The 144,179-nt window shown below is 37.4% G+C and overlaps 1 protein-coding gene across 7 annotated transcripts; it reads left to right on the top strand.

Annotated features, from left to right (window-relative positions):
* The first annotated feature begins 23,729 nt into the window (after window positions 1–23,729).
* Window positions 23,730–136,793, top strand: FAT1 (FAT atypical cadherin 1). 7 transcript variants are annotated; one of them, XR_006167002.1, is made up of 30 exons: window positions 23,730–24,110; window positions 32,350–35,638; window positions 61,997–62,311; window positions 83,215–83,276; window positions 88,136–88,465; window positions 89,002–89,212; window positions 91,391–91,459; window positions 93,427–93,566; window positions 102,578–102,853; window positions 103,072–103,282; window positions 105,828–109,895; window positions 110,537–110,733; window positions 112,146–112,299; window positions 113,748–113,981; window positions 115,253–115,642; window positions 116,211–116,425; window positions 116,835–116,972; window positions 117,282–117,425; window positions 119,572–119,769; window positions 124,004–124,805; window positions 125,692–125,823; window positions 125,932–126,095; window positions 126,681–127,143; window positions 127,639–127,792; window positions 128,017–128,127; window positions 128,337–128,968; window positions 129,211–129,348; window positions 129,841–129,894; window positions 131,397–131,456; window positions 134,114–134,133. XR_006167002.1 is itself a non-coding variant. In XM_042807719.1 (30 exons), the coding sequence occupies exons 2-30, from the start codon at window positions 32,371–32,373 to the stop codon at window positions 135,705–135,707; spliced, it is 13,935 nt and encodes a 4,644-aa protein (XP_042663653.1). In that variant the 5' UTR covers window positions 23,732–24,110; window positions 32,350–32,370; the 3' UTR covers window positions 135,708–136,793. The 7 variants fall into 7 exon arrangements, 6 of the variants coding, with proteins under 6 accessions (XP_042663653.1, XP_042663656.1, XP_042663655.1 ...); XM_042807719.1 differs by lacking the exon at window positions 129,841–129,894 and adding an exon at window positions 135,085–136,793 and having other exon boundaries at window positions 23,732–24,110; window positions 134,114–134,149; XM_042807720.1 differs by lacking the exons at window positions 23,730–24,110; window positions 129,841–129,894 and adding exons at window positions 25,975–26,047; window positions 135,085–136,793 and having other exon boundaries at window positions 134,114–134,149.
* Window positions 136,794–144,179: the final 7,386 nt, after the last annotated feature.

Genomic DNA, 144,179 nt, shown 5'->3' with positions numbered 1-144,179 from the left:
GTACTGCTCCCCGCTTAACAGACATTAAATCCAACAAGGATCCATCTTCTAGGCACCTTATATCTTCATCTGCTCAGTCTTTTTGGCATACTCCAACACTTCCTAGCACATGTGTATGAAATCTGGATTCATAGAAAACCTCTCTCCCCTCCCACCCCAGAGAACGCTGGTTTTGCTGGCATATGAATCAAAGTACTTATCTAATAGCTTGGAGATCCTCGGAAAAGCTTTTCTTCCTAAAGATGTAACCCTAGCTGTTCTGTAATAGTGCTCAAACCCCAAGCTATTTAAAGAGAAATGGGGGAAAACCTTTTTATCTTTTTGCAGCTGTTTCACCAAGCAAAAATGTATTTAAATTCTCCATTGTGACAGAGGGGGAGAGAAGGATTGCAGCTACAACATTATAATATGGATCATTTGTGGGATTCAGATTTTCCTCCTCAATCAGTTTGGGGAATAATCTTGCATCTGATCCTCAGAAGGTCTGTGTTTATGTCTTGTCCTTTGGGCAGTAAATTACATCTCAGCTACCATTTCACTCTGTGAATATCAAATTGGGCAATACAGAAGTTCAACTGTTTCAGTAAAAATGAGTAAGATTATTTGGGACATCCAGAAAAACAGTGAATTCAGGAGTTCTGTAGTTGGTACATTTTTTTTTCTTCAGTGGTGAAGTCAAACATTCACAAACCCATATCACCTTCTTTCAATTACAATGCTACAATAGTTTGTGGACACACACTATGAACTGAACAACTAAAATAAATTTGGATTGAAAACCAAAGAACCTTCGTAACAAAGCATCCAGCTGACTTTTAACTAGCTTTTATTGACTTTTAACCACTGAGGAAAGGTCTACCACTGTAGATTGTGTCTACACTTATCCACATTGCTTGGAGATACCTAGTTAGTGCCAACCACAATAGCTCCAAAACTGGAAACAGTGAGTCTCCATTGGTGTGATGTTGTACCCTACACACTTAGGCAAGGATGAGAGAAAATATGATGCTGCATTCTGTCAAGTTGCCCTTCCCATAAACTGGAACAAAGCTACACATCTCCGAGTCCTTAGCATAGCGTCTTAACCTGGTTATGTGCAGCACTGTTTGCATGAAGCTAACTGAGACATCTTTGATACAGCACAGCACAATGTAGTGTAGAAATATCCTGCTGTAAAATCAGCAGAAGGGGAAGTGGCCAGATGCTGCGGATGTCACTGCCGATGTTCTAGATCGTGTTGCACAGTACGTCTTTTCTTTGTCAAGGATCTCAGTAAACTGAACCGAAAAAATATGCAATGTCTTTCAATACAGGTAGTGTTATGAGACAGCTCTACACATACGGGTTGATAGTCACAGGCCCAGATCCTCAGCTGTTTTAAGTGGATATCAGTGAAGCAGCATTAACTCGGACCTGCCTTGTTCTACACTTGCAGTGTGTTTGATTTGTTTTTTATTTTGGGGACAGGAGGCAGTCTTTACTATTTCTTTTTCCCATAATCTATGTTTTTAATATCTTTAGTCTTCCCATCTGCCTAACTTCCTCCTTATCTATTCACCTAAATTTGGGCATTACACGTCGTTGCAGGTTATGAATTAACTTAAAATTGAAATCTTGAAAGGTAATGAGCCCATTTTGCTAGACTTTGTTTAGGCCTCATCTAAAATCAGCATGAGCAGAATATGTTAAATTGGAAAAAAAGACTTAATGAGGAGACACCTAATAATATACAGCTATATGAAAAATTGGTGGGGGAAGTGGAGATATGAACCAAGAATATACTTGCTTTCATTTCTGTATTCAAACATAAACTGTATGCATAAGCTAAAATGATGAGCACAGGCATGAAAGGGGAATTAAAAGGAAAGGGATTAAAGTTTGTTAAGACAGAAAGAGCTGTTTGAAAACTTTGCATACAACACTTATTATTCATACTCCAAACTTGTAAAATCACTGTATTGTATCAATTCCTCCTTACATTGAATAGAAAAATGCTGAGAGATGGGAAGAACAAGCCCAACACAAAACATTCATCAGTTACAAATTCAGAACTGCATTACGTCGTGTTGGTGTTCAAAACAGAAGAAATGTTTCAAACACTTCCTGCAGTTTCTAAAAGTCCTTTAACAGTATTATCACCATCAGACAAATCATGTCTTTTCTTGTTAACTGGAAGATGAAACTTTATAACTGTATTAAAAAGCTACAGTGAAACAATGATCCCGCGTAGTGCCTAAAAGCATTTGTTAGGACATTCTTTCATTCTGTGGAAGTACATGCTCAGGGCACAGTTCTTGACAGGGACAAATGGAAGATTGCATTTTCATGGCCAAAGATACCTACAAAAACAAGAGAGACAAATTTACAGTGTCTTTTTCTTCAGTATATCACAGTGTTTTGTAGTGGGAAAGAGCAGCTTTTAAGCTTACTCTTAAGCTTAAAGAGAAAATTTTAAACTTACTAAGAGTAAGATGCAGATGAGAGTGTGTACTTGTACAACCTACCCCCTCAGAAAGGGAAGTAGAACTATAGCAGTGAATTCTAAAACTTAAAAATTAGCTAAGAAAACAATGAAGAAAATATTTTTTTCTCTGTTCTGCCCCAGAGAAAGCAGCAGATGAAAAAGATCTGTCATTTTACACCTGACTAGCAATTAACCAGCTCTTAGTCCCTACAAGCATACTTACAGGTTGATCAGACTTCCAAGTTCTGAACTTCTCACTTTTTGCTAACTTCTTCTATAATCAATGTCGCTACAAAGCACAGACACAGATTCCTGGATTGCTTGTCTGACTTAACTATACTTGTATTCAATTTTTAGAGAACTCTTTCTATGGAAATAAAAAGAACTTGCCTTACACCTTTCCATCATGATGCACTTTATTCACTGTAAGGAATTTCACTAGTGTTCACTTTCTGAACATGAAAACATATACGAAGTTTTACGTATCTATATATGTCTTCACTTAACTATACATATGCATGGAGATATATAGTAAAAGATATGCATAAAGAACTTCTGGCAGTCAATTATCAACTAGAAGAGGGGGAGATACAACTAAATGTAACAAAGCAGCTTACTGTACTTCTCATATTGTGGAACAGCATGGTTTGATAACAGCAGAGACATGGTAGAACTATAATGGAAAACAAAGACTATACATTGAGCTGGGTGTTGCAAAGAAGAACAAAGATCATGGGCAAGTGAATGAGCATTCATTCAAATTTTGAAGGACCTGACCCATGCAGCTTCTCACAGGTCTCAACACTGGAAAATGTGCCCCTTCAGGATCTCTAGGGATTTTTAAGCAGCCCAGATGCTGAAGAATATGAAATAGGTTTAAGATGTGCTTGTCCAATTTTCTTACAGTTCTATGGTTTTTGTCTTCTGGTCTCCCCAGACACTTTTGGACATGGGGAATTAGGTTCCCACTGGGACACATTGCAGAGAGACATTGTCTCTGAAGTGCTGCTACCACACACTAATCCCTTGATTATTCACTGCCATTTGAGGTAGATCACTGTGGCAAAAGTGGGGGATCTTGAGCACTGGAAAGAGTACAGATAAAAAGAATTGAAGACTTACCCAGATAATACACAGACTTTACAAAACTCCTATTAAATAAAAAAAAAAAAAAATTAAAAATCCCTAATGTAAAGCTAGAGTGTCTCACAGAGTTCAAACATCTGAATCTAATGAAAAAGTAGAGAAAGGTCATCTAAAATCAGCTGAAATTAGAAAACAAAACAAAACAAACAAAAAAAAAACAAATAAGCAAACAAAAAATCTTTCATCTAGACTTCTGTAAACAAGATCAGACCAAAAGACCATAAACTGTTGATTTTATATACTTGAGTTACCAAACAAGGCCCAAATTATCTTTGCCTTTAAGACATCAGTGGAAGGGAATGGGAGTTATTTGGTTTTTTTCCCCCTCAGTGACATCTCTTCAGTAGCAGGCAGGAACTTACCCTCTGTTTTCAGTTTTTATAACATCATACTGTGCTTAAATAACCTACAGGATGAAATTTAACCTGATGTAGCTTCAGTTCCTTCAAGAAAATACAGCTATATTTTCCTTAGCAAGTTACTCCTCAGAGGTGTGATATAACATCTGAAATACAGCATTTTAAGGATCAGAGGAAATGTCACCCATGGAGTACAGTGATGCTGGGAAATAAAGAAGCCACAGCTCCTCAGACAAACAAAGTTTAAATAAAGATACAACAAACCCAACAATGCTGGGTCACAGTAAACTGAGAAAAGTCAAGCAAACATGAATGGGTCATGTTTCACTTACAGTCTTACAAATTACATCCAGTAAACATCCTTCAAACAATAATAACTTTAATTTACTTTTCTAAATACTCAGTGTGTATATTTTCTCTAAACAGAGGCATAAAAACAGAGGGCATGCTTTTGCTCTTGAGCTTTTCTTCTTCTTTTCTGTCTAACTATATAGTTTCTATATAGCTTAGAAGCTCAGTTTAAAAATTAAAATTCAATTAAGGAGGAGTAATTAGACAAATTTTTATAAGGATTCTGCCATTCCACATAGATCCTCAAATACAGGTATAAAGGGCACTCCTAGAAAGTAAAGATGGGAATAAAATTTAAAAATTAAAAATAACAGAAGGTAACTTTAGGGACTTATATTAAAACAGCTGTGCAAACTAAATAATTGCTACAAATGCTTGTTTTTTCACAGCAAAGGATGTATCCCATTAATGTATCATGGTTTTGCACCTACATTATCAATCCTAACTGCTGCAATTGTATCCCTTATTCATAGTTACAGCGTATGGATCTATAGCTTGAAAACCATCAACATAAACAGCATACTGTTTGCAAGTCTGCTTGGTCAGTCTCCTAATATTATTCACAGTAGTCACGTAGGTCACACAGTGCTTTTTTTGTTGTCTTGCTGGATGACTTTAATTTTTTTAAACAAGAGGATAATAAAAAACGACAGGCAATAATTAAGAGTAAATGCTGCTGTATCTACTAGCTATTTTGAATGTGAAAATCAGATATGTTTGAACTAATTTACATTTTGAAGACTTAATAAGTTACATGGATTTCAGTTACACCTTTTTACCTGAGGAAAAAGAATATATTGTCTAGTCTTTGGAAAGTATTTATTCCTACTTAGGAATAACCTACAGATAGAAAGACTACAGATATACCTATTTGTACAAGAGAAGCATGACTAACATTCATTTTTCCCTTCAGAAATCCTATACTTGGTAGAATCATGTTCTTGAGATACTGTGAAGTCTGTGCTGCTCAGTGACACTCTTCACCCTTAAAGATCTTCCTTTTAATTAAACTTTATATTAACAACTGAATGCAGACAGGTTTTCCTGCTTTCAATTATATGAAGTTAGTAATTCAATGGCTATATGCACATTAATTTACCTGGAACTTAATGGAATTTGCCTACCCATTTTCAATTGATACTTACATTCGCAGAGCTATGCTGAAACTTCATTCACATTCCATATATTCTTGCCTGGTGAAAAAATAGTTGCACATGCATGTGATTGCCTCTTTGGATCCCTTTCAAAGCCTTCTTTAGGAATCTGAATACGCCCTTCTGTGGGAAAAACTGCAGAAACAAAAAAAGGAATGAAAAACTCTTTAAGACCGTCCTTCCTCCCAGAAGTTTCTCAGAACTTGATTGAGGGCTTCAGATACAGGGGATTGTAAAAGAGCAGGAAGGATCAAAGCCCCCTGCATCAAAACATTTTTGTTTCACCTTTCACTGTACCTCCTACTTATAGCCATTGGTGTAGAAACACTGAAGCACAGAGAGGTAGGAGATGCAGCTCTGGGAAAGATGTTTAAATGGGAATTCCACCATGGAGGGAGCCTAGCAGGAAGGTTATCTAAGTGTACTACTTTTCTGCTTTGATCCCTGCTGGGAAAATACACACCTTTCACTTTCTCAGTGTCTGACATCCCAGAGAAATTGCAGAGTATCTGGACCTACAAAAGAATTGTGTGATCTATACATACATGCACATAAACACACTCAAACATACTGAGAGCATAAATCAGTAGACACATATAGTGATGCATTCACTGTGAAATCATACTCTGCCAAATCAATGAGTCACTGCTGTGTAACCAAAGGTAAATTTCACTCATCATGGACTATTCATATCTATTGTGTTTGGCAGGATTTTGTGAAAGAGTAATTGAAAATAATTATTGTATATTATGCATGAATAGCATTGTAAACATCACAGACTACAATGTGAAAGATATCTTTAAAAATTTAGCATTGAACCACATCATTTTGGGCACACTGAAAGAAGTAGAAGCATTCGGTGGATACATGAAAATTTTCATTAGAAAAGTAGGTTTATTTTACGTTTCCTTTTATACTTAGATCAAAAAAGCTTGTGATGTGCCACGTGATTCTAAATAATATTCTGTCTGTCCCCAAGGCCTTCACATATCCCAAGGGAATTGGCAATATACATCAATTGCTGTATAGATGTAAAGTATAATAAATGGATCTTGGTGTACTAGACATTTTAAATTATAGTTCCTCATGTTTTACTGGTTGGTATGAAAGCATCTGTATTGACTTACAAATGATGTTCAGGGAAGTGCATACATGTTCTACCTGCTTATGAGCTGTATTATTGAAAAGCCTTTGAAAGATGAGTGCTTCTCAGCCCCTACATAGCATAAATAACTGTGAAGAAGACAAATGTAGCATGCTTCAACTTCTTTCCTGATGCTTGAACTATAGGTGTCTGTGTTTTTGCATTTGGAAGGAATGAAGAAAAAACAAACAACTGTTCATACTTTGTTATTAATCATTTACAGTGAAGTAACTATCCCACATTTATATGAGCTAAATCTATCCAATGTGCAATTAATTAGATGTGAGGATCAAAGCTGCTTGTTCCTTTTGATGCATTATTTTTGTAATATATTTTTAAATGTTCTGTCTTTTCTTTTTATGCCAGCAAAGAATAATAGAATGGCATGTGACATGTGAACATAGATGTTCACACTGAGTTAATACAACACATGCAGAGGTTGAAACTAAACAGGAAATTTTGCACTAATTTATTCCTTATGTAATTTACAGAAAATTATGGTAAAGAAGACTGTTCAGAAGGACATATATTTATTTCTATGGACTTAGGTCATGGGTTAGGATTGTCAAGGCCATTTAAAGGACAAAGGTGCTCAGCATGAAAATTGAATAAACAATTGGATTTTCATGTAATCTCGGCAGGGGGGGGAGGGATGCCAGGGATTTTAAAACATCACAGCTTTATTGCTATCCCATCTTTTTAATATCAAGAAAAGGGCACATTGGTCCAAATGGTTCTCATTATATGCTTGGAATATGATTACAGAAAATCCCTTCATGGCAGTTCTTGCTTTGCAGGCCTGGGGGTGTGTTTGGGCGGGCAGATCATCCCAGGACTATCTGATTTAAGGACAATCTCCTTCAACCTTAGATACTAAAAAAAGAACATAAAAATGGTCATAGTGGGCCCATCTACTCCAGTACCCTGTGCTCTAATCGTGAACAGCAGAGATGCCTAAGGAAGAATATTAATATCAGGTAACAGCTGAATGACTGGGACCAGAGGGTTGTGATCAACGGCACAAAGTTCAGCTGGAAGAGAGTCAGTGCATATCCCAGATGTTGATACTGGAGCCAATGCTGTTTTGCATGTTCATTAATGACCTGGATACTCTCCTCACTCAGGTGAAGAAAGTCTGAGATCTGGGACCGTTCTGTCTGGAGAAGAGAAGGCTCAGCAGGATCCTATCAATGTATGTAAATATTGTATGAGAGGGAAAGAAGATGAGGGAGCCTGATTCCTCTCAGTGATGCCCAGTGACAAAAGGCAATGGGCACAGATTAAAACACCTGAAATTCCCTCTGAATATAAGAAACACTTTTTTACTGTGAGGATTGTCAAACACTGGCGCAGGTTGCCTAGAGGGGCCAGGGAGTCGCCATCCTTATAGATATTCAAAACACAACTGGACACAGTCCTGGGCAACCAGCTACAGATGACCCTGCCTGAGCAGGGGGGTTAGACTAGATGATCTCAAGTCCCCTTGAACCAGTCCAAGGCTCTGTATGAGTCTGTGACAAGGGGAATGACTAAGGAAGAATGTTAGTATAAGAAAAGCACATAGAGATACTTCTCCTGAACACTCATCCAACACTTTGTCTTGGGAATTTCTTTCAGCCGGAAGTGATATTTTGATATTTATCAGAACAGTCATAAATTTCATAGTTTCCCATAAAATTGTTCTCTCTCTTCTACCATTTGACCAATGATTAAATAGTTAACACTCTGGAGAGGCAGTAATTTAAGCCTTTCTGCAGACTCACAAGAACTACTAAATTATTTCAGGCTATTATTCTGAATATTATCCCTGCAATCTGTAAATGTGTTTAGGACCTAATATCATTTACAGATGAGGATAGATGAGTTCAGTGGCAACTCACCATTTGCACTAACTTTTTGAATAAGTGCTTAACTTACTATGGCACTTCTGAAAACACCTGTAAGTATTCAACTGCATTTTCTGTCACAAAAATTACCTTTGGACACTAATTCCTAACATTTTAGACAATAACATGTTAGAAGGTAACACGTAGGAAATTTCACTTGCTTGCCAAGGTAGCCCAGTTTAATTGCTAACTTTGCATATATCCTTTTTATGTTACATCATAAGTGATACTTGTTATTGTCCTAAATTTGTGTCAATAACAATTTACTAAATCTCTTCAGGGTCTTTTATAATACAGCTAAACTTTGTCAACTTGCAGGCTTGCCATTTTTTTTCATGCAAATATTCTTATTTCAAGAAAATCTTCATAGAATCTAAAAAATTCCATAGGGATTAATATGGAATAAGTCTTGAGTAGCCATATCTTGAGATGCAGGTCCTCAGATGGCTGATGAGAGTTGCTTTTTGCTCTCCATTCTTTACTTTTTTTGAATTATGTCACCCTTTACGTCTTCAGCCCCCGAAACATAAACTGTCAGTATGTTACTACACTGCGAGAGCACAGTGCCTTCCTAAATGATGGCTGTATGCTTTTACAAGGCTTGAGAGTAAAAGCCTTGATTTGAAGCCACCCACCAGGTTCACTCTTACATAGCAGCTTTAAGAGTAGATGCAGTCACCACAGTTTCTACTGCTCAGGATCAGGTATAGCACCAGCAGTAACAACTAAAGAAAGTATAGCAACACAGTATTGATGTTGTCTCATATAAAATGTTAATGTTCTGACTTCATTGACCTATTTTTGATGTCTCAGTATTTTGCAACTAATTATTTAAAATATGGCCTTTAGGTGCTTGAATATCAATAGTACTCAGTGAGCCTTTAGCATCAAAGTCATTTAAATATGGGACTTGGGCATGTTAATGAAAGCTCTCCTTTGGGTTTCTCTTCCTCAGGTATGAAATTAATATAAAAACTTCTAACCACAAAGGGTTATTATAAAAAGAAACACACTGAAGTTGTGAAGTAAACAATGGTTATGTGGTAATGTAAGATGGTAGTTACATAGACTCCTAGACCTGGATTTTGAGATATATCAATGATATATGACCATTTCTTTCTAAAATGACTTCTTTTATACTAGAAGGGTGGCTTTGCTACAATTTTTACTTTTATTCTGTGAAGGAAATGAACTTAAAATGCCAATAGCATCCAATGGCATGCTGCTGAACTGCATTTATTCTAATTTGCCAGTGGATTCAAAAGTTCAGTTCTTAAATCTTGCTATTTACAGCTAGATAAAGGAAATACCCAAAATGCAATCTTTCTTTACCCAAGTAACCTTCTTCTATCCTACATGTTCCTTAAAAACATTCAGGAGTCTTGTAACATGCTCAGAGACTGGATTCTGAGAGCAACAAAGTGCATTTCACAGCCATGGATCTAGAAAGAGAAATGCCATGACAGAGGATGAAATAAAGCAGCTGGAAATGAACTTCTCAATAAACTGAGGGCTGTCTCATTCATATTGGTCACATGCAAAAACATATTTTGTCAAAGCAGATAGAATATGTCAACCCAGAACCAAATGAAAACTGCTTACACAGAGTAAAATATCAACTCCTTAAACTAATAGACAAACCCAGGATGACCATTTAATCCTTACAAATAACTACTTTTCTTATGGGGCCACTGAGTGCCACAGTGATGGCAATGAAACCTTCTCCTTATTTCCTGCGCATCCCCTAACATGAATAAAAACATCTGTCTTCTGAAATCAGTTGCAAAGTTTTCCACACCAACACTCTGGTGTTTTTTTTCTCTCAGTTCATCTCTCATAAGTCATTTTTACACCCTGATGACAGAAACATGGAGGAAATCATGGAGGGATCCTTTTTTAGCACTTTAGGATAGAGGATGATTTGCAAATTCTATTTAACATGTTACTTTTACAACCATCCTCATGTTGCCATCTGGAAAAACACAATGCATCACAACACATTGGAACTTATTTCAAAGAACAGCCATCCCTTGACATTCTTCAAATAAGTAGCTTAAGGACATAAATTGTTCAATTATTAAAATACCTAGTAAGCATCTTGATCTATTTGGATTCGCTGGCCCACAATATCAGCCTCTCCTGTAAATATTTTCAAAATAACTGGTTAAATTCCTTCTGAACTGACCCACCTGTTAGCTTACTGGCAGTGATATTTAGCCCTCTCCAGCTGACCAGCACAATCTCACTGCTTCGGCATACTTCTTGTCACCAGTTTGTATCTGTGTGTTTTGATTATATACACACACTTTATGAAACCTTTGGAGCAGGAATTTTTTATTATGTACACAAAATACAAGAAAAATTGTCCCTAAAAGCATTAGCAGAGAATCAAGGCTCTTTTTATAGCAATACTTGATAATAGCAACAATAATATACTTTAAAGATTTATGTATCTTTGTTGAGTAGAAATCATGAAATGCTATTGAACAGAAGAGACAACACTAAAATATATGGTGAATTTGATAAAGAACCCAAGTACATTTAAATAAAATATGAAGAAAGCAAATTCTCAGTTTTCTATAGTTTCCGTGGAAAAAAAAAAAATAATCAAAGAAAAGAAGGCATATTTAAAAAAAAAAAAAAAGTAGCATTCCTGACACTTCCATTGTAAGGAAGAGCATGCTTCTGTGTGTCTTTTTACTATTGTGCCTGTTTCAGAATATATATGAACTAGTGAAAGGGTCATCATGGTAATAAGAAGCCAAACAAAATGTTTGTTTAATAACGGAATGAAATGCACACATAAATAAACTACGGAGGTCTCACTTGGACTAGACCATATTACACAGATCAGCTTGAAGAAATATATCAAGATCTTAACCAAAGGGAAAAAAGTAGTTAAAAAGAGATCAGTCATTGGCTAACTGTTGCTATTTAATAACTGCCTAATTCAGAACTGGAAATCCGAAAGGTGTCTTCTTAGCAAATAAATTATGAGAAAGTTTTCCTTGGGGTTGTGTGTGATATTTTTCCTGAATTTACTTTAATCAAAAATCATTATGGATTTTTCTACAGTTTAAGACTGTGATAAACATTTTTTTGATCTTGAATTTTGCTCAGGGTCCAATTCTGCAACAGTTGCCTGCACTGGATTTTGCTTATGGAACCAGTTTTGTTCAAATGTACATACGGAATTTCTCCTTACTTTTAACCAGGTATCTTTCAAAAATAGTAATTATTGTCTATAGTAATCTGTGAATAGTCTGAGAAACTCAAATCCTTGATGCACAGAGCAAACATGGGTGTATGGCAGCACAGGCTTCACTGTATTCCTGCTACTCACTTGCATTTTCAGTGAAAATATTAGTCTTATGACAAAGTCTCTAAAAGTATCCTTTTTACCTTCTGAAACTTTAAGTGTGTACAACATATTTTTGTGCATCCTAAGCACACATCTACACAAGACTAGATTAATTCACAAACAAATTTCTTACAGCCAGTGATGAGCTATCAGAAGGTCTCCACTGAACTGGGTCAGCTTCAAGCCAGTGACCTGGCAGGGAAAAATCCATTCTCACTCCCCTGAGCATCCATCATCTCAGATAGCCTTTTTACTCTGTAATTATTTATTTCCACTAAACTATAAAGTATCCTATGATGCTTGGTAAGATACAGGCAATTTAACTTTTATATTTGATATTTCATCAAAATGCAGAAAACTCTTTCATGGTCAGAGCTTTTATTCTTCTGTGCAGTGATATTTGCAATTAGAACACAATTGGAGAAAATACAAAAGAAGAAATACAGTCCACTGTGTGTGAAGATACTTTGGAAAAATATTTTAATCAGAAACAAAGGCAGCAGTCAGTGTTGCCAAATATTTAAAAAGGGACAAAATCTTTGTAACACATTTTACAAATACAGTTAACATAATACAATCAAGTAGTGCTCTGTTATAGACACTGCAATTTAATTATGTAGAATCTTTTTTCAATGAGTCTACCTCATTGAAAACACCCATTTTCATCAGAAAGAAGGCCAGAACTAAACAAAATAACTTTGATAGGTACATTTATTTATGCAATTAGATAGTTGCACAGTCCTTGTCATCATACAGACTAAGCACTTAGTTTAACAATATATTTGACTGTTTAAATCAAGTGAGATGAGAAGATTCATATACAGCAATACACAGTTTCACATAGTATAGTTTCTGCCTGCTGCCCCCAGTAATGAAATAAGAAGTCAGAATATTTCATGTAGTTGAGTAAAAGCTTATCTCCTGTCAGCTCAAACATGGTTGTTTACTGAACATACAAACTTATTCCATTGTTGTGAAATTAATGAGTCTTTTCCAGTCCGCACTTTACCTTCATTTTGCAAAGGATTATGAGAGCTGTGGTAGTGACTTCATGAGATACAATCACTCAGTTCCTTTTGATTCCCTGACATATTTCAATCCTGACAAGAAAGTACAGGTGATAAATTCTTGCATTTATTTTATTTGGGGTTTTTGGGGTCATAAATTCAAAAATGTTAGTGTAAAAAGGCTTCTAACTCAACACATTCTTTCCTTAGAATTGTTTCACTTGAATAGTGTCTTATTAATATCAAATGTAAAAAAGGGAATTATGGGCCATACAGCAGACAAATGATTAAAAAATGATCTGGATTCACTGCATTTGTAGGAAGAAAGTTTCAAAACCAAGACCTCCTGAAACAGAAAGGCTTCTTATTTATATTGAGGAAACACTAGATATGATATTCTGCTGATCTGGGGTAGATTTTCAGCAAAAGTTCAGATGAAGGTTCAGTGGATCACCCCATTCCTGAACACTTATGGTAGTAACACTAAGGGGAGAGAAAACTGAGCAGGGAGAAAAGTCAATAACTTGAGAGCAGAGAAGGAGTTATCATCAAAGCCAGCCTCCCATCGTGTACTCAGATCATGATTCCTATTACAGTCATGGGATGGTAAGTACACAGAAAAGTTGTGAGACAGATAGCATTAACAGAAATATACCTAAAGCCTGTTAAAAAGGGAAAGAGGGGAGGGGAAAGGAAGAGAAAAAGTACAAATAAAATGCCAAACAAGGAAAAGCAGATTATGCATAATTTTTCTTAAAAATTTTTTAATTTGATACAATCCCTTGGAAATGCCAAATGTCAAATTTAAAGCACCCTTTTTCTTCATTGTTCTTTTTTACTGGACTGTTCTTGATTAACTGAAATACATTTTCATGTGGGTATTAATTAATCAGTTTGTGTTGGATAAAATACATGTTGAAGTACTCTTTATTCCAGCTTTTTGGCAGCACTGTGATTTATTCAGAATATTGGAATGGGTCTGGTAGGGTCTTTGATTCGACAGCCTTGAACAATGTATCCAAATTTTTACCCACAGATCTGAAAATTCTGTGCAAGTTGGATATAGATGAATGAATCAACACAAGCATTTATTACTGGCTACATCTGTTTTCAAGGTACAAATAGATCTACCTACATTGGCTAGTTGAAAAATCTGCATGAAACATGCAAAAATTGCCTGGTACAATAGTGAGTTTGAACATCTTAACTGAATGCCACCTCTGCAGCTCGCATAGTACCTTTTCTGAAATTGAAAATGTTTCCTTCTTTCTCTCTCATGTATCATCTGTTGAACTCTACCCAGTATACCTCACCAATCTACGTTCTTCTTTCTGCTCCCTGTGTAAGACCTTGGCAGATATGTCTATTTGGTTTGAACTAAAGTCATGGTAAGCTTTTCTGAACTTAAAGAAACTGGTTAGGAATCAAGCCTAGGTGGCACACAAGTTTTATTATACAGCTTCAGCTTCTGAGACACTAGCTTTATAAAGATTGTCAATGTAAAATAATAATACAGTGGAATTTTATTTTAAGGGCAATTCATGCCTGAAGGCATGCTCTATAACTTACTGTAGGTAAGCAATGATGTTGCAATTACAAACAGAAAAGGACACAATATATTTCTTGAGACTGACACATTTATATATGCTTATGATGTGAAAATGGGATATATTGATATTGATTCTTACTTAGATCCTATTTCGATATGTGCTTTTATTTTACAGACATTGACCTTTATGTGATCCCATTTATATGAGGGAATTTTTTCACATATTCAGTGATACAATATTGGTCTGAATGAACACTTCCACAGTATTAAGTATTTGGCTAATTTACATAGTAATAACCCTATCTGATGTGCCATGACAGTACTAAAGATAGAGAAAGAGGTATAGAGTACTAGAGATAGTATAGAGACTAGAGCTTAAATATGACATAGCTTTGTTATGAAGGATGGGAAGTTATATCAGTCTTGGATGTTCTGTGAGGCTTTTAATGATTTAGTTATTTAAAATGCAGAACTTTGCAGAAGAAGGGGTAAAGAAGGCAGCAAACCATGTTCTCTATGATTATAATGAAAGAGAAACAGAAGTTTTGTAACTGAAAGAGCAAGAGAAAAACTAGGTTGTCAAAGCCTATTCAGTAATACAGAACACATGGGAGAATGAGAATAAATAGACAGGTTTTATGCTGAACATATGTATTAATCCTTTTATTTGGAAATTTTGTTTTGGTAACACAATTCCTTTGCGTATACCAGAAAATAAATGTCAGAGTTCTATGGCAATGTCATGGTTTAAGCCCAGTGGGCAACAGAGCAGCATGTGGCTGCTTGCTCACTCCTCCCACCACGCCAATGGGATGGGTGGGAGAAAATACAACAAAAGGCCGAGGGATCGAGACAAGGACAGGGAGGAATGACTCACCATTTATGGTCACAGGCAAAAGACAGACTCAACTTGGGAAGAAAGCACATTAATTTAATTTGACTACCACCACCACCATCACTAATTTACCAATCAAATCAGAGTAGGATAGTGGGAAGTAACAACCACATCTTAAAAACACCTTGTCCCCATCTCTCTCTTCTTCCTGGACTCAGCTTTTTTCTTGATTTCTCTACCTCCTCTCCCCTAGAGATGTAGCAGGGCAGGGGATGGAGGTTGTGGTCAGTTCATAACCCATTGTCTCTGATACTCTTTCCTTCTCAGGGTAAGGACTCCTCACACTCTTCCCCTGCCACAGCATGAGATCCCTCCCATGGGAGACAGTCCTACATGAACTTCTTCAATGTGAGTCCTTCCCTTGGACTGCAGCTCTTCACAAACTGCTCCAACATGGGTTCCTCCCATGGGCTGCAGTCCTCTCAGCAACAGACTGCTCCTGCATCAGCTTCCCTCAAAGTCCCAGTCATCTTTGGGCACAATCACCTGCTTTGGCATGGGGTCCTCCAAGGGCTGCAGGTCAGCATCTGATCCACTGTGAACCTCCATGGACCACAGGAGCACAGCCTGCCCTCTCACCACTGGCTGCAAGGGAGTTTCTGCTCTGGCACACTTTCCTCCCCCATCTCCTCTATTCCACTGACCTTGGTGTTTTCATAGGTATTTCCCTCACAACTCCTTCTCTGCAGGTTCCCCTTCTTAAATATATTATTACACCGTCATTGATCGGCTCGGTCTTGACCAGAGACGGGTCTGACTTAGAGCCTGGGAAGCTTCTAGCAGCTTCTCACAGGAGCCACCCCTGTAGCCCCTGCCCTGCTACCAAAACCCCACCACACACAAACCCAATACAAGCATGGATTGATGGAAACCCACATCAGGTAGAGTGGATAGACCAAGACCTTTCTTTTACATCAAGCTTCCAAAAAAGATAGTAAACTACTTTCAAATACAGGAAAAGTAGATGTTATTAATTTTTAAAGTAGAAGACTTGACTTCTTAAATGACAAAAAAGTCGCAGTCACTAGGTAAGACAGAAAACAAATACAGTTCATCAATGATTCTTTCCCTGCCCCTTGTGCCACTGGGGGGGGGGGTGGGGGTGGGGCTCTTGTTTCACATGCTGGATTCATTTCAGCTAGACGAGCAATGTTTTGAGAAGTAAAGAACTGCCCCTCAATACTCATGAAGCCAGTTTTCTTTCCATCATCCCTGACAGATAGCTGTGTATCAGCCCTCTGATCCTCCCAGCAAACTCTTCTTAAAGCAGACACTCTCCTTGCTGTGACACTGTGCTTGAACTAGACAGCTAAAAGGAAAGGGGACTTCTTGTCATGCTGAGCACCTCTTGTTTGTTACTCAGGTATTCAGGCACTTGCAAGATCCAATCAGCTTTCATCAAACTCAGATTCTTTTAATTGATTTAAGTTGGACTTTGATTAATAATATAGAGAAGAATACCATGGAAGCAAATGAAGAGAGGGCTTTTTCACATGTGTACTCCTTCTGGATCAGCCAACTCGGTTTACAGTAGGTAAGATATTATGTGGGATGAGAATGCCTAGTCAAGAGGGTCTTCTATTCTACTGGATGAAACAATTTTCCCAAATATATTGAACTCCAGAAGCTGGATACATGTATACAAAGCTTAATCAGAAATTAATCCTAATATTAGTAAAAGGAGATAAAACCATCAGTAAAGACCAGGAATCTTCATCTTGATGAAAACTAAGGTCTCCGAGCCCACAGTGAAAGAGGATGTAATACTTTACACACACAGGAGACTAAACCTTTATGAGCTCTACAGCATACAGAAAATCACTGGGTTCTCAATTATTTTTGAAAATCCTAAACTTAATTTTAAGTCTAGATTAATTGCAGCAGAAGAACTAAGTATAGTATTCCACACTATGAAATAAAACATTGAGCCTTAGTGATGATGGAAAACAGCTTCCTTTCTAATGATCAGCTTTTCAAAATTCTGAAGTCATATAAGTTTTTAACTATTTGGATTTTCAAATCCTAAACCAAACCATAATGTAAAATCAATTAAACCTGGAGGAATAAGCAATACTTCTTAAAGAAACATGAAACTTATGACATTGTAGATGACAGCTCAATTAAAATCTCTTTGAGCCCTACAATACACTGAAGTCAATTGGGTTCTAGATTTATATGCTATATATATTTTAATGCTAGAGATTTATAAGCTGTAAGTCTAAACCTAGTCTTTATAAAAGGACCGATGACTACAATAAAAGGGGCATAATAACTTAGTCCATGTAGAGACCCATGCCTTTCCTTTTTCTTTATGACCTGAAGAATTCTGAAGACATTCAGAGTATAAAATTCCAACATTAATCATCCTAGACTAAATTAAAACTGCCCTACCAATCCATGAACACTAGGCAAATCCATGGCCTTTGCGGAGAACAACCTAATTCCTGCTGTTTATGAGTACCACAACCACTGGGGCTCTCTACTTTTCTCTACAGTTCTTCAAACCTTAATTCTAGCTTTAGGACCAGTTTTAGAACCAAAAGGACCAGTACCTTTCTACAAAACAGAACATGGTACTTTAATACCAGCCCTTCTTTTACTTCATTCCGCCCTACATAATACTGATGTCAGCTGAGCTTTTAAAACTTTAACTTTGTGAACTCAGACCAGCTCTGGCATTAATGGAACCTGGACAACTAATTCCAACTATTCAAAACCAAGGAAGTTTAGTTCTCAATTTATCACTACCTTTTAGCACTATGATATATTAACGTCACCTGGACTCCAACTTTTTTAGTTTTGAAAGCCCTAAGCTTCAAATTGCTAAATTTACAGATGAAGAACAAGCTCAAGAAAACAGGATGTTTAAGATCCAGTAGAGAGCAGATTTATTTCACCTCTTTTTGTCTTACAAAGTGCCGAAGACATGCTGGCTCCAGGCTGGTGAGACTGGAAATACTGTTTCTAACTGCAGTGTTAAAACCTATGCTTCGAAAAAACAAAATACCAGCCTATACAGCTTAAAAAAAAAAAAAAAAAAGTTAATTATCATTAGAACCTAGCCCTCTTCCAATCTTTTAGAACACTTTAATTGTTTTTTGATTATTTAAATCTAAATTCAAGAGCTCCTCATGTTATAGGCCTGACACTGTGAAGTGATGCCTTTCTGCCTTGAGCTCTGTGGATTTGAACTCAATAGCGCAGTCCAGGTACCACTCAGTAGGAAGATAACAACACCTTACAGAAGAACAGACTTATCCTACCTTGCTGAGCCAGACAAGACAAAAATCCATGCAGAGCTCCATACCGTCATCATTCTACCCTAGGGAATATTGAAGATAAGTATGATGTTTCACTTTTGTTTGGGATGCACTAGCACAAACCATTACCCTAGTTTCAACTGAAACTTTTAAACAAAATATCAGTATTGTCCATAACAGTGCAGCTGGTTCTGTTGCAGTTTGCCAGTATGGCATAGAGTAGGGTAAATGCCATAAAAGCAACCTTACCTTATGTGATCTTTTTTTCATTATTTATTATGCAGACTTAAAGTAATCTATTTGACTAGCTGTCAGCCTGAGATAGATTGGTGAAGAAAAGTGTGATGTGGAAAAGTGTCTTGTTTCTGAAGTCAAGCTAAAATGCTTCCCAAAATTCAACACACAAAGGTAACCTGTAAGATCAAAATGTTGTAAATATGAGGATGCCTAGCTCACTCCTGTTTCGAGAATGTATTTCTCATTCCTGACATTTGGGGAAAAAAAAAAAAAAAATCACTCTTTTCCAGATCAGCTGTCTCTGTCATTTTAAAGGCTCAGAAAATAACTATTCAAATATTTGTGTGTCCGCCCCCCATTAGTACCTGAAGAACTAGTTTTACCTAGAAACATAAAATAATCTTTTAAGTATGTTTTCATTTTTTTCCTCTATAGGATTGCCCCAAGTTTTCTTTACTGCTGCATATGTGTGTATTTAACACATACCCACAAATAGCTGTAGCTTGTAGGTTTAATGATTGAGTCACCTCAGTAAACTCTTCTTTAGGTTCACAGGGCTCACAATAGATTGCCAAGTAGCTGAGATTGTTTAGCATTTCATTATACTGATGTTGATATATGACTATTATTTTGACATTGCTGCCTTGAAAGTCTTGAAAAGCACTGTGAAAAGGTACCTAATCAGTCAGTGATATTTTGCACAGTAAGAATTCTCTAGGGTAAAAGAAAGTCAATAAAAATAATTAAACTATGAAAAGTTAAATATTCTTGCTCACATTCTGTCAGATAAAGAGATACATGCAAAGGCAGTCCTAAAGATCTTCAGGGGTTTTGCAGAAGTTTGGTTTGGGTAGAAAAATGTCAGGACTCTCTCAAATGTGTATCTCACACAAATCGCCCTCTTTTCCCCTCTAAAAAGAGGATGGTGGGAAAAGTGGACAGCTGTGGTTCAACCTAAGTTTAGCTGTTCTTCAGCATAACCTCGCAGAGAGTAGGCAAGAACAGCCAGAAAGGCTGAATTGTTTTTATTCCCCAGGTCTGCATTTACAAGAGAGGAAAAAAAATAGTGGTAAAGGAGTATACATCCTTGACTGTAGGCCAGGGAGAGGACGATTACCAAGTATTTGCGTGTTGTGTTGTGTTGTGTTGTGTTGTGTTGTGTTGTGTTGTGTTGTGTTGTGTTGTGTTGTGTTGTTTTGCTTTCCAAAGGCTACAACTAATTTAGAAGCTGAGGAGTTCTTCCCGAAGCGCTGTCATAGGACAGTGGGGCCAGATGAGGGAAAAGGAAAATGGCCAGAGCAGAGCTTCTGCTAATCAGCCTCCTCTCTGTGTAAATGTGGTTCAGATAGGGTGCAGGTTTTGTATTAGCTTTTGGTACTGTAGGGAATTTTACTGTAAAACCAATGTCAGATCAGTTCATATTTAACTGATGGAGACCTTGCTTGAAACTACGCCTGACCCCATTACTGAGAAGATGTATTTGCCCTCTGCCACAGAGGCTCAGTGTTTATGGGCCCTTGATTGCCCCTGAGTCACAGGCTGCTATTGTGTTCAGAAGTGCTTTTTTTTGAAGCTGCACTTGGGGTAGCAATTGCAAATGTTTCACCCTCAGAGATACGAAACCATAATTACCCTCGCCTTTGCCATCTCTGAGCCGGTACAATTCAAAGTGCCAATTTCAACCTTTAAAGCTTCATGCAGTTCAAGTCCCTACAATTTGAAATTAACTTCTCTTTTCCAAAATGGGAGCTGAGAGATCAATCCAAAGTACTTGAGATATCATTCCCCATATGCATACCTGGGACTGGCAGCAGGAAAATTTCTCTGGAGGACACTTGACTTCAGCACTTCAAATCTATTGACTTACCCAGTTGATTTATTAGATCCTGTTTGTTAAATATATAGCAAACAAGAGTTGAGATCTATGAGGCTAGGGTTTGAAGTAGATTATTGAGAAGAGTGTCAGTGCCATGATGCCTTACAGGGAGATGATGATGAAGACGATTGTGTGTGAATATAATTTCTGATTGCCTTATTATTTTATGACAAGACTTCTCTAACACAATTGCTTGCTGGTAGTCTGATACCATATTTCTATTTTAGTTTTGGGAAAATAATTCCAAAGTTGAAGGATCCATTTTTCTCTTAAAAGAAAACTATTTAATCCAGAGAACTACTTTTTTTATCAACAGCTGAGCCAAAATTTGCTTCAACTGAGATAGATAGCTTCATAAGAACAAGGATATGTTAATAGATGACAGGGGGCACCAAATGTATTTTGCTACAGTGGTTATAAGACTGGAAGTTTTTCATAGCAGTGCATGGTGCCCTAGGCACTGAGGTATGATTTCAAGTATTCTCTTTTGTACCTTTCCTATAGGTTAGCAAAATGTAACAGAATATATTCATTTTCATTAGGATAACATATGAAATGATATCCTGGGAAGATTAATCTTTAAATGTGACAGTCAACAATGATTATAGCAGCTTTATTGACACTATATCCAAGAACAAAGATCAAAGGGCAGAGAAAACATGAAATAAAAATGGAATATTCAGTAACTATCAGTGTGACTTTGTCAATATTATTCATTACTTTAGAAACCTGTTTCAGGAGGTAAAACTGTATATATGAAGAAGACTTACGAATACCCTTGCCTGGACATCTTGGCTCCAACACTTTATCTGAAGTGCTAAGCACTATTACCCACCATTGGAGAGTGATGGCATATCCTTTTATTCTTCATTTAAAGTACTTACTGTCAGCATAGCATGTATATAACAGGAAATCCAAATCAGAAACCCCTGAGTTTTTTGTTACTTTTACCTGATACTTTTGAGAGATGCCCCTGTCCCACTTATAGGAAGTTAGTGCAGTTAACCACCACTGCACTTCTCTAGTCATTGAGAATTATAGTTTAGACAAAAGTTCAAACAATTTGACCCTCTAGACTTCCATTACTTAATACAGCAATTGTGGCCATGAATCTGAAAGATAGCAAACTTTATACTCCAAAATTATGAAATATTTGCGACTATATGGAATAGAAGTGTGGTTTACATTTGTTTCTAACCCTTACTTATAATGCCTTTAAAATATTCCCCTTTTAGCTCTTCTCTGGAATGCTATTTTCAATGCAGGTTACTTTATGAAGATCACTTTGAAGCAGTTTTTCACAGAAGGAAATATCATTTGGCCCTGTGGCCCTTGGATAAGGACTTAGTATAATTCCATTTTGGATCTTCAAAAAGTAACTCTGAGATGCTAAGTAAATCAATCATCTGTGTCTGTTGTGGAAATCTACCAGACCAGAGAATTTTGACATTAAACTTTCCAGACAGGTTCGTTCAAAATGATCATTCCCAGGCTGAATTGGCTTGTATGCACTATTTGGAAATGTACTTAGTATTTATATACTGCAGTTTGTATCTGCTCTTTCTGACACAGAACGTAGTGCATGCTCACTTGGCTGATAGATTTTAGTGGTGTATCTTATAGGAAATAATGATCTAATGTCTTCAGAAGTCAATTTGACTGTTGGAGGAAGGCCATGACTTTAAGGTCCTTCAGGATAGATGATGTCATAAAAGAATATTTTACCTTCTGAGAATCTTCAAGTACTTTACAAATTTAATGTTACACTATCTCTCCCAGGTAAATAACTTCTAAAGCAGTTTCTGTAGTTTTCCCAAAATGTCATAAACCCTACCATTCAGGAACCACTCAGTTCCCTGCTTTCAGCTGATCCCTGCCACTTAGCAGTGCCACCTCTCCTGGACTTTGTCAAGGAAGAGTAATTGTTTGGGGGTTACTTTGAATGAGGGAGAACCACAGTATAAATATGCGTTGCTTGATGGCACTTTACTATTTTTGAGAAGGAGATGCCATTTCGTGTTTTTGGGGGGAAGGGGAGGCAGAAACCCTTTGCTGTGTCTTGAAAAAATGCAGCTCCCCTTAAGAAAAGAAAAAGAGAAGGGAGAAAAAGAAGAAAAGAAGATGAAGAAAAAAAAAAAAAAAAAAAAGGAAAAAGGAAAAAGGAAAAAAAAGGGGGGAAAAGAAAAAAAAAGAGGAAAAAGGAAAAATAAAAAAAAAAAGAAAAAAAAAAGAAAAAGAAAAAATAAGAAAAAGAAAAATAAGAAAGGGGAAAAAAAAATGAAAAAGAAAAAGGAAAAAAGAAGAAAAAAAAAAAGAAAAGAAAAGGAAAAAGAAAAAAAAAGAAAAGGAAAAAAGGGGGGAAAAGAGAAAAAAATAGAAAAAGACAAAAAAAAGGATAGGAGAACTATTCTAGTCCTAACGTGGCTGGGGGAGAGTGGCAGGTCTGCGTGCTCAGCCCCCCCGGAGTCACCCGGTTATTTCAGCGGCTGTCCCCGCCGAGGAGGAGCCGCGGGGCTCCGCACCGCGCGGGGGGGAAGCGGCGCCCTGCCGGGCCGCGCGGCGCTGCGGCGGCGGAGCCAGCGCGGCCCCGAACCGCCGGCGGCCCCGGAGAGCGGCCGCGGACGGCGGCCGGGGGCGGTGGGGGGCGCGCAGGCAGCCTCGCCTCCCTCTCGCCTGTCGCCTGTCGCCTGTCACCTCACCTGCGGGCGGGCGGGCTGCCGCGACCCAGGTGCGCGGCGGAGGCTCCGCACGGAGCCGCGGCGGCGCGGAGACGCGCGCTCTGCTGCCGCCGCCGCGCTCCGCTGCAGCGGCGAGGAGAGGGAGGGGGTGGTGCTGGCGGGAGCAGGGTCCGAGGGGGACGGGCGGAGTGCGAAAGCAGACGGAGGGAGAGGGAGGGAGGGAGAGAGAGAGGGAGGGAAGGAAGGAGGGACGGAGGGAGGCGGGGGAAGGAGGGAGGGAGGGAGGGAATCGGCGATCCGGCGCAGCTTCCCCACTCTCACTCTCTCTGCTGCCGCAACTCCTCAACTCTGCCCGTTCTTTGCCTGGACATGTCTTAAGAAAGTTGGATCTCTCCCTCCCTTTTGCCTTTTTTTTTTTTTTTTTTTTTTTTCTCCTTCTTTTCTCCCTCTCCCCTTCCCTGTCTATTTTTCACTCCCACCCTCGTTCAAGTTTAAAGCAGCGGATGGGTCAGAGCCGACATGCCGCACTGTGGCGATGGGGCCGGGCGCCGCGCTTGCTGCGCGCCGGGGCCGCGCTGAGCGCCGGGGCCGCGGCGGAGTTCCCGCTCTAGAGGTGTGTGGGCATCGGGGCATTGCTCGCTTCTTCTCAAAAGGACAAAAAATAAAGGGGGGGGAGGAAGCGTGCGGAGATTAACTGAGCTGGAGCGGACTTTGGGAGAAGAGCGCCGAGTCCAGCTGGTCTGGTGAGTTCTTTGTTTAATGAGTTTATTAGCAGGGTGCTTAGGGAGAGGATTCCCATGAGAGTTTTGGTGCTCTTGTTTGTCGCTTTATCGAAAACACTGAGGTCTTCCCTTCGACCCGTAGTTTATAACTGTGTAGTATATGTGTGTTTCTGGATATATCAATGTATATATGCGCGCACACCGACTTTATCCAAAGCGATGCGTACCCGGGGCTGAGGGCACCACCCCCCGCTATCCCGCCGCCTTCACGGAGCGAGCGGCACGCAGGTTTCCCCGGCCCAGCTCCCGGCACCCGGAGCCGAGCTGGGCGCCGCGGGCTGCCGCCTCCTCTCCCCGCCGCGCCGCTCCGCGCCGCTCGGCCGAGCCCGGGCTGGCTGCCGGCGCCGGCCCCGCCGCCCGTGCGCTGTGGCGCGGCGCCCCCTGCCCGGCCTCCGCGGAACTGCGCGTGTCCCCCCCCCCCCGACGCCGCGGGCCAGGGGCTGCCGGTGCCCGGGCCGGGGGCTGCGGGGGAGGTGCGCGGAGGGAGCCTCCCGGTTGCGGGGCTGGTGGACCCGAAAGCCGGCGCTTTCTGGAGGGGTCGGTTTTCTTCTGTTCTTCAGCCCCAGGCGCGGCAGGCTTTGGTTACAGAAGGCGACCCCCCCCCCCCCCCCCCCCCCCGCGCAGCTGGTTTTATTTATGTGGCTAATAAAAGACGTGGCGGGGCTAACGCGCGGTAAACGCGCCCCCGCCGGCTTCTGCCGCCCGCAGCCCGGCTTCGCCGTCAGCCCGCTGGGTCGGGATTCCCCAGGCAGACGCTTGATCGTTACTAAGCGTGATCACTTATGAATGAGCGGGGAATCCTCCGAGGACCATTTCGAAGTATTAATCTTTAACCTGGGGCTGGCCGACAGACATCCCTTCGGCATGACTCCTGCAGGGCGCACTCCCCCTCCGCCCCCGCCCCGAGGTAGCCCGTACCCCCTCCTCGCCGGGCCGGGGCGGGGTCGTAGCCTCCGCGCTCCCCCGGCCATCCCCAGCCCCGCACACGCTCCCCCCACCGCTGTTTTTCCCGGCGCCGGGGCACGGCGCTACTCCTTAAAACCGCGGCGGGGAGCCGCGGCAGCCGTCAGTCGGTTTTGGCCTCCGCCGACAGACCTCCCCCCGCGCGGCCGTTAAGCGGTGGCTCGCCCAGCCCAGCCCAGCCCAGCCGAGGGCCCCGAGGCCGGGAGGTGTGAGGGCAAGCCCGCGCCCCCTCCCACTCGCCACACTGGGGGCAAGGGGGAAGCGGCCGAGGAGGCGCTGCAGTCGCCGCAGGGCGGTCCTGCTGCCGCCGGTGCGAGTGGGGACCGAGGGGGTTTGTCCCGGGTACCCGCTGCTCCTCGGACGGCAGAGCCCACCCCGTCGAGGGCCGCCTGTTCCCGTGGGCTCTGACGGTCTCCCTCGTCATCCCCGTAAGATATTTCCCGGCAGCAGATTTCTGAAGTTTCCGAGTAGCCTCTCCGAGGGAGAACTTCGCCACACGCGAAGCCGCCCACGTCCCCGGACCAGCACCTCCCTCCCCGCCGCCCCAGCCAGGCTGGAGCGGGGCAGGCGCAGGGTGCCCCACACCCCGGCCCGGCTGGCGTCCCCGTGAGCGCCGGGCCACCGGGAGGAACAGCTTGTGCTGGGGTTCGTCTTCCCCACCGCTCCCCGTCTCGGCGTTTCTCCTTTCCCCGCGTGGGGGGGGGGGGGCGCCGCTCCCGCGCCCGCGGAGCGCCGCAGAAACGAGTTCCGGAGGGGCGGCCGTCCACTGCCGCGGAGGAATACGGCGGTGGGGGCCGCCGCGGCCGGGACGGGGCGGAGGGGCACTGGCGAGGCGCGCTGAAGCGCGAAGAAGAAAGGGGGAGCGGCGCGGCGGGCACCATGCGGGGCTGGTCCCAGCTTGTGTCCCCGCCCCGTGGGAACTGAGTTGCGGAGAGGTACGGTACGGTGCGGCGCGGCGTGGGCCGGGCGGGAGAGTTGGGAGAAGTTTTGGTGGTGGCGGGAGGTGGGGGGGGGGGGAAGGACCCCCGGGGGGGGGGGGGAAGTTGTGGCTCCGAGGCGAGGCCGGGGGTGCGGAGCGAGCGGCCGCCGCGTTGTGCGGAGGATGGCGAGAAGGGGCTGGGGGTCGGCGCCAGCCCCTTCCCCCCCTCCCCGTCCCCCGCCCGCCCGCGGCGCCGGGGTGGCTGCCGCGCGGCGTGGGCCCTGTTGCCCCCCCCCCCCCCCCCCCCCCCCAATCCCCTCCTACCCCCCACCCCCCTCCGCGCTGCCCCGGGAGCCGGCGGCAGGGCTGTGGCCGGCAGGTCGCTCCTGAGGCGCGGCGAGGAAGAGGAGGGTGGCGGGGGGTCCTCTCCCCGCCGAGGCAAGGTGTCTGCGGGTGCGTCCGAGGGGCCGTTGCGAACTTAATTCGCTGGAAAGCCGGCAGGGGCGATTGGCGGCGAGCGAGTGTGCCTTGGGGTGACTTTCCTCCTTTGTTTGCACTTGAACTCCGCGTCCCTCCTTGCGTTCCTCGCCGGTTCCTCCGAAAGAGAAAAGGGCAGCGCCCGCACGGACGCGGCGCCGGGCAGCGGCTCTCCGGGGGATCCCGGCGGAACGCAGCAGCCGGCTTTGCTGCTTTTTTTTTTTTTTTTTTCCTTTTTTTTTTTTTTTTTCTCTCCCTTCTTCTTTACGGCAGTTGGAACAAAGCAGAGCTTTGTTTGAAAGGTGCACTTTTTAATCTGTTGGTGTCAGTAAGTGACGGTGTGCCTTACTGATGATAATATCCCCCCGTGGTAAACTTTTTTTTTTTTTTTTGGAAACGCGTTACAAAGTTGAAAAATGCTGCCTTCTAACAGCAGGTTTTCCTGCGGTTTAAACTACTTGCGTGCAAGTTGTTTCTGTGCAGTTGCATGGGAAATGTTACCTGCATTCTTCTACCGCCTGTGCTATCTTTCTGTAAAAGAAAAGAATGCTGTGTAATAGATGTGTATTTCCTATTTACTTGTTTAACCGTGTGGAAATACTCAGCTATTTATTGAGCACAATACCTTACTTCAACGCTGAAAACTACTTCAAGTTTTTGTTTCGTTCCCTGTGAAATCCTAAAATCACTTTTAGGGGACTGGAAGGCGAGCTTTAAGTAGTCGTCCCAGTAGTAGGATAGTCTCTGGGGTTTTATAACTTAACATGGGAAAGATCTTTAGATGGATAAATTATCACTGCTATCAGTGCAAGTAAGCACTTCAAACCCTCAAATATTTACATATTCTGTATAATTTTTTCTAAGTTTAATACTGAGTTCAAGCTCAGTAAAACTGTGTCATCACAAACTTTAAGGTGCCATGTTAAATTTCTATCAAACTCGCACAGTTCACAGAGGTTGGAGATCTACTTTTCTTTGCACAAGTGATGAGTTCAGTATTAGGTACACTAGTAAGTTACTGCTGTACAGATAAATAGTCAAAATTCTCGGTGTGAAACTTTGTTTCATTCCAGATTCAGAATCTGCTGTTTGACTACAGCTGTTGCATTTTCCTTTAACATCAAAGATCTCGGAAGCGTAAATCAAAGTATCTCATGAGGTTATTTCATAATGTGGAGAATACAACTATAAAACTTACTGGACTTTAGTCACAAGTTGAAACTGTTACATTAATCGCTGAGACAATGTACATTTTTTGAATAACTTATCAGCTTTACTAAAGTAACCTTACCATAGGCTTTCATCATGTGTTAATTTTCTGAATACCCAAACAGATGGACACCCTCCCTCCCAGAAAAGCAAAAGACACTGTTAAGTTTTTTAATAGGAAACTTAAGCATGTTGAAACAGGTAAACCTGATTTTTTTTTTTTTTTTTTCAATCAGACTGCATAAATATTTGCTTTTAAACATTTGAAAAAGTAGGTGTAACTACAATTAGTACAGCCCACAGAGCCACATGGTCTCTCTTAGACTTCTGCATTAGGAACTCTGTCATCACAGTTTAGTTACTGCAGTAATAACTTTTCACAGTGCGTTTGTGTCAAACGATGTCAGTTGTGTATGCTGATCAAACTGACCTTTAAGTAAGTGATGTTGTGATTGGTGGAGACATTTTAGTATTAACAGCTTAACATTACAAATCAAAGAAGCTGGTGCCCATATGGGGGAAACCCCCCCCCCCACCTTTGTTAAAAGTTAGGGAAGGATTTCAGTAGGCAAACATTGTAGAAACAGCATTAAATAACATCTTTTAGTCCCCCAAATGCTCTCTGATGTGTCCCTAGAGCGCTGTAACAGGCCATGCTCACACAGTCTTGTTCTGCTAATGTAAACTGGGTAACTCGGTCTTACTGTAGGTCATTCTGGACTGAACAGGCAGATCATGTGTGTAGAAAAAGGATATTAGAAGGGCTGAGACTCATCGTGACTTGGGCTGTGTGGCCCGATTTAGGTTCTTTTTCTACCTGCGACTTCTTTGGTTGCTGGGGGGAGTAAATCTTTCAGTGTATGCTCCCCATTGATACATTATGCAGCAGATAAGCTTGTTTTGTCTGTTGCTTTTTCTTGCCTTGCTTGGCATCGAGACTGCCATTTACTAAATTCTGTGTTTTATGATTAACACTTTAACATCTCAAACTATAAACTTTGAAGTCTAGGTACTGTAAACATATTGCTAAGAGAAACAGTCTTTTATATGACTGCTGTTGACTCTTATCCAAATCATCTTCATTTGTAAATAATCAAACTGAGGTCTGCTAGCCCCCAAATTTTGCTTATTCTTACAATGTGAAGATAGTTCGTATTTCTAAGTTGTGTTAGTATTTTTTCCCCATATAGAAATAAACAGTATTGATGTGTTAATAATTTTGTTAATGTTGTAACTAAGTGTCTTATGTATCCCAGCACCGAATATGCATATAAATAAAAATGACCTGGATATGTGTGGAAATAAAAATTATCCAAATAATGATTCCAAGTAAGAAATCAAAGTTGTTTGAAAGTAGCTTTTCAGAATGAATATATGGTGTGCCCTTCTTATAAACCTAGGGCTATGAAGTTTTGTTAAGCAAACGGTTGCCTTGCGTGTTGAAAATGAATGCAAAAAATGCTAAACTGGTCATATTCCAAAGATAATAAGGAATTTAGGAGTTGAAGGTACAGCCTTTGGCTAAAAATGTTTCTGAAATTCAGTCATTCTGGCTTACTGTAATGAGCCATCAGAGTTTATATCTAACACATTATCACTATATCTTAACACTTTCATACTTGCCCTTAGTAGTTAACTGTCTTTACAACTGGCATGGTTTAGTACTCTAGATATTTATCAAAATTATATTATGTTGATTTTTGGATAAACTTGGATCAACACCTTTTTAGTTTCCGGTAGCTCTGTAAATTATGACAAGATGGGAAAAGTGTCATGTGACAGAAATGACTGACTTGTTTTTATCAAACATGGTTCAGTTCAGTTGAGAGATGTTCTTAATATCTCGAGTGTGACTCAGCAAACCTTAGAAGTTGCTGCTGAGGAATGGATTCCCTTACCAGTGGTTGTGTTGCTGTGTGTAATAGGCTGCCTGTTGGCAGTTCTGAGTGGATTCCACTTGAAGTTATTACAGAAATGCAGCAAAAAGTGCTTCAGTTTCATGGCACAGAAAAATAATGACAGTAACAGTAAAACCTACACATGTATTCAACTTTGAATTTTAATGAGGAGTTTGGTTAATGCAGTCTAATGCATCTTAGCATGGTGCACGTTGTGTCTAATGTGCCTGTGATGTGAGGAACAAATGATAAGAGATAGACAGGTACAGTGTTTTGCATAATAAATGCACCGTTTCAGACAACTTGTTGCCAAACAAGTATAGGCAGTGAGTTACGGGATGTCATAGCATCAGAGGTGAAGCTGGGTTTTGGACTTCAGCAGAGACTAAAAAAAAAAAATAAATCCTAGTGTAGCAGAGGGAGAAAAGAGGGAAAGATCTGATCATCAAATAGTTTTTTGGTAATAGCTTCTAAAATTCCAGAAAGATGGATTAAAAGAACCTGTTTCTGTTGATAAGCTAAAAATGTAATAATTTCTTAACGTGTGTTTTAGGACAATCTAATGGCCCCTTAAATTGCTCAAGCATTGATATCAGTTATTTATTGCAGGGATTTGTTTGCTTTTTTGTTTTTTGATGAAAATGTTCATTTACTTGGCAGTATGTTAGGGAGACTGAGGCCCTGGAGACCCAAGTGTCTGTTTATTCCCAGGACAAATCATAGCCTGGGAAGAAGAGTAGACAGCAGAAGAATAATATTGTTAACCCATTGAAACGATGGCTGTTTCAACCTCACCCTCATTTGCCCTCCCAACCTTTCCTTCATCCAGCATTAAGACCTTATAAGTAGTGGTTCCAGTTAGTGACTTACTTTTAAAAGCTCATACAGTTTTTATTGTTTGCTCTTTCACTTTTTAGTGTTTGCTATGGTTATAGCTTTAATCATGTAACTTAACTGCTAGATTTGAAGACAGATGCATTTTTTTTTTCCTTCAGAAAGGATTCTAGCTAAGTTTTCGTTACTTTTCTCCAGTATTTCCTACAGTCTGTGTGGATCTGAGTCTTAAATACTTCTCTTCTCAAAATCATTGACTTACTAATGGCTGTGACTGAATTAGCCACTTCTGAGATTTTGGAGCGAACTGTTGACACAAGTAGATTAATTTGCTCTAATGCTTTCTAGTGCAGAAGTGCATGGAGTCTCAGCCAATGCGATCTTTCATGTATCTACCTGAACAGGCAGGAATTAGGGGAGAGAGAAATAACTATAAGAGAAAATGTGAGTGGAGGAAGGAGATAACGTAAAATGATACCTTTTGAGCTGAGACAAATAGAACTAGTGTGAGGATAGGCACTGGAGAGAGGCTGACAGCCAAAGATAGTGAGGACAAACTAGGGCTAAAATGTGGGAGGAAAGGTCAGGAAGAATAAAAGAAGGGTACAGGTAGGAATTATTATGATTAGGAATTAGTATCAGTTGTATGACAGACTGGCCAAGGAAGAAGATGCTGAAGGAGAGAGAGGTGAGGGGAAAAATATTTAGGATAAGTAAGGAAAAGAATGTATACTACTTAATGAAAATCATCAAGTCAAAGCTAGATTGCTTTCCACTTGCTGGAAAAATATTTTCTCCCCGAGATTTTGTTGAAAGCTTGGGCTTGTTGAGGAAGCATTCTGAAGCTTAGATTTGTTATTCTGTGAGACTTTGGGGAGTAGAGACTGTTGCTGTAAACCCAGATGGAGAAGGTGGTCCCAAATGCCTTGTTCCTGAGGTTTCTGCCTTTCTTCCTACTGCAGTCTCACCTGGATTTAGGCATTGGAAATGATACACTGACTTCTTCAAAAGGGAAAGCCAGTGAGGGTGTGTTTCCACATCTGTCTTGGTGTTTCAGGCTCCTTATCTGTCATTTCTGGAGTGTGTTTGAGAAACATGTCTTTAATAGTTCCTCCAGTTATTTTGATAGATTCCTGTTCTCACAGCTCTCAATGCTAATTTGTTTCAGACCTTTTCTGAGAGGGGAATAAAACAATATGTCTTGTTCTTTATTGGTTTTACAACTTAGTGATGCTTGATAAAAATGTTTTTTATGAGTATGCACTGCTATCCACTACTATTATGAGGGTGATGGAGGTGGAGAGTATACAATACATACAGAATTATTCTCTGTTTATAATTTTTGTAATTTTTGAAACAGGTGCTCATAGGATACTTTGAAGAATTCATGGTAATTTCAAGCCAATTCTTGCAGTTTACTGCCACATCATTGGACATCATCCATTTTACAATCTAAGTGAAATGAGGGAGAAGAATTTTCTATCAGAAGACAATGTCACATGAAGTAGATGACTGGAGTGAATGTTCACTAGTTTAGTTTAGATCTAATTTGCTTGCTTATAGCAGGCAGCACTGGCATATTTCTTCTAACATGTTGCTTCGTGGTGTTGTTCATTTGAAGTTAACTCTGTGTGTTCCCCTTGTGTCACTGTAGTAATTCCTGGACTTTTGGTCTTGTGGATTCTTGGCATTTTTAATGAGTTTTAATTTATCTACTTTTCAGTTACTGTAAATCATGTTGGAATTTTCTGCAAAAAAGGGTATAACATAGATGTGTAACTTCCAGTTTTCTTTCAAGCATGAATTCTAAACTAAACATCAAGTTTAGTTTATTATTCAAACATTGTTTCAATAATGTTTGGACAGTCATAAGTCTTAACATGTCTCTCTCTTGTTTCAGGGTTTTTTTGTAATTGCTGCCATGGGAAGATACTTGACTATGCTGCTGCTGCTGATGCTGCTGGTGCAGCATTTTGGAAACTGTGAAGGAAATCAAAGGCCACATCATGCTCCACCACTGCAATTTACACAAGTACAGTATAATGCCACTGTGTATGAGAATTCTGCAGCCAAGACTTACGTTGGGCATCCAGTGAAAATGGGCATTTACATTACAAATCCATTATGGGACCTAAGATACAAAATTATTTCTGGTGACAATGAGAACTTGTTCAAAGCTGAAGAATATGTTCTTGGAAACTTTTGCTTTTTGAGAATACGGACCAAGGGAGGAAACACAGCTATCCTTAACAGAGAGGTGAAAGACCATTATATGCTGACTGTTAAAGCAGTTGAAAAAAATTCAAATGCTGAAACACGCACGAAGGTCAGGATACAGGTATTGGATACAAATGACTTGCGGCCTTTGTTTTCTCCAACATCTTACAGTGTTTCTTTGCCTGAAAACACAGCAATAAGGACCAGCATTGCAAGGGTCAGTGCAACAGATGCAGATATAGGAACAAACGGAGAGTTCTACTATAGCTTTAAAGAAAGAACAGATGTGTTTGCTATACATCCAACTAGTGGAGTGGTAGTTCTAACTGGTAGACTTGACTACTTGGACACTAAGCGTTATGAGATGGAAATTCTTGCAGTGGACCGTGGGCTGAAGCTGTATGGTAGCAGTGGCATAAGCAGTATGGCAAAACTAACTGTTCATGTAGAGCAAGCAAATGAATATGCCCCTGTTATTACAGCTGTTACACTGACTCCATCAGAATCAGACAAAGATCCAACTTACGCAATTGTAACTGTAGAGGACAATGATCAGGGTTCAAATGGGGAAATAGCATCACTGCATATTGTTGCAGGTGATCCGCTCCAACAGTTTAAAACAGTGAGGTCTGTTCCAGGAGGTAAAGAATACAGAATAAAAGCCATGGGTCATATCGACTGGGAGAGCCACCCTTTTGGATACAACCTTACCCTTCAAGCTAAAGACAAAGGAAATCCCCCACAGTTTTCTTCTGTAAAAGTTGTTCATGTGACATCACCACAATTTAAGTCTGGCCCTGTCAGATTTGAAAAAGAAATATATAGAGCTGAAATAAGTGAATTTGCCCCTCCAAACACACCTGTGATAATGGTAAAAGCTCTGCCTAGTTACCCACATTTAAAATATGTATTTAAAAATACACCTGGCAAAGTAAAATTCAATTTAAACACTCACACTGGTCTTATTACCACTTTAGAACCCATAAAAGCACAATATGCATCCCATTTTGAACTTGAAGTTGTGACAACTGACAGAAGAGCTTCTGCAAAAGTATTAATTAAGGTACTAGGCATGAACAGCAATCCTCCTGAATTTACTCAGACATCCTATAAAGCCTCCTTTGATGAGAATGTGCCAATAGGTACTAGTGTCATGAGAGTAAGTGCAAAAGACCCCGATGAAGGGGAGAATGGTTATGTGACCTATAGCATTGCAAACCTAAATCCTTTGCCATTTGTGATTAACCATTTTAGTGGGATTATTAGTACCTCAGAAGACTTGGATTATGAACTGATGCCAAGGGTTTACAATTTAAGGATTCGAGCTTCCGATTGGGGTATACCGTATCGTCGAGAAGTTGAAGTTCCTGTTACTATTATTTTAAATAACCTGAATGACAATATACCTCTGTTTGAGAAAATAAATTGTGAGGGAACGATCCCCAGGGATCTTGGTGTTGGAGAACAAATAACAACTGTATCTGCTATTGATGCTGATGAGCTCCAGTTGGTGAGATATCAAATTGAATCTGGAAATGAACTGGATTTGTTTAGCCTAAATCCAAATTCTGGAGTACTTTCACTCAAACAGTCACTAATAGATGGCCTAGGTGCTAAAACTTCTTTTCATAGTTTGAAAATTACAGCCACAGATGGAGAAAACTTTGCAAAACCATTGTATATTAACATAACTGTAGCTACTAGTCGCAAACCAGTCAACTTGCAGTGCGAAGAAACTGGTGTTGCCAAAATGCTTGCAGAGAAACTTTTACAAGCAAATAAATTGCACAGTCGTGGAGAAGTTGAGGATGTTTTCTTTGACACTCACTCCCTGAATCTGCATGCACCTCAATTTAGAAGTACTCTCCCCAGTAGCATTGAGATAAGAGAAGACCAGCCTGTGGGCTCCAGCATAATACTTATGAATGCTACTGATCTTGATACTGGCTTCAATGGGAAGCTAGTGTATGTTATTTCTGGAGGTAATGAAGATAGTAGTTTCATTGTTGATATGGAAAGAGGAGTGCTGAAAATTTTATCTCCTCTTGATCGAGAAGTAAAAGATAAATACACTCTAAATATTACTGTCTATGATCTTGGAATACCACAGAAGTCTGCCTGGCATCTTTTAGATATAACGATTTTGGATGCTAATGACAACCCACCGGAATTCCTGCAAGACAGCTATTTTGTTGAAGTGAGTGAAAACAAAGAGCCAAACAGTGAAATAATTCAAATTGAAGCTACTGATAAAGATTTGGGGGCTAATGGAGAAGTGAAATATTCTCTTCTTACAGATACAGACAAATTTACTATTAATGCTCTGACAGGAGTAGTGAAAGTTGTAGGAGTTCTGGATCGTGAAGAACAGCATGTCTATTTCTTGAAAATAGAGGCTAGGGACCAACCTACTGAAGAACCTCAATTATTTTCAACAGTTATTTTGAAAGTGTCCGTAGAAGATGTTAATGACAATCCTCCTAAGTTTATTCCTTCAAATTATCATGTGAAAATTCGAGAAGATCTTCCTGAGGGAACTATTATTACCTGGCTAGAAGCCTATGATCCTGATTTAGGCCAGTCAAGTCAAGTACGATACAGTCTTTTGGACAGTGGAGATGGCACCTTTGATGTTGACAAACTAAGTGGAGCAATACGTATTGTACAAAGACTGGATTATGAAAAGAAACAACTTTATAACTTGACTGTGCGGGCTAAGGACAAAGGAAGGCCCACTTCGTTGTCCTCTACGTGTTACGTTGAGGTTGAGATAGTCGATGTGAATGAAAACTTGCACCCTCCACGGTTCTCTATATTTGCAGATAAAGGCTTTATAAAAGAAGATGCCCCTGTTGGATCCTCAGTAATGACAGTATCTGCTTATGATGAAGATGCAGGACGAGATGGGGAGATTAGATATTCTATCAGAGATGGATCTGGTATAGGAGTTTTTCGAATTGATGAAGAAAAAGGTAAGGTGGTTTTCTGTTATTTTTATGTTCTAAATAAAACCATATGCCAGCAAAGAGATAAGAAAAGCAGCATTCTCACAGCTGACATAGATGTTCTTGTTCGGACAAAAAGACATCACCAATAATGTGTATAGTTTTGTCTACCACTTTAGTGAAATTACATGTATGCATTTGATAAGTAATTTACATCTCTTGTCCTCATTTCTATCCAGCCTACCTAAAGCCATTCTTAGATCTTAAAATCTATGCCAGGTGGCAAAAATAAGAATACTGTAGATAAAAAAAATGAAGGTCTGCTTTGTGTGAACTGTTGTCCTGTGGACAGTGGGATGGTGAAGATAAGACAGCAAACTGCTTTTTGCAGGGATTTTCATGCCTTTAAGTGGCATCTGTTGCTTCATTTACTGGAGATTTGCATGGGTGTGATACCGTCATACGTGCTGGTTTTGGTATTTATCTTTCAGACTTGTTATTGGTGCCCATCTATAAGTTAGTAAGCAGTACCTTCTTCATGGAAAGGCTTCTGTCAAAGGAAGCATAGACTCAGCCTTTAAAAAGACTCTTATAAAAGAAGCAGACTGAACTGTTGACTTATTTCATTAATAATGCATAAATTGATGAGCAACTGTGAGAATCATTCCAGTGTCAGGTATTCAGAAGAAACATAATTATGGTTTCAATAAAATTCTAGTGCTGACTTCTAACATTTTGGTTGGACATCAGTGTAGCTACCCATTCATTTATGTCTCTGATAAAGATAGAGCATTGATACTGTGCTACCATCTAAGCAACTGAAAATAAATTAAGGCAGAATCCTGTGCAAAATTTGGCTATGGGTTACTGTAGGCAAATTATGACACATGCGATTGAAGTCTTACAGAAAAAAACCTTGTAACTAGAAATAAAAAATGGCAATCATATCTAATTCATCCAGTAGCCATTCTGTGTGTTCTATAGGTTTCCCACAATCGTGAACGTGGGTGATACGGGCTCACAAAATCACTTTACTCTTCAAAGTTTAGGTGAACAAACTGTTATTGGCAATATTTTTTCTTCTGTAGAAAGTGAGTTATTAAATTATGTAGTTTGTGGATAAAGAATCAATACTAGAGCTTGAAATGTATCATTGCTTCTCTTAGCTTTGCTTTTTTAACAAATCACAGTTAAGACTGCAGAACAGATTTTTCTAAAAATGGAGAATTGAGTACTTTCCAAGACTTAGTAGTTTCACTTTTAGGTTTTTGGTATCTGTGTGAACTATTAATTTGTGTGTCATTATGCCTTTCTTTTGACATAAGTGTATTCAAGTTTACTGTGTGTTATAGTATCTTAGAGAAGTGTCTAATTGCCCTACAGAATGAGTCTGAGTTTGCCTATTTATTGTCCAGGTGATAGATAACAGTAATGAAAATGAAAGAGTGAAGAAATATTTTCATTTTGATACCAATATATACATGTGTACCTATTTATGTGTATGTGGAGAAGTACATATATTTTTGTGACACTACTACTGTGGCAGTTAGTTGTCTGAATGTATTGCCTCTTTACTCCTTTGACACAAGGCTAGTTTGCTTTACTAAAGAATTGGTGTGAATTTAAGTAAGTTCCCTTTTACCTGCCAGGTTTACAAAGTTGACAGAACTTGGGGCACAACCAGCTTCTATTTAATAATCTTGTCCAGGACAATGGCTCTGTATTTTCAAGGTGGGGGAGAGGCAATGTCTGTATTCGTATCTAGTATCTAGTGTTTGCAGTTCTTCAGGGATGAAAGTAGACGGATTTGGTGGGGAGGGTGTGGTGGTGAAGAGGGGTTGCTAGTTTTTAATCTTAGTGAACAAATCCCACTTAAGCACTGGTGTGGGGAAGAATGTGTGTATTTGTGTTTGGTAGGTGTGTTTTTTCTGTCAAATGTTGATCTAAAGGAACCAAGGAAAGAATGTGGAATTATCTACAAGCTTGACAGTGTAGCTTAAATTTTGTCTTGACACTTTTCTTTTTTCCCCTAAGAAGCCATCAGAATTTTTACAGAAGGCACTCTTTATACTGCAGTGTCTGAATATTTGTCATGTTTTGCAAAATGGACTGGCCTTGATGCGGGGAGCAGACTGATAATTAGCCAAGAAAGCACATTAAAGAATTTGTGAAAGAGGAGATCTGGCAAGCAACTCAGTAACTTTTTCAGCTTGCTAAAGGGCTCTTCTGACTTTACCCTTGAGCTACATGTCTCTTCCTGCTGTCTTTGAAAGCATCATACTACACGTTCAGTTCAAAGATGGATAAACTGGATTTAGGAGGTTATTTGGAGTCAACACTTAACTATTCGGTGTCTAAGAGGAATCCTTTTGTGCCCTGCTTCTTAGGAATCAAGGACAACAATCACATTTGTAGAAAGGCTAGATGATTGATTGATGATAGAAGTATCAAATAACTCATTCCATACATGGAATTTTTGCTGTCTTTCAGGTTATCTTTTCCATGTTAATGTTTTTTTTAATTTTACATTTCAAAAGGTAGGAAATTATATTAGTGTTTTCTATTTGGACCTGTAATTCTAGAATTTTCACAGGAGAATTTAATATATCTTTGCCACTAACTCTTGAGTACTTTTTTCTAAGACTTACCTTTGGTTTAGGTCAGCTGGTTTTCATAGGTTCTGTTTTCTGCAGTCCTGTCCAAACCATTAGAAGTAAATCTCTTAACAGGGTGCCCTGATATACCCATACTCCCAGACTCCGGAGTTGCTTTGATTACTTTGTGGCCTAATTGCTCTGATGCTTTTCAAGAAGATACAGAAGAAAGTACACAAAGGGTGAATTTGGTAGTCAGTCATATTTTAGCTTTCACATAACTATTCTTTAGCCTGAAAAGGCAATAATGATTAGGAAAGGAGGAGAGCAAGATAAGAGAAGTCTAATAAATTGCAGTAGTTTCTGTACCACCTTCCTCATATCACTGTCTGGCTTTTGTAATGCAAGAAATAGAGTACACACAGTTAACAGGTAACCAACTTAAAAGGAAATATTTTTCACATGAAGTGTAATAAAGTCATGAAACTCATTTCCCCAGGAAGTTACAGAGATTGAAAGTATGACTAAAGAAAATAAATGGTAATAATGAGATTATTTTGAGGTTCAGCCTCATGCTATCTCCAGCTCATAAATTGTTAACTGGAAGCCAAGTGAGTAAGGGAAGGAGATCAGAGATCATCACTCAGTCTATAATGATTCAGAAGTATAACAGTGCATTGTGACTGTTACTGTACAGAGATAAAATTAAAATTACATAATAAATGGAGACTTGGGGTGTATTATAACAGCATGAAGGGAAAAAATATTAAATCTAGATTTCTGTGCAGTGAATTTATACAGCAAAGCAATTTGCTTATCCTTTAGGTATGTGTGTTCAGGAGAAGTTGGAATTTAAGATAGTTTGTGTGAGCTAGACTGAAGTCTGCAAATTGAGGTGATCAACTGGTTATATAAATTGCCTACTAAAGCAGTTGTAAAATATTTTCCCAAAGAATTTGTTAAGGAGTTGAGCAGATTGGGATGTATTAATAGTAGAATGTATTGTGTTCATACAGATCCCAGTGTGCCACAAAAAAACCCCACGTACACCATCTAAATCCCATTAGCACTGAGCAATAAAAGTGAGATAAATCATGTCAATACCATGCTGCTACTGCCATTTAGAAAAGCTCGAAGGGATGATAGAAGCGATTGCTGGAGAAGAACTTAATGCAGAAGCTATGTGGGACCAAGGCAATACCGAAACTTCTTTTCTCCTTGTCCCAGTTCTCATCCCAGCAGGCAAGCAGGGAAAAAGAGAGTGCCTTCCTGTTTACTTTTTTGGTTTTCAAATACAAGAATAGGGTATTTCCATTAAGTATTCACACTCCTCAAAGGTGAAATGAAAGATGGAAGCTCTAGTATGTAAAAGCGATACTAGAAAGAACTCCCAGTACTTCTTCCAGTTGTACAGGTGAACAAGGCCATTCTGAGTTGCCCACTGGGCTGGATGTGACACTGTCGTGGGGACACCAGCACATGGTGAGCAAGTCTTCACACTGATTTTCAGCTGTAAAAATGAGAACTGCTACTAGTTTTGCTCAGTATCTGGCCTCCTTCAAAGAATTTTTGCCAAGCAGACTGCTCCTTTCCTTGAGATATCAGGGCTTCTGGGTTGTTACCGAGAGCTGCTTTTTATCTTGTTTCAAGGTTGTCTTCTTTTGGTTTTCTTCCTAGTGCTAAAATTTTAGATAGCTGAGGGAGCCAGCAGACTTTGGGACTGTAGATGGCCTGAGTCATTTAGCCTAAGAAAGGTCTCACTGTAATGTTTATAGAAGATGGGAGCACATTCTGGAACCTGATGTTCAGAAACAAAGTTTCAAGGGTCTTTAATTCCATGGAATTGGGTTCTGTCTAACCAGTTGTGTACTAGTGGTTGCATCTGCCACCCTTGTACACCCAAATGCAGGGTGTTACATGTAGGCCCTATGCAGTAAGGTTTCCCCTGATGACAGTTTGTCTGAACTATTTTAATAAACCATGGTGAATTTTGCAAGCACATTATTATCAGAACCTTCTCAAGTAGTTCAACTTGAAAGGCTACCAGCAGTCATTTTCTAACCTTCTGCCACTGAGGATATTTCCAGCATATAACCTGTTTCCTTAATCTAGTTAAGGGTGATGTGGCAGTCTAAACTTCATGCATGATAACCTTATTACTTGTGTTTAATCCAGTAATACAGTTATTTGTTACCAGGAATCTTCCTGTTCTTTCAGTAACCTGAGTTTAAGTTATTAGGCCATGAGTGTTACAGAATAACAGTAATTCTGTTCTAACAATAACAACAGAGTTTAAGGTGATTAAACTAATTTGCTGACTTGAAAAGATATGACTGTGCTTCATTAGAACAAAGGTCTGTCTAGCCTGATACACTGTCTCCAGTAGCGTAAGGAAGAATAAGAGCAGGACAGACACGTGATACTTCCTTTTAATACTTTCCCAGTCTCTGGTTATTTTCTGTTTGGGGAGTTTTTGAGTCAGATGTGGTTGTAACCCTTAGCAGATATATCTTTCTTGTATAGTCTTCCCTTGGAACTATGTAATTTTCAAGCGTAACCTTGCTACCATGATAAGGAAAGATGATTTGTTTTGCTAAAGAATGGTAAAGGAGCAAGTAAAAAAGAAATTGTTAGCGGGGGCATGTGGAAGAAAATTAATTTTATTGCACTATCTCTGTGTGCATAAAATACTATCAATAAAGCTTAATAGCTATGAGACACTATTTTTAATATTAGCAGAATGATTTCCAGCTGGGAAGACGATAATTCTTTAAGGAGAATGAATAGGATTTTAACTATGTAAAGCAAAGTACTGAATTATACTCTTAAAAGGTACAGAGCATTGCTGACACATAATAAGCATGTTAACATTTCTTCGTAGTGTTCTTATAATTGCATTAATTAAAATGCAAGACATGATTAACATTTCTACATAAGGGGTAGCTTCAGGTTCTGTTTCTTCAGTGATCTTTGGCTTTTGAGCTTTTCACATCATTCCTCCACTTACTGTTGTTGAGTTTTAATATGAAGACAGGCATTAACAAAGATTAAATGCTGTGATCATCAGTGGAGCAGAACGCTTAAGTACCTATTGGATAGCTACTAAACTAGCAGTGTTGCCTGAAACAGAAGCCAACTGGCCTGCATCTATCCTAACAACTCTCATACCTTTAGGCAGGGTGGCTGCACCCAGATTGTCTGTTGGGAATGGGATCTGCTGCATTTCAACTCCGAACTGTGCCCTGGTGCTCTTTGGAAGAGTGGTAGCTGGCACAGGCTGAAAGCAGTTTGGCGATGTAGAGAATCAGGTTCCAATGCCCGAGAACATTCTCTGTCTGATGCTTATACTGATACAACCATAAACCACTTGAAGGTAGGGGAGGAATCTTTAATCAAAATTGAGACTACCATGATTTGTTTTAAAGTTTAACTGTAGTTAAGTGGCCTTATAAATATGGGACTTTCTTCACACCTTTTTAGTCAGTGGTTCATGTTGAAGTTGCACCTCCCATATACTTTAATTTGTTACCCCTTTTGTATAACTCATGAATGTAAACACCAGGATATACAAGAACTTGGTTTCCCTCAGTTGAAATTTTTTTTTTAAAAAAAAGAAAAGAAAAAAAGCCAAACAAAGCAAGAAACCAAGAAGCTCCTAATAATTTTCATTTTTCTACTATACATATTCCAAACATGCTGCTGTCAAAGCCATATGGTTACTGTGTGCTGTGTTTATTCTGAGTACTTGCAGATCTGCCATATAGGTTAAGTGACTGAAAACTGTTAACAGAAAAAATGTTGAGCAAATCTTTTTGTAAGAAAGCCGTTAAACACTATATTAAAAATTGTGATCGATTAGATGATGTTGATAGTCAGGAAAGAATATTCCTGGTGGGTTTGATATGATAAGCTATAAGGAGGAGAGCTTGAAGATTTAGTCAGTTTGTTTACAGAAGTTGTGACAATGACATTTCCTGTTCAGCTTCTGTCCGCAGGTACAGTCTCATTGGCACATAGGTTTTGGCATTAAAATTCCTTATTGTGAGTATTTTGGTGAGTTAAAAATAAGAAGTGAGAAAACCTTCTCCTATGAGGTTCTTCTCATAGTATTTTGTTACTGGAAAGCAGAGTAGTTTTTCCCAGTACTTTTGAAGAGAGCTGGATTAGCAGATGCTCTATTTCTGTAGAATACTAAGTGGTTGCAGCTTTTTGCACAAGAAGTTTTTACCCTAGCTAGTTTGGGTACAGATGTGAGTGAAGCTCAAAGCACAGACTAATCTCAGGTATCTCATTAGCTTTTCAGACAAGTTTTTTTCACCCTACACTGAATTCTGTACTGCCACATTACATTGTACTGAAGTTAATGATTTGCTCATATAGCTATAGCAGTTTTCTTCAGTGGCTGAGGCATAAATGTGCTAGAGTAAGAATTTCCAAGGTTTTTCTAATGTGGTTTGTGAAAACAAACAAACAAAACTTTGTAGAACAATTACTAGGTTCTGTAAACTCCAAGTTAGAGTTAAGTTCTTAAGCCCATGAATGTTAATTTGGAAGGTTAATCTTTTAAATGAGGGGCTGTCTCAGCACTTCAGTTAGCAGTTGAGCACTAAAACCTGATTCTAGTATGTACGCTGGAGATATGAATGAAATTCTAATCAGCAGAGAGGAGTTTTTTCTTAATCAAAGGATTTACACAGATTATTCTTGGATTCTGGAATTGGCTGGTCAGTTGCCACACTGACATCTGGAACAGAATTCCAGGTCAAAACCTGGAATTCAAGCACAAACTGTTAAACTCATTTTTTTTGCAAAATAATACAAGGGCAAGCATCTTCTAGTTGTTTGAATAGTGTATAATTAGAGCTCTTACAGAAATTCAAGTGATGCTTTCTGAGTTTGAGAAGTATTTTTTGTACATATCAGGATAAAAATATATGTTGGGGTTTTGGGGTTTTTTTGAGAAATGTTGAGAACATACCTGTTCAAGAAATACTACTTTATCTCTGCTAAATAATAATAAGAAAAACTACAGCTGTTCTTATTCTGGAAACAGGAAGTAGTTTAGGTCAGAGATACAAAAATAGTCATTCCCTTAGCTTTCTCTGTGAGGAGAGTTTAATAAATGTAATACAGTATTTTTAAAAAAGGGGAGGGGGGCAAGTGAAGATTAATTTGGTATTTAACTGCTCTGGAAAGATATTTTAATGCTGATATATGTTCAGTGTTTTTTGTAGTGACATATTTATTTTGTGCTGTGCCTGGGCTTTCTCTCCCTTTGGTGTTGGATTAAAAAAGACAAGCAGCATGAGAACAACTTGAGTTGAAGTGATTGAGAGACAAGATCTATCGATTTAAACTCTCCCACCAGCAGTCTTGTGAATCCTTTGCAGAAGAGTTCTTATCAAACTTCTCCAGAGCCCACCAGAAGAAAGGCTTTGTTGTGACAATAAATAATGAAGCCACTTGCAGTACTATGCCCACCCAAACACAATAACCTATTTTTCAAAGCATTTATCCCATGTTCTGATGACTTCTCTTTCCTACCAGAATTTTCAGTGATAGTCAAGCTTGCAGTACATGGAGCAGAGCTGAAATCCTAGATTAGTCTGCAAGTTGGGAGAGACGGTTGTATCTGTGTGAGACACTTAAATTGAGGAGGCATATTTATGGTTGTTGATTATAGGTATTTTAAAAACGTGTTGCGTAGAGTGTTTTTAAAATGGGGTATTATTTCCTGCTTTCTAGTTAATGATATCCGGTGGGTTTGAGTGTTCAATATGATGTTGAAAATAAGAATGAGGTTGACACAGAGGAAGATCTGTGTGGTTTCATTCTGGTTTCATGGCATTTTTCTTTAGTGGCATTAAGCCAAACTCAGGCCATTGTGCAAGAAAAAAATTAGTTATGTTAAAAGAAAAATTAACTGTGCCTAAATTGAGTAATAATTTTAGTTTAAAAAACATTTGCTTAAAATTTCATGCAACTAAAATATATTTTCCACCAATTTGTTATGGTTTTAAAAATGAGGCATTTGGCACGTAGATTCCCTTTTATGAGACAGTACAAATAGCTGTAACAGCAGCTTACTAAAAATAACTGTTGTATCTTTAGATCCCCTCTAGTATTAGGAGAAGCTTTAAAATGTTTTTTTTTGAAGAAGAAGAAGAAGAATAGACCCAGTTCAGCACAATTTGTGTCTGTTTAAAGAAATAAAGGTAAGATCCAGAGACCCACTGTCAGTTACACTGAGGACAAGTCCTAGATTTGCTGCTATCCAAAAAACAAGTCCAGAAAGCTTTTTCTGAGGAGATAACCAACTTCTGGGGGGGTGTTATTTTGCTTTATTGCTGGTACTGATAGCCTGGCTGCCTGAACCTGAATTTAGTCATGTATTCCCGTTCAGAAGAGGTTACCTGGTTAACCTGTCAGGGACCATCTTGTCTTGACTACAGGTTGCAGCTTTGCACTACTGCACTCAGGGTGTGATTATATTCAGACTAAGGTCTGGAATTGATGGCCCCACTGGGTTAACCAGTGGGGTAGAGCTGTTGCATTCACATTTCTTTTCAGGTGATTCAAATGTGCTCTAGCTAAGCCTGGCATTTAGAGCTAACATTGAGTTTCGGTTTGGCAGAGGTTAAGGAGGCCTGGGTTTGGACCAAGGTCCTGAGCAGCCTGGAGCTAGCTGCTTACCTTTCTTTCTTAGGCTAGAAGGAAACTATATAATTTGCATTTGTGATGGTAGTAACTACAAAGTGCTATTAGGTTGTTAATGTACCTTTTAGAATGTGTCTTTGGAAGAAGCTGAATTAGTTTTAGACAAACATATTCATCTTGTGTTTTGCTGTTGGCAGGGGGATCTTCCAAAGTAGTTTGAGAGTTTTCTTAGGTATCCTGCTGAGTAAAACATCACCTTAGTTGCCAAATAGAGATCCCATACAAAAGCTGGCCTCCCCTCCTCTTCTTCAAGGATGCTGAAAGTAAGGGATTGTTTTGTTGTGAAAGGTGTTGATTGGGTTACAGCTTGGTCTGATGAAAACAGAGCTGCCTGGGGGCTGTGTCTCTGTAGGAGATGAGCTGAGGCTGAGCCACATGCGGGTCCCAAAGATTACCTTATAAACAGCAATCAATTCAGACAGCAGAGTACATATTAAGGGCCTATTAACTTGCTTAGGCCTCTCTTTGACTTGAAAAGTACTTTCGAGCAGAGGAATAATAAAAGGGAAGGGTTGCCAAAAGCTATGGAAGGTGCATCTTGCCATATCACTGTTGGTGCATCTGTTGAGTTGGGGATTTATTTCCTACTAAGCATCTGCTTAGCTTTTGAAGTACATATTAAGGTCAAAGGAGGGGAGCTTGAAATAATTGCATAATGTTTATTCTTTTCTTTGAAGATTTTAAACTTTAATCATACAGCATTTGGACATATTTAACAAAGGACAAACCTACATGAGTATTTGGCAAACTTCCATAACTTAAAACATGCACTACTTCTGGCTTTAAAACTTGGATTTAAAAATAATTTGGGCCTTGCTGAAACCTTTGCAGGCCAGTTTCGTAAATCTGTGTGTTGTTCCTACTGCATTTGTAACTTGATTACACTGGTCATCTGAATGTGAGCAAAAATGAGTTTTCAATTCATCAGTCTCCATGTGGCTTAACAAAAGAAAATCTCTAGCATTCCATTGCCATCAAAGAGGGATTTTTTTGGAAAACAGAAGTGTCCAAAGAATCAAGCTACAGGACTGAAACAGATGATGCCTTTGTTCAGAAATCAGGTTTCCCCAAACTCCTTGCACCTTATCCATGCTTCTAATAACTGCTTCTATTTCATTTTAAGTTATTTGTGAGCAAGGACAAATCAATACTGTCATGGTTCTTATAAAGAGTTGTGTAATTTTGATAGGCATTAGGGTTAAAGAGCAAACTGCTGAGCTAGTGGATATAAATTGTCTTGACCTACCACTAGTGGCGATCATTAATAGTTCTTTCAGCTCAGAGTTCTGCATCTGTACAGACTTGTCAGTGTGGCATCACTGATACCAGAACTGAATGTCTGCCTATATGACAGGGACAGTTGCACACAGAAAATTCAGTAGTTTTATTGGTTTATTGCCCAATCTACTTCTTAGAATAATCCTCACTGACATGGATTGCTTCCAGAATCTGCACATTTCTTAAATCAATAGTTTTGGGTGCTTATACAAAAGGTCATTTTTATTTTGCTGATGCAAAAAGCCTTAAATCACCTCTATACACTAAAAAAATGAAAATTTCTGAGTTTTGGTTTTGAAGTTGCTGATGATAGTGTGCTTATTCATATTTTTTACAGGATTTAAGGATTAAAAGATTATTATATAAAATTTTCAAAATGTAAGTAGTATAGTTACAGAATACTCTTCTGATTTTAGTGTTACTGGTAAATGTACACAAGCATTACAGAACTGCTCCAGTCATATGGGTAAAGAAATTAAGATTTTTGGTAACATAATGTGCTAAAAATGAATACAGACTTCTCCTCATGTGTTGCCTGTAGTCCCAGTTGTATTTATGCACAGAGGGAGTTTGGTAGTTCAGCTTGAAAGTCTTGCAGTACAAAGAAGCTTATGATGGAAAGTATGAATGGAATTATGTATGTGATCTTTAATGCTGGTACCTTGTTCCCTGCATTTCTCCAAAGCTGTGAGTGTGACATGCATAGCTTTTTCATGGGGAATACATCTCCATTCTACAGATTTTTTTTTTTTTTTTTTTTTTTTAATCCCCCTACCCCCCCACCGAACCCTTGCCTGCAGATTTAACATGACAGGGTATATCCTGTCTCTATGAAAATTAGAGATTGCTGTCTAACGATAAGGGTTTAATCTGCAACGAATCAGACATGTGGAAACTTCTGTCTGTGGAATTTTCTGTTTGATCTGAGAGGAATGCCCTTGCTGTGCCCTTCCTGTAATGAAAGCAAGGTAGAGTGAATCAAAGTGATTCTAGATAAGACTGGAATGTGTGCATTGGTTATGCCTCTATTATATTTGGTGTTTCAATTCTGGTCATATGGATTATTTTACTATCCAAGAGATTAACAGATTAATCATCTTTTAAAAGGATACCTCTTTCTGTTTTAGTTAAAAGTGCTGGTTTTTTAATTGATTCAATTCCTGAGTTAATTGCTTAGGTTTGAACATGGGAAGTCTTGCTCACAAAAACAGATACTGTCAGCAAAATATTGAACATGCTATGATAATACAACAGGTTTTTTTGCTACTATAAATAATTTTACACTCTTCACTAAATCTTCTGTCTTAAAGGTTTTTTTTTGGTGTACCATTGTGAGGAATGGCTAACAGCTGCTCTACCTGTCTTTATTACACAAACAGTTAATGATTAACAAATGTCCAGTTGCCTGTGCAAGGAATGTTAATTACTTCAGGGAGGGAGTGAAAGATGACTATGCCTCTGCATAAAAAGTTTGGTATCCTGGTTTTCTTTGAAGATAGTTTGAATATTACAGTACCAATTTTAGCAGATTAATCAGAAATGGAAAAATTACCTATGCCTCTGATGTCTTGTTATATGTATGTGCTTCCATATCTGTGGTACTAGGAAGTGCAGGAGAATTTTGGGTTGCCTGGGTTTGTCTAGACCATTTTAAAGTAAAAAGTGTGTAAGAAGAGATAACAACTTGTTAAGAAGTGGATCACTTTGCATATGGATATAGAGAAAACATGGCACAAAAAAAAAAAAAAAGGTGATAAAATGAAAATCTAAGCAGTTCATAGTCCCCACTGTTTCACACCATTCCTAATCAGCTTTCTGAATGGGGACTTGTGTGTTCAGTAAGAACCAAAGCCCAGTGATCAAGAACTGTGCTTACAAATACTAATAAATAAATGAATAAATCTTAGAACTTTTTAATTAGATTTTTGCTTGCTTAAAAATGTTCATGCTGAATGGTGAAATTTTACAGTGAAATTTTGGACTGAGTTGAATCCTTCCAGATACAGATAAGGTAGGGGAGAAGAAGGTCCAAAAACTGTTAGTGAAAGGTAAGTTGCTAAGCTGTCATTGACTTAAGTGACATATCAGTTTTGATGTGCATTGTTTAATAAGAAGTTAAGGAGCGATAATAACAGTGAGAACAAGATTACTGAAGATTATGTGGATTCAATTTGGAGTGAATATTGATCCATCATGTAAAGATAGAAGGAAATTAAGTAAGAAGTATATCCATGCTATGTCTGTAATTCTAGGAATGATAAAAAAATCTTCTGGAAATTGAGTTGTTCATCCTAGTCAAACACAAGAATGGCCAGCATTTGAGAATATAATCTAGAGAACAGTCATGCACAGTTATGGAGATTTGAGGTCACCTGGTGCAACTCCATCTCTACTCACTGCAGATTCGATGAATTTCTTAAACAAGATAAAAATCTTTAGTGGTTCAGGAGCAAAATTCATTTTGTGCCTAATGGTCTACTAGTTAGCCTACGATATTATAGTGTTTTTTCATTTACACCAATTGTACTAGTATAGACAGAGTTGATCTACTTCTATCATGGCTCTATGACAAACTTCTGGTTTGATGGAGTTATTCACATCACTCATTCTCTTTGATATTGTTACTAAAACTGCAGTTATCTTCAGTGAAAAATGTTTCTGTGGGCAATAATTAAGAGGTTTCCAACAGAAATTCTAACAGAGAAAATCTGTGGTCAGTTTATCCAAATGCTTGCAGGCTCTACTATTAAGCAGTAAATATAGAGTGAATTAAATACATGGATTTTTTTTTTTTAACTGTTACCTTGCTTTAATTTCTGCTACCTTTAGTAATTTTTTTCTTCCAGAAAATGTTGATTAAAACTGTGCAGGCAGTTATCCATTATTTATGTGAAGAATACTGAGCCCATCTCCCAACAAGAATCCAGGGCACTTACAAAGAAATATGCTTGACATCTAATAAGTTAGCTCTAGTCTTCTAATTGCAAGTCTTCTTTTTAAATGTTAAGTATTGATTCTTCAAAGTGCATGTAAGAATTTGCTTACAAATGGAGTATTTATAATTTACTTAATACAGTAATCTTAACCAGAGAGAATTAACGTTTTTTTTTAATCCCAAAGTTCTTTGTCTTCATGATTCTCCTGTCCTGAAGTTTTTACTCAAAACCAAACAAGTTCAGAAATGTTTCTTTGCATTGCTTTTTGTTCATTTTGATTCATATGCAAACAATTAAAAAAAAATGGTATAACAAGTACTGATCAGTGTGGAATCCCCTCTGGACACATGAATAGAAATAAAGTCTGAATAAATAAATGGGTACTTTGTAGGTTAATAAATCTGACTTTGTCAGAACAAGGATGAAAATGTCTTTTGATGCCACTGGATCCCAGATTCTTTAATCTCATGACTTTGTTGATTGTTTTGTTCTCCTAGCACTTGCATGCCCACAGGTACACTTGCTCTTCTTTGTACACACAAATCTGCTTGGAGCAGCGTTTCTGTTGACAGTAATTAAGTGCCATGGTGTATATAGCTACCTGGTGCAGTAACATAAACAGCAGTAATAATCAGATTTCCAGTATTCCTCAACACGCTACTTGCCTTTTGATAAGTATCGGTATCTTTTCTTGCTCAGAGCTGATCTGGGAACTGTCATTGTTAACCAGCAGTTTCTGTAACCAAAAGTATTCTAGAGACTGAAAGCTTGAAGCAAAATTGCAGCTGTCCAAAACACAGATCAGAGTAAATAACATGCACGTGCTAAATAGCAATTTTTTGCATGTAGGTTAGTCATGAGCCAGTGTTGCTGTGGAACACAGCTGTAACTGCCTCTTACTAAAGAGTAGGACTGCTCTGTTGAACTTGCTGAGCCTTCAAAGTTACTTTTGTGGAAGTAACATGAGGTAGGCTGTGATTGTTCAAATTTCAACCAAAACCAGATTCTGAGAGAAATGCTGTGTATGCAGGAAAAAGACTCTGAGGATATATAGACAAGTTTCCTTATTTAAGATGGTCATTAAACTCTGAGTTTTACAGACAGAAAGTGAGCACACTTGTTGCAGAACTGTCCAGGTGTTTTAATAGTTTGTAGAGGTCTAAACAGCTAGATCCTTCTGGATCAACTAACCAGTTTCTGTACAATTAAATGTGTTGCTCTTGTGCTTAATTGGCTTCCCATAAGTCTCATTATTTTCCTTGTAGCCTCTTCTTCTGCCTAAGGGGGACCTAGGTTAATCTGTCAACTCCAGTTAGGTTTGAAATTCCTGGGGCCATTTGCAGAGGAATTTCCCTTTCAGAGGCTCCCCATTTCCCAGTTAAATTATTAGAGTGGTAATATAACCACTCACATTGTCAACAGTTCCTTAGAACTAGGAAGACTGACAGTAAGGGATTTTGCAGAGTGAACTCAGTTCTTAAAGAGCATATATGTGTTCATTTGTGTATGTATATAAGAAATTCTTATGAACTTTAACAAGATAAAAATTCCTCCTTTGCGTTTCTTATGCACGTGCAAGTACACGTACATTCTAAAATTTTGATTAAATACATTTCCTTTTTTGTCTTTGATGTTCATAGGTAAACAAACAGTAGACCTATAGAACCCTTCATTTGTTTTCTGAATTACCTACATTTCAGTAGAAATTGTTGATCATGAAACTGTAGTAAGAAGGCAGGATTTCCAGGTAACTGAATAGTGTAACAATATCATCCCAAAGCATTTGTGCTTAAATTAGTTTTATGATGCTGTGTAATTGTATTTCTTGGGACATAGAAACCAGTTGTGTCTTTACCTGAACAAAAAAATCTCTCCTGAATAAGGGGATGGATGACGGGAGCAATGATTTACATCAGATTCTGCAAACGTTGCTCATGTAACTGATTAAGAGGAGTTGCTTTTGTGGGTACTGGGAGCCCACATGCTTGGCCCAGAATCTGCTGGCAATTTGTTCTGCTTCCACTAATATTTTATAAACCTGCTGTAATGCTGATAGAGTACTGTGGTCATTTTTTTTCAGCATGCTTTCTCTCAAATCATGAATGACTGCTCATGTTAACAGCAAAGCTTGCTTTACTTGCTCTCCCTTCAAAGAAAAGTAGATCTTATGTGGTTGTATTACAATAATTTTTCCTATTGGCATAGGAGTTAACATTTCATTTCCCTAATGTGTACTCATCAGGGGGTTTTTATGGCTCTCCGTATCGAGCTTTAGCAACATGGTACTGTTCCTCTGTATAGCAATTATATTGCCTGTCCGAAAGCTTGACATACAAGCAGCCTAGCTGACAGAAATAAGCTGGAGCTATTAAAATAACCGTAAATGAGGCTGACAATAGGAGCTGTCTGCCATTGTCCCAAAAGATTTTCTGAACTGGAAGTAATCAGTTGAGTTCTAAGGCAACCCCATAAGGGATCTTCTAATTGCAAAAATTCCCCCTTGCCACCCCCAACTTCCTGAAAGTAAGTTCACAATCTTTGTGGACCTTAGCAGATTTATTACTTTTAGCCCAGACTACCTAGTACTGAATCATAATTTCTGAGCATAATCTTTTATGTAGACAGTTTGAAAAACATGTTTTCAGTATTTTTTTCTTTTATAAATGGTCTAAACACTGTATTTTCCATTCATCTGACTTATTTTTGTACAAATGTGCAGAAAGCAATGTGTCAGGAATTGGAAGTCAAAATGTTACTGGGTCTAATTATTTACAATTCTTTCTTTACAATTCTTTCTTTTGCCCTGTGTTTTTTTCTACTTCATGCATTTAACTAAGACATGCAAAACCTGTTTTCTGTATTTTAAAATATAGTCTGTGTTTGGTGAAGAGCTTTAACTATGCACATCTTTGCTTCTAGGTCTTCATACTGTCTCTAGATGCTTATTTAGGTGATAGCTGCTCTTAACTGTTGAATATTCCTTATTTCTTCAAATCTCTCTGTATCTACCTTGTTTATAATAGGCATGTAGCAGAGATCAAAAATGACTCTTTCTCTCCCTTTGCTTGAATGCAATTCAAATTACTGCTGTCTGTTCATAGTTCAGAAGTGATGCGTAAACTGTTCTGCGTTTTTTATGTCAGGGTCTGGATTTGACCACATGATGGGGCTTTCTGGATACCAAGTTTTTGCCCCAAAAAGGTGTTTTACTATGAATGCACTGGTGATTTCTATGCATTTACAAAAGCAGGACTGCCTGGTTTGACTGGATGCTGATAGGGTCTGATTGTTTCACCAGTTACTCTCTCTGTTCTATTAGTGTCATAAGCAGAAGTTGTTTAATTTCAAATCCAGTAGGTTATTTAATGGAATTTGGGAGTTTTTGAAAACTTGTACGTGTATCAGTTTTACTTAAGGTATTGGTACAAAACTGGGTTTGGCTATATGTTTCATTACATCTAGATTGTTCAGTGAAGTTGAATTTGAGATGTAAAACAGGTCATAGTTTTATTATGATTGAGGTTTTACCTTGTTCAGTGTGGCTGTGTTCAGTTAAAATCTAAAATCTGTTCTGATTATGACGGTTTCTATACTCTCTTAAGGGTTCTGTGTGCTCTAGACACCATGTATGCTCTGCAGTGGTAACCTTCCTCTTCAACTCTCAGAACTTGCAGTAACTACTCCCTGGAAAGAGAGCAAGCAGTGGTGAACTTGATATGTTTGAACATCTTGTAGCTGCACAGTAAAATGGCATTTACCAGTTAAAGAACTTGTGCAAACTCACTACAGTTCCATTAGCTTGCTGATACTGCTAGTGATAAGTTACTCAAAACTTTCTAAGCCTTGATTTGTTAGAAAATGAGCAATTTGTCCTTGAAATACCAACAACAGTTGCTTTCCATTTAACAATCCTGTCTGAGCATGATTTCTCAGCTGGTAGTACACAAGACAACTTGAAATGTATACAGCTTTCTATTTCAAAGAGCTATAAATAAAATTTCATTCAGTTTTCTGGGAATCTGCCTTTATAAACACAAAGGACTTATAAATCCAATGTTATTTCCAGCTTATTTTCAGTATTTTTTCCTAGCTTCTCCTAAGAGAAATTTTTCTGAGCATTCTCTGAAGCAGAAATTATAGTTTTTAAGTTTTTTTTATTGCATTTTCCAGTACTTATAAAGAAGAAATGTTACATATATATAAAAGTGATTTAAAACCACTGTATAGAAACTTACTGAATATCTAAAGAAATAAATATGTAAAATCTGAATATGTGACAAACTGTAACTATTAGAAGGAATGCTTATATTGATGACAGATACTAGATGATATCATTTAAGGACTTTTGGGATACCTGTGAAAACCTTAACTCTATAGCCTGCCAACGTAATTTGTTGCAGTATTTTTCAAGGGTGGTTGTGTTTTTGTGGGGTGTGGCGTTATGGGTTTGGGGTTTGTGTTTTGTTTTTTTAAAAGCATTAAAGTGCAGTTAACCAGCACGCATGGAAAAGGTAAAGCTACCAAATTACTTAAATTAACATATTCTGATTTATTTTTAAAGATTCAGCTTTACTCAGGCAAAATAGAAGAATCATTGAGTGGTCAAAAAGAAACAATGAAACTATTTCAAACTAGACAGAATTATTAGTTATGCACATTCATATTCCTCAGACATGTTTGCAAACACGTAATCTGAATTCTGCACGAGTTATGCAAAATGCAATCCCAATGGTTTGTTGCTAGGTTGCTGTCTCTTTAGATGTGCCTAATTAATGCTCCTGGAGAAGAAGGGTGAGAAGGCAAGCAATAGTTGCTAAAACTCTGTGCTCCTTCAGGGCTGCAACCAAGGATTATTTATGTTCTGAAACAGTACAATTTAGTCTGTGTGAATCTTCAGATGCAAGAAACTGATACGTGAGTAGCTTGCGTTGTCAGTGATAACTTTCAATTGCTATGGAGTTGAAGAGCAAATCATTTCTCTTGGTGGCGGAAACACGTAATGCTTCCTGTTCAAAGTGCGTATGTGATACAAGTAAAGAAGGCTAGCACTTCTCCAGCTCAGTTTATTTATCAAAAATATTACTTCTCTTAAAAGAGGGATTGTATATACTTTTTAAAAGTTCACGCTGCCTGCCACACGTCTTCAGTATTTCAGGAGTTAGAACGCAGTGCCTCTCTTGGCATTCTGCCCTGTTTATAGAGTGGATGAGCTGACATTTTACTTCTGCAAAAGGAATCTCGTTCCATTCCTTCTTTAGAAGGAGATTGTTTCAGGGAGTTCACAGGATGGAGATTTTGTTTTTTTCAACTGACGTTTTAAGTACTGAATAGTTCCTTGTCTCTGTGGCAGGGCATACTTTAAATACTCAGTGCTTAAAGATAAATGGTTTGAATGGAATAAAGACCAGTATGATATTGTGCTGCCTTTCTTTGTTCTGGTTTTACCAAGCGGTTACTTGACTGATCAGAAATATTAAATTTTGTTAACATTGGCATTGGATGCTATTTTAGAAGACCTGTAGGCTTAAAGCCTACAGTTGTCCCTTACACACTGGAGTTTGGTAGATGCCTGAGTTAGAGTAGCATAACAGCCCTAGGGAAAGAGAATTTTTTCTTGGGAGTTCAACAGGTTACATGTTTCAAAACCTTCACTTTATAGAACTCTTTATATCATGTAGGCTTGTAGCTGTATTTGGCTGCTGCTTCAAGGCATTTCCCAGTGTCAGACTACAGTGGTGGCCAGAAGTTATCAGAAAAGTTAAGAAGTTGTTAACAGAAATGCAGATAAATTGGCTAGAGGAACTTTTTGAAATTGCTCTAAAAGTAGAAAGAATCTGAGCTATGACACTGGTCACAATTAGTAATAGAATCAAAATTTAAATACACAATTTAAATGAGTACTACAGATGGGTGTAGTATTTGTAAATAGTACACTCCAGTCAGCTGTAGTCTGTTTTATCTTGTGCGTATGGGTGCCATAATTATTAATAAATTTTCCTCTTTTTTCCATTTTTTTCCAAGTCACCTTGCTTTCTCTTACTATGTCTGACAGGGAGCATAAAGTGGAGCAAAACAAACAAACAAACAAAAAAACAACCCACAAAAAAACCCATGCATAACATACAGGATTGCATTCGCCAACTGTGCTGATTTGACTGTGCCTCTAGAAGTTCCTCAAGGGGAAAAGGAGAAAGAAAGAGTATGGATGTGTTCCTCTTTGAGGCCTCTGGGGACTGCTGAGAAGCAGACAAGCACTTCATCTTCTCCTATGCCAGATGCTCTTTCCTTTTTTTTTTTTTCTTCTGTTTGATTTTTTTTTTTTTTAATCCTGTCAGCTCTGCTATAGCCTCTGTATTTATACACCTCAGGAAAATGCTTATCTTGTCATGGTAGGTAATAATCTTAGAGGTGTATTTCAGGAAAGGCAAAAGTAGAACATGTAAGAAGAGAAGAATAGGAACAAAAAGTCTGCCAAGAAAGTCATCTGCGTTCATCTGTGTTCAATCTGGATAGAGCTGAAGAACTGCATTGCCACTGACTTGCACCAAAAGGCAAAGTATGGGTTAGAACAGATGCTATTTTAAATAAGAGGACCTGGGCAGAAATCAAAAGTTAATCAAAAGTGGAAAATAACAGCTTTGTAAAACGCTTCTGTTTTTCTGGTCTGTTATGGTTGTGGAGATTTTAGTAACAACCTGAACTCTTCTGAATTACTTAACATTAGAAGTCAAAGTATGATAGTATTATATTTAGTAAGGTATTACTTAAAAAGCAAAACAAGCAAACCACTAATCAGCGAGGCTGATGTGACTCTTTCTTTGTTTTAATGACAACTAAGCAAAGTCCCACAAAAAGTAAAGCAGAAATTTGGCCAGAAGAACTGTAAACTTATAGGAGTTGGCATTCTTTGGTCCCTTGTCTACATAAAAAGCCAATTTCATAAATATTAATAAACTTCTGAAAAATACATGCAGCCTATCTAGAAGTAGCAGAGATTCAAATAGTAAACTGCCATATGTGCTGAGCATTTCCCCCAATTTTAATTTTAATTCAAGAGCTTGTGCAGACCTTAGTGATAGTTTACACTGCAGTGAGTTTTTAGAATTCAAGTTTGTTTGAATTCAATTGAATTTATTTTGTTTAGAATTCAAGACAAAGTTGCAGTCTGTGTTTGGTGTGCTGATAGACTGGCGCCATTGAGGGACAACATGCCTGTGTGATTTTTAACAGGCTTAATCCACTCACTTTCAAAACTTTGATTTGTATTGGTTGTTCACTGAAGGTCATATCTGATCAAAACCTTTGTTCATGCAATTCTTAAAATATTGCCTTTTTTCCCCCAGAGATGGCTTTTAAAGCAGTTGAAGAAGCTTTTTGATTTGCTCAGCTTATTAGAATTTAGATTAATTAATTTTGTAATCAGATTTCAAGCATCATGTTCCAGGCCAGGGATTTCTCTTAGTTTGTTTCTAATGTCACTCCCAGGGCAAATTCTGCTAAACTGCATTTTCATGCTTTGCTGAGAAATGATTGCAGGTTTTGATTTCCATTACAGAATCATTAATATTGTTAATGAGAGTTCTCATGGATAAGCACACTTAAGGAGGATCATCCCTGGGAATTGGGAGTATTATAGTTTGAGCATTTGTTAATTAGATAGAATTGGCATTTGTAAGACTGTCAGATTTGAGGTGGATTTATAGGTTTGTTTTTGTTTTAAGAGTGACTCTGGTTGTAGTGACATGGGTTGTGGAATTGAAATTGGATGTACTGTTGGTTCTTGTCAGGAGTGGGGTTAATGTTCTGATTTTTTCTTAGTTGCTGTATATATAAACCAGCCTATTCCTCCATATTGAATTCTGTCCAAATTCTATTCTGTAGTATTCACTTAAGCCTTTTGCCTTCTTTTAAGGAAACTGAGAGAAAAGTCCTATTGCATCAAGTGGTAACAATATATAGTCTAAAATTTCAGACATATGAATATTGTAAAGTCAGCTCTGATGTCCTCTTGCAGATGACTGAGAAGCAATTCATCAAAGCTCTTTTGTACTCCCCTCTGGTGGTTAGTGACTGAATATGAATTTATTTTTATCCTGACCACCTGAAAAGCTTCAAGATTGCATATCCAGCCAAGTGAAAAATGTTTTTGAAATCCTTATTTCACTGTATTTTTTGAACAATAATATTTACAAGTCTTTGGAATTACCATACATGCTAAAGATTCTTTAGTGGTGCCCTGTGGAAGATTTCTCTACTTGTCTTGCTACATAAAAAGCAAATGGTTTGTAAAAGTTAAAATTACCAAATTGCCTCAGCGTCGAGAATGGATGGGAAATTTGCTGATTAAAGATTTTTCTGTGAATGGGAGAAGTTAGAGCAGAGATGGAGCTTTTACAGCACTGAAGATATAATAGAAACACTTAAGCTGTATTCCCTAAATGCGCTTTGCACCACTTGAAGAAAAAAGTGAAAATACTTTCTAGGAGCCAAAATACTCGATTGAAACTAATGATACTGATCAATATCTTACTGATGCTTAGTGGATCTAGCTGATTGTGAGATTAAAACAAATTAACTCTTACTTAGATTGTTTTATTGCTTCTCTTTGATAAATGAGTTACCATAATTTTTCTCTCTGCTGTCTTGAGAACCACTAGAACTAGAAGCCAGTCAATTTATGAACTTTGCAAGTGCTGGCTTTCAGACAGCATGCAGTATTACGCTGTCCTAATATGTAAATAGGCCACTATAGTCAACGCTTGCAAAAGCAGAAAGTTGGCACAGCAACCAATGATACCTTAAGGACTGGTTCTAGACCTGTGACTTGGTAGGAGAGTTATCGTTATCTTTTTTTTTTTTTTTTTTTTTTTTTTGTAACATCTCCTTAGTTAAATTCTTCTTTGGGTTTGTGTTTTCTGGAGGGTAGACTACTGAAGTTTACATGCATTTGTATTCATTATTGTTGCATAGGAATTAGAGATTAAGCTGTTAGTGTTCTCATAGGCAAAATCAGGAAAGATTTAGTGTTAAACTTGCAGAAGCAGGAGCAATTTCAACTAGAATAATGAGAAAAGGATGGTGTTTTGTAATTACTGATTAAAGGTCAAATTATATAGTAATGTGAATGGGGGGGAAACACAAGTACTCTGTGTAGTTGTGTGCATTTAGTGTCGATTGTGTTTTGTGACATAAGTGCTGATGCAGAACCAGAAGAAATGAAGGTTTTGGTAGTCAGAGCTTCTGCCCACCCCCAGGCATGTGTAACTGGCTCAGTATCTGTTCCATTTTATTGCTGAGTAGAAACAACAGGGAGAAAGCTGAGTCACGTTAATAGACCAGCTGTCCCTTCATCTCTTCCCTTCCCTTGCCATGCCCGCAGCTTTGAGTGATGGAGAGCTAGATGTGGCGGCCACTCCTCCACACCCCCCCTCAGTGTGTGAGGGGTGAAGGGAAATTTTTGCTCCCTATCTTCCTGTCCCCTTTTGCATGGCTTTTGTACTAGAGAAATGTTATTTTGAGTCTTCATTTTTAATATTGTCAAAGTAATCCAGTTATGTGTGGTGCCCATCTCTAATAAGTTTTCTAATTTACATACATACCCGACTATTCCATCTATTTTAAACTACAAGTGGGGTACATGGAGTTTTTTTTAAGTGCCCTTTATGCCTTTAGGAAACATTCATTCAGGATTTAATCTGTTAATTAGTGTTAAACAGTTACATAGACCTTTTTGTATATCTGACTGATCTTAAGAGCATTTTCCTAGATGCTTTCTATTTCAGTTTGAAGTTATAAACAACACATACAGAAAAAATGCTCACCCAATAATTCAGGGTATCTTGAGTGAGAAACGTGAGAAAAATGGAAAAATAATTTTAGTGAATAAGATTTCATGTTACTTTGACCAATGCACACTTAGAGTGTGAATGATCCTGTAGGAAGTTAGAGACATTCTGAAAATCAGAGCAAGCCTGTTGGCTAAATATCTGTGTTACATGACATGTTCAGCAGTCAGATGATCAGACAGATTGCAAGCCTTTCATTGAACATTTCTGTGAAAGTCAGTGTAAAATGTACAGAAATAACGTCACGTATGCAGATCCAATTTGAAATTTAAAGTTAACCAAAAAATAAATGTGCCACTGTGTGCTATATTGTACTGTTAGTCACTATCCCTATAATCTTTTTACATATTTCTTTTTGAGATACTGTTACTGTTTTTTTGGTGTGATACCTTTTTTTACTTTGTGAAGCATGTGATTTAGTAGAAAGGACGCTTGAGAACTGGTAGTCCACAAAAGCAAAATAGGTTCAGTCTTCTTTTTCCTTGAGGTAGGCTTTAATAACTAAGGTGTTAGAACTTGTAAATGCCAGGTGATCAGATTGCGGGAGGAGAGCTCCATTACCACAAGAGTCTCAAAAAGTTTCTTTAAAATCAGCTAAGGCTATCTTAAAATTAATCTGCCACTTCTGGTGTAGCCACTGTTAAGAAAGCAGAAAAAGTGTAAAATGATAATGGTTACTCAGTTCAGCACCTAAATCTGCCCACTGTGTTCTGGGTGAATCCCAAGCAAGAGAGTGGCATTGCTGGAGGCCTTGCTAAAAGGGAATTAATACAGTCTAGTTTTGTGTTTGGTAAGACATGAAGGCTTTGGAAAGTTTTCCAAGGAATATGTGGAGTCTACCCAGACTTACGATGAAGTGCTTGCATGCCACATCCAGCATTTACGTTTATAAGTGAGGCCACAGTAATTAACAGATTTATTTACTCCCAAGCAAGCCTCCTGGCTGAAGTAGAGAGGTGTAAAAGGTATAATGTGAATTACAAAAACAGAATCCAGGTAACTGGGTGCTCAAGGCTGTGTGTCCATTTTTAAGAGCAATTTTATGTACATTAACAATCAGGAACTATGCAGTTAACCACAGCACAAATCCAGTGACTACACAGGATTATTATTTTTTTAATAATAAAACCGCCATCAAACAAAATATAAATACGGAGGTTAAGAGACTGGAAATGTAAAATTACAGTATCTGTAACATTAACACCTTGGCTTAGTTTTTGATGTTGCTCAAAAAAAAAAAAAAAAAGGAAATTATGAAGCCACCAGTCTGCTTTCAAGAAAACTTTTATAGACTGTATGTAATGCGTGTATATTTTCAAATTGCTGTGTCCCTCCTTTTTATCCCAGTTTTGAAGTCTTTGACACTGTATAAAACCATTTTGCACACTGACATCTGGTGGTAGTTCTGAAATGCTGTGTTGCTTGAAATGCTGTATATGGGTATTTTTCAGGTCTAAGCATTAGATACTAACCCCCTCCAGCCCTTCTGAAGTGATCTTATTGACATCTTAAAATTTCAAATGATCGCCATCAGACCTTTATGCAGCTTCCTACAAGGCAAAGAAAGTAATGAATAAATGAGTAATTCCTTGATATTTAACTAGTTTTGCTCAGCTGGTATAATGCATTTAAAGAGGTGTCCGGAGTATGTGAAGGAAACGATACTTAGAGTTAATTCCTTTGCTGAAGAATTCCTGTAAAAACACAGTGACATAATTTTATCAAGGTCTTACTTTAATGATGGTATATATATGTTTTGTGGTATCAATGAGCTCAGGAGAAGGGCTACATCACACATAGTCATGTTATGTGTCTGTATCCAGAGTCCAAAACTAGCTGTCATGGTGATAGTTTGGTTCATCTCGGCTCCAGTCCCGATTAGGACCAGTGTGTGTCAGATTAACAAACAGTAAGAGCCATGACAAAGCCCTTCAAGATTTCCACAGAATTGGTTGCAAGGGCTTGCTCTGTCCCTTGCCCTGACATGTGTTGGGTTATGTTAAGTTCTGTTTCGGAAATGTCTCAAATCAAACAACCTGTAAGAGCGATGGGACCGGGAAAATGAAAATGCAAACTTTTATTGTACCATGGCTCCATGAATCAATTTAATATTCATCCCCCGTTATATAGGTTACACCCTGTCATGTACCCTTTTGACACATGCATATTATGACTGTACCTGTAGAGTAAGATGCTTATAAAAATAGATCTGTATTTCCTTCACAGTGGATAAAAACTTGAGTCCCTCATTCTTTATTTAGTTCTGGCTCAGACAAGCTCCTGTAGACTTAGCAGACAGATTTGTATTACATTTGTAAATTGTGTAGCAGCTCCTTAAATGGTAATCCACTTTATGTGTGTAAAATTGAGCTAAGCACTGCTTTGCATTGCCAGAGTAATGGCAGCCGTTGGTTGGTCTTAATGCTACAAAGGTTAGCCTCTTCTCTTTTCTGTGAAATTTGTGTGTGAACCCAAATAAGTACATTAAGAAAATGCACTTAAATAATTCATTTGGGCACATAGATACGAATATTTCACATTTAAGTAGCTGTTCATTAATATGCATAATGGTAAACAGTTCAAGAGTTTGACATCTAAATCAGATAGTTTAATATGGTATAAAATTCACTGTAATCAGTGTGGAGTAAAGAGGGTCAATCGAGTCCCAATAGACTGAATTACTCATTATATTTAATCTTTTAGGCAAAATAGCTTTTATGAATAGTGCTAATTGATCTGATAAATCTCAAAGGATGTTGGAAAGGAAATTAAGTAATATATTGTTTTAATATCTGTAATGCGTAATTGCTGAAAACTGTTGTAGTAATTTTAATTTTTGTGGCTTTAGGTTAACCTCAGTGTGTCTGGGTATATTAACAGAGATTGTAGAATCAATGTCAGTTATTTTGAATTTTTATTCGTTTCTATTTATTTAAGCTTGTTGCTTACTCTGTTTTTACACACTTCTGCATATTTGTCAGTCATTTTCTGTTTATCTTTTTTCCTGTTAAATAGGTATTATTGAGACTGCAGACCACCTGGATCGTGAGACTACTTCACACTACTGGTTAACTGTTTATGCAACTGACCAAGGTGTTGTGCCTTTATCATCTTTTATTGAAATCTACATAGAAGTTGGAGATGTTAATGATAATGCTCCTCAGACCACAGAACCAGTTTATTACCCAGAGGTCATGGAAAACTCACCTAAAGATGTATCCGTCATTCAGATTGAGGCATTTGATCCAGATTCTAGTTCAAGTGAAAAATTAACCTACAAGATTACAAGTGGAAATCCACAGGGATTCTTTGCAATAAACACCAAAACTGGTAAGTACAATGCACTGTTTTATTTTACATATAATGAATGAATCAACATATCTGTGTAAATACATAAACCAGGCAAAATCAAGATCTTTGGTTTTAACATTATAACCATGCTTTCACGATAGAGTTAACCTGGTATCTTGGGCTATGTCAATATTAGTAAGTTATACAAACGAGTAGAGAGGATTTGAGAGTGAAGCAGTTGGTTTAGAGTACTTGACATCCACATCATGCACATTTTGGGAAGGTTTTCTTCAGAGTAGCTCCACTCTAGACTGGTCAATGCCCATTCGTTTTTGTAGTGCAGTAAATATACAGTAAAACCCCATGTTAGCTTAGTTTCATCCAAGATGTTTTTAACAGTCGCAGTCTTCCAATTTTCATGCAAAGGTTTTTTGTCAGACTTTTTTTTTTCCTTCTGGGTAGTGTTAGTTTAAGCAGTGCAAGCCATTTTATTAATTGGCAAGCTCACTTGTCTTGCAGTCAAAAGGGACTATCTTTGTAGGTAACTGTTGCTGTTGTAAGAAACACAAAATCTGGAAGATGATTTGCTGGTGTGGTTATGTAACAAAAAGAAAGTCCGAGTTCAGTGGTTGTTTGGAAAGCTTCGGAAAAAACATGCTAAAGTTTTAACAGGAAAGTACAAATACAAGAAGTAAGTGACCTTTTAGTAACTGTAAATTTCAAATACTGAAATGTGTGTAAGACAAAGAGACAGGAAACAAATAAAATAATCCATTTTAAGTGAAGCTACACAGCGATTTTGAAGGCAATGTAAAGGTTGCCTAATGTCCCATGCTTCTGAATGAGCATAGAGAAAATAGTACATATACTGGATGTTTGTTCCACAGATCTTCCATAATGGTAAGAAAGGGTTTGATTTTGATTAAATAATATTATATTGGGCTGGGCAGAGCTTAGCTTTTCTTATGTTGCATGTAGTTACTATATCACGGTACAAATTATAGGAGATGCTTCTGATTCACTCAGCCAGAAATTTCTTCTCAGAATCCAGAGTATTTTAGACTAGAGGTACTGTAGAGCTGGAGGGGAGTGACTTTTATCTGTAACAAACCCAGTAAGTGGAAGGGAGCAATAGAAACCTTATTTATTTAGCTCTTGCTCATTTGTGGAGGGAATTTCAAGGGATTTAAAGGAGCAAAAATTGGGCAAAAAATATATTTTGAAGGCTGGGTAGATGGTTTGGCCTTCATTCTGTTTCGTAGTTGTTTCAGCTCAGAGTATGAAAGAATTGTGTGCAGTATCAGCTGTAACTGCAGTGTCAGCAAAGCTGAATGCAAACACAGGTATGTTATTTAAGTTATTTCTGACAATATCTTCTTTGTCAGCATGTGCTGCATCTGCTGATGAAGACTTTGCCAAGAGGGACATATGAAATAGCTATAGCAACAGAAGATCTTTAGCATAAAGCCTGTATCTAAATACTATATTTACAGAAGCTTTGGGTTTAGAACAAAGACAGCCTAAGAAGTAAACCAAGAAAAATTCAACAGCAAAGTCTTCTAAAGTGAATGCAGGAACTATGTGTGTGTGCTTAGTTTCTATTTGTCTTTCTCTGCTTACACATGATGCAAAAGGAAAAATTTTATGCTCTTCCATCTAATTTCTCATCCTTTCTGGTTTTGAAAATGGTTTGCCTGCTACGTTGGTATTTTTTTGTCTTCTCAATCAGTGATACTGATAAAAGTGGGAGTAAAATTGCGTTTGAGTTGGGTGGAAAGAACTGAGTGACTGCAGTGCTTAAATGGCAAGTGAACATGAACTCTACCTACATTCATTTAGTGTTTACTGTATAAGGGACCAACAATTTTTGGTTGCTGTTTCCATATTTTTTCTGTAGCTCACTTTCTCTTTGTCTGTCTTCTGGTCCTTCCTCTGCCTTCTGTGTCACTATGCAGCATTTTCCTAACTTTGTTTTAAAACAGACACTTGCATGCCTCCCTCATCTAAGTTTTAAGATGAAGAAACATCTTTATTCCTGTTTAATGGATAGAAAAATTAGGGCATCAGGAGATTGTAACTTGTCTTCAGAGTTTGTAGTTTTCCACATCAGTAGTTTACTGCCAATCTCATTTCTGTTAGAAAAGGAGCTTGAGGGAGCTCAACACACTAGATGGTGAAGTGATAAAGAACACTTAATAGAAAGCTAATAAAGATTTTCTGTCAAGAGAATTTCTTACCTGCCTTTATTGTAGCATGAATACTGTAGAAGCAAACAATGCAGTCTGGAGTCCTTAGCTCTGTGTTAAAGGAAGAGAAACAAACAAACACAACAACAACCAAATGGAAATAATTATATTTCAGAATACAGGCACTAAGAAGAAAAGGATCTCTCTCTAATTTATGTTCAACAGCAGAAATATTTGTTTTAAATATAGTTAAAACTCACAGGAAAAGGTGAATTTGTTGATGTCTAATACTGTTAAAATTGTAATGCTAGATAGACATAAAAAACATAGAGGAGGGGAAGAGATAGGCAAAGGAGAGGAAAAGGAAAAACTCCTTGGCTGGTTTCTGTTGCGTTCCCAGAGTGTGCTCAAATGAGTTCAATGGATATTAAATAGCTAGATCGTGTGTAATGTCTTCCTTATATAGAACACTGGGTTTCATGCAACCTAAGGGGCTGTCTTGTTTCTGCTATACATATTTGGTTTGAAACTGTCAATCTGCAGTAGGCACTAATGTAGTGATCAAGATGAGTTTTGACTGAGGTTATTAAGTTCATAACTTCCCAAGTCTCTCTTCTGTCTATTAGAAATCAAATATGTTTAACCTGAATAGATCTTATTTGGGGTGAAAGCACTTTCACTAGGATTGGGATGCAAAGGAGTTGAAAAATCACTTTAAAATACATTAGTTATTGTTGTAGGTATAACACAGTGTATATTATCTCCATCAGTTAATTAAAATAGGGCTTAGCTGAAGAGTACATTTGACTAGAATTAGTGAGATCAAAGCCTGTCTTGTTTGCCTGTGCAGGCATGTTACCCTTGTTGAACCTTGTCAGTGAAGCTATGGCACTGTAAAGTATTTGTCAAAGGAAGAGAAACCTTCACAGAGCCACAGGTTTCCCTTCTAGCCCAGGGGGAGATAGGTCTGGGATACGAATCAGGTCTTTAGCTGTCCCCTGTTGTAACATTGAAAAGTGACAGAGTAAGAGTTAAGTGTGTGTTACCCTTGCTACTTTGGGCTGCTGTGCAGCCCCCCAGGTGAGTTGAGGACTCTAGTGGCATTTAGTCGGAGTCAGAGAAAGGCTAGTGTTGGGATTCTTCGGGTATGCGGTGAGTGTTAAAAATATGTTTCGGCTGAGAGTATGTTATTGTCTCCTCTTCAGGTCAAGGATCCATCTTTTTCTGTCTCTCTATAGAATTTAGCACTATGGTATTGTGGTCCATGGCTGGAACTCCCACATAGCAGTACAGATTATAAACAGCAATAACCTACATTTAGCCTGTGTAAACTACTACTTTCTGTTCTCTGGAAGTAGCTATTTTATTTCTAGAATCTTACAGGCTCCAAACTAAGATGTCCATGTTTTTGTGAAATAATCCTGAATTTTTAGGTGGTGAAACTGACTGACATGGACCTATGTAGGATATAGTTCATCTCTCACAGAAAGAAGAGATTTCTCTTCATTACAAGAACTACTGATTGACTGATCTGTTTCTTGAAAATGCTACTAGCTGAAGTAGTATCTGTGTGCTTCTTACAGTGATCAGTTTCTGAGTTTCCCCTTCAGTAAATCTTCGTTGGCACTCTTATTTTTAGAAATTATAAAATAACTTGGTTTAAAAAACATTGCTAAGTTTTTATTTGCATGCAGAAATGCAATTTCACTTTTTTTGAGCAAGATATATAACATAGTACATCACAGGACATTTTGTAATCTTTTCAGATATACCTGACCTTTCATTAAAGGAAATTAAATACAATTTTCTTTAGTTTTGGAGTTTCCATGTAACAAAAAAACCCGCTGTATGTATGAGCTGGCCATGTGGAATAAAAATAGTTATCATAATGTTATTTGCATGAAAGAATTAGAGCAAAGACTAACTGTACAACTTTCATGCTCAACCTGAACACAACTGTAAACACATGTAAGTTATTGTAACTATTTTATATCTGCTTAACTTCTTGCAAAATAGCTTGTAATTAAATACAGAAGTAATTGACAAAACGGTTGAGTTCCAAGGCATTTTAATATGCTTAGATGGAAGGAGTTGGAGTTGGTGGAATTTGATAGCTATTCAGAACACATGTCCTGGGACTCTGTGGTTAATCTCACCACTTAACCCTAAAGTTATTGCACTGAGAATCAGAAAAGATTTGCGCTTTTAGCAACACTCATGTAAAGCAAAGGATTATATAACAGTAAATAAGTGCTAGGTTTTGTGCTCTGAAGCTCACAATGTGCAATGTTTTTTCTGGTTTGTATAACAGAAAGTAATTTAGTAATATTTCACTGTTTCTTGTGGGTGTGGTTTATTTGCTTGAGAGTTATTTGAGTATTTTTCTTTTTAGTTCTCATAATTACCTTGTAACACAAGGTCAAAGACTTTGAAACTTAATTATCAAAGTACTCCCAGTTGCTAGTTTCCCTATTTCATTGGGTACATTTGGATAAGTTTTGTGTGAAAAAGCAATGAGATGGGCAAAAAATGGATGCTTTAAGGAACAAGTAACAAGGTGTTTCACTTAAAAGTCAGTGATTCAACAACAGTCTAGTTGTAGGACTGAAAAGTTTTACCTATCAATGATGTAAACTCCGTGGTAGTATTTACAAAATACAATTGAATATTGTATTGTTTGAGTTAAATTACTTAATATTTTTATTTTCACATGAAGACAGTCAGACTGAGTAGACAAATTTGGCTTCTTTCATATTATAATATCTTAATTTGCTTTATTGCTTTTGAGGAGGAATATTGGAAGCGTGACAGTCAATAGCAAGATTGCAGTAATTTTCAGAGAAAGTGGAACAGTTACTTAGTATGGCATCTACTAATAATAGCTGATATTACCATTGTATACAAGTGTACATTTCTGAGCTGTTTATAAATTATGATTATATAATTTCTAATCTGTATTGGATTAATCATTTAGAAATGTATCCGTTATCACCAATTCAAGAGGGCATTATTGTGTTCATTTTACTAAGAGCTTTCAACTGGAACATGTAATTTCTTTCTGTCTGAGATAAGAGAGTGGGACATGCATTAAATATGAGCTTTCTGTTGTACCTAGTAAGAATTTTAAGAGTAGTATGCAAACTAACTCTCCAATTTAAAATTTATACTTCCAGTTCCCCAGAGTGATGTTGTCAACAAAATTCTTTTTCTATCATTGGTTCCTATGTTTTGAAGTTTTCTTCTATTTTTATTCTTTAAATTATGGGATTGCAAACTTCATGTGAAATTAAAAGAAAGGTATTCACCTTTAAGTGACCAGTAATAATGGCTCAAGAAGTCATATGTAAAATATGGAAATTTAAGAACTAAGGAGAACATCCTTAACTGCTGCAGAACTAGAGCCATTAAACTGAACTCTCTGTAAACAAAAGGAGCTCACTGAATTCCCCTAGGCTCTGTATCGGTTTCCATATGGACAGAATAGTTTTGCCATGCCACGATTTTACTATGTGGCTGCTATTCAGCGATACAGCCTTTGTATAATTATTATCTCAAAAATTGCTGAGTTAAGGTGCCTAAAAGAAGCTTTTACTACATTGTAAGTAGCAGTATGTGCATTAGAATGGCAAAAACTGCATTTGCATAGTGAAATGAGTTCCAGTTCTCCTTAGTATTATTGAGCAAGAAATTGGGACTCCTAACCAGGTATCTATATAGGGTGAGAGAAGACCCTTGTAATTCTTTTTGATTACCTTGCCCATGTATTCAGGCAAGAAATAATTTCTGATCTTTTTTGCCAAATTCATATGTTTATTTCCACTCCCCCAGGGCTTCTGTTACATTTACTGTACTGACTAGATTTGGCTTGGGAAAGAATCAGGGTTGGGTAGCAAGTAACACTTTTTCCAGAAATCATACCTTACTTCAGAAATTTAAAACAATAATAGCAAATGAGGCAGGGATTTACTTGATGGTGCTCCATATAAAAATTTTGAGTCAAATTTGCAGAAATTATGATTGCAAAAGTATAACTTTCTATGTCTTTAATGCAACTTGATAGGAAAATGATGCGTACTTCCAGAAACTAGGCTTGGGTTCATAACCTAGACAGGAGAATGACAAAATTAATTTTGAGTGTTAATTTCCTCATACTTCAATTTTTCAGGTATAAAATAAGAATAATTGCATGACCTAATTGCCTGGGAGTGTTGTGAAGATATATTCATTCATATTTATGAAGCACTTGGGTATTATCATGAGACTGCCACAGACATTCCTTTGAGGAAATTAGTAATCCTGTGGTGTAGGAGTTAGGCCACTTAGGTAAGGCCTTTCTTACATAGGGAATTCCAGCAGAAGCATTGAGTAATTACCCATTTCAGAACATACTGTATCCTGTGCTCCTATTAAGGCCTGTGTCTGTGCATCTTAATGCACATATGCAAGACAGTCAAGATAATGTGTCAGTCTTGACTCTGGCATTTACTTCCTAGTTTGAGTGACTAAATCTGAAGATAAGTGTTTGTCTAGGATTTAATATTATTTGACGTAACTTTTGCTCTTATTTTCTTTTTTTCTATGCCCTTTTTTACTACCTCAAGTTTTTGAAAGTACTTACACTAAATTGATCTTGTGGCAATTTAGGATTGTGATGGTTTTTGTTTCATAGATCATACCACACTTCAATAAATGCATTACAAAGTTAACAACACCTTCAAATTAAGTGCTGATTAGAAGACATTTTTATATATGCAATCCCAAAATGGAAGGCTATTTTAATATAAAAAGTTTGTTCTATTGAACAGCAGGATTTAGATTTTGATAACACAGTCTGTGGCTCTTACTGTCCCTTAGCCTCTAGTAGTCATTAGAGCTTTAAGAAGTTAAAAAATGCTAATAGCTCATGGGCAAATCACCCACCTTCACATGATTTTATCATTTTACACTGTTTGTAACCTTTAAAACAGTGTCTCTGTGTGCGTGTCTCTCTCTCTGATTTGGAGACAGACTGAAGTGAAATAGGAAATGGGTACAGCTGCAAACAACTTCCACGGGTTTCCGATAACACTGGAGAATTACTTAGTGAGGAAATGAAGGGCCAGTGACCGCACAGTAGTATTGGCTTCATTTTAACAAAGGAAATCTTTGTTGTTTAACCACTTGTGGGTTTTAATCCCAGTTGACCTAATATTTTAGAACTTGAATAAAACCAGTTTTACTACATTGCACACTAATGTGATTTAAAGTTAAATAAAGGCCCAAACACTGAAATTGTTCTTGTTACTTCTGTAGCTGGCAAACAATGCCAGGCTCAACTATTGTTCATTCATGTCACACAGCTTGAAGCATATGTAGCAGCCTACATGTGCCCAACAGTTTACCTGTCACGGGCAGAGAAATTAGTGTTTGATTACACTGTCTCTAGAACAGGTTTTTTTTTTAACTTTACCCTTACTGAAAATGTGAGCAGAATTAACCCAAATGTATGCTAAACTCCTGCAACCAGAGAGGGTTACATGAGTAGACAGAAGTTTGTATGGACATATGTTTGGAAAGACAGTTTAATTCTGCAAAAAGCTACTTTGATTTTCCTTTTAAAATATTGTTTAAAGCACTTAAAGTGCTATTAGACTAGTGGTTTCCAACCTGTTTTTTTCTGGAACTGGGAAGACAAGTTTATATCTGAAATTTCTAATAACGTTTTCACATCCACTCACCCTACAATATTTAGGGATTTAGCACTTGAAAAGATAGATAAATTGCCATGATGTAGGCAGCTATTGTAAAAATTATTTGCAAGCATTTATGTAGAGATGACTTCTTTTAAATTTTAGGTGGTGGTGTTGGGGCCCTTTATTTTAATTTATTTTAGTTATTCTCTTGCTTCTCTTCAGAAAAATAGAAATTGTAGGACCTGGGAAATAAACGGGAAGCACAGCAGTCCTTCCCTTCTTTTTCTGTCCCTGGAACTACATAAAAACTTCAGATCATGCTCTGCATGATCTATGTTGTAAAGGAAGTGTTTAAAAGAGAGTGACATTTTCTTTCATTTTCCCCATACTCTGACACAAAAATAGTGATGGAGACAGACTCCCTGTACATGGTATGTTTTTTTGAGCTGGAGTATATAACGTGTGAAATTATAGTTCTAGCCAGGGAAGAGGTGGTGATCAGATACTGTTAGGAGCCACTTGCATAATACCACCTTCACATAAGTTTTTAAAGACGTCAGTCTTTCCTCAGTAGGCTCTCTGAGTAGTGTAACTTAATGGAGTTTGTGTATATAACAACTCTATAACATTAGTATTAATTAGCTCCTATTAAGAGGAGATTACTCAGAATTAGTGCCCTGATTCACATGTAGGTTGGCTTGATTTTTGAGTGATGAAAATAAAAAATCAATCCCAGGAAAAATGTAATTCTATATGCAGTAATATAATTTTTCTACCTGGAAAGTACACAGTGGAGTCACAATCAAAGGCTAAGTAGGAGTCGGCTATAAAATTCTTCGGCTTTTCTGAAAGCTGAGACAAGACCTTTGGCAGCATTGTGTGATCATCTCTGTCATGAGTGTTGCATGGAGGTCATCACATATCGTTCAGTTACAAAAGCCATTCACTCTAAATCTGTAGATAAGGCTGCAATGCGTTCCAGACTTGTTCTAGTAGTAGTCTGCCTTGTAAATACAGGAAATAACGTGTAAGTAAAACAAAAAGGGGCGGGGGGGGGGGGAACAACCAAACAAAAACAAAAAAACCCAAACCACCAAGTCAGCAATATTGTAAAAAACTCCAAGTTCTCACTTGGAAACTACTCTTTCGGGGTTTAGATGTATAGGGAATTACGGGGCATCAAAAGATAGCCTGTAATGATGTTGGAAATGTCCTAATATTCTCAGTGTCATTTGAATAACTTTCTCTGTACTTTTTTAAACAAATACGTCGTCTATAATCTATTCTTAACATCAAAGGAGAAACGCATCTAACAGCTATACTGTTGCCCTAACTTTCCTTTCATATGAAAGATTTAAATGAGCAGCTGAATAAAATTCCAAGGTTACTTGTAGCCTTAAGGCTGCCCAGAACCCTGAAATATCTCAAAGTGCTAATCTGTACCTCGTTTATCCATATACAAAGAACACTTGGAATAAGGCAATAGCTCCAATTTAAAATAAATAAATAAATAAATAAAGAGTTGGTTTTATTCATAGTGTTAGATCAAATGATGTTTTTTCTGATGTGCTACTCTTGGTTCTTACCTCAGTTCCTTCAAGATAAAAACTTCTACATCCAGTGTCAGTGCTGTGATAAATGAAAAAGCCTCTGCCAGATCAGGTTTTTAATTCATCTTTTTTCTAGTCTTTCAAAAACTTTCTGTACTTCAACAATGGAAATATAGGGCTGTTTGTTGGCTTCTTAAGGAGACACATTCTTGGACTTGTCTACATTTTCAGATTTAGGAGACTGTATTTTCAAATTGGATGGCCAGTTCTGAAGTTGGCAAAGCAACACCAACCATCTCTTGCAAATGATGAGCTTTCTCAAGGAAATCCTCATTGTTTGAATTAATAAAAAGCAAATAATGAAATAAATAAACCATGGACACATACAAAACCAAACAAACAAAACCAGCGATGAACATTAGGAAGGTGAATTTCCCCCTTCCATAAGTTGTATCTTTAAAATTTGGAGGGAATGGATTTTGTCTATAACAGTTAGCTAGTTTCATATCCATTCTCTACAAATTAGTTAAATATTAATTTTCACATTTTTATATTTTAAAATGTAATGTTAATTAAATAAAACATTGTGACTTTCTCAGATGAGTTTGTCTTTAATGAATTAAGAATTTTATCTAGGTTAAAATGAAAATTTTTAATATTAAGCTGTATTTTGTGTGGTCCCCTATTTTTTTATGTATGTTTTTTTGTTTTTCTTTTTTTGTGGCATCGATTACCAGTATGGTGTTGTAATGGAATTATGAGCTACATCTAAGTATGAAAGACTTCTGACTTGTGATGGTGGTCTTTTATGAACTATACACATTTAGGTCCAGTGGGTGGTCTCATTTGTCTTTGTGTAGATGAAGTCTTACATGTGCTATGATAACTGAGATCAAACCCTCCCTTTATGGTTTTATTTCCAACATTGTTATAATAAGAGACGTGATATTTAAAACTAGTACTTTCATTCAGTTTTCTGACATTCTGTAGGGTTATTTGGAAACTGTTTTCCGAAAAGTACTTCCATATTATAATATGCAAAATACTAAGAAATTTTAACTAGACGTTTTCATTTCTTATTTCACTTAGAACATATAACTGTAATTTATCAAAAAGTTTTAAACAGCTCTTCTCATACTTTGCAAAAAAAAAAAATCAAGTAGTATGAAACTTTCTACTTTTTCTCCCTACTATATTTGTAGATTTTCATCAAATGGCAAAAAGAGCTCGGTAATTTCTCATGTTACTTACAGTAATTCTCAACCAATGCTGTCATTAGTTATATACTGTAATTGCAACCAAACCACTGTTTTGTTACTAAAAAAACAAGCTTTAGGAAAAAAGTTGAATTGCATAAGAGCAATTTTGACATCAAGACATTAGCCAATATGGAAACCTGCTCTGATATTTCTCTTTGAAATCATATATTCTTAACTCACTGTGACAGCTTTTTAATTCTCTGTTTTAACGTTTAAGTTGTTTGTGTAGCAAGGTATAGTTGCAATACATATGCAGACTTTAACATTATGGTTGTTGCTGTTTAACTATAACTACAAAACTGCTTATTGATGTACACTTACAGTTGACTCAGTGCAAAAAGTTAAAAATTAAATTTTGTTTAGCTACCTTGCATTTCAGAGACAGTATTTGCCAACTGAAAATAGCTTTACTAACAGAGTAAATCCCAAAGACTATATATGTTCTTTCTTTGTGAATTTGTCGGTATTCCTTAATTCACATGTGTTGCAATAGTTTTATGGGAGATTAATCGTGAAATTGGAAAACTTCTGTGTCAGAGGAAGTGACCTCAAAACTAAACTCAGTCCTTCAATAATTGGTCTTAAATACTTCTCTCAACTGATCATGATTTTTTAAAAACATGTTAACAACATAGTGCTGGCTACTATAAGCTGAAAAATGCATTTTCTTTGTTTGGGGAAGAAAAACCCTCCCAGTTTGGAAAGGAGTATAGGGTTTCTTTATTCAGGCACTATAAATTCAGTAAGATTATGTCAGGTGTGAAAAAATCTTTCAAGATGATGTGAAATTTTGTGGCAGTAATTTTGTACTTAATTATTGAAGATGGTATGTCTCAAAATGAGATATAAAGGCAAGTGATGAAGATCAGATTAAAGGGTTAATTACTGAGGGCATTTGAGCTTTGAACTGGTGTGGCTTTAGTATACCAGATGGTGCTGAAGACAAGTATTTTTTCAAGGTAAGCAAAGAGATAACAAAAATTTATAGTGTTCTGTTGATAGTAAGGTCAAAGCTCATTCTACAGGAAATCTATCATCACTTACTAGTTTCCTTTCAATAAGCATGCTTGTTTTAGTTGTTTTATTTTCCATTCAAAACTATTTTAGCTATGTTTTTATTAATTATATATTTTTTATGTGATTTAATCTTATACTGTTTATGACTTTCAGTTCTATTTTTTATCTACCTATGTATGAGAGAAACAAACTACTGAAAAAATACAATTGACGGTGAATCTGGACACATGCTAAATGCTTTCAAGCCCTCAGAATGCAGGATATTAGACTTGGGTTTATTTTTCTAGTATAGCTCTTTGGGGGAGTGTGATTATTTATATATTTCTTTTCATTATTCCCAAATAGTTTTACTAATAAAAGAATTACTGCAGAAGCAGTTATACCACTGTCTTAGTAAATCCAGACTGAAAATAATGCACTCTGTGACTAATTAGATTATATGAAACTACATGGTTTACTTTTGTCGGATAAATTTGAACAGTTTTCTATAAGTAGATGATCACTAAACACAGATTTTATACTTCATTTAAAATCTAGTTGAAACTGAAGCTCTGCAATGTTTATTGGATTGGATGAATTAGTTGTTTACGTAAAGTGTTTTTTTTCCCCCCATATACCATACGTTAATAGTCTTTGGTGTCTGCTTGTCTTTGCTCCCTGCTTGCAATCACTAAAATGATTGAGTACTCTGATCAACAAATTCTAGGTCTTTGTACCTGGATGCTGTTAAAATAGTTCAGGGAAGTGACTTAATTTCAGATGTGCACCTTGCACTTACACTTTGTAGTAGTCAGATTGAGTAGCTAAATTGCCTGGTTAATGCGGCAACTGGTGGCATAAAATATCAGTCATAGAATTAAGTAACTTACTTTTCGACCCTATATGCAAAGTTTACAGTCTGTCTTGGCAACAAGTAACAAACTCATAACCACTGATACTACTGTACTTCAATAAATGTCTAATGTGCTGACACAAGCACGTCTCTATGGACTAGGCTAGTTATCCTTTATATGATGCAATCCTTACTTGGCTAGGCCACAGATCTCAATTATTACTTTACTTTTCATGGAGTACCATTGAAAGGGTGAGACTTTTAGCTGGGATAAATATGCCAAAAATTGATTTTGTGGATGAAATCAAGACCATCATCATCTGAAACAGGAATAAGGAAGTGCCTAAATAAAAAGATGACCTGAAGAGCAAATAGAGTGTGTAGTTCTATTAAGTGTTTTAGACTGTTCAGTCTGGAGTTTGCCTAGGTGCCTGTACAGCATGGGAGTATCCTTCTGGCTTTTGCCTGAACTGCTGCAGGTGGAAATGAAGGCAGAAAGGCACAGCAGCTGTGAAAGACTGCACTAGTTGAGTGCAATCATGCCTATACTTAACAGAAGGGAGACCCAGCTTTCTGCACACTATAGTGCAGTAGGTCTCCCTTTTAATTTTTCTAAGCCTATCTATTTACAGGGTAGTGTAACTCATTGCTTGTAAAATACTCTGATCAGAAAGTTCATATATGATGTAGAAAACTACTCCTTTATCCCTGAAAGGGGTTTTAAACTGCCTAGAAAAGTCTTCTAAGCCACAGGCTGTAAGCTGTGCTAGGCAGAAGTGATCTTTGTTCTACTTAAACAACTGCATGGCAAAAAAAAAAAAAAAAAGGAAGATTCAAGAGGCCAGAGAGAACAAGCAAGCAACAACATAACTCTAGCTAATGAATAGAGTGCTCAGAGGGTGGAAAGAGGAACCTGGAATCTAGATTTCTCTTGAAAAGTGGTATAATTTTTACAGTCTTTACTGAAGGAACAGAAATGACTGCTTTTGAATGTTTTACTTGAGTAGAAGAGGCATTTGCAGCCATTTAGTGTGCTTTTATATTATACCACTAGTTTCTTTTGAGACTATATGTTTGCAATCATATTTTCAGCACTTGAAAATTACTGGCGACAATTCTGTTGCTGGTTTTATTAAGAGCTATTAAGGTGCTTAGGACAAGGAAGAGTTTAGCAATGAAAAGCAAGTCAAATTGCTAAGGAGCTATCTTTAGGACTGTGTAAACCAAAGCTGTTCAGTTCCTTTATGATACGCTTTCTCCAGTATGATAGCTGGTTAGGACTGTGATCTTGTTTAACTCAGCAGCCTGCCTTCATGATGATATATTAAAATGGCGTACTGTCTAGCTTATAATCATCATCTATACATGACTGGTAAGACATGAAGTTTATATTTTGTCAGCTGCAAAGCTGAAATCTGTTCTTAAATCCCTCTGTTATTACTTTTCATTGACCTGGTTTTATTAATCTCTTTGTTTACTTTGGTTGTGAAGCCTTGTCTTGGCTCACATAAAAGAGAAGATTTGACAACAGACTTGCCAAAAGTTTATCTGAACATCTTTAGACATGAAATGTGGGCCTTTTATGATGGTCACTGATTGTAAAGTTAAGTGTAAATCATAGTTAACCTAAAATCATTTGAAAGAAAGAAGACTGGAAAGAATAGTCATCTTTCTGTGGCAGTGGTAAAACAATCATTGTTTATGCTTATCTCTCATTTGGCCATATTTCAGAAAGTCTTGAGATACTGGAAACAGTTTAGAACAATTTCATAAGAGATCTTCCTGGCAGTGAGACTTGACGCTGAGTTATCAGATATCCAAAATACGATCTGATCACGCTAAGTATTTTCATGGGGAGAAGACTGCTGATTCCAGTGGACTTCTTAGTGTGTCAGACAAAAGAAAGATATATTCCTCTGTCTAGAAGGAAAGGCTGTATTGAATTGGATATAATACACTATTTCTTAAATGAGGATCATTAGTAGGAAATCCTGCCCTAAGGTGCAAACAGAGTCTTTATCACTTGAAGAGGCATAATTGGTCTTCAACTTACAGAATGTATGTGTAATTTGCCTAGTGCTTTAGGGTTGTTTTATGCAGTAGTCAAACTAGATTATCATTACAGCCACATGTGAATTTAAAATCCATACTTCCTTCAACCCTTACACTAATTTATATATTAACACCATGTAAAGAAAATACCAAGATAATTGTTTTTAACATTCATTAGTAATTTGTCATTTTTGAGGTTGAAGTGGTGGAACAAGACCTTAAATAATAATAATTATAAAGCTTTAAGCTGATTGAGTTGAACTAATACAGTCTAGAGAACCCATTTCTGCTGACTGGTTAGGGTTTGCGTTCAACACGAAAGACAATCTCATCAACAAAATGGGATCTTATAGAATCATCATAGAATCATAGAATGGTTTGGGTTGGAAGGGACCTTAAATATCATCTAGTTCCAACCACTCTGCCATGGGCAAGGACCACTAGACCAGGTTGCTTAAAGCCGCATCCAACCTGGCCTTGAACACAGCAAGGGAATGGGCATCCACAGCTTCTCTGGGCAACCTGTGCCAGTGTTGTACCACCCTCACAATAAAGAATTTATTCCTTATATCTAGCCTAAATCTACCCTCTTTCAGTTTAAAACCCTTACCTCTTGTCTTATCCCTATACTCCCTGACAAAAAGCCCATCCCCATCTTTCCTGTAGGCCCCCTTCAAGTATTAGAAGGCTGCTATAAGGTCTCCCTGGTCCCTGCAGCCTTCTCTTCTTCAGGCTGAACAACCCCAACTCTCTCAGCCTGTCCTCATAAGGGAGGTGCTCCAGCCCCCTGATCATCTTCATGGCCTCCTCTGGACCTGCTTGAGCAGGTCCATGTCCTTCTTATATTGGGGGCCCCAGAGCTGGACACAGCACTGCAGGTGGGGTCTCACAAGAGCAGAGTAGTGGGGGAGAATCCCCTCCCTTGACGTGTTAGCAACACTTCTCTTCATGCAGCCCAGGATACGGTTGGCTTTCTGGGCTATGAGCTCACACTGCTGACTTATGTCCAGCTTTCCATCCACTAACAACCCCCCGTCCTTCTCCACAGGGCTGCTCTCAATCCACTCATTGCCCAGCCTGTATTTGTGCTTGGGATTGCCTTGACCCATGTGCAGGACCTTGCACTTGGCCTTGATGAACCTCATGAGGTTTTCCCAGGCCCACCTCTCAAGCCTGTCGAGGTCCCTCTGGATGGCATCCCTTCCCTCCAGTGCGTCAACTGCACCACACAGCTTGGTGTCATCAGCAAACTTGTTGAGGATGCACTGAATCCTACTGTCCATGTGACCGACAAAGATGTTAAACAGCAGTGGCCCCAACACAGACCCCCCAGGAATGCCACTCATCACTGCTCTCCATTTGTACATCGAGCCATTGACCGCAACTTATATTTAATTCCAATGTCTTGTATCTGTTGAAGTTGGTGATAAAATTGTTACAGCTGCTTTCTGTATTTCCTTAAACCTTCAGTGCCAATGCATTCAAAGATCAGAGAAATTGTATTTCTCTTCATACAATACAATTCAAAGTGTTTATACGGCATTCAAGTCAAGCAAATCCAAACTCATTGGAGGCAGCTTAGTAGACTTGGCGTCTGCTTTATTCTTTTGGATCATGGTGGGTTAGTGCTGGCTAAGAGCCAAGCTGCCATCCAGCTCCAGAAGCTTCATCATCTCAAGCTGAATGTGCAGTTGGAAAGTCTGTTGTGAAAGCACAAATGCATCTGTTTGTAGGTATGCCTGTAGTAGGGAATGCATGTTGTATATACACATAATACAGAAATTTTGAGCCTTTCTCCTCCCCTTGCAAAGACCACTTTTTCTGATGCTATTTCTTTCATTACTGAGATTCTGTGCCATAATGATAGCTAATAGCATGGAATTAATATTAACATTCTTAACCCAGTACCCACCTAACGTTCTATGTTTTTTTTTAAAGAGATTGCCATTTCAGCATTCAGTGGAAGTTGGTTTTGATATGCTGTTTTTCAGATACAGAGATAATGTGATGTAACTGGGTGCTGCAATGAAAGCTTGTATGGGATAAAATAAATCCCTGCTAATGTCAGCTCCCTTGTGCTATTTTATGTTCCAAATCTAGCAGGTTTATTTATATTTATAGAATTGAATGCTGTAGTTGCATTTTGTCTGTTTAAGACTGTTTAAAAATAGAAATCTGAAGTAAATTTTATTTGAATACACTTCTAACTGTTTGGATTGTTCAGTAGACCACAGATAGACAGCAGATATCCTCAGAATGTAAACTCAAAGGATAAAGGGAGAATACAGTTGTATTTGTTATCTGGGGGTTTTGTTTTGGTTTTGTTATGGATGTTTACAGTTAGTTTCAGTTCCTGTAGTACCTCTCCAGCTAGTGAAGCAGAACAGCTGTGGTTTATTCAAAGTCTCTCTAAATTATTAAGCTGCTGTTATGAAAATGCTTCTGATGAGGTGAGATTTGAAACATTACTGAATAGAAAAATTGCACTAATTCACTAGAGATTAGCTCATCATTATCCTAGAAACGTTTGTTATAAACTTGTGTATTCCTGAGGATGCTTGACCCAGCTTGCCACAGTGTGCATTGATTTCCAGGTGGAATAATAGTCAGCAATGTGAATTACTGGAGCTCATTGTTCTGGTTTGTGTGTGTGTGTGTGAGGATGGGGGGGTGATAAGAGGAGGCAGAAGCAAAACAGGAAAATATGACTGCAAGACAATGCTCTGTGAGTCATTTTTGTTTCGAAAATGAATGCTTTGTCACAATCATCTGTTTCTCACACATGCTGTCATTTCTCTTATTCGGCGGTGAGCAGATTCTCCTCACCGCATAAGGATTTCAAAAGTGATTATGTTACAGACTACTTCAGAGATAATTGAAATCATCTTTTACCTTTCACTTCTGTGGGGATGTGGTGTATGCAAAGGTGTGGTTATTCATTTATTTGTGTAGAGGGAGGGGCATGGCAAGGAGATCTTGATACTGTTACAGAAAAGAGAGGGAGCTCAATCTAAAATGTTCTAGAACTTTTGTTTTCACTAGAAAGAGCAGAGTGGGGGCTCTAGTTTCAGGGAGGTGATTTATATTAGATCCAAAGATTCTCCCCAACCTTCTTAATGGGCATTCACAACAGCCACACTGTATAGGAACACTCAACCTTATTATTATGGCCTTAATTCAGAAAAGCTGTTCAGCAACTGATGAAATCTGTCAGTGGAGCATTAAGCATTCTATAATATACTAAAATTTGGGGAAAAAAATGGAAAAACTTAGTGATTGCCATAATCAAACCTTTTTCAGTCTTAAACTGTAGTGCAACACTTCACTGAAGCTAAATTTTCACTTAGGAAAGTGGCTAGCAGTAAAGAGTTAAATAAAAAGAATGTCATGCATGTGTATGTGATTCTAAATCCAGAAGTGTTACATTTCCTTTGTTGGCATTAGTTTCTGCTGAATATACAGGATATATATGGTGAGGACTAAACCCTTCTGTTATTGGTCTGAAGTGTTTTAACAGAAGTGTGGCGTGGTTAGTTGGAAAGACTGGAAGTTTTAACAGATCAAAGAATATATGTTTTGCTCTTACTGTATATTTTTCTGCTTACCCATTTGAGTTGTATTGACCAGCTTAATTAACAGAAGTTATATCTGCAATTAGACTTTCTTTAACTAACTGTAATATGTGTAATAGTGGTACATGTAGAATTCTGTCTGGAGTGCTTGCAGCAAAAGCATTTGTTTTTTTTTTTTTTCCCAAAAGTATTAGTTGGCATTTATTAGTGGTGGTTCCAGTCTTAATGGCTCTTGATGGGGAAAAAGTGGATAGGAAACTGTTGAAAGGTGCCATCTTTCTGCTCTCATGTGTTAGCAATTCTCTACTTGCTGCTGCTGTGAGAGGTGGAATATAATGTTGCCAGAGGGTGTAGATTTGAATATTCAGAGAAATGCAAGCATAATAAGATATTTCTATTGGAATTCCTTTATTCTTTCTGTGCTTTTTGAGACCCTCCCCATTCTCAACCAATCTATTCAACAGCCAGCTCCTTTAGTGTCTATGCTTAAATTTACCCTTTTCCCTTGTAACGGTGGTGAGTCTCAGGGGATTAATGCTTCATGGGAGGGCTTGTGCTGGCTTTCTCCAGAGGTGAGCAATAGAAAGAGGTATTTAGGAGAGCTTCTGTTTCTTGAAGTCACCTACAAGTCCCTTTGCTTGAGGGAAGCATCATCTCTGCCATTTGTTCACTTCCAATTAACAGTTCTATGCTGTTCCCCATAGAGCTTGTGAAAAGAAGAGGTGTGGCTTGATCAGCCTCAGCCAGGAAATTAGGAAAAAGCTTTGTTTAGCACATGTGACAATAAATATTTTCAGTTGTCACTGTTCACAGCTCTGTAATCTCTATGGGAAGATATTACCTCAAGGAGGTTAATACAGAGTTGCCACATCCTTTTTTTTCCCCTCTTCCCTGTGCCCCCTCCCCCCCCCCCCCCCCCCCACTTTCTAAATTCACAGTACTAATGGAACATTTTTTCCTTGTTTTTTAATTTTCATTCCGACGTTCTTTGTAATTAAGGGAAATTACTTCATAATACCAAAAGATATATCCTAACATTAACATACATATCTTCTATGTGTTATAAAAGCATAAAAAGTTAAAGTAGAAGAAGATCATAGATCTTTATGACTGGAATACTAGGTATATAATGGATTTGATAAAATGGCTAGCCACATTGCTGGAAACACAACAGCAGATTTGACCATAATTGGAACAGCCATTATTTGCATTATCTATTTTTTGAAGAATAGTACTTTGAACATTTGACAGGTGTAATATTGCCTTATAGGTTTTGTTCCTATTATTTAGTACAGGCTGACTATTTTGTTGGCATATGTAGACTACTACTGTATTTTGACAGGAGTATTGAGTAGCTATGTACTGGTCGTATACAGTTCTGTTTCTGTTGGCCTTTCTCTTTTAAGTGAAATTGAAATCTTCATTGCTCTTCTTACTTGCATGCTCTGTTTTTTGTCAGCTGTGAGGCAAAGTTGAAGGCATTGCAGCAGCTCAACCTTGAAAACTTTATAAATGTATTTTGATTTTGCTTATAAGGGATCTTATTAATACCAAGCTTACACTGTAGTTAGAAAAAGGAACATGAAGTATGTGGCCTGTGTTTTGATCTCTATTTTGTCCTTAATTGTGTAATGGCTTCCCTATTTTTCAGTGTGACAATTAAGGATCATGATGGCAGTGCTTTCCTGTCACTGTAAAAAGCTGGGATATTTGGGAAAAGGTCTCATAGCATTTCAGTGTCTTGTGTGTCTAGCATATGCAGGATTCCTGCTGCAGAGAATATGGGATGTTTTGGCCAGTAGTGTTTTAATTTGGATGTATCAAAATCTTGGTGTTTGCTCTGTGAAAACCCAAGTTAGGTGTAGCAGGATTTACTAGCACAGGCTCAGTGCCATGTGACACAGTGACGGTATCTGTGGGGCCAACTTCTACCTGCAGACAGGCAGCAAAGAAACTGAGTTATCCCTTATGTCTGCATCCATGGCACAGTTAACCCACACCATAGCAAGCCATTCAACTATAACTGAGAGTTGACTGCGTGTGCTTTTCATGAAACTCAATAGTTAAAATTTTGAACCTACTGCTAGGGGGAATTAATTCAAAGATCCTTTTGTATTCAGATTTCACTGGCTTTTTGTCACATCTTACTGTTTGACTTCCTTCGTTTAAAACTCATCATGCCTTCCTAGTCTCTCATCAACAGTGTATCAGACTCTTGCAACAAAATCTAACATCATGGATAAAAAACTTGTGCTTATTCTCTACTGTTTCCAAGATCAACTTTTTGACTCCTTACCATTGCCAAATCAAGCTAACACACACAAATTGCTCTGATTTCCACCATTAATCCATCTCTTCAGGTCATTCTTTTCCTGTTGCTATCACTAAAAATACAAATAGATGTTTCTTCTGAAGAGAATGGTAATTATTCAAATAATGTGTGAAAGCACCCTTTGAATAAGGTGTATGAACACCTTCTGAAAACAAGACTTCATGTGAAAGCATTACTTACATTACTCCTGTCGGAAGCATAACATGCAGAAATGTGTTGGAAAATTGAACTGTGTCTGTTTTAAGGGATACAACAGCTTAGCTTTGAGATTGCAAAGAATATTTTCACAGCCCTTAAGGACTGGAAGCCCCTCACCCCTTCCCTTAATGAAAGCGTAAGTTCTACAAAAATAGAATAGACCACCTAAGAAGAATTTGAGATTGGGTATATCAGTTACTACTGGTTTAATCTAACCTTAATTCAGATTATTTTCTTGAATGATCAGATTAATTATTCTTCTATCTTTACAGGTCTAATTACAACCACATCTAGAAAACTAGATCGAGAGCAACAGGGAGAGCACATACTAGAGGTAAATAATTTCTTTAGTTTTCTGAAAAACAGTGACTGTAAGTTCATTGCTCTTTTACAGAGAGTTAAATTTGGCATACTTGATTACTATATGAAGAATTTAGAGAACTGGATTGTAAAAGTAATTTGCTTTCTCTGTTAATTATGTTGCAATGCAGAAAACTACCTAGCTTATAAAAACACTGTGGTGGGGCTTTTTCATAAGAAAAGAGATAAGATACAGATAGAAGACAATTTTTGTTTTTATATTTGTAAACCAAGATTTTCTTTCAAACACTACAAAGGTGTGATTGTTAAAAAGAAGAGTGTGATTCCTTTTTTTTTTATCTTCCCATGTAATTATTGGAATAGCTATTTCAGCCTACCTTTGCTGAAAAAGAAGTGCGAAATTTTTTTTAGCATTGAGAATCCAAAAAGATTAGGAGTAGACCTTTTTTCTGCATAATATATTTATTAATCACAGAAGCAGGTGAGTTGCAAAATATGTATTATATAGTCAGAGTCTGAGAGCTTGAAATTTGTGACATAATTCTTTTATTTAGATACGTTTAATTGATCACCTGGAATTTATGCAGTAGCTATTCTCATTCTCCCTCAAACAACATGAAAGAAAAACACATAGACAACTGTGAGTCACAGTTTCACAATGTTGTCATGCAGTATGACAGCATTGTACTTCACCTGCAATAAAGACTTAATATTCACAGTGATATTTACATACTAAGATTTATCTGGAACCTTTATTGTGCCTCTTCTCCTGGATGATAGATAAAAGACTGCAATGTGAGTTGGCAAAACTAACATTAAAGCTAGAGAAGCAAGCCCAGACTTATTCAAAACTTGTGAAATCTGTAGGAAGGTTTTCTAATAGGAATGCAAGGACTGCATAGGTCTGGAGATGAATGTATTACTTGATAGCACAAACTATCCTTTTGCAGAACTCCAGTGTACCTGCAGTCTTTCTGGCCCTGTTCTATCCCTTTGGTACATTACAAGCTGGATTAAAGCAGCTGTTGGACCAAATTTTTATCATTATTTTCATTTCTGTATCAGCTTTGGAAAGACTTCTTTGCACCTAAGTAGCAATAGGGTAGAATTTCCTATGTGGAGTGTTTCTAATAGTAGCAGTAGCAAAGTTATTTAAGTGGTAAATCTAATTTCGTTCTGGACATGTTATTCCTGTAAATCGTAAAGTCATTATATTATTCTCTTTTTTTAAATTACATCCTTAAATCTGTTTGTGTCAATTTTCCAAAGCACTTCATGTCAATTATCTTATTTCTTGACCACTGCTATGTATATTGGCTGTAAAATTGGTACCTCATGACTTTTACTCCCGTGGTGGCTTTTGTATTAGATTTATACAGTAGATCAAATTAACTGTGGATCATTCTCTGACCCTGAAGCCAACTGGCACAGTGTGGCTTTGACTGCTTATACTTTATCCCTGGAACAGGGTGGCTGTGCCCGAGTTGCCTGTTGAGGATTGTGCCTGAATTGTGTGAATCCTCAGGCTGCAGCTAAGCAATATATGGGAGCGTGCTGCTTGTTTTGGGCCAGAACTTATGCCAGAGATCCCACCAGCAGCGTAATGCTATAGGCAGGTGTCTGCTAGCAATCGTGCCTGCTAATTTAACTTTAAGTTATAAGATAACATCTACAGAACTCAAAGTTTTTTAAGGTTACAGTATCACACAACGGTACATAAATCCTTCTGATTTCACCATTCTCTGTAAAGATAGCAGATTAACCTAATTGCTCTTTAGTTTGGAATATTGATTATTACCTGCTGGTATCATAAATAATTCTTCATTCTTCTTTCATTTTGAACTCAGCTGGCTGTTAAAGTTTTAAATAAAAGTCTGTGAAGTATCCAACAGAAGAACTCTTAACTACAGAGTGATACTAACAAACAGCACAACCCAAAGTAGCAGTTTTCCCATTTGTTAGTTTTATGTTTACAACTTTGAAAATAGGTTGGAAAGAAACCCAGAAATGCACAGAATGGTGGGCAATATTATGAGCCAAGTGCTGAGCATCTGGCTAATTAATTGAGCATTGAAATGTTGACCAGATGGGTTGGTGGGTTTATTCCTTGTTTGCTATTAAATTTGATCCTTGACTGCACTCCTGCTTACATAATAGTAATTATTATGCCCCATGCTTTTATTCCCAACTTGTAACTATTTTCTGAGTGCCAACTGGCACTTTTAGAATGCAATTATTTTAGGTTATCGTCACATTATTCTCTCGTATCTTAGTGTTCTACTTGTTATATCAGTAATGACTTCAAAACTGATGTTGCATTCAAATCAAACTAGATTTTCCTCAAATTTGCCTTTTTTTCCTGCTTGGCTCAGAGCAATGCTAATTTTATGTTACCAGACAAGTTATTTTTACTCCTAGGAATTTCCTCTTTTTGGATGTGTTTTGCTTTTGAGGTTTTTTTTTTTTTTACAAACTGAAAGATATGTGGTGGTGTTCCATTACAAGTACTAAAGGGAACAGATACTCATATGTGTGGAAATCCTACCATCGGTTAGACATGAACATGAATATTTGCATTTCATGTTGTGTTTCATGTGTTCTGTTGTGGTTAATCACTTTACTTGCACATTTTCACTTCCTTCATGCTTGCAGGTTATACCAAGTTTCACTTGTATTTCCATATTCTTTTTCTTAAAAAAGATGAGAAAAGGAAAAAAAAAAAGGCTATTTGATCATATCCTTATTCATGTCAATGTAAATTCATTTTTTCATCAGGGATTCAATTCTAGTCTTCCATTAGTATTAATTTCGTTATTTTGTATCCATGTTATCCTTGAATCCTAATGTTTTTCCATAGTCAAATCTCCCAGGGCATGCTAAGAACCAGTGAAGGAATTCACCACCCACATTCTTGATGAAAAACGCTTATTCTCCCCAAATTGGGGTGGGCTTATTGGAACTGGAATATTCTATATCAGTGATGTGTAGGGGTTGTTTAGGTTAAGGGGAGCTGTTTTAATTTTAACACCCTCCACAGCACTGATCTTAGAATCACAGAATCATTTAGGTTGTAAAAGACCTTTAGGATCATCAAGTCCAACTATATAGCTTCCCTATAATGTTTTCCTAGTGCTACAGTAGTGACTAACTTCCATATGGAGCTTTCTCCCAGCAAAGACTTGTATCTTACTCGCAAAATCAAAACCAAAATGAAACTGCAGTGTGTAACACATTTACCATAAAATTTGTTAAAAACATTGAGTGTTTGATTTTTATTTTTTTTTACTTATTTTTAATTTCTCTACAGCTTTCACGAGTATCCAATAGAATTAGATGAGCATATCTCAGTTTATCAATTTCATCTAATTACAGCAGAGATGGCATAGGTGACCCTCAGACAGCCCTTTGTGTTTCTGTGTAATAATAAGGAAGGTAAATTAAGTCAATGAAGAAGATTTTAAGGGAGTAAAAAAAGAGTGAGAAAAAGAAAATGAAGGGGAGATCATAGAAGAGCTGAGGAGGGGTGCTATACCGAGTCATAAAATTGCTCTTAAAATGAGAGTCACAAGGATTAAAATTTTACAGCTAAAACCAAAAACAACCCAACAAAAAAGATAAAGTAAGGAAAATAACATAAAAGATTGACAAAGGAAAAAAAAAATGTCTTTACCCATCATTATTCCATGTGTCTGATGCCAATTATTTTTGAAAACATCCCCTTCAGAAACTGAGATCTAGATAAATTCCTAGAGGTCAGGTAACACACTTACCAGTGCAGAAATTGTGTTTGTTTTAAATGCTCTATGTAATAGCAGCTCAACTCTCCCTTGAAAATGCCTGGCGCCTGTCTGAACCTGTTAGCTTTTACATGGATGGCAACATGCAACCAGAAAATGTTGGGCCTGATTCTGTAACTCTTCTACTAACTGAGCTCTTCCAGGAAGCAGAACTGTAAACCTCTTACCTTTTTCTTATTTGAAATAGATGTTAAAGTAATCTACATATGTTCATATTTAACCCCTTATTAGCCAATAAGGGATTAAATAGAGTTAAGGTAGTAAGGTAAGATTCCTATAAATGAACTAATTTTTAAAGTTTGATCCATTTCCAGTAGATAAGGAGGTTTTTTTCTTGTTTTCTGACTTCAAATTAACCTAACTCTCACTTTCATTATATTTTTGTTCACTACCCATGCGAATAACATCAGATCAGACCTAGAATTAATATTGTAGAAGATGTCATATTCATTTCCTGGCTTTTTAGTAGAAATTTTGACTACTACTGGAAGAGGAGACTTGGTTTAATTTCCCATTTCATTTAGTCCATGGGAATAGATTTTAAGTTTCTTTCAAACAGGATAATGATTTTATGTCATAAGATATAGGGGTTTTTTAATGCATAGGCCTGTCAAATTCTGAAACTTACATTCTTATGAATTACATATTTTGAGGTGTAAAATCAAGCTACTAAATTGAAAAGTTGCAAGGAAACACTAGGCTGAATGCATAGTAAGTTATTATTACACTGAAGCTGTCACCAGAGATACTATACTTGTGTGCTGTTCCTGTACTTAGGTAAATATATCAGTTACAATGCTGCAAAATAGTGAAATAGATTTAATATATATCTATTGACTCTGACCTGCCATACATCAAGTGCCAAAATATTAAGATAGTAACTGAATAAACTTTTGTAGTACCTTTTGTAGATATTCACCAAGTAGCTTTACAGAGTGGTCTTTAAGTAACTGAAGTTAGGGAATTACTTTACAGTTGTCTTAGACAGTTGTAGGAAAATCTGACTTAAAAAGAACATTGTTGGAAGGACCATGTTTGAATTGAGTGCTAACCACATCCTTTCTAATGAAAACAGGTAACAGTAACAGACAACGGTACTCCTGCAAAATCAACAATTGCACGGGTGATTGTGAAGGTCTTAGATGAGAATGACAATAAGCCTCAGTTCTTGCAAAAGTTCTACAAAATCCGACTTCCAGAGCGTGGTAAGCCAGAACGAGAGAGAACTGCTAGGAGAGAGCCAATCTATCGAGTTATTGCTGCAGATAAAGACGAAGGCCCCAATGCAGAGATCTCTTACAGCATTGAAGATGGTGATGAACATGGAAAATTCTTTATTGAGCCAAAAACTGGAGTGGTTTCATCAAAGAAGTTTTCTGCAGCGAGGGACTATGATATCCTTTCAGTGAGTCAAAATCTTACATGTCATGAATATGTGAAGATTTCTTTTATCTGTATTCTCATCACTTCTTTTTCAGTAGCTGGCAGATGAGTGACTGCAGTATCTGGATGAAGAAAGCTTCAACAAATCCAGAAATATTGTTTTGTGGATTTGTTTGGTTTGGGTTGGTTGTTTTTGTTTTTGAGAATGATTTCAAATGTTTGTACTGAGAAAGTGAATCAAAAAGCTGCAGTTCTTTTCCAGAACCTGACAGATAATGAACATGATGAGGAAACATAGACAATCAGTTTGACTCTCTTTCAGGAAGAAAGGATAAAAGCGAATTTATGGTAACAGTTTGTACTACTATCAGGTGCTGCATACTTTTTCTCCATTTGCTGCCCAGATAATGAAGGGCAAGTGGCACTTTGAGAAACACTTAACCTTTTTGGATATATTTCACACAAGCAAACATGCTTAGAGCCTGTTACTACTTCTCCATTTATGTGGCATAATGATTTATGTGATCCTGTAGCCTAAAAGATGTGTCTGTTTCACAGATTAAAGCTGTAGATAATGGTCGTCCACAAAAATCATCAACTACACGGCTTCACATAGAATGGATTCCAAAGCCTGTCCCACCCACAGAGCCGATTTATTTTGAGGAAGCATTTTTTTCTTTTACGGTGATGGAAAGTGACCCAGTTGCTCACATGATTGGTGTAATAGCTGTTGAACCTCTTGGAACACCACTTTGGTTTGACATAACGGGTAAGGATGCCTTAAGGGCTTTTATTATCAGAAACAAATGCATGGAGTCTGAGATACTGAAGGGCTCATTGCTACTTGGTTTCTTAACTGCTGTTCTAAATAATGCAATGTTTTGATGTTCTTTAGCTGTAGATGCTTATTTTTTCCCTTATTTCATTATAAATCAAAATTACTTAAATTTTTATCAATGCCGCTATATATCAAAGATTAAAATTATATTTCAAAATACCTGCTGTGTTGCAGTTTTGGAAATTACTTATGAATATTGTGTCAGTGAAATTAAAACTAATCAAATCAATTTCATAGACTGCAGATTAGGGAAAAAAAAGTAAAATGTCAGTTTTCTGCAAATTGGGATAGTACATCCAAAAATAGATTATACTGTTCACATTGATTTCTGGTTCTCTGGGCTCCTTTTCAGTTTTCTGTCCCTTGATTCAGTACTAAGAGAAAAGCTTGTAATGTTCCTAACCCCAGCAAACTTCTTCCTGTATATATTCTTACTATTATGTCATACCTTAGCTTCTCTGGTTGAAAGGGGAATTCTAAACAGTAGTATGATTATATGTTGATGCTGTGGTGAGAAAATTAATAGTATTTTTTAATTTTAGACTTACTCACTAGACCTATGAGCACCAGGAATACAGAGTGTTCACTGTACAGCCAATACTAAAAACAAGTTCTGTTGTGTGTTACATGCTTTCGAATCAAGAATAGCACAGCCTTGTTTCAGGAGAGGTATCTTGTAGTGAACTATTTCTGGTTTTAAGATAGCCCTGCCAGATTGGGATTTTTCCAGCACACTCACAAGAAAGAGAATGATCTTTTTCATCTTGATTACTACTGAAAATTTTAGCTGTGATTATGGTGTTAAGTTGTTGGGGAGAGCATTTTTGAATTATTTCTTTAAACTTTATTTGAAAGGTCTGTTTTGCTGGTATGCATTTCCTAAGGGATGTTGAGAACAGCAACAGTTAAAAACAAAGTTTGTGGAACTGATATATGTAGCAAGAATATATAAATGCCGAATACTTGAGGGGTGTTCTCAGAAAACTTTCAAGCACACGAGAACAGGCACAACTCTTCCCTAAATGCATGGTTCGTGCATGAACAACGTCTGATGGTGTTGATAATAATTGCTAAGGTATTAAATACTTACATAGCATTTTTAATGGTTCTTTCTAATGTATTCTGGAGAGGAAAAAAAAAAATAACTCCTATCCAAATAGATCACAGTTGAATAAAAAGTGTTTGCATTTAGACAAACCAAGGGATTAGAGATCTTTACAACTGTGTAGAGGGACTAAAGAGTTCAAGATGCCTTCTTGCTTTCTCATAGCTTTCTCATGCTCTTTGCATTAGAGGTATTTTGGAACTGAGGCTGCTCTTTTACTGTTCTCCCAGACATACACACATATAGACGTAGGAGTAGAAAAGCAGAAAATATAAAAGTGAACAGGAGGGAGGATAAGGTTTCACGTGCTCCAATTCAAACATTTATCCAGTCAACAGCAAACAGAAACATCTGTGGATCCAAAAAAGTTCATTAAAGGAAAGGTTAAGAAAGGGATATTGTCAGAAAAAGGTGAGTGGTTCATGGAGATGAAAAAGAGTAGGTAGAAGAGGCCACAGAGGTTTTGAGAGTTTCCACAGAGTATAGCAATAGCATTTTGGGGGGTCTTTTATTAGCAAAACTTGTTAATTAGATTGGGGATGTACTTTTCTATTTTTTTTTTTTTGTCTGCTTCAACCGCTGTGCACTCTGAACAGTGTGTCTACCTCAATAGAATTCTGATAATAGTATTATTTTAATTTGCTGCTCCTAAGCATGCAGCACACTTTGTACATTTACAAAATTTTTGTTGTATGCTTAACATAGAAGATAGATGATCTATTCATGCTGTTTCTAGAAAGACATATACAGAAAACTCCAAGGGGAAAGAACAGAACTTGTCCATACACTGTAAAATAAACCATTTTATTTTGACTGTTTTCTTACTAAAAGTGGTTTGGAAACTTTGATATGTGATCATGTTGTGAAGTTATGGGCTACTCTTACAAGTGGTCACTTTACTGCCCTCTTTTACTGTTTCTAATAGCATGAATTAATTTGATTGACAGCTTTCCTTTGTGTTCTGTGCTTGCTTTCCATGCTTTCTTTCTTTTTGGCTGAGCCAGGAGACAAGCTTGCTAGTGAAGTATTTTACATCTTTCAGATGGCTTGTGACCTGAACTGTACAGCAGAAGGTATCTGCTGAGATCACATAATTTATTACCAGATTATGAGATCTGAAATGAAAGCGTACATTTATAAAATATTTATTTTATTAACCCTTCGGAAATCAAAGTGCTCACAGTTGCATTTGTGACAGGTTCGTTTTTGTTTTGTTTTGTCATCATTACATTTATACAGCATCAATTCAGAACATCCAGTTTTGGCTTTTGCCAAAACTGTTGCTGTTACACTTTCAGTGTAGCAGATGCAGAAGTTTGGGTTGAGTTCTGCTTCAGCGGATTACCAGGTATCACCACTACTACAAAAATTAGTCAATGCCTTTGTGATTTCCTTGATAAGGAATAAAAAAAGTTGGTTAGAGAGCTTGTCCATGTATCAGGGAAACTTTATGAACAGATTCATACCCATTCACCCTACTTTTCCCTTAAAATGGAGATGACGTCATTGAGATATCTGACTATCTGAGAAAATGATATCACATACCAACTATAAAAGAAAAGCTGCAGACTCACTTTCCAAAGCTGACGTCTTACACAAAGCTCATTAAAAAAAAAATTTAAAAATTAAAAAAAAAAAAAAGCTGCCTTTCATGCTATCCAGTTTATATCCATTCATGTAATTCAGAAACTGCTGCTGACCCAGGAAGAGGAGTTGGTTTTTGGTGAGATTAGAAAAATTACATTGTCTTTGTTGTTATCGAATATCTTAAATCCAGTGAAGCAGAATCCAGCCCATCTTTCCTAAACTGATATGTCTGTCATGCAATGGAACCTTCTAAAAGTGAAATCCTTTTTACATGTGAATGGGAGCCCATTTCAGTGTTTACTGTTCTTTCTTGGATTTACTATAAATTTGCAACCTTTGGAACCTTCACCCTGTTACTTCTAGCCTTGAGTTTCATAAAAGGCACTTAGTGATTTACAAAAAAGTATCATGTAAACACTGTTTAAAAAAAAAAAAGGCACTCGGATGATATCTGAACGCTAGCCTTGTAAAATATAATTAGAAAAGCACAGACACATAATTAGGTGAAATTGGTTTTCCATATCTAGCACTGGCTTGACCAAAATAAAAATTGATTCCTCCATTTTAGGCAGTTTATTGAGAGGTCTAAAGCATTTGTAGTTAAATGGCAATATTTGTCATTGCTTAACAATATTTGGACTTAATGGACACTGTATTTTCATGACAGTCTGCTCAGGGTAGCATGATGATGATGAATTAAATGTTTAAATGATGCAGTGTAGCTATTGATCTACATAGTTATTTAACTATATTTCAAAGGGTAATTTGAAAGTTTCACAAGGGAAGTTAAGATCATTTGCTTCAGAAAAAGAGCTTGGCCATATTTAAACATTGGGCATTTAAACATTTAGCACTCATCTGAATCCTACTTATCTCAGTAGGATTTAGATAGTAAGTTCTTTAGATACTCAGCATTGAGATGAGAATCCTTGGGAGGTACCGGAGCTTTTTCAGCCTTACCTATTGCCATATACAGGTATAGTAATTTGTACTCTGAGCCAAAAGACACAAATTTGACTGTATGTCTGATTTGGGTTTTTAATTTATTTTGATAGAAAGTATTTTATTCACTAATTATCCTGACAGTCTGCACGAAATAAACTATCAGATTTCACCCAGTAATTCTCAGGTTCCTGCTATTTGGAATCTTTAAATTCTGGATAAAAAAGTAGTAGAGAATCTTGCTAAGACTCTACCTGCTAACTTTCCATGAGCCAGACAAATCAGCTTTATCCAAAACTAATCAGTATTAAATAACTGTAAGTTGCAGCATATCATATTCCTGGAAGGAAAAAAAAAAAAAAAAAAAAAAAGTTTAAAATAAGTGTGTATATATACATGTATATAGTTCCACCTTCATTAAGCATCTGATGACAGAACATGATCATATTTGAAAACAATGAAATAGTGTTGTGTTTTATGAACTTCTCCCTCTCCTAATTTCCTGAACAAGGTGGCAACTATGACAGTCGATTTGATGTGGACAAGGGCACTGGAACTATCATTGTCGCTAGACCTCTTGATGCAGAAGAGAAATCAAATTACAACTTGACAGTAGAGGCAACAGATGGAACCAGATCTATCAGCACTCAGGTAATAGACTTTCTAATTAAGTGCTTATGGAAAAAATAATTTGTAGCTGGGGGTGGGGCGGGTGTTGCATTTTCTCCTTACCATTTTTTTTCATTCTGGAACATTATTATAGTTTATATAAATTAGGGTCTCTCTCTAAGCTAGAAGTAGATTCTGAGATTCATAAAGCCATGATGTTGGGCCATCCAGTTGTAAGGCTGTGTGTTACTATGCTGTAGTCTGAATCAGCAGCTTTTAAATTCTATCATGTTCTTTTACATTAGCTGAGTAAATGAAAACAGAAACTAAGCCTTTCCATGCATTACTCACAAGAAAAGGATTAATACTTCTTATCTGAATTACCTCTCTTTATCCAGCTCTCCACAAATCATCAAATATGATTACTTTGCTTGAAATTCAAAAGACCACCGTTGTAAGGTTGATTGCTCCCCCTGCCCCCAAAAAATCTGTGGATAACAAATTGTACAATATCCAAGTACTGTTTCATGAAACTGAGCTGCTCCTTCTGCATGGTGTATATACAGAAACAAGATTTAGATAATGACATCTCTGGGTATCTTCCCAAGTACTTTCTTTTAGCTTCAGTGGAGGCAAGAGATTACCAAACACTCTCCAAAAAGCAGCAACCTCAGACAAACCAATTTTTTTCAGATTACCTCTCTACTAAGACTCTGTGGTAGTGGTAGTTCTTTGCAGCTGGACTAATAAGTTCACTTTAAGGGGGAAGCCTTTTGTGACTCTACTGGAAATAACTCATAGTAAAGTAGGTTATGATGTATATCTTTCCTGTTTTTCCTATCTAGTTTCTTTCCCCAGCCCAGAACCTGAATATATTTAGCAGTAATGTTTAGCTGAGGTTGGTGTGAATGGAGCCATGAGCATAGAGTAACACCACCACTTTTCTTCCAAATAGAAAGGGAAGGATTTATTCACTGATTTAAGACTGTTGGATTGGGACAGTGATGTGTCTGTGTTACCTACCCTATCATTGACCTACCCTTCAGGAGCTCAAAGGGTAATGAGTGGGTTGCTGCTGTCTTTTCTTTAGAAGGAAATTGGCATTATGAACTCAGTTTCTTGTTGTTCAACTTCTGTGTAGTATGTATGTTTTTCTGTTGGCTTTTCTGATGCCATATGTTGTCTTACTCTTTTTGGCTAGAGGGAAGGATGTTTCTTGTCAATGTTTAGTGTTTACAACAGAGTCTTTATTGAGCTGACTGCATGTCTGGAGGCTTGATAGGTCAAATAGACTAAATTCGATAGTATAAGGTTGCAGGGTTAGCAGTTTCCTTTGAGAGCTGACTTTTCCTTTAATGGTGACAATTGTGAGTGATATTCTAGACCATGAATCTCCAAACATAGCAACACGTCTCCCATTCAGAGCTTGCTGCTATCATAGCCGTGGTGCCATTACTTCTGGTGCACCATCAAAGGCTTGAAGAATCTTGCTGTAAATTTATTTCCTAGTTGTAGTAAAAATTTTGAGTGGATTCATTTTTGCTGATTACATAATGCTGGATATAAGGCATGAATTAGTTTGAAAAAAAAATTAGAAGAAACCCAAATCCAGGTAAAAGAGAATTCCTTTTGCCGGGAAGGTCAGAAGGACAGCAAGAGGCTTTCCAAACACACTTCCCCCCTCCCCTCCCAAAAATGCAGTCAAAAATGCCACTATGCATTTCTGACTGCACATCAGAATGTGTTGGGGTAGACTGGGGACTGGTAAAGGCTGAATATGTGGTCTTGATGACTGCAGATATTCTATCCAGTGCTGCTCCTTATATAGGTGAATTTATGCAGAAGTCCTGAGCTGTCACATTTGAACCATAATCTGCTTTGTCTTCTGGAACAATCAAGAATTGGGAGGTCACAAAAATACTTCAACCTTCACCCCTTCTCTTCCTCTGGGTTATGTGATTCATTTAGTTCTTCTCAGAAGTGCACAGTATAGTTTTTGTCCAATTTCTTTAAATGAATTTGTTATTTTAGCATTTTGTAAAGCTGAGTGAACATTATAAACATTTACCACAGCAGTCTTCTTCAGAAGCATTGGAGCAGTAGTCTCAAATTTATCGTCTCTTGTTTCTGTGATTGCTTTTTGTATGAATTTCCTTTCGTGTCTTTCCTCTCTCAGCCAGAGTTGGCAGGAGCAGAGGTTGTGGGTTTTGTTACAAGCGAGCACAAAGGCTTCCTTTGCATTGTCTTCCTTTTTCCCCTGCTTGTGGGATAAAAGTTACGCTGTTTCTGTTTGAGTCTCACATTACTGTGGTATATAGATTGAGGAGCATGGATTAGTTCAAACTCTGCAGCTGTTGGTGCATGAACAGACTCCTGATTTTAATTGATTCCCTGATCTCCTCTGTAACTCCTGGCCCACCCAGATGGACTGATGCATTAAGATAGCCATCAGGACTGTTGTTAAGATGCATTTCAGATGAGTCTTAACTTCAGGGGAATTAAAAATGTTGATAAGAAATCAAAATTGAGGGTGTGATTTATGGCTGCCTGTGTGTAAATTCCATTACTCAGTGCTGAAATAATGATGATTAAAGTTTGAGTGTTTATGCAGTGTTGGATTCTTCTAAGAGCTGATAAATAGGTAAAATAGAGTGACAGGCAAAAGAAATTCTGCATACTGAGTGTGTACATTAGGAACAACAATATGCCATAAACTGCTTTTAGCTTACAAAGTAACTACTGTAGACATTGGAAATATAGCAAACAATTTAACAGACCTTGATTAACGGCAGATTAAGTAATTTTATGTTTAATTTGAGAAAGGAAATGACATTTTCAAGACATTGGGGTGGGGGACAAGAAATGAAAATCTTATTGTGTAAAAGCAGTGTATTGAATCTAACTTGAAACTGGAAGGCATTTGCTGACCTCAGGCCATTAACATCTGTAGAGCATTTGACTCTTTCAGGACTTGAGTTAAATAGCTTTTTTGAAAAATACAGCAGCAGTAGGCGTGGAGGCTGCTAGAATTTTGCATGCATCTAAATGCCAAATGCATGATGCAAAACAAGGACAAACAAATTCCAGGCCTACAGTAGTGATGTTTGACAGATGATGTTAGAGATGACTAGTGTCACACTAAGAAGAAATATAATTAAAAAAAAAAAAAAAATCAATATACTAATGTTTTTGTTTTATAATGCTTTGGCCTGAAATAGAAAAAGTTATTCACGAGCTCTGAGTAGCATTATATGAGCTACTGAGTTGCTTTTGGGGGGAAAACAAAAAAAAAAAAATTTCAAAAAAATCCTGTTTCTAACTGTAATCACTTCTAGTTATTGCTATGTCTATCGATTGTTTTCACTGGAAGTAATGCTCAAGGTGGTTTAAAGCTAATTGCAGCATTTTACCTATTGCTGTGCTATTGCAGAATATTTAATCTATGCAAAATTTATATGGATATTATGCTTTTGGAATGAAGGATAGAATATTCTTCATAGATTAAATGTGCATTTTTGCTTGTGATAGCCACACTGCTCCAGAGACATTTTAGAAATGGAATGCAGTTATATTATCTTTGGATAATATAACTTTTTGTGTATGAAAATTATTATAAACATGTCAGTGTAACTATGCAGTTATGAATAGAGAGAGGAGGAGACTTTAAATTCCACAGAGAATCAGCAAATGAAAAATTAGATTAAAACAGTCCAAAGGAACATCATGTTTAAATATAATGCACTGAGTATGTTCTGTCAGTGGCACATATCTCCTCTCTTACTAGTAATCAATGCATTCCTGTGCAAATTTAGGTTTCACCTGTCAGATAATTAATAGATTTCAAGTCCTTCCCCTAAATAATCCTGGGCTGCTTTGTTTTCTATCTGCATAACCAGGTTGCATGGCTCTCAGTGAGACCTGTGAGTAGAGAGCAGTTGTGCAATACAGCCTTTGCATAGCCTTGCAAAATGAGTCAAGTTTCTTTAGTTCCAGACTGTTTTGTTTCAGAGATCACATTATGGTCTGTTAATGTCAAGCTTTTTTATAGCGTATCTCTTTAATATGCAACTTCTTTCTTAAAAGTTAATATTAGCATATTTCATTTTAGTTTAATCTTATAATTTCATTGAGAAATGCACAATAGCTCTTTTTACTGTATTATATATGTTACTTTAGAATAACACAAGCTGTTAGTGTATTTTGTTCTCAGGCACACAAACAGCTGTTTTTCTGTGTGGGTCTTCAAAAGTGCACTCACAATTACTACCCCAGGTGCCTTTCATTTAATTTGAAGACCTTAAAGATTTACATAAAAATTTGGTCCTCTTACGTTTAGAAGGAAATTGCACACCTAGCACCTGTCACTTAGCATCGGTAAGAATCCATGTCTTGAAAGTAGGGTTTCCTTAGTACATTTATTAATAGTTTAGATTGGAAGAAGCCCCTGTGTTCATCTAGTTAAAATTCCTGCTCAAAACGGATCAAACCACAAAGTTCAATCAAGTTGTTCAGGGACTTGTCAGGTTCTAAGTGCCTGGGTTGACAGGGTGTGACACCTCTTCCTTGGACACACTTTCACATTAGGGTTTAACAATGCTCCTTGAAAATAATTTTTTCTTATGTCTAACTGTAGTTTCCCTTATTGGAGCTTGTGAGTGTCACCTCTTGTCTCTTCACTGTGCATCTCTGAGATGAGTCTGCCTGTCTTTCCTGCAGCCTGCCCTTTACACAATGGATTGACAGCTTTTGGATCCCCATTGATTTTAATGGCCCTTCACTGGGCTTGTTTCAGTTTGTCAAGACCCTCTCTTGGACCACAGGGCCCAAAACTGTAGTGGATCTACAGTCCCACCAGTAAGTGTCAAATAGAGGGGAATAATTCCTTTCCTCCTGCCTGCTGCTCCCCTTATTAAAGCAGCCCAGCATGCAGTTAGCCAAGTTACCAAAAGGGTGCCCATCGAGTCATGTTATGCTTGTCCACCAGAATCTGCAGAGGGGCATAAAGTAACATCAGTGAGTGAGAAACAAATCCTAAAGTATGCGGATAAAACACTTTTCACTTGAGTCTAAGATAAACTTTGGATTTTAGGAACATTTAAAATTATTGCATTAATAGATCAAATTATGTATTTGTAGTTGTTTACCAGTGTGGAGAAAAACTGCCTGAGCAAGTAATTTGACAAGTAATAGAATACCTGAGCAAGCCACCCGTAGTGTCATTATGTCTATTCCTCAGCAATATTTTTGTTAATAATTCATATTTAATAGCGCTGTAAATTTTGAGGAGCTATCTGCTTTCCTGCTTAGCCCAACAGTACCTTTCTGGAGGACATCTCCTTACATGTTCAGCGGTAAAGTAATTTTAATTGCTTCACTAGGTAATACTGGAAGAAGTTGATGCTAAGTCCTTCGGGTGGTAAGATCAACAGATCACTTCTCAGTTAAGCTGGTTCATTGGCTATGTGGTTAGTCTTGCAGGTACCAACGTTGGTTTCACAGTCACTACATTCCTGGCATTTAACTTACTACTTTGCACAGGATTTTTGTGGTGCTCCATTCTAGAAATGCTGTTTTCCTGTATTCTTTTTGTGTAGTACCAGCAGCACGGGTGGCCATGTCTTCTGCTTCAAAGATTCATCTAACACAGTTGCTCTGGAGTTGCATTCCGTCTTGCATCTGATTTTGACCTAAGTTTGTGTATTTCCTCATTTGGGGGTGGAATAGACATGAACTTAAATAGAAATTTTGATTTAAATTCATCAAATTTGACATTTATCTTTTTACTTACTGTTTTTCTGGGTCTGAACTTAATAATCTCTTGGGGGTGGAATTGAATAAAAAAAATGTTGACATGTTCATAGTATCCATTATGTGAGTGTTGTAATTGTATGTGGTCTTTTAACCTTTTATTTATACAAGAATATGTGTATAGTTTGATTTGTATTGGATACTTTTTCTGCATTGTTGTTTTGGTTTGTGTTTTTTTTTTTTTTTTAATTTATTGGACATCTTCATTTGGTTTAATTTTTTATTTTCCTGAGCACCAGTGTTCAGTGAGCAGGTGATTTTACTAAAATGCTATGTAAGTAAGTGTGTTGGACCCTTCTGTATTTCTTCTTCCAAGGTGCATTAAAATGTATTTTATCTATGCAGAATTTAAAAAGAAACCAACAACAGTGCTTGTGTTGCTTTATTACATCCTCTCTAATCATGACAATCTAAAAAAAAAATCACGTAGTTAAGGTCATGCTCTTTTCATTCTTGCTTTTCACTTTTCCGTTGAATTTGTTAGTGAATGTATTTAAAAACTTGACCTAATATGTATCCTGGGTCACCTACCATTAATTTTTCTTTCCAACAAAAATATTTATTCCAACTCTTTGTTTTCTTTCTTTAATCAATTCCTAATTCATGACAAAAACAAACTCCTTAGTTTACTTAACAACATCTAGCAAGGTATTTTATCAATGCTCCAAATGATTACTGTATTTCCTATTTCTTCCATTTTCTGGGAGACTAATAAATTGTGGGAGGCAGCATTTTCCTCTGCAGTGATAGTGTGTATTTATCCTAACAGACTGTTTCAAACACTGAAAAACTACCTACGTTTATGAATATTATCCTAAATGTACTATATATTGGATTATGGTTCAGTGACCTGCAATGCCTAATACTACTACATCTGCTAAAAAAGTTAAAGGCATATGTGTGTGGCTGTGGACACTAGTGTGTGCACACATACATACACGTGTCCCCCTCCCCACCCTGACTGGCATTCTGGAGGTGGAGCTCTGTGTTATTAATAGCATGCATTACATCAGGAGGATTACAATGCGGTTGGGGGGGGTGGGGTTTGTTTTGCTTTGGGTTTTTTTTTTTTTTTGCATATGTGTGTAGGTTTTTTTGGTTTGGTTTGGTTTGGTTTTCCCTGCAGTCCAGCAGAACCTGTGGATGGCTTCCATCTTGTCTTGGTGATTTGTTTCTGTTTAGCAGCTTATTGCAGCACTGCAGATTTGCCAGTGTCTCATTTTTATTTTGTTTTGTGCTGGGTCATGCTCCCTATTGTTCTTGGAGAATAAGACTGAGGCAAAATTGAAATCTGGGATGGGCTTTCCTATTCCTTAATTGCTTTTTATGTTTCCTGGTGTTCTTCCTTACCTGCTGATTGTTTCATGGTTTCAAATAAATTTAAACCCCTTTTTATTCCTTACTTGGCTTTTTATTCCGTATCTGACTTCTGACTCTTACGATTCCACATTTGCCATCTTCAGCTCTGCTCCTATACTCCCTTTTAGGATTTATCTGTTCTTTTTTATTATCCAGGTGAAATTCTCAGTGAAAATAATCTCTCTGGTGACAGTTATTTCAGCTACCAGAGTGGGCAATATCCCAGTTTGGGGGAGGACTTTCCTATGTTATAATACAGTTATCCCAAGAGTTCCACACCCAGTTCTCTGTTCACAGATTCTCACTTCCATCAATCAGTCTGTCTCTTGGTGCCTCCAGGATTGGTGCAGGACTTTGTTACTTAGATGCAAAAGACTTTGTGTTGTTACTTAGAATAAAAACCTTCTAAGGGTCTCCTAAACTCTTGGTAGCATATGTAAAGTATATCCGACTACCTTTGTTGGTCTGGAAGTTATTTAGATGCTTTGAGTCAGTATTAAAATTTGCCATTAGGAAGAGCTTGTTATATTGGAGTTTAGGGAGAAGTTGCAACCTGGGATAATATATCTGCACCTGAAGTAAATATTTTAGGAATTGGTATGACTCCTGTTGATACACTTAACACCTGTTTTTTCTTGGTACAAGTTTTAACATAAGATGCTAGATTTTCAAGATTGAAGTTGAGGATGTTTTCTCTTCCTGTAGTGAGATGTATGGCATTTCCTTATTATTTACCACCATCAGGATTCATCTCTTCCAGCTTCTACTGCATGCAGTTTGGTACCTTGTCTAAATTATATCTCTAGACTCTACCAAGTATCAATGGAACTAAGTAAGGATCTTCAAAGAGCAATTTTAACCCACTTACGAGATCATAAGTATTTATTCTAAACACCTGTTGACTGCACTTAACTAATTTATACAAAGCAGCTAACCTTGGGGTGGCTAAAAACATGGCTGTATGTGCAGCACATAAAGAACTTGAATTTAGCTATGTATTCTTGGAGCTTGGCTGTCCACCTGTCAACTCCTCTGCATTACTGTTGCTCATGTGATGTTATCACTGTTGAACAGGATGGTGGCTGGGTGTCTTACCCTTTTTATACAACAGTTCGATGCTGTGAAAGGCAAGTGTGTGTGCAAGGATCTTGTGTGGTTCCAGTGAACAATATTATTCAGCCAAAGGGAGCCTTGCCTGCATAGCACACAAGTAAACCTAGCCGAACTTCTGTAGGACGATGCAATTTGAGGCATCAAAGTTAACATAACTGCAGCTTCAGAGAAATAGTGTTGGTGACCAGTTACCTGTGCTGAGATTGTGCTACATTGCTGAAGAAGATCAAACAATACCTGTGGTTCTTTGAAATAATATACTGGGAATTCCACCACTTTTCCATTCTTGCCTAGGCTTGGAAATGCGAGGAGCTGAAAGAGGATTGTTTCCATATGAGGGCAGGGGGGAGTACAGTGCATCCGCTGCCTTAGGAAACATGGCTTACAATTCCAAATTTGCACAAATAAAAAGGATTTTTACCTACCCTGGGATCCACATTGAGAATTTTTTTTTTTTTTTTTTTTTTTGTTCTGGAATTACTAACGAATTCTTTCTCATCTCACTTTAGACAAAAATCATTCTCTAAGATACCTTACCTAAGGGGTTTTTGATGTATAGATTTCTGGTTTGACTGTGGGGAAGGTGAGGTAGGTTTCGGTTTAGTGAGATTCTTTTTCCCTACACCTCTTAGATCTCTCCCCCTCCCTGAAAGAAAAAATATCTAGAAGTGGAATTATTTCAGTATTACGGTCTGATTTTTTTAATTAAATAGCTTCTTTTTAATCTCTGTTTCCCAAACATGATCAATGCTTTTATCATCGTATCATTTCAGGTGTACATCAAAGTTATAGACACAAATAATCACAGGCCTCAGTTTTCCTCTTCAAAATATGAAGTTGTTATACCTGAAGACACCATACCAGAGACAGAAATTCTGCAAGTCAGTGCCACAGACAGAGATGAGAAGAATAAACTCATTTATACTATGCAGGGCAGCACCGATCCCATCAGTCTTAAAAAATTTCGTCTGGACCCTGGAACTGGCTCTCTTTATACTTCAGAAAAACTGGATCATGAGACCATGAGCCAGCATATTCTCACAGTAATGGTAAATAAACACTAAATTTCTTCTGTAGACAATAACAAACAAATTTTTTTAAGTGTCTCTTTAATTTTTCCCCTCAATTCAAACATATATTTGTATGTTTAATTTATATGCAGTCTTTGTCCTGTGATTGCTACAGATTGTACCTTGAATTATTACTAATATTTGATGAACTACTGAAATAACGGTGCTAATTACCAGTAATATCCTGACTGTTTCAGGTTCGAGATCAAGATGTTCCTGTAAAGCGCAACTATGCTAGAATCATCATTAATGTTAGTGACACAAATGATCATGCTCCATGGTTCACCAGCTCTTCCTATGAAGGACGGGTGTATGAGTCAGCAGCTGTTGGATCAGCAGTGCTCCAGGTTACAGCATTAGATAAGGACAAAGGAAAAAATGCAGAAATTGTGTACTCTATTGAATCAGGTATATTGACTTCTTTACATCTTCAGTTTATTTTGAAACCATGCTTGCTGATACTTTGTTTCAGCTGTAGACATATGAAAAAAAAATGGCTATAAAAAAGGACAGGAGTACAGGTGTATGTGTTATATTCCATGAGATGTATTTAAGATACAGCCTTGGAGCTTTTAAAATAAAACTGCAATGGCAAATATTTATCTCTTTCCCTTAGCTATTAGCTATGTATTATTCTTTAGATATATTTGGAACATAGTAGTAATAGAAGAAAAAACTACCTCTAAACGCTTAAGAGGAGTATATTCTTTAGAAAATACAGCAGCATAAAATTCAGATCTAAAAAGAGCATTCTTTTTTGATAATGTGATATTCTGTGGCATAGGCAAAGCAAGGATTTGATGAAAAGAGTAAGAGCCTGAATCAAGTGCTGTTGTGTTTGGCACAATGTGAAAGGAGCTGAAAAATAATTTGCAAATATCCATATGCTTAACCAATAAGTAGTCCCAGTTTTTAAGTTATACTTTCTGATACATGTAGCAAGGAAGAGGTTGCTTTGCAACTCTTTCACTCTGGCTGATTTTAGATAGTGGGACTGCTATTCTAACTCAATAAAATATGTAAGAAATTCTTCAGTAGCTGGTCAATTTGGCATTAAGCATCCTTTCAGACTGCAGGCCAGAAAAGGGCATCAGGTGTTGCTGCTTATTTTTAACATCACAAATATCTTTCTGAACTTGCCTATAGCAATTCAATTCAAATGATGACAATTTTGAATAATATGAGAACAGGATGACGTTGACTAAGTTCACTTACCAGACAAAAGTGAGTTTTGGTTCAGACCATCAAATCTAGATACAAGCCTGCTATTACCAAGGTCCTGAACTATTTAGGCACTATGACTGGAAAAAAAAGTTACTTAAATCTCATTACATGTGTGCAGTACTACTTTCAAGGTAGAAGGTAATTTAAAATGAAAATTCCAGTAACAGGCATAAGAAACTGTATATTAAAGAGAAGAGTTGGTGAAAAGTTACTCAGTTACTGTTGCATACAAGGTGATATGTGCACGTGCTTTTTTTATTTGACATAAGTTGCTTTGTAAAGCATGGGAATTGTTTACTGTAAATATTTTCCTGTTCTTCCCCCAAAGTGTTGTTTCGATATGAAAATATATTTTAACACTATTAAAACAAAGCTGTGATTATGATACTCTGAAGAGGAAAAATGTATTTAAGTGTCTCATAAGTTGCTTAAAATATATGTTTGGGTTTTGTTATTGGTAGAAATAATGACCTTTTTGCTAAGCAGGACACTAAAGACCATGAAACTTTCCTCTTGCCTTTCCCATTTCAGTAGTGCTTGTTTTACAAATGTCAAAGCATGGCAAGAAAAAAAAAATGTGTGTGCATGCTGTCTAGAATTAAGTTACGCCCTGCTCTCTTCCTTTCCTCTAGCTTTTTGTATTACAGGACTGTGATCAACTGGGAGGTTAAAGCATTGTAACTGATGTTCTAAGCATATGGAAGGAACATTCCTTAAATGTTTGCAATGGCTGCTTAGATTTTTAATGGGATATTCTAAGAATGCCACTGTGTTTAGAGCCTCCACACACACACAAAAAAAAAAAAAAAAACAAAACAAAAAAAAAAAAAAAACCAACCCTCTTGCCTACTTGTGTGCATAACTCAGAAGTTCTTAATGAATTTTTTCCATGCTGAGAACATGGCTTTAGTAATGTAATTTTTTAAGGAAGTAAGATGTTAAATCTTACTATATTTAGTATCTGAGCTGAATATCGTATGCAGTACAGTTCAGCTATATATTTGAAAATATAAAGAAAACGTGTTTATCAAATGGCAGCTGGTAATCCTCATCAAGTAGGGAGGGGTTTTTTTCTAATACACTCACAGGGAATCACTTGCCTTTGTATTAATAGGAAGTTAGGAGAGAGAAAACTGTTGGTCCCATTCAGAGAGATTAATTTTGAAGCAGTGATTTAAACAATACTTGCATAAGCAATTAAGATAACACAGGTGTGAATTTATTAAAACATTTCTTTTTTTCAAAGCAGTCTAGTTATTTTAGATCATAAAATGTAACTTGTATTCCTCTAATGTTAACTTCTGAATATAATTCTCTTTCAGCTTCAGTAAATATTTAAGTTGGCTGCTTAAACATGATCTCAATGACAAAGATAATTTAAAGAAAATACTTAATTTATAATGTTGAAACTTGCAAAATACTTGTTATCTTTCTAAGGTTTTTTTAAATGGAAAATTAAACAAATTTTTTGCATTTATATTCAAGGCCGGGGTAGCTTTGCTAACGATGTTTTATGCAATGTTTCCACAAGTAAACGTAGAAATACTGCTGACTATCGATTACAGAAAACTGTCCAGAGAGGCTAACAAATATTTGTTACACAAAATTCAGAAACTTTAGTATTTTCTGTGTTCTTGTTACTTGATCTCTTTTAGTATATAGCTAAATAAACAACCATCCTTTAAATTCTGCATGCCTCTTTCGTAATTACCTTTCTTTTTCTTCACAGGGAATATTGGAAACTCCTTCTTTATAGATCCCATTTTGGGAATGATTAAAATTGCAAAGGAGTTAGATTGTAGTAACCAGGAAGAATACAACCTGATGGTAAAAGCTACAGACAAAGGAGATCCTCCAATGAGTGAAGTGACCTCTGTGCATATATTTGTTACGGTTTCTGATAATGCCTCACCAAAATTCACAGCCAAAGAATATTCAACAGAAATCAGTGAAAGTGCTAGCATTGGCAGTTTTGTTGGAATGGTTACAGCATACAGCCAGTCTTCTGTAGTTTATGAAATAAAAGATGGTAACATAGGTGATGCCTTTGCTATCAACCCGAACTTAGGTGTCATTGTTTCTCAGAAGATACTTGATTTTGAAACTTTGCCTATTTACACTCTAACCGTGCAAGGAACAAACATGGCTGGCTTGTCCACTAATGCAACAGTTCTGGTACATCTTAGGGATGAGAATGACAATGCACCAATTTTTATGCAGGCTGAATATACAGGACTCATCAGTGAATCAGCTTCAATTAACAGTGTAGTTCTGACTGACAAGAATATCCCATTAGTAATTCGAGCTACAGATGCTGATAAAGAATCTAATGCTTTGCTTGTTTATCAAATTGTTGAACCATCTGTCCGCAAGTATTTTGCCATTGATTCTAGCACTGGTGCCATTCGAACAGTAATGAGTCTGGACTATGAGGAGACAAATATTTTCCACTTTTCTGTGCAAGTACATGATATGGGGATACCACGTTTATATGCAGAATATGCAGCTAATGTTACTCTTTATGTAATTGACATCAATGATTGCCCTCCTGTGTTTTCAAGAGAGTTGTACGAGACATCCATTTTGGTTCCAACCTATAAAGGCGTTAAAGTCATCAGCGTAAATGCCACTGATGCTGATTCAGGCATTTTTTCACAATTAATTTATTCCATTATTGAAGGCAACATCGGAGAAAAATTTTCAATAAACCCTAAGACTGGAGATATAACAGTACAAAATACAACTCAGTTAAGAAGCAGATATGAATTAACAGTGAGAGCATCTGATGGCAGATTTGCAAGCACTGCATCTGTAAAAATTAATGTGAAAGAAAGCAAAGCAAGCCAGCTGAAGTTCACACAGAGTTCTTACTCTGCAACAGTGCAGGAGAATTCCACAGAGGCAAAAACAATAGCTGTTGTTACTGCTATAGGGAACCAAATAAATGAGCCTTTGTTTTACCATATTCTAAATCCAGACAGCAGATTTAAAGTAAGCCCAACTTCAGGAGTCCTTTCAACAACAGGAATACCATTTGATCGTGAACAGCAAGAATCTTTTGATGTGGTCATAGAAGTGACAGAGGAATATAAACCATCAGTCATTGCACACATTGTAGTTAAAGTCACAGTGGAAGATATAAATGATAATGCTCCATTTTTTGTCAATCTTCCATATTATGCTGTTGTCAAAGTAGACTCTGAAGTAGGCCATGTTATTCGACGTGTCACTGCAGTAGATAAAGACACAGGTAGAAATGGAGAGGTGCATTACTATCTCAAAGAACATCATGAACATTTCCAAATTGATCCCGCTGGTGAAATCTCACTGAAGAAGAAGTTTGAACCGGACACACTAAATAAAGAGTATCTGGTCACAGTAGTGGCAAAAGATGGAGGAGACCCTGCTTTTTCTGCTGAAGTGATAGTCCCAATTACAGTTATGAGTAAAGCTATGCCAGTTTTTGAAAAGCCTTTCTACAGTGCAGAGATACCAGAAAACATTCAGCTCCACAGTCCTGTGGTGCACGTACAAGCAAACAGCCCAGAAGGACTTAAGGTGTTTTACAGCATCACAGATGGAGATCCTTTCAATCAGTTCACTATCAACTTCAACACTGGAGTTATAAATGTTGTTGCCCCTCTTGACTTTGAGTCTCATCCAGCCTACAAACTGAGTATTCGAGCAACAGACTCCCTAACTGGGGCACATGCTGATGTGTTTGTAGACATAATAGTGGAAGACATCAATGACAATCCTCCTGTGTTTACAGAGGAGTCTTACACTGCAACCCTTTCTGAGGCATCTGTCGTTGGCACATCTGTTGTACAAGTGAGCGCTACAGATGCTGATTCTGGAACAAACAGGGGGATTTCCTATCACTTGGTTGAGGATAATAGTGAAAGTCATGACTACTTCCACATAGATAGCAGCACTGGACTCATTCTTACAGCAAGAACGTTGGACTATGAACAAATTAAGCAACACAAATTACTAATAAGGGCCATAGATGGTGGCATGCTGCCCTTGAGCAGTGATACTGTTGTAACTGTTGATGTAACTGATCTCAATGATAACCCCCCTCTTTTTAACCAATTGCTTTATGAAGCTAAAATTAGTGAACTAGCTCCCCGAGGGCATTTTGTGACGTGTGTGCAAGCCTCGGATGCAGACAGTTCAGATGTTGACAAGCTAGAGTACTCCATTCTGACAGGCAATGACCAAAAGAATTTTGTAATTAATAGTAAAACTGGCATTATCACCATCTCAAACCTACGCAGACAGACACTGAAGTCACATTATAATCTTAATGTGTCTGTTTCTGATGGGGTCTTCAGAAGCTCAGCCCAAGTCCATATAATGGTAACCAGTGCCAATATGCACAGTCCTGTTTTCAGCCAGAATGAATATGAGGTTGAACTAGCTGAAAATGCTCCATTGCATACCTTGGTGACCGAGGTTAAAGCAACAGATGAAGATTCTGGTACATATGGCCACATCACTTACCACATTGTGAATGACTTTGCCAAAGACAGATTTTATACAAATGAGAGAGGGCAGATATTTACCTCTGAAAAGCTTGACCGTGAAACACAAGCAGAAAAAGTAATTGCCATTAGTTTAATGGCCAAAGATTCAGGAGGAAAAGTTGCTTTCTGTACTGTTAATGTAATACTTACAGATGACAATGATAACATTCCTCAATTCCGAGCAACAGAGTATGAAGTAAATATTGGATCTGATGTTCCACGGGGCACTTCTGTCATTAAAGTCTGGGCATCTGATGCTGATGAAGGTACAAATGCAGACATCACATACGCTATTGAAGCAGAGTCTGAAAATGTTAAAGAGAATCTAGAAATTGATTCATTGTCTGGTATAATTACTACAAAAGAAAGTTTAATTGGTTTAGAAAATGAGTTTCTGACATTCTTTGTTAGAGCAGTCGATGGTGGATCCCCCCAAAAAGAGTCAGTTGTTCCTGTCTATGCTAGAATACTCCCACCAGAAGTGCCTCTTCCAAAATTTTCAGAGCCATTTTATTCTTATACGGTTTCTGAGGACATTCCAATTGGAACTGAGATAGATGTTATCAAAGCAGAGCATAATCAGACTTTAGTATACAGTCTGATTAAAGGGAACACTACTGAAAGCAATAGAGATGATTTTTTTGTGATTGACCGACAGACTGGAGTGTTGAAACTTGAGAAGAATCTTGATCATGAAACAACTAAATGGTACCAGTTCTCAGTTCAAGCGCAGTATGCAAATGAAGATTATAATGTTGTTTCTTCAGTAGAGGTAAGCATTCAGGTAAAAGATGCAAATGATAACAAACCAGTTCTGGAGTCCAATCCATATGAAGCATTCATCGTAGAAAACATGCCAGCTGGAACAAGAGTCATCAAGGTTAAAGGAACTGACTTAGATTCAGGACTCAATGGGCAGGTTACTTACAGCTTGGATCCTTCTCAAGAACTGGACATTATAGAGTCTTTTGCCATAAACATGGAAACTGGCTGGATTACCACTCTCAAAGAACTCGACCATGAGAAACGAGACAAATACAAAATCACAGTGGTTGCATCTGATCGGGGTGAAAAAATTCAATTGTCTTCTATGGCTGTGGTTGAAGTTACTGTTACAGATGTGAATGACAATCCTCCACGCTTTACTGCAGAGATATATAAAGGAACAGTCAGTGAGGATGACCCTCCTGGTGGGGTAATTGCCATCTTGAGTACAACTGATGCTGATACAGAAGAAGCCAATAGACAAGTCTTTTATTACATTACAGGTAAATCTTTTTGAATAATTTCAGAATAATAAATTGAGTGGTCCTGGAATGATGTGAGATGTAACTTAATCTTTCAAAGTATTGAAAAGTATTGGAAACTATAGAGCTGCAAAGAAAGAATGTGTGTCTTGATATGAATACTAAAAACTTCAGGGGGAAAAAAAATGAATTTTAGAAAGCAGGTTTTTGGCTTTCATTTCATGTGTGCCTTGCTTAAAATGCTTTCCTACATTTGTTGTTTACTTATATATCAAATTTTATTTTAAAAATACACTTACACTTAAATTAGTGATGAAGTTAAAGAATGAACGAAAGAAATTTCACAAAATAATAGACTATTAATTTCCAATGGAGTATCTTATTGTTGTTTAGCACATGTCTTGATATTACTTTAGCTATAACTTTACATTAATTTCTACACAGATGTTTATAGATTCTGTTGGCTGCAATTAAACTTGTTGTATGAGCATCTACTGACTATTTCTACCTGGTAAAATAAGCTATTTCCCTATAAAGCCACAAAGAGTGCTTCCTTATTTGCATTTATATTTTTTTTCTGTTTAGCTATAACTTAACATTGATAGAGCAACAGTAGCAATCTCTCTTCTGTCTTTAATTAAATAATTATTTTAATTTTTCAGGAGGTGATCCCTTGGGACAGTTTGCTATTGAAAATATACAGAATGAATGGAAGGTCTATGTCAAAAAGCCTCTGGATAGGGAAGAAAAGGATAATTACCTTCTAAATATTACAGCTACTGATGGGACCTTTGCAACTAAAGCTGTGGTGGAGGTTAAAGTCCTTGATGCTAATGATAATAGCCCTGTTTGTGAAAAGGTAGGCATAATCTTGTATCTTCCATGTCCAGCTGCTTCCATACATAAAACCTAAATTTTCTCTGAAATTGCTTCTCAGGAGACTGACAAATAAGTATTCCTGTTATGTAGGTAACAGAAATTTGGACTACTAAGATAGAATCCTGTCAAAGAAAAGTTATTTCATGGACTGGTTTCTTAAAAATCCCAAGGCAATTCATTGATGAAATTTTAACACTTGATATGGGTATTTGAAAGAATGTAATGAGAACTGTAGTACATTTCTCCTGTGTTAATGCACGCTTTTCCAAAAGGAATTTTTTTGATCTGCAACCATGATCGTTTATATGCTCTATTTTCTGAAAGAAGCAAAGTCTCAAAGAAGGCTGTATACCCTCACTTAGTTGATGTACTTGTTCGTTTTCTGGGATAGAAGACTTGAAAAGACTGGAGTATTATCCTGCAGTTGCATTCAACAGCACCAAGAATCTGTAATTCATAAATGTTTTCTTGTTACAAAGGTATCTACCTTACCAGATTTGATTGTCTGCAAAAATGGGCATAAAAAATAAAGAATGAAAACCAAACAAACAAACAAACAAAAAAAAAAAAAAAAAAAAAAAAAAAAAGACACATAATTGCCTTACAAAAAAGCCCTGACTTTTCATAGTCAGCTTTTTTTTGTTTTGACTTTAGCACATTTGGACTTCTCATAGCCATCTCGTTGAATATAGATTTGATGTTACCAGGTAGAAATCTTTTCTTGTTCCGGGAAGGGTCAAGTATACAGTGAGCATTTGATTATTTTTCTTAGTCGCTGTTTACATTGGTTACTTCTATATAAATGATTGCAGTTGTATACAGACTGGTAGGTCAGTGGGTTTAGCTTTTTCCTTTGTTAATGGTGTTATAAGTTTCAGACCTTCTAAATTAATGCACTTCCCTGTTGCGGATGAGCTGTAAGAGTACTTAGTGCCTTTAAATTCTGGGTGGGGTTTTTTGTTTGTTTTTATTTAAACTGAAAGCTTTTATTTTATGCCCTTGCAAAAAAAGGCAGGTATCAATTTCTTCTAGATTGAGTCAAACCTAGAAAAGATGATTTACCAAAATAGGAAAAAAATAAATTACCAAAAAAATTAATAACTCCTATTTTGCAAATGCGTTTAACTATCAGTTAATCAGTTACAAGTGTTTGAAGTTCTTAGCTATGCAGTGATACACAACAGTCCTTATGGTTACAGTATTAATTACATCTTTGAATAATCTAATAAATGTGAGATATTAATTAGAAAATTATGAGTTATTTTCATTTATTTCATCCTCTGGTTCACTTCGTATGTTACCAACAGCATATTATCTATCATTCCTTCTTCCACTCCCCTTTCCAAGCTCTACTTACTTCATATTTTTCAATGTAACTTTAAAATCTTGCAGGATTTATACATTGATTCTGTTCCTGAGGATGCCCTTCCTGGCAAACTGATAATGCAGGTATCTGCTACGGATGCAGATATTCGTTCCAATGCAGAAATTACTTATACACTCCATGGCACAGGAGCAGAAAAATTCAGACTCACTCCAGACACAGGTAATAATACTTTATACACTATACAAAATTCCAGTCGTCACCTCATTTTATAAAATATTTTACTGTTACACTGACATACATAAATGTTAGTATTTTAAGCTTTCCATTAAGGGTTAGTTTATTATATAACTGTTTCAAATGTGACTTTCTACCACACAAATACTAATATATTGAATAGAAGTCAGGGAAAAGGCAAATATTTTAATATATGAGGAAGTAAAGAGTAAGTAGGGTAATTGCCCTGAAGCCAGAAACTTCTATGCTGAAGTGACTGGAGTAAAAGTATGCTATAATTTTTATACTTATTATATTCATTGTAGTAATAGCAATAATAGTTTACAGCTGAAAATATCTTCATACAGATTCTCTTTGCCATCATTTGGTTTGGCATATTAAATGGGATGAGGTTAGATGGAGCATCAAATTTCCTTTCCATAGTAAACATCAAAAGTGCCTCCAGTTTTATTGGAAGCATTAGATAAATGAGATTAACTTTTAACTGGCCTGACTTCGGTTTTCATGGCATTTGTGTCTTCTTTTTGTCATTTTTTTAATGACAAAAACCTGTGTGCTCTGCAGGCTGCAGCAGACAAGCAGTAGGAAGGGAGTAGTAAACAATATAGGAAAATTTAAATAAAATAAATACAAAGATATAGTGGAAATGTGGAGAAGAAGATTTAGAATACTTCAGTGGCAAAATAAGTAAGAAAGATCTTAATGAGTTTGGGTTTTTTATTTATTACTTTGAATGTCAGCTGTGTGCTGTGCTAGCATGTTGTTACATAAATTCAGAATTTGTGGGGCTAGAATATTAATAAACAGTATTTCAGAATAACTTTTTCAATTGGTTAAAAGGAGACAATGGCTACACATTCTGCCTGTCATGTTTTCTGTAACGTTGAAAAGAAAGTATGTGTTAGAGTTCTGGAGATCTGTCTGTAGCAGCAAGTCATATTTGATAGTGTGAATAGCTCTGCTTATTCATTGAATGTTAGAGGAGTCAGCTCAATAGCTGTGGAAGGAACACAACTAAATAGCCCAGGAAACCCAATATGTGGATTTTACCTTGCATTTTGTTAAAGCCAGAATTCTAATACTTTAATTTTCTTTACACAATACCACATAGATTTGTGCATGTATGCACATTCTCTCTCTGCACTGTCAGGTAGTTTTACTTTAGCTAATTTCTGTTTCAGAGGCATTTGAAAAAAAGGCAGAGGATTTTAGTATTTAATCTTTTAAAGCTGAAAAGGCAGGCCACTGACACGCTTTGCACAAAGTAGAGCACATTAGTGCAGTACAGCTGATGACTTAGCTACTGATGAAATTACTGTCAAAAAGAAAACTGTTTTTAGTTTTTCTGAGTACAGAGATTTTAGATGAAAGCATGTTAGGGATACTTAAGTCTTGTAACTTGCAGCAACTTATGTATGTTATTCTGTTTATAGGTGAATTGAAAACATTAATGCCACTTGATCGTGAGCAGCAAGCAGTTTATTATCTTCTAGTGAAAGCCACAGATGGAGGAGGAAGATTCTGCCAAGCTAATATTATTCTGACTCTGGAAGATGTGAATGATAATGCCCCAGAGTTTACAGCTGATCCTTACTCCATTACGGTATTTGAAAACACAGAGCCTAAAACCCTTTTGACAAGAGTGCAGGCAACAGATGCAGATGCAGGTATGCATTCTTTGACCAATATTTTTGTCACGGTCTCAGAGTTACAGTAAATGTTTATTTAGTCTTATCCTGAGAGGTGTTAAGTCTTTCAGTAGAACTGACATATGTTCAATACCACTCAGGATCAGACTCCCAAAAGGTATATTTAGGTCTACTATATTGTGTAGCACCTGACTTCCATGTGTGAGTGTCTTGGAAGACATCCCTTTTGTGTGTCTGTGAAAAAGAAGAGGTGGGAAAGAGACAAAATGTGGGATATTTTTAGTGTGATAAGCTATTAATGTTATGACAAATTAGGTCCATCCTTTTATTCCTGGTGTAAGTAAAAGGAATATCAAGCCATATCTGTTAATGTAAATGTGCATTCATAGATTTTTGCTTCTCAGGCTAGCCATCGGTGATTGTACCGTAAAGAGAACCCTGGTTGATTGTAGCTTTCTGTGTAGGTACCCTGTTAAGATTTTTGATGTCTCTCTGTCTTCTCTGTTTAGTTAAAAGCATTTAAGTGAACGTGGACTGAAAATGACATTAGAGTTTGTTCTTAGTCTTTGTTGCAAAGAATACAGCAGCATAAGGTCTTTTTAAAGATGAATGATTTCTGTATATCATCAATTTATTAATTAAATAGTATTAATTTAATACTTACCTCAGCCTTATGAAACAACCAACCTGCTTTGTGCTATGATAAAGCGAGGTTGATGAATCAGAAGGTAACAGACAGATATTTTGACACTTCGCTAGACTTTGAGGCTCAAGAAGAGCAAAATACTTGGCCCAAAAACCTATGGGTTTTTTATTTGTTTGATTTATATAGAAAGGTTGCCAGAAATTATGTTCCTGTTAATTTTGGGACATGGTTCTTAAATAAACTTACTGGTATCTAGTCTAGTTATTTGATGCAGCCTAACTCTCCCATACCCTCCTGTGTTATTTATAAGCCTGCTGAGCAGATGCTGTTGTACTAATGTTATAATTAGATTTATATTACTAATCGTTTCGTATTAGCTAGTACTGTGACTGAAGCAGAACCATGCTTCATGCTTTTTTGTGTGGCAGAAAATCAGCGCAATGAAGTGCTAGCTTAATTTTGTTTACATCTTTTTGGAAATCATCCTGCCCTTCAAAGCAGCCTTTAACTCTTGCTGAAATTTACTTTAAGATGAATGATGATATTTAACATGCACGTTTTATTTCTGTAGCTATCAGATCTGTTATTATGTTGGTGTATTTTAATGGCTGCTTTATACTCTGCAATTGTTTTTGAAATGCAGGGACAAACCGTAAAATCCATTATTCACTGGTGAACTCTGCAGAGGGCCAGTTCTCTATTGATGAATTCTCTGGAATCATTCGTTTGGAGAAGCCTTTGGATCGGGAATTACAAGCTGTGTATACTCTAACTTTGAAGGCTACAGATGAAGGTTTACCTAGAAGACTGTCTTCAATGAGTAGCCTTATAGTTTCTGTGTTGGATATAAATGATAATCCACCTGTATTTGAGCATAGGGAGTACAGTGCAAGTGTATCAGAGGACACTTTGGTTGGAACTGAAGTTCTCCAGATCTATGCTGCAAGCAGGGACATTGAAGCCAATGCTGAAATCACATACTCAATAGTCAGTGGGAATGAACATGGAAAATTCAGCATTGATTCAACAACAGGTAACAGACTACAACTATGAATATACTTCAGGCTAACCAAGCACAGTGCCGTACTGTGTTCTACAGTAATTTAACCAAATAGGTTATGTATAATCTGTGTGCATCATCCTGGCTATAAAGCCAGTGCAACTGTCTGTTCACCCATTTGGCCAGCATGCCTACTAGAGGAGTGCAGTAAAATGTAGAACAAGAACTTCGTTGCTGCTATTGTTATTTGGGTTAGACTCATTTAGCTGACAAGAGCAAGGGTTTCCTTGGTGGAATATTCCCCACCCTGGGGACAGAGGGGGTGGAAAGACATAGATCTGTAATGATATTAGCATAATACTCTTTTCACAAAAACTACATAATCAGAATGAGTGGCCAGACTTACTAAAAGAATGATCAGAAATTAAATTGATTGGGAAAAGTAGTCATTGGTCCAAAGAGACAATAATCCAGTGACAAATCAAGCCCTGAAGAAGCTAGTATTTGTCAGACCAAAATGAAAAATTGCAGTATATAGTGCTACAATAATAGCAGAGTGTGCATGAGTTGGGTTTGTTTTTTTTTTTTTTATCTTCCCTAGGAGCCATTTTTATCATTGAGAGCCTGGATTATGAAAGTTCTCATGAATACTACTTGACGGTGGAAGCCACAGATGGAGGCACACCTTCATTAAGTGATGTTGTAACTGTGAATATTAATGTAACAGATATCAATGACAATACTCCAGTGTTTAGCCAAGACACTTACACTGCAGTAATCAGTGAAGATGCTATGCTTGAACAATCAGTCATTACAGTATGTATTGTTGTTTTATCTTTAAAATACCCTGCCATGACAGTCATGCTTTCAGTCTTGAAGGAATAAATATTGATTTGAAGATGGACATAAATTAATAGATAAGTTTGCCACTGAGTGAATTGAAAATTTATTTTGAAAAAGTTTCAGAACCAGGGACTTGAGGTGCTATGGGAAAGTAGATGATGTTTTGTAATATATTCGTGTTCTCCTCATGAGAACATGACTTAATTTTCAGAAGAAATATAGAAAATTAAGTGATGTTGGTATGTTCTATTTGGATGACATTTCTCCTGAGGACGATGAAACGTGTTAGACCAAAACAGCTGTGCACATCTTCAGGATGAATATATCTCAAAGGTGTTAATCTATTTCAACCTGTTTTAAATGAGACTGTAATGCCCCTTAGGTTATGGCAGATGATGCTGATGGACCTTCAAACAACCGCATTCACTACGCAATTATAGATGGCAATCAGGGAAATCCTTTTACAATTGACCCTACCAGGGGTGAAGTAAAAGTGACTAAACTTCTAGACAGAGAAAGGGTAAGTTTTTGACACTTATTGAGAAGTTGAGATTAATTTAGCTATACATAATTGATGTCCACCAATTTTTAAATTATATTTGTAAATTACCATTTCATATTCCACAATTGATATAGCCAGAATAAAGTGAAAGCATGTATTTATGTCGGTGCTTTTTTGAGGCGGGAAGGAAGAGAAAGGATTAAATATATGAAGGCAAGCTTCACTGGGCGTTTGCTATAGAATATTTCTTCCTTAAAAGAAAAGCTGAGTTAGTTCCTTTTTGCTCCTTAGTGAATGTTTGAAATTTCTTTTTTTACTGTTTCTTAGATTTCAGGATATACCTTGACAGTTCAAGCTTCAGATAATGGAAACCCACCTAGACTTAACACAACCACAGTTAATATTGATGTTTCTGATGTAAATGACAACCCTCCAGTATTCTCAAAAGGAAACTATAGTGTTATCATCCAGGTAAATATGGATAGTGAAGTAGTCAAATCAGTAATATTATTGAAGTGTTAATTTATGCCTTGAAAATTTCTGCAATATATGGTAAACCTAATGCTTCAATTTTATTTTTATGTATTTTTAATTAGTTTAGTTGTCAGTGAGACTGCTTACCTGAATAAGTGTTCAGGGTTACAAAATTCGTATTGTGCAGTCTATTTAGAAACTTATATTGCAAGTTGAGTGTGTTCTTTTTTCATGTACTTTGTTTATGTGCATGTGTATATATATTATACATTGCATTTATGTTTATAACATTCTTAACTTCATATATGTAGGTTAAAATACATAATAATTTTGCTGCTTCTTTTTAATCTTAGAGTTACTGCTTAGAAAAAGATACTTAGGTACCTATTGCTGTGAAGGAAGTGTTATGTACTGTGGCACATAGGCCAAGACTTAATTCCTGTTGGCCACCTCTGGGATCAGAAGCAGTTAAAACAGAAGTAGTATTTCATATTGCTACATAACAATCCTTTGACTAATTTTGAACGTTAAGATGGTAGTAGGGGGCCAGATTCTCAAATGGCTGGCATGTACCTGCCTGATTCAAAAACTTCTCTGCTAAAGCGAAGATAGCAGAAGCAGCATCTGTACTTCTTGTCTTTCTGAATCCAATAGAGAATAAATGGAAGGGAACAAAGGAATTGCATTAGGACCTTTATACTAGTAATGTAAGCGAGCTCAATCCCTTGGGTCCTTTTGCTGTTGCTGGTGCCTGGCCTTATACAATAGATAAGTGAGGATCAGGCAATGTTATCTGGTGCACTGTGCCATCCTAACATACCACTTCTGTTTGAGACCAAGTACGTGATTTGTAAAGGTAGCTTTCTGAAAGAGGACAAAATGATTCATCTCTACCCAACTTATACAGAGTATGCAAGTAAGAAGTCCTGGATCTTATTTTTTTTTTAATTAAAAAAAAAAAAAAAAAAAAAAAAAAAAGGTTTGTGTACTGTCAAAGGTATTTTGCTTTCCTCAGTAACAATCTTTCTTGAAGTAAATGTTAATTAATGTATCCCTTTAAATCATTGACTATATAACCAATATCTGTAATGTTTCCCTTACTCAATTAAAAAGGAAGACCTCATGTTTTTTTGTAGTGGAGAAAAAGCTGGAGGAGTCATCCAAGAATGCTGCTGTGCATTTCCTGATATATTGGGGATGGACATATTTGGACACAGTTGGAAATGTGCTTAGCTAGTCTGAAAATTAAATTACTTTAGATGTCCAAATGTAAATATTTATATTTTAAAATTATGGTCCTTGTTTGTTTCGCTGAAGGGGAAGAAAAAGCTTCAGCTGCAATATCTGATAATTAACATGACTTACTCTTAAGAAGTATGCCTGTTATTAGGAGTTTTTGTAACTGTGAGAGGGTAGTATTTTGTTATCGCTGTACTTAATAATAATGCTTCTACTTTTTTTTTTTTATTTAAAATACGTATATAAATATACATATAAAATCTGGTCAATTCAGTATGGCATGAATATTCTGGGGAAGGCTTACACGTGTTAGATAAGGTTGTGTGTGTGTGTATCGGATACATGATAGACCGAAGTGTGTGAAGTGTCTCTGAAACCTCACACATCCACATGATGCAAACTTTAAGGGATTTTATGATGCAAATTTTAAAACCTGGATTTCATATTTTAACTGGAGTGTGGCTGTAGCAGCCACAACTGTAGTCAGGACACTAATTAGGGACACATGGTGTCAGATGGAGGAGTGTGTTTTTCTAGTCTCCCCAACAAAGGCATTGGATTATTCTTAACAGGTGTTTTAGCTAAATTTGAAATCTTTTATGACTTGGTAATTAATATTAATTCAGACCAAAAGTGGAAATTTAAAGTTTCAAGACTAAGCTACTTTTAAAAATATAAGACAAAGTTGAAAAATATACTGCCTTTCTCCTTTTACTGTCTTCAGCATTATGCTCAGAGGGTAGTATTTTTCTTTAAACAATATTGTCATTCTGATTTTTCTTATACAGATTAACTGGTTTGACAGTAATTTGATAATTTTTTTTTCTGTTGTAAAAAAGAAATCAACATCAGGCTATATCATCAATTATAACAAAACCAATATAATTGCATTATTCATTTATAGGAAAATAAGCCTGTTGGATTTAATGTGCTACAGCTAGTGGTGACGGACAAGGATTCTTCTCACAATGGCCCTCCTTTTCTCTTCACCATCCTGAGTGGAAATGAAGAGAACACTTTTCAGATTAACCAGCAGGGAGTACTGACAACAACTGCTGCACTGAATCGCAAAGTGAGGGATCACTATTTACTTCATGTTAAGGTAGGATGCGCTACCTCTAGCTGTTTTGCATCATAAGTATTTACTTAACTTTTCTCACCCATGCCCAGTCCACCACTTTTTCCTGCCCATCCCTTGTCTTTCTGTTACAAGATCCTGTCATGCCGGGTTGTCATTCGAGGCATGTCCCTTGAGGTAACATCTTCAAAGACAAAGTCTGTTGGTTTAAGTGGAATTAAACTCACAGTAAGGGTAAGGTGTAAGTGAAATCTTAACTGGCTGAGTGGTCTTAATAAGCCTTTTGCCTTTCATGTGGGATGCTGGAAAAGCCAGCAGGGGACAGGTCTGTTGAGCCACCAACTATTGGCTATAGACTCCGTTTGCCACTATTGCTTTGACCCTTGAAGCTGTGAGCTGGGCTGGACTGACACGATGGAAATGGGGGTACTGAAAGTTGCACATCATGGTAGTACTGAAAAATGTTTCTATAGTTACACATTCTTTTTCCAATAGCAATTGAAAACATCTTTTTTTAAGTTTGGAAAACCAGGTCAGTGGACCTTTGTCATAGCATTGAAACTTGAAGCTCAGTACTTGGGACTTCTCAGAATCTTGCAGTGGAAAATGCAGCATGAAACTCAAAAATGACCCTGGAATGCTCTACTATATGCCTGCCTTTGCCACTGTGTGCAAAAAGACCAGACCATGTCCAAAAATCCAGGTTACATTAACATAGCGAAGTTCTCTAAAATACTTTTTTGTAATATAATATAAGAAAAGTTCAAACCAATTTTTTTAATCTTATCCAGTCCTTTTTAATTCAATTATAAATTAAGCAGCTGTGAACAGGGGACTTAAAATGGCCTTGATTCTTAAACTTCATTTACAGATTTGTGTTTTAAGAAAAATTCTTACCTTTATTTTCACAAGAGGAATTTCTTTCCATCTCCAAATTATTATCATATATAATACTGCAAACAATTGCTGAGTTTGTACTACACTTGCAGTTTTAGAGCAGTACTGTCTGCATCAGTGTATACTGAATTCTGTCCACATTGAGATAGTAATTGTGATGTATTTACACAAAGTATATCTCTTTTCTTTAGGGAAGGAAAAAAAATCACACAGGTACTATTGCTTGCTGGTTGAGTCTCTAAAACATGTTGTCAGGAGCCATCAGCATAAGCACCAGCATAAATAAAAGTTCCATTTCAATGTAGTTTAGTTCAGGGTGCATGGAGGTGTATTATTCCTCTGTTAGCCATTTTTTTCTCAACAGTGATCTGCTAATTGGTGGTGGGACAGATTAGCCTTCAAGGTACCTAAGTGATGGCTCTGTTGGCCTTCCTAGACTGCATGAGTCCGAAACAACAGAAGAGGTGGGCTTTGCCACGCTTCCCTAGTAGGCTTTCCAAGTTCTGTATGGATTCCCAAAGTCACCTTTTTGTTTAGGGAAGCAAAACCAACAATGTTTTTCCTGTATGTGCAATCAGTGTAATACAAGATTCATATGTTTTATTTTATATTTTCTCTAAGCAGTAACTAATTTCTGTTTATTTTGCTTCTAAAACCTATTCATGTGAATGCACGCACAGGCAATTATGTCTGTTCTATGTAGACTGTTACACTGTCTTTGTCACACTTCATGATTTAGCTACACCTTTGGCCCTTCCTAGTGTGCCTGCCTCTTCTTCAGTATGAGGCACCTATCTAACACCTTCCTCTGGGTGGAATCACGCAATTCTTTCATTTCCAAGCCACTTCCTAGGCTGTGGGCTGCTTGTAAACAGCCCGTCAGTACTTCAGCAATCTTGTCTTTAGCACAGCACTCGAAAAGTGCCTTTTTTCTAGGGAATGAATAAGGACTATTTAATGGCATCCAGTAGCTAAACAAGTGTCTTAAAATAAATGTACTCATTTAGAACAAAGGCTTCTCGGAGATTGTAAATCATTAAAACAGACTATACTAATGTGCATTTTTTTTGTGTGTGCTCAAAATCTCAGTATTTTGGACTTGTCTAATCCCTTGATTTACAAGTTCGCTGCCTGGATTCTGAAAATATGTCACTGTCCTTTAATTGTCATTTGTCATCTTATAGTATGAGATCTTTTTTTAAATAGACATGGCGCTATAATTTGCTATTCTTCTAAGTGAGTCACTATACATGAGTATGAAGGCATTTAAGACTAAGACTAGCTTTTCCGTATCACAAGACTTCAGTTCCAGTGATGCACACAAAAATAGATACGTGACTTTTGTGGAAAAATATTCTTCCTCTGTTCATTTAAAAAAAAGATTTTTTCAAAGTCTGTAGGCAGGCATCTTCTCAAGTTTACACTATTTAATTTCTCTACTTTCATCTTGCAGCTCACAAGTTAATGGCTGTGTGTGATCTCTTGATACTCATTTTTGTTTTTTAACTGATCTTCACCGGTGTGCTTTTCAGTATTGACAGCTTTCACCTTAGCTGCTTTCTGAATGGATTGCTGAGGCAGAGGTGGTCTTATATTACAGGCATACTTTAATTGGAAAAAAAAAAAGACAACAAAAAACCCCCACCAAAAACCCACAAAGAACCCCTCCCCTCCCATACACACTTCACACAACCACTACCACCAAAAATCTTTACTTAACGTGAGCCTTTATTTTAGTTTACTTTTGTGATTTTAATAGAAATAAGGATGTTTTTCCCAACAGCCACCTACATGTGCATGCCACTCAGATTTGCTTTCCCTCTCTCCAAAGGAAATAGATTATCCATTAACAAATGTCTCACAGCATCAGCGTGTGAAATCTTCAGCTATGAGTCATACAGTCCTTTGTGCCACACTCTGAAGTCTTTGGTTTAAAACCACAGCAGATTTTTAAATATCTACACTATTGAAAAGTCATTTCTCCTGGGGATCTTCTTTCCTACTTGCTGTCCATTTTTTGTAATTTTGCTTGCCTGTTTGTTTTAAGCCCTTTTCTTGTTTCCTTTGGGCATTTCTCCTGTAGCTAAACTGCCTGCCTTGTCTTGTTTCCAGGCAGAAATCTAGGCAAAACAAAACTTTGCCAACTTGAGCGCTCCAGCTCTTGCTCACTCTGTCTAGTTATTTATGTTTGGGTAACTAGAGGGCAAGTTTCTAGCCATGCCTGTCTTTTGGAGTTAATGGATGAAGACATGTAGTTCTGTGAGACATGTATGACCTTTCAAAAATGCTACAATTACATACACATCCACAGATAATCTGTGCCTGGAGTTCTTCCTCTTTTGCTTAAATTTATGTGAAAAATCAAAAGCAACTTCTCTGCATAGATCTTCAAAGTGTATCAACTACCTGTAGTCATTGTAAAATTACTGTAAAGTCTTTTGAACAATGAAGGTTGTCTTCTACCTTCTGAGACCTGTGTACCCCCTTTGTTTCCTTCACATCTCTCCAATTCTTCTTTGCCCATTTCTTTAATCTTACTTTCAGTAACTGGGAAAGAGCTCTGGGGAAAAGGTAGATGGGAAATGAGAACTGAGAAGTAGAAGGAATGAAAGTGAACCCAAGGGAATGCTCTTTTCTCTCTTCTCTTTTTTTTGTCCCCTCTTCATACTACAGTGGCATATTCTTTTGTCAAAATAGGGTGGAGGACAGGGACATGATGTTTAAGAAGGCATTAAAATTGAATTAGGCTGATTTTGTTAAGGATAATTGCTTTAATTGTCTGAAGTAAATAGCGCTACAGGTGTGGGTTTTTTTCCTCTTCATGATCACAAATCATGAAAGACAACCTAATTAATTGTAACTTCCTATATATATTGTTTTTCTTTTGAAATACTGTTTGGCATACTGCATTTAGATTGTCTTTAAGTCTACCTCCTAATAACTGGTGAAGCATGCTGTAAATTTCTAGTGCATGACTCATTTCAAGTGTGCAATGTGTTTCCATACTTGAAATAAAAAAGCTTCAAGCACCATCTGCTGTCTCAAATCAGCTACTGTGCATTTCCTCTGTATTTGCTAGAAGTGTTAGTAGCCTCTTGACATTTCCATGTATTAAGAGTACTGTACCCTTTTAATCTTGGAAGAAGTGGAAACATGTTTGTGTGTGCCTGCTAATATAAGCTTTGAAAATTTTCAATATTAACTTTTATATCAGGACCTGTGTTATGATATTTTCATAAAGCATTTTCCTGTAGGAACTTTTTTTTTTTTGCAGAAAAATAAAACTACTGTATACAGTACAAATATCTACAGTAGAATTTGAGATAAGCAAAAATCTAACTCTATCCTCATCTTCCTTTAGGTGGCAGATAATGGAAAACCACCATTGTCATCTTTGACTTACATTGATATTAGAGTTATTGAAGAAAGCATTTATTCTCCAGCAATTCTGCCTCTAGAAATCTTTATCACAGCCTTTGGGGAGGAATATTCAGGTGGTGTCATTGGAAAAATTCATGCAACTGATCAAGATGTTTATGATACTTTGACATACAGTCTGGACCCCAAAATGGAATCCTTGTTCTCAGTTTCTAGTACTGGTGGCAAACTAATAGCACATAAAAGGTTAGATGTAGGACAGTACCTCCTAAATGTCACTGTTACAGATGGAAAATTTACAACTGCAGCTGATATTACTGTACACATCAGACAAATCACACAAGACTTACTAAATCACAGCATTGCAATACGCTTTGCAAACCTTGCCCCCGAAGAATTCATCGGTGATTACTGGCGCAATTTCCAGAGAGCTTTAAGAAACATCTTGGGTGTGAGGAGAAATGACATCCAGATTGTTAGTTTGCAGCCTTCTGATCCTCCTTCAAATCTTGATGTCCTCCTGAATATTGAAAAGTCTGGCAACTCTCAGCACCCGATGAGAATTTTGCTCCACAAGATAAACTCTTCTGTGCCTGACCTAGAGGAGATTTTAGGTGTCCGGATAATTGATGTTTTTCATAAGCTTTGCACAGGCCTAGATTGTCCTTTGAAATTTTGTGAAGAAAAAATAACAGTGGATGAGAATATCATGTCAACCCACAGCACGGCCAGGTTGAGTTTTGTCACTCCCCGTCATCACAGAACAGCAGTTTGTCTTTGTAAAGGTAAGGAAAACAGTATCCTTGAAAAGATTGTTCTGGTTTGGAACGGCCATAATCCATAGGGGAAAATTTGCATTACAGGACAAGATTAAGAATGTCCTGTAATCCTCACTGTGACATTTGCCTAATTTTATTTGGAGTAAAGAATAATTTTTTATTCTCTCAATACCTAATTTTGAGAATTTGCATAATATAAGCTTATGAAGGTAATTTTTATATATATATATATTTATATATATATATTTATATATATAGCTACACCTTCATTTTCCATTTTGTCTTGTATGCACAAAGGTAAGTTCTTACAAAATACATGAATACTTCCTGATTTCTGCCTAGAGGAATAGCCCACAGAGCTTCCAAACTTGGCTGGGAATGACAAGGTGAACTGTGAAATGAATGTTCATTAAGATACATAGAAGTATACAGATTTATAACAGAAGATTAATTTGTCTTTAGCTCTGAGGAAAACATTGCTTTTTAAAATGACTTAACGTTGATGGGAGGGTGAAATCGCACATCTTCAGTAAATATTTAAAGCCTGTTCCTTTTGTCTCACATACAGACTGTTTTTTCCAACCCATTCTGTCCATGTTTAATATCTACATATTGTTTTTTATGGTGTATGATAATAATGGTAAACACCAGTTTCCAGATTTTACCAACTGAATTGTTTGAGTAATCAAGATAACTATGAACATTAGCCACGATACATGCCATTTGTCCAGTCTGTGTTTGTGCCAGTCATGTCCCATAACTGTTACTTCACCTCCTTGTCTGATAGTTAGGAATATCATTTAGGTTCCTTTCCCCTGCTGTCCTTAACTGTCCCTTTTTACAAAATACTGTTACCACCAACAGAAGAGAAATAATGTGTTTCATTTTACAGAAGGGAAATGCCCCCTGGTGAACAGTGTGTGCGAAGGAAACCCATGCCCTGAAGGTACTGAATGTTTAGGAGATTCAAAGGAAGGAAAATACACCTGTGTTTGCCAAGACAGCAAAGCTGGACAGTGTCCTGGTAAGAAATTAACTCTAAAAATCTCAGTAGAAAACCATATTACTTTCCAAATATAAATTTGATTCCAGTCCTGTGTTAACACATTTTATGCTTTTCTGTATTCCTAAGCATCAGCTGCCTCTGCTGTGACATTTACTGGAAGCAGCTATGTGAAATACCGTCTCATGGAAAATGAGAACAAAGAGGAAATGAAGCTGACAATGAGACTTAGAACTTACTCTGCTCATGCTGTTGTTATGTATGCTCGAGGAACAGACTACAGTATCTTAGAGGTATATTAAAATTCTCATAGTGCATATCTCCTTCTCTTCTTACTATTTTTTGTGGCAAATTAAAAGACTGAATCATAACATCTCTGTAGAATTGTTATAATTGAGAATATCCTTCAAGGTAGAGTGTGTTATAAGTCCAGATGACAAACTTGTCTAGCATTTTTTTAAAGTATAAAAGGAATTAGTTTTCTTTACTGTTTTATAAATAAATAAAAAAAAAAAAAAAAAAAAAACCTAAATTATCTATTTTAAATAACAACTTTAAATCTATTTGCTTATAACACTCATACAGAAAAAGTCAAGTAAAGCACAAGATGAAAGGTGTTGAAGTACTGTAACATTTTGATGATGATCTGTGACTTCTTTACTAGAGGAGAAAATGTACAAAATATACATTTCAATTTAAAGCAGCATATAGAATGAATCACAATCACTTCAACAGTATGGAATACAGTTATTACACTGCCTCTTATGAACACCATCATCATTTTGTCTCTCCAGCCAACATAAACTTTAATAGTCATCAATATTTTATAGTCTTTAAGTGTGCAGACCATTTCTTGATGATGTGGCTTTTCTCTGTAGATTCACCATGGAAGGCTGCAATATAAATTTGACTGTGGCAGTGGACCTGGGATTGTTTCCGTTCAGAGCATTCAGATTAACGATGGCCAGTGGCATTCAGTATCTCTTGAAGTGGATGGAAATTATGCACGACTTGTTCTGGATAGGGTGCATACTGCATCTGGTACTGCTCCTGGTACACTTAGGACACTAAACCTAGATAATCATGTGTTTTTTGGTGGTCATATTCGGCAACAAGGTACAAGACATGGTAGAAGTCCTCAAGTTAGCAATGGTTTCAGAGGCTGTATGGATTCTGTTGTACTTAATGGACAAGAGTTGCCTCTAAACAGTAAGCCACGAAGTTATGCACACATGGAAGAATCTGTAGATGTGACTCCTGGATGTTTACTGACTAACACGGAAGGTTGTTCAAGCAGCCCATGTCAGAATGGAGGCATCTGTAATGCACTGTCAAATGGAGGTAAGCTGTGCTATATTCTACTGTTAGCTTTCAAAACTGCTTTTCCACTTCCCTGTCTTGAAGGACAAAACTTTGTGAGTAATTCTTGCTTTCCCAGAGAGCTTAGAAGGCTGGTTGTTCAGCAGGTAGGAAGGCTGTGTCTGCCTATGTGCTAGGCTCAATTCCTTGGATTATGAAGTAGAAAAAGTCCATCAAAGTGGGGATTTAATCTTCAGTGTCCACACCCGAGGTCCATTCTCTTGACTGCCTACTTTAGAGTCTTCCTTGATTTCAGAAATGTTAATTGTGACAAGCTTGAGCTTTGTGATAGAAATGGAAGTTATCCTTCAGTCATATTCAAGAAAAACCCTACTGTTAGACTTTCCTATATCTTTTGATAAAAATATTTGTTTCCTCCCATTCTCTCTCTTCAAACGGGGGGGTGAGCAAGGAGGATTTTATCTTAAATCCTGTAAAGCCATGTGTGTCTTTCTGAAAGACTGTATTTGATTTCAGGTTACTATTGCAAGTGTGCACCCTTGTTTATGGGAACTCACTGCGATGTAAGTGTCAACCCATGCGCTTCCAACCCCTGCCTTTATGGTGGTACTTGCATCCCGGTCAGTGATGATTTTATTTGCCAGTGCCGAGGACAGTACACAGGCCAAAGGTATGTTTGCATGGTTTATTGTACCAATGAACCCCTTAGAGAATAGGCTATAAATGTAACACTTTTTCTGTTTTCTGCTTTATCTGTTTCCTACTTAAAGCTCAGACTTTGAAACCCACTGGAGTTAGTTGAAGTTAATGCCAGCCCCTATATTACAGCCCTGAATCCCACACTATGTACTTATTTTTTTCCCTCCCCCCCCCCCTTTTTTTTTGCCGTTGCAGGTGCCAGCTGGGTCCATATTGCAAAGACAATCCTTGTAAAAACAGTGGCAAGTGTATTGATAGTTTGGATGGACCTGTTTGCGAGTGTGAAGCAGGCTTTCGTGGAGAAAGGTAGGTAGTATTCCACATGTCTTGAGATTCTAACAGTATTACTTAACAGTTCAAAGTGGTTGAAATCTGGAGTGTTGATAAAATAGCAAATTGCTTGGTGGTTTACAGTACTGTGTATTAAATATATCTAGAATTGTTGAGAACAATGAGACTACAACAAAGACTACTAATGTAAACTAACCATCATTTTTCTGCTCTGTTTCTGGTAGGTGCCTGACTGACATTGATGAATGTGTAGAAAACCCATGTCTTAATGGCGCCCTCTGTGAGAATACTTACGGTTCATATCACTGCAACTGTAGCCGTGGATTTGGAGGAAAACACTGCACAGACATTGTTCTTAACAAATATGTTTCAACATCTTGGAACATTAGCTTAGCTGAAGTGATTGGGATTATTGTTTTCATTGCAGGAATATTCTTGTTAGTTGTGATTTTTGTTGTTTGCCGCAAAGTGGTTAGTAGAAAGAAGAAGCACCAGCCAGAACCTGAAGACAAACAACTGGGAGCTACAACAGCTTTTTTGCAAAGACCTTATTTTGATGCAAAGTTGAATAAGAACATCTATTCTGATATCCCACCACAGGTTCCTGTTCGTCCCATTTCATACACTCCAAGCATTCCAAGTGACTCCAGAAACAATCTTGACAGGAATTCTTTTGAGGGGTCTGCTATCCCTGAGCACCCGGAGTTCAGTACTTTTAACCCAGATTCTGTACATGGTCACCGGAAAGCTGTAGCTGTTTGCAGTGTAGCACCAAATTTGCCACCTCCACCTCCCTCCAACTCTCCTTCAGACAGTGATTCAATACAGAAACCCAGCTGGGACTTTGACTATGATAGTAAGAAATGTTCTTATTTTACTACTTTTCTGTTAAAGGTGTGCACTGGTACAATTTCAATATGAGTGCAAAGTCTTTGTCTATGCCTGTTAGGGTACAAAAGTCATGACTTTACTGGGGTTTGAGTCTGGGCTTCATGCTCTATAAGTTTTGTAAAAACGGGTACATCTCAGCCTTAAATTTTATTGAGTCTTTAATCTAGAGCCTATTATAACTGTCTCACTTGAAACATTTTCTTTCAGCTAAAGTAGTAGATCTTGACCCCTGCCTTTCAAAAAAGCCTCTGGATGAAAAGAACTCCCATCCTTACAGTGCTAGAGAAAGCATGTCTGAGGTCCAGTCTCTCAGCTCCTTCCAGTCTGAATCATGTGATGACAATGGTACGTAAAATACAATCATTCTGTACAGCCACTTACGTTCATTTGTTCTGTCTGTGCATCTGTATCTCTTGGTAGCAATAGGACTTACATATATCAGATATATATTAAATAATAGCTTATTTAATATATATCTGTATTTAATCATAATACCCAGATATGTTAATTTTTTTGAAGTATTGTGCCTATCTTACACCTCATGTTAATTACTTTACCTTAAAATTATATATAATCGTTCTGCTGTTAGAATATAAATAGTGAAAATGCAGCACAAGGTGTTCAGATCTTTGTGTTTAAAAGGTGTTAAAAGCATGTTCAAATTTGATACACTGTTCTAGGTAATCATTAGTTATCACCCTATACAAGAATACAGTGAATTTAAAAAATGGCCTCTGCAAAAATATAACTTTTGCTTTGTCATTGAGCTCTCAGTAAAAAGCTTTCTGGTGTTACAGTTTCATTTGTTTCCTTCTCTTTTTCTTGCTGCGACCTCAGCTCCCATATGGATCAGATCAGTTCTGAGTGAGAGCAGAGTTTAAGGGACTGCTTGTAAGTTTGATTACTTTAGTAATGAAGGAAGCTGCACAAAAAGGAATTTTATTATAGTAGAACAATATATTTGGCTTTCACCATGATTAAAAATAATTCATAAAAAAAAATTTATACATTGAAAAAAGCCAATATAAAAATATTTATATTTTGATCACAACTCCAGTCCCTCAAAATATAATCAGCATTTGTATTTGTGGGATTTATTATTATTAATTGGAAGTCTTTCACTTTTCCATTGTGATGACAGATGCTTTTACAGTTCATATGAATGCATCTGTGTATTCAGAAACATTTCAGACTTATTGGACAAAGCCACAGTTGTCTCATAACTAATTCACTAAGTTAAGGGGGTTTGAGTCTTTATTCCAATTTCTGCTTTTGTCTCTATAGTAAAAAGAACCTGAAATTCCTTTAGCTTAGGAATAAATAACAGTCTGCTTCTCAATGAAGTGGAGTGATTTGTTCTTAACAGCATGAAAAGAAGCATCTTTGTTAATGATTGGTGAAAGTAAAATTGTATGCTTACAGTACTCATTATTTTATCAGTAGACCCAATACCAACTTTCAACTTTTTTCCTGTGGTAATAAGTGTTGTGCGGTACATGTTGTTCTCCCCTCCTCTCCATGCCATGTATTTCAGATATTCTTACTTGCATTTCTTGTCATGTATTGATTACTCATTAAGACATCATTTTAAGAGAAACAGCTGTAGCAGCATAAATATTATTCCTTATTTTTTGGTAGATTCTGAATTTATTAGTTTGAAATTAATCCCTGAGCCATGCAAACAAACTACATGTGCTTACATCATCCTACCCTCTAACAGTAAATCCTTCTCCCTTCCAAAAGTATCTTGGGAAAGGAAGGCATAAAAAATACATTCATTTTGGTTGTTCTTAAATAAGGACATCACAACCTGAATTTGTTATTCCTACTGTGATACCACTGCTCGCACACAACTGCAGCAGGTCAGCAACAGAGGCTTTCAGTGGATACTTTTCATATTGTAGCATTTTAGTTAATTAATTGAAAATTTTTTCCCCTGCTCTTCCATTGAGGGGGAAAAAAATGTAGTTTGCAATCTAAAAGGGGAAGCTTATTGCAGTGCTCCTTAATCCACTCAACACAAGCCTTTGGAAAAGCCTAGTTCATTGCTATAGCTAGATGAAGTATTATGCAAATGGTATGTTTAGGCAACATTTTAGAAACTCTAACACAGCTAAAGTAGCTTTGTGCTTGTGCAGAATTTGCTTCAGGAGTAGTTACAAGTACTTTTCCATGTTTGCTGAGAATAACATTCAGGTTTTGAGATGTATTTTATGTATTCTATGCAACTGCTTTCTAGATAGAGAGTAAATGTATATGTACACCAATAATCTTGCTCTATAAAATAGTAATGAACTGCAATTTTACAGTATTTTCTTGTATATCCGTGTTCTGTTTAAAGTGATACTAACTATAGGTTTGTTTTAATTTGCTCCTTTTATACCTTTTACAAGCTTCCGTAGTGACTGTAATACACCTTGTCAATGCTGTTGTTGACTCGGTGGAAAAAGAAGGTATATACATGTTTTCATATTTATTTACTGCTTTGGCAGAATAATGCACGTTTGTCTTCTAGTAACATAGCCCTAGTGGATGGGAGTTATCAAATATTACTTAGACTTTCTGATAACTTTTAGCAAATAATGTATTGTATATCTGTTCATATTTTCATGTGTATGCTGTAGTTACTCTGTGGACAGGTTTCAAAGTGTGATTGCTTGGAAAAAAAGGTATTGGCATAAAAAGATCTTGGTGCTTACTCTGTTCTGAAAATATTCACACTAAAGCTCCCAGCAGAATTAAGACAGCATCAAAGGCAATTACATATACTACTGTAGATGAAAAAGCACCAGTCCCTGCTTTCTTTCCTTCTCCCACCCACATCTGTTGGCACTGCGTCCCCGTGAGCAGAATGGGAATAGTCTGATAACAGCACTCACTTCCCTGGTCTTCAGATCAATCTGTCTCTAGCAGAAAACAACTGATTTGTGGTATGCAGTTGAGGTATATAGGCATACACATCCCTATCAGTTTAAGTAGTTAGTAACTACCCAGCTATAGTATCTAAAAGGTATGTTTGGGTGTATATATGTACACACATGTGTATTTGTGTGTGCGTAGTATGTATTTGGAAGTTAAAAAGAAGCAAAGTAGACATTTTTAGTGGAATTTTTTCTTTTCTGCTAACATTTAAGAACTGATTGCTGTGGAAAACACAAACTCTTTACAAAATAAAAGTAGTAATAAAGGTGCCAGTGAGTCTATACAAATGCTAACTACTGTTTTGATTGACTCAAAAAATCCTCCAAGATCCAGTCATATGCAAGTAATATACTCCACGTCCATGAGTCTGCAAGTGTTACTTTTGAAATAATATCCACAGTGTACGTTTCCTATTTCTTAATACAGACTAAGAAACCCTACTTTTTTATTAAGTCCTATTTAAGATGAAGCCATTTTAAGAACATAAAATTATTTATAGTAGCTAAAGATTCTTTTAGGTTTGTTATTTGAAGCACATCCTGTCTAATGGAGGCAGACACACAAAAAAGAAGATAAATGCAAAGACTTCTAATTACATGAGAGTATTTCATTAATGAGTACCTACTGGCCATAGTCCTCAGTGCTAAAAAATTGTAATGCACAGTACTTAGGAAAGGGAGGATTGTAAGACTAGAAGAGGTAAAATCTGTCGGGGAAATATTTAATAACTTGCTCAGCTTTTCTCTGAGATTTTAATTGGTAGAAACTAAAAATGATGTATGTAGTTCTCAAGTCAAAGTTGAAGGTATTGTTTGGTGGTTTAGTATCACTAAGATAAATACAAATATTTTATGCAGTGCAGAATATTCATAGAGAGATTAAAGGTATTCTCCTTTTGAGCACCCTCGGAAGGGTGCCAGTTCAAGCAGCAGAGGTGCTTGCTCAAGCCTTCAGCAAGATCAAGTTCTGAGACAGATGGTCTTTTCCTTTAAGTCTCCCCAAGTGGTTCTGTCCAACAGGTATCCTGGAAGCATGAACTGTAGCTATTGTCAACCTAGGACAGTTGTAGGCCTGTGTTCTCGGCCCTGCTCCTCAGGGAAGGTTGTAGGTCTGTGCAAGTCAACAATGATGAGTGCAAGAGGAAATATAGCTCCAGTCTAGCAGATCGTCACCTGGAAAGATGGGCACATCAGGTTCTAGTTTGTGTTTCTGTATTTCATGTTAAAGGGTCTTTGCCTCAGAAGAGGACAGGACCAATATTTTCCCATTCCTTGGTAAAAGTGCTTTAAATCATAAGGCAATAGTCTGCCTGTTGGCTTTAGTTTTGTACCCAGTTTCCCTAGAAAAATTAAGAATGTCATCTTCTAGGTAGACTCATGGAGAGGAGGCCAGAGATGTTTTAAGAATCTCAGATGTCAGACTGATCTCCTTTACTGTGGACAGTATTTTTCTTGTCTGGGCTAGGCAAGCTTAAAAAAAGAAAAGGAACACCACCCAGGTCAACCTCTGTTCCTCCAGTCTTCCAAGAATAGATAAAAGTATCAGTTCTTAGGAGGAGATTCTGGTATTAGGACAGGCACTGTCCATCCTTACAGACCTGAATAGGGAATATAGATTCCTGAAGAGAGAAAGGTTTAAAATTTGTCAGATAATACAAGACAGTTCTCTGCCAAGTAAGAGTTGTTTGGATTAATGTATAGAGGGAGGCAGGTCTCCCAGTGCAGTGTATGAAAGCTAGAGACTAAAGAGAGATTTCGCATCTCTGCATGAGATACTTACACTTTCAAGTAAGTCGTAATAGATGCAGCCCTGTATCAAAAAACAAGGAGGAATACAAGGAAAGAAAAAATCAGACCAAGTCTTATTACCCTTTTTAGCAGAAGTCCTAAATCTACTGATCCAAGGATTTCAACAAACTACAGACTGCAGATTTTTGCCACTACACAGCCATGTCCCAGGTGGACTGTACATTAATTCAGTAGCTATTCTACAGTTCACATCTAACAAAGGAGGAGCCCAGGAGAATAAAAAAAAAAAAAGCCAACTTTAGTACTGCTAAGTAAACTGGACAAAAGCAGCATTAATGTCATAGTGACAGTCATTGTTTGTCTTCACATTGGTTCTACTATTTGATTCCTAACTATAGCTGTTTTCTCCTTTTTTTTTTTCTCATTCTGCCACCTAAAAGAATCTTTTGCTGTTCCTGACCTCAGCAATTCAAGAGGTGACTTCTGCATGCAGTTCATTGTTGTTCACCAAAATATTTCTGTTAATACTTGGTTTTAACACAGACTTACTATCAGTTGCTTGCTGTGCATTTGTCTGCAGTGACTACTTTTTACTAGATTTGCACCTTGTTACAATCCTGAATTATTTTCCTTTTTGGTGTTCAGATGAGAAAAACAATTATTTTTTAGTATTAGTCTTATATCCAGTTCCCAGCAGATGAATACAAACTTATTCAGGGGGAGTTTGCAAGAGAGGATCAATTTGTGCATGATTAAGCTTGATTTTCCTGGTTTGTTCTTGTATTTGAATGTGCAATGTCTTTACTAATAGTCAAAGATTTTTTTATCAGAGATGTGGCAGTTACTATAGAGCTAACAGCATTTTGTGAAGTTAACTTTACAGTTCAGTTAAGGGGTAAAGTCACTTTAAATGATACAGATGCTTTACCAATTAGAAATTCCTTCTTTCATGTAAGAAAAGCATAGTTTATATATGCTAAATATATTCCTAATAAAAACAGCCAGCTGTTATCACCCTAACTGTAATTACTTAATAACAATCAATTAAGAATTCAGCTGTACCGGGGAGGCTGTTGGTTCTTTGCTATCCAGTGAACAATTCTATACTATTATGTATTGTGGCAGCACATTCCATAGGTGACCTACAGCTCTTCCCATGTTAGGTGAGATGTCTGAGAAAAATGTAAAAGTTCAAGTGTGAATGATGCAGTATCTAATGCATGGCATAATGTGAAGTTGTGTTGTGTTCAATGTCTTCTGTGGAACCTGGGCAAACTGCTGTCTAATTAACAAGTATTGTCCTAATCACAGCGATTGCATTGTCTTAATACATGTTGACTTCTCAGTTCAGACTGACCTGAAGACAAGATACTAATACTACTTTTTTTTTTTTTTTTAATTAACTTTTCAGGTTATCACTGGGATACATCAGACTGGATGCCAAGCGTTCAGTTGCCAGGTATCCAAGAGTATCCAAACTACGAAGTGGTTGAGGAGTCAGCTCCCCTCTACACAGATCCAAACGCCATCGATACAGACTATTATCCTGGTGGTTATGACATAGAAAGTGATTTTCCACCTCCACCTGATGACTTCCCTGCACCTGATGAGCTTCCACCATTACCACCAGAATACAGTGACCAGTTTGAGTCGATACAGCCACCCAGAGACATGCCAGCCGTAGGTAGCTTGGGTTCTACAAGAAGCAGGCAGAGATTTAACCTTAATCAGTACCTTCCCCATCACTATCCTGCAGACATGTCAGAACCTCAGACCACAACCAGTGGTGTCAACGGCAGTTACAGAGAACCTTATGCTCCTTACACATTAGGGTACAATAGAGACTTTGAAGCACCCACTGTAGACAACATGTCCATGTCTGTATATGCTTCCACAGCTTCATGCTCTGACGTGTCAGCATGCTGTGAAATGGAATCTGAAGTCATGATGAGTGACTATGAGAGTGGAGACGATGGTCATTTTGAAGATGTGAAAATTCCTCCACTGGATTCCCAGCAACATACAGAAGTCTGACACACTCAACAAAAGTGCCTGGACTTTAACAAACTTTATCAGTTCTAGAACAACTTTCAAGAGCTTTTTTATTTTTTTCTTCCCCAGCCACAGTGAATGCTTTTGTTTCAGTGAGCTAAACTGGCATGGCAGCATTGGATCATGCAGTTCATTTCACTAAATCAGCCTATTTCCAGTTCCTGACCTACTGTAATTGGACAGTTCCAAGATTTCCATTGGCTGTGACATTTCCGAACATCCTTTTTGTACTTACATTGTCTATGTTAAAAAAAAAAAAAAATCACATACCACTTCTCCATGTTAGCATGATGCATATATTTATATAGTTCTAATGCAATTAATTCTCCTACTTTTTGTAAATTTTATGTACAGTTTTGATTTTAATAGTTTTAATTAGATTTTGTAGATATTTTGTGAATTTGTTTTCCACTGAAACTAGTGGTGTTAGTGTGCCATTAAAAACTAGCACCCTGACTTACTATAATCAGGGCATCACTGTATGTATTCCCCCAAAATCTAAGGTTTGACATTTCATTATAAAACATTCAATATAGCCACACAATTCCAGTTGTACATAGGGTTAGGTCTGATATTTTTCTGGGTCAGCTACATGGAAATGTCTTAAATGGGTTGCTGTATTTTAGAACTGTAAACATTTTTTCCCTTCTTGGAAAGTGTGTTGGGGACCCTCTACGTATCAGTTTAGAACCAAAACCACCATGACACAGTTTTTATAGTGTCTGTATATTTGTGATCCAATGGTCTTGTAAAGGTTTTTACTGAAAATTACCATTAGCCAGTCTTTCTTACTGACAATAAATTATTAATAAAATACTTTAGCTTTGCTCTGTGTATCTCTATTATATAATATACAATTGACAAAGCATTCAGTGCAGCATTTTTAAGTCTGTGTATGTTTTGTACTGTATTAAGTTACTTGCTCCAAGCAACACGTTTTCCTCTCCTCAGAAATCAAACTGCAGCTGTGTTAGAGATGCTCACTAGATGGCAGTGTGTGTCTACTTCATGGTGTTTTAAAAAGTAATCGGGCCAGTATGAATAAAGATTGATGGGTATCAACCTTCAGTAGCCTTCTCGGTAGTTTGCATTTTTCTTTAAACATATAACATCAGCTATGTAAATTACTGAGTATTTTTTCTGAAGTCCAAAAAATATATACAGAAAAACACCCAAGCTCTTTAAAGCAGTTTCTTCCTTTCTTAATCACCTCAGTAGTTATTTTCATTAATAGTTGTCCCTTGATTGTGCACTTGCCTCCTGAAATTTATGCCACTTTCTGAGTTTGTGATAAATACATTGGGGTTTTTATGCAAGTATATTTCAATTGCAGTTTCTTTCATTAAGTTCACATCAGAAGTTCACCTTGAAGAAGTTATGACAGGATACAGTTTGCCTGCATGTTATCCAGCTGCTTTTCTGACTAGAAAAGAACAAAGCCACTAACAACATTCTCTAGCATACATTTGCCCTGATTGTAAGCCAAAGGGTAACTGTCCTCTGCCTCTTGCATGAGGGATACTTTTTAAGTTCAGAACAGATTTCCTAGCACATTAGTGAATTTTTAATATAGCCTGGAATCCTTCTAGCTCTGCCTCCTTTTTTTCCTACTGTCTCAAAATTCTGTAGCCTGGAAAGGTACAGTATTAGATTCCCTCATGCATGAGAGCTAAGCCTAGGCCTTCTGCTGTCTGGGGGAACAGAGTAGTGGATTTGTATGTGGAGTGCTCTTTATGCACAAAATGGAACCACCCCCAGCCCAGCTATATAATGGAAAGGGCTGGGTCACAGCACAGAGCCAAGAGCTAGGCACAGACATTCCTCAGTGTTAACTTCCCCTATACAGGTAAGGATCTCATGACACATGTAAAAGGCTAAAATCAATACATTTAAAACCATGTTCCATCTGTAAGCTGCAATATTCACCCTGATAATGAGCTTTTTGTACAGTAGGCCCAGTGTCAGCATTTTCTTATTTAATAGCTTTAAAAAAATCTTATGGAACTAAAGGGTATCATGCACTATCTAGTAGTTAGGATCACTGCTTAAGATCCATCTTGAACTCTGAAGGTTAAACTAAGTGGCAGTTCTGCTCAAGATTTCTTAAGAACTGCTTCTCAGTAGGAACAAACCTCAGAAGTCAGTGAGAGGAAGACCCTATACAGACTTGCATCATTTCATATTTGATAAGGACTCCCAGTGAAGATGAAAGCCTGCCCCACAAATGCATTTTCTTAAGTTACTCATTTACAGCTGAAAGGTCTGAAAACAGATTTTTAAAACTGAGAAGTGTGAAAGACAGGAATATCAGCACAAGTACCCTTTTATTCATAGTACTGTGAACTGAAAGCTAACATAGAACATAACACTGAAGAGGAACAATATCTCATTACTCTACAAAGAGACTCCAAGTCAGCTTAAGAAAACCTTATGTTGAAAGTATCAGAATATTCTTTTTTTCTTTCCCCCTTTCTCTTCACAAGAACTGTGCTGCTAGGCAACATGCAACACCCAGGTTATACTTCACAGACGGAAACAAGAGCCCTCACTTCAGGAAATAACAGGCAGTTTCAGCTCCACAACAGCTTTGCGGTTGGCAAGTAGACCAAGACCATGTTAAACAAATGCTCCCTTGGTAGAACTACCAGGAGATATTACCACCTAATTCAAGCCCATGAAGTACAATTAAACCTGTTTTCACACACAGAGCTGTGACTATACACAAGACCAAGCTGGTGACATTTTTAGCCCAGTTAAAACACTGATACAGCAGAACATTGCTGTTTGACTCAACAGTAGTCCAAGACGTTCAAAAGCATTGGCCAGATGATTTATTTGATGAGCCAAGCATTTTAAAATAGGGAATTTCAATGAAGTCATACCTTCAAATCCTCAGTTACTATGTTTTACCAAACTCCTTATACAGATTTTTAAGTGACTAAAGATGAATACAAACTTTATCTCTCTGCTTTTGAGTACTTGGCATATCTGCATTAAAGGGCCTTAAAGCAATACCCTGAATCACATAATAGTTGAGGTTGGAAGGCATCTCTTTACTATCTCCAAGAATATAGACTAAAACCTCCCTGGACAACCTATTTCACTATTCATCCAGCCTCACAGTAAGTTTTTTTGTTCTGGTGTAGTTTCATGTGTTTCAATTTGTGCCTATTGCTTCTTGTCCTGCCATAGGACACCACTGAGAAGAGCCTATCTGTCATCTTTACATCTTCACATCAGGTATTTATAAACACTAAGAAGTTCCCCACAGAGCTGCCTTTTTTTCCAGACTGAACAGTCCTAGTTCTCTCAGCCTCTCATATGAAGGAGGCTCTACTCCCTTAATCATTTTACTGGACCTTTGCTGGGCTCTAGCTAACTCCCTGTCCTCCTTTGTACAGGAGAAAATGGAAGTTAATTTTTTTTCTATTTTAAAATACTTAGGAGCTAGTAGAATTTGAATCTGCCTGATAAAACTTTAAGTCAAACTCACTGCCATTCTGTCCAATCTACATTTTATTTGGAATGTATGAAATGTCATTTTTGCCTTGAAGCAGAGAACTGCAATTCTGCCTGATTAACAGTATTTGAGGTAGAAACAACAACAGATAATACTATAAAACTTCTTTCAGTCAATAATCAACACATCTGGACTGAGGACTCCAGGATAGAGGCATACACTTACAAGAAGGTACTGAGCACAGAGTACCAGGTTCTGGCCTCTCCTTCAAGGATATATATTCAGATTGGTTTTCCACTGTTCCCTGCTCTACCCATTGCCTCCATGAAACAAGTACTGTCCCAAGTTACCAAGTCTAAGGAGAGTTCCTGCACTGCCCAAGGGGATACAACCTGAATCCACTAAAACCAAAGAAGGTATTAAATCAGTCTAACTGCAAAACACAAGACATAAGATCCACCCTTCTGTTGAGGTAGAGGGGGAAGAAGGAAGGCACCCCCTCCACCCTGAACCTCTCTGTAAAGCCCCTGAAGACAGTTGAAGGGATTAGCCCATGCTCTGTCAAGGGTGATGGCTGACACCTCTGCAGACAGACCCCAGCGCTAGATAGGTGCAGCTCACCCAAGCGAAGCCTAGGGTGACTCCTTGACCTTGTATTCACAAACTCTGTCCAGATCACAGCTCTGCACACCAGAAGGCAGCTGCCAACTGCCACACCAAGGTGCCCAAAGCCTCCACACAAGGAGTCTATACACTTCATAGCAAAACTCTGCACACACTTCACATACAAGTCAGCCAAGAAGTGGGTGCCTCAGCTTTTCATGGCTCTTGCCAAATTTTATCATTGAATGGCTTTCAAGCCTACAAAAGTCTTCATAAAAATCTTAAAAACTATGAAGTCCCCATTAAACAAAGCACACTGAAACAGACAAATTTTGGCAGCATTCTTCCACAGCTGGAGTGGGGGAAAAAGATCAGAAAAGTACAGCACAATATCCATTACAGCTGCAAAGCAGGAAAATGAGCTCTTTGGTTTGATCTTAGAGACAAAAGTTGAAGAGAAAGATTATAAAAATTTTTTTCACCTCATGTAAGATAAATACATTTCTGAACTCACCAACAATCAAAAGCTTACTGATTAACAATGCCCAACGTCCATTGCTAAATCATGATTGGATTTCTTCCATGGATCAAGCACAAATTTAGAACTTCACACAGAAAAGAGTTAAGCATTCACAACAGTCACACGGGAGACAGGGCTACCAGTAAGAACATGACATTATGACCGTTATAACAAGAGCAAACAGTTTCATTTAAATTTATCAAAGCTGAAGCATCTCCCTTTCTAAACTTTTTGCTGCAGATCATTTCTCCATTTCTTGTATGTTTGAAGAAGAAACCCTCAGTGTGAGAAAAAGCACTGAGAAGCTCAATTATGTGAATGAGTCACAGTATCATTAATCCCCAGGGTACCAACTGGAAAACATGCTAAGCAGAATGAATTGCTTTCAGAGCTTGCATTTAACTTTGAAGAAATACATAGCGAAATATTGTGCTGCTGTATCAAAACTTCGTTTTCTAGTTTCATCTTTTTCTAGAGAACTTGAAGCACTGACAGTAATTTATAGCATAAAAGTTCAAATGCCTCCTATTTAAACAATTCATACTTCACAATGGCCATATAGATAATAGGAACTTCTGCTTTGAGTTTCACTGGGGGAAAAAAGACCTCAAATCACAGAAAAAGGCTTTATATATAAAAAAAGGCTTTATATAATTAGCCTGATAATTTGAGCTTTATTGTATGTACTGGGCTTTATTTTTGTTGATTTGAAGCCTAACACTGTTCCGTCCCACTGGAATTTCACAGAACTCACCTCTAAAAACTACCCCCTGCTCCTAGGCCACTTAGTGCTTGGTGTGGTTCCCCCTCCCTGGGCCACATGCCAACCCAAGATGAACTGGGAAAGGTAGTGGACCAGAGCTTTAAGGCACCCCCTTAGCGCACCTGGCTCCTGCCTCCCCTGCCACTTGGGAGCAGTAATGACAATCAATGACCTCTGACAGCCCAGTATATCTGTACCTGGGTCATGGCCCAAAGGGGGTGATACCAGAGCTTCCAGAAAGTTCTGGGCCTGCAGAACTGGTGGAAAGTACCAGAGTATTTCATCATCTGAGCTCGGTTTAGATGGAAAAGTACCAGACAAAAGTCAACTGTCTCAGACCCTATACATAGCAACCCTAAGCAAGGCCCTTTGAGCGCTCCTGGATCAGAGGGCTGTCACCAGCATCTTCTCTGAGCTGAGACGACTCTCAGGCACAGACTCCCTGAGGTTTAAAGACTGGCTGTCTACAAAGCTGACAAGGGACCAGGGCTAAGTCAGACTTCTCAATGCTCAATTATCACCCGTTGAGAAATAATGCTTTGTGAATATTTAAACCTGAGAAGAGGGAAATTGTAACTATAGACTAGCCTCTTCCACCCACCTCTCCACCTACCTATGTATTTGAATACACATATTTGCCTTCACAAGTGTGAGTGTCTACATATTTCACTGGATCCAAATACTTGTCTGCGTGTGTATGTTTGTGTTTATACATATGCACATATGTATACATATATTTGATTTAGGGTGCCTTTTAGTAAGTTAGTGTGAATCTTGTCATTCTCAAATCTGTAATGAACTTACTGTTTTAATTATAACACATTCTACTGAATCACCTTGTTGATCTTTAAATTGGTCAGTCATTAAGTGCTGCTAAAATTCAACCTTTTGATCTACCTCATACCATTAATACATCTTGAGTTGCTGCTAAATCATGACCATGTCAAATATTTCATCTGTAACACCTGAGTAACAAGAAAGATAAACACAAAATATGCACCTTGTGTCCCAAGAAACAAGAGCAACAAAACAATGGTGACAGAAAAACCCAAACACCCACACACACAACCCACAAAAACAAAACAAAACAACTTATCATCTCATCCAGGCATTCACAGAAGCAAAATGTGAGGAACTGTGAAAATCAAAGATGCCTACTGAAAGTAAAGAGCAGCTGAGGCAGAGAGAGGTTTTGCTTTAAGTCCAAGAAAGTATATCCTAGTAACAGTTTCAAAGTCTGAGTAGGCCATGTCTTAAATATTTTAGACACTTAAATCTGTAGCCTAGTGGCTTCCACTGATTTAGTGTGGGCTAATTCTTGCTCAGTGTGCAAGGTTTTCTAAAAGCTAGTATATATGTACATATAGTAAGTATATGTGGAGCTGTGTTCCTCAAGTTACAGTCCCATCGCACTTAGGAGACGGAAAACCTTTCTGGGCTTCCCTTGATAGCCCTTCTAAGAAGGAAAACAATTTCCTCTTAACAGGGCTACTAAAATCCATATGTATCACTCTATTGCTTGTATTTCCCACAATGGGAAATGACTTTCCCATTAGCCACCCTAAAAATCCCACAATCAGTATTTCAACATTATAAGGAAGTGAAGCAGACTCAAGATTAGGCTTCCTCAGTTTTGTGGGGACAGCAGTTCATTACCCATCCACTTCCTCAGTTCTAATAAACCCTGTTGCCAAACCCCTGCTAAACAGTCTACAGCCACTTTGCAGATCAGCAAAAGTGTGTGTACCACCCCTCCCGACCATGCAGCACAAGCACACAGGAGAGAGGGTGGAATTTATATTGCCAGAAGGTGATGGTATTCACACTTACTGTTACAGCAAGTGGAGAAAAGGTCTCGCATGAAGGGACTGACATTCAGCTCAGACTGTACCTGAATTCAGACATTACTGAGTCACCCCTCAAACAAGAAAAATATACAGTTATGCTGTACTTTAAATGCCAGAGATTATTTCCCTATATCTGAAGTGAAGCATGATATTTTAAGCACACCTGATCTTTAGGGATTTTTTTCCCTTTGGCTATAACTAGTCAGTTTCCTTGAGAAAAGGCAGAAATATTTTCCCCTATATTAATATTCAATTTAACCACTCTGCCAGAAGCTTGTTTACGTCAATCCATTTTAGGACTCTATACAGAAAAGAATGGTCTTCCGTTAAAAAAAAAAAAAAAAACAAAAAAACTCGTGATTGTCCAACTTGGCTGATCTCTTACAACAGGGTTAGAGTCTTAAGGAAAGTTTGCAACAAACAAGTTTCATCTGTCCCTCTACAGAATTAGTATAAAAGGATGCTCTAAGTATGGAGGGTGTATCGAACAGTTCAGGGACTAGTGCACAAGGCTGAAAATATCTCCTTTCTATACTGTGCTTAAGTAGGCCCTGCCATTAAGAATAGCTAAACACATCGATATCCATTAATAGCCAAACACCTACAGATTCTCAAAAAATATGAGAGAATTTAAGAAGGAATCCTCTTATGAACAGAGCATTTCAGAGTAATTCACAATTAATATCTTCATTGCTCCATGTTTCTAATGTATTGTTCATTTACCACAAGGTTAACTCTGTAGTACTTTGCCTCAAGATAGGCAGGGTACCTATCTCCTCTCCCCTGCCTGTGACTCCTTCCCTGCACAAAGCATATCATGAGCCCCTAAGAGCAAAAGCAGCTCTCAAACTTGTCCTTTGCTGTACACAGTACCCAGTGAGTGAGAATACTGTCGAAGACATGGTATTTAACAAGACTTTAATTTTAAAACTTTATAGGAGCATCAAAAGCCAAAACCCCTTACTGCTATGATCAAACACATGCAAACAGCATAAAAGCGAGCAAGCTTTTTAAGGACAGCTAAGAGGCAGCTAAAAGGCAATTCTTAGCATGGAGCACATATTGTACAAAGATGTCATGTTGGCAAGCTTGTACCATTTATCTCATCGAGACTTCAAAGACAAAAAGGAGATTGGCATGGTACAACACTAAAGCAAGGAAGGCTTTGAACTCCAGGAGGTTGAATTTGTACAAAAGTAAGGAAAATAAGAAGGAACAAACTCTGGCAAGTACAGTGCAGAGTGAGATTATCCAGAAATGT

Source organism: Tyto alba, unplaced genomic scaffold (assembly GCF_018691265.1).
Source record: "Tyto alba isolate M040663 unplaced genomic scaffold, T.alba_DEE_v4.0 Super-Scaffold_6, whole genome shotgun sequence".
Taxonomy (NCBI): Eukaryota; Metazoa; Chordata; class Aves; order Strigiformes; family Tytonidae; genus Tyto; species Tyto alba.
Note: the sequence above shows the minus strand (reverse complement) of the source record. Positions and strands in the feature narration are given on the sequence as shown.

Excerpts from the sequence above, each read along its gene's own strand:
- FAT1 (XM_042807719.1), top strand. The coding sequence starts at position 32,371 with ATGGGAAGATACTTGACTATGCTGCTGCTGCTGATGCTGCTGGTGCAG. Across the intron at positions 83,277-88,135 it reads AGGGAGAGCACATACTAGAG|GTAACAGTAACAGACAACGG; the intron begins GTAAATAATTTC and ends TAATGAAAACAG. Across the intron at positions 129,349-131,396 it reads TGAATCATGTGATGACAATG|CTTCCGTAGTGACTGTAATA; the intron begins GTACGTAAAATA and ends ACCTTTTACAAG.